The following is a 144179-nucleotide window of genomic DNA, read 5'->3' as shown; positions in this document are numbered from 1 at the left end:
TCTGTCGTGCAAGATGTCTTACACGAATATGATGTTGAATTACGGCAAGTTTATTCAATAACTTCGGATAATGGCGCTAATATGATAAAGGCAGTATCTTTACTATCTGACATACAAGAGGACACCATGTGTAATGAGGTAAATGAGGCTGATACCATGGATAAAGAAGAGGATGGGGATGAGACTGATATCCAAGACGAAAGTCAGGAATTGGTACCGGATTTGGCCATCGAACTTGATTCTGTGATGCAAGAACATGTGTTGCGCAGTGTGCGGTGTTCAGCTCATACTTTGCAGATGGCAGTTGATGATGCATTAAAAGAGCAACGGTCAACAAATTTGCTTTCTAAAGCGAGAACGCACACAGAACGTAGTTGTTCTTCTAAAAAGGATGGGGCTAAAGAGAGCCATTGTGGACTGCCCAACGCGCTGGCATTCAACACACGATATGCTAGAGCGGCTTTTGGAGCTCAAGAATTTTTGCCAGGACATGTCACCAAATATTAAAGAAATAAATTTAAGTGGAAACGAATGGGAAGCAATAGCCAACTTGGTAAGCGCTTTAAAACCAGCGAAAGTTGCTACGAAAAGCCTTCAGTCGGAACATCTCACCGCCGGCGACTTCTACGGTATTTGGCTTCATTGCGCCTTGTGCACCGACAGAATTGACAATCTTTTTGCAAAACGACTGGTTCAATGTCTTAAGTCACGACAAACAACGCTTTTTGACAACGATGCCTTTGTGGTTGCTTTATTTCTCGATCCGAGATACAGGTTTTTCCTCAGCGATCTTCAATCCGAAAGGGCAAAAATTCACTTAAGTCGTGCCTGGGATGCCATTCAAAATTTGTCGGCAAACAACAACACTGTACAACGTAGTCCATCGCAGGCATCCGACGATGACGACGAGATCGAACAGCTGCTGATGGCAAAAGAAAAATAAATCACAACTGTAAAACATACTCGAGTGTCAATCTCATCTGCTTTGGATATGTATTCGAGAGAACCCCGTCTTAAGAGAAGTGAGTGTCTTTTTAAGTACTGGGCAAGCGTTGCTACCACTAAGCCAGATTTGCACAAACTTGCTATGAATGTAATTGCGCTACCTGTAACGCAAGTAAGTGTTGAGCGTGCATTTTCATGCCTCAAGTACATTCTTTCCCCTCTGAGGTCGTCAATGAATGCACAGGTCCTAGAGGACATTCTCTTTGTACGATTAAACAAAAAGTATGGACTTTAAGTAGGCCATAGAATGACTGCATTTTTTTTATATATAAAATATAAATTTTGCTGAAGCCTATCCAGTCCTAGAGGACATTCTCTTTGTACGTTTAAACCCAAAGTATATGGACTTTAAGTAGGCTATAGATTGACTCTTTTTTTTTTATATAAAATATTTTGCTGAAGCCCATCCAGTTTTTCCAGTAGCCTATTTGGTATATTATAATTTAAGTTGTTGATCTGTTGTGTTAAATGTAAAAAAAAAAATCTGTTGTTGTTTTATAATGTTACAATGCATTACGTTTTCTTTTACTTTTATGCATTAAATGTAAAATCATAACTATCTGGAGTTCTGTTTTGTTTGAGTGAAACTAGCCTATAATAGGCTATTATGCATATTAGGTAAGGAATAAGTCAACAGGTTTTTATCGCAGATTAAGCCGTGTGGTCAGGATGTTAAGCGGATGGTCTTGAAGGGGCTTATTTCGCTATAGTATTATCAAACAAGAAAATTGTTTTTAAAAAATTATTAGCGCATTTGTAACGAGTTTCCAGGTGAACTCGTTTACTTTCGGTTTTAAAGACAAGTTCAAATGACACGAACACGGAATTTGGTTTAATCATTTGTAAACATAATGCCAAACATGTTATTAAAAGGCGCACACACCTATCTATCTATCTATCTATCTATCACGCCGTGTAATAAAATAACGTTTATTAACCGGTATTTTTTCTAGAAAACCGTTTTCGGAACGTATTGTTTAATGAGGAACGCAAGAACAGAAATGTTATAATATCGATTCTGCTCGGAGTGAACCGAAAGGATTTTTTTTTCCGTTTTTAAGACCTGCATGGCATACCTTGTGGAAGCGAGTAGATGTCACTCTCATCTTTCTCAAACGATGCCACTCCTGGCACGAACTCTGCCCTTGTGTTGCAGCTTCTATCCTGTGGTCCATGCTGAATGACACCTCCAGAGACTTCAGGTGCAGATATTCCTGCTCTGATAGAACATAGGCAAACGACTCAAACCCGAGACTCGATAGACGAACTAATCAATTCTCTTTCCGGCTCAGGCTGCATTGATTAAGCGTATGGGGCTGTCACGTGATGAACGAACGACTCAAACCCGAGACTCGATATAGACGAACTAATCAATTCTCTTTCCGGCTCAGGCTGCATTGATTAAGCGTATGGGGCTGTCACGTGATGAACGAACGACTCAAACCCGAGACTCGATATAGACGAACTAATCAATTCTCTTTCCGGCTCAGGCTGCATTGATTAAGCGTATGGGGCTGTCACGTGATGAACGAACGACTCAAACCCGAACACTTGTCAGATAAGAGGTGGTGCGCTAATCATAGACTAAAGACCCAGGTAAACAATTAAGTAATATTTTCTGTTTCTTATAGCATAGTTTTGTATTGTTTGTAGTGTGATAAACGTTTGCATAAGTAGTAGATGTGTTTGGAAAGTAACACGTAACATTTGAATTATATTTCGCTAAAATGAACGAAATCACTCAAAAAAAGATTCGTTCATTTTGCTGAACAAGACTCAAAGGTCCGAGTCGGTAAAATGATCCGAACTTCCCATCACTGGCAGCCAGTTAAACGTGCAGCGACTGAGTGGCGCACTCTGCTAAGCTGCTGGCCCCGAACCTTTCAGGTCGTGGGTTTGAATCCCTGTTGGCACACGCCCAGACCACGAGCGGTACCGTGGCCAGAAGCGGTGCAAACATTGCTTTTGTTCCAGACGTTGGATCTTCCGTGCGTGTTTGTCTTGAATCAGAAACGTGTTTGTTTGTTCTCATCCGAACTTCTGTTCAATTTTGAACTTCTGTACTTCTGAACCTATCTGTTTTTTTCTATGTACGTTCTATTTCAGCTTTTTATGGTCTTCCCGCTCTGCGCCGCACTACAGCCCATTTGTGGGCTTGGCCCCAGAATCGCTGCTTGCAGCTATATTTTTACTTGGTCTTAGTGATGCGTTCGACACAATAGATCATGAGATACTCATAGATTGATTACAAAACTATATGGGCATTCAAGGGCAGGCTTTAAGATGGTTTAGATCCTACCTGTCCAATCGCTACCACTTTGTTTATTTAAATGGGGAATCATCTCAATTATCACCAGTAAAGTATGGAGTACCACAAGTATCTGTCCTAGGTCCTCTGCTATTTTCAATATACATGTTGCCCCTTGGTAATATTATTAGAAAACACGGGATTAGTTTCCATTGTTATGCTGACGATAATCAACTATATCTCTCAACAAGACCAAATGAAACTTCTAAATTATCTAAGCTAACAGAGTGTGTTAAAAATGTAAAAGATTGGAAGACCAATACATTTTCTCCTATTAAATTCAGATAAGACAGATATTACTTATCGCAACGGAGAAATTAGGGGTCAATGGTTGAACTGAGAGGAGCGATAATGAGGATATTTCAGGTTCAACTTGAACAGTACTCACCGCTGGGCGTGGGGGACGGACAGGACAGGTCCTGATATAATGGTCGGAAGCTGCACAGTACAGACTTAGTCCGGCCGCAAGACGGCGAGCATGCTCCATGCGTGATAATCGTGTGGAGTCTACCTGCATGGGTTCTGGTACTGGCGCACTATAGGCGGGTGTGGCAAGCTGGTGTGGGGGTTCCTCTGAGTGGCAGGCGGCGAGGCGTTGGAAATGCATTTTGCGAATAAATTCCTCCAAGCGCATCAAAAAAAGTCATGTGACTGTGCTGTGAGATGGGATAACTTGACTAGCAGCGGACTGATCTCGTTCACAGCATCTGAAATGTTTTGGTTGTTCCGAGATGCCTGAGCAAAGTCTGTCATCAAAGTATATAATTGTCTAAACGATTGCGTTCCCAAACAGCAGCATTCACCTCCGAAAGCAATGACAGCATGTATTGTGTTTCGTCTGCTCGCTCTAAGGCGCAATTAATTTTTCATATATGAAAATTAATATATTCAGTTGCTTATCCAAGTTTTCTATAAGCTATTTAGTGCCAGTTTACCAGGAAGTGATGATTTTATTCTCTTTGACTCGTTGGATGGAACGTGCTTGTTCGCAAATGTTTTATGCGATATTCCAATTTTGCGCACAAGTTAAATTTGCAACTTTGGATGGAAACCCGGCTATTGACTCCCTGACAGTAACACGCTGATGTGAGCATATACGTGATGGTGCTAGTCGCTACTGCCCAATTAAATGGAGTGATGGTATAAGGGCTGTAGACATTCGTCACAATGAAGATGTTCCCATCACTTACACTATTGCAGTGTGTGGTGAGGGGGGGGCGTGGTTAGCGGAGTCTGCAGCGGGAGAGAGAGCCTGGAGACGAGCGGTGAGTAAGTGGGCCAAGTACAAGATGACATTCACCTGTTTCTCGTTCCCAGTGATTGGCGTGGAGAGTGTACAAAAGCCACAGAGAGGCAAACGGCTGGGGAGAGACACAGACTGAGGACTCGGGACTACGGAATTGCTGCTCTATCTCAGTGAAAAGGACTGTGAACTTACGTTTATTTTTGGAAGTGCATTGAGCACGCTGTTATTTTTGGGACATTTACAATAAACGGCCCGAGCCTCAGTCACGCTGACTCCGACTTCTTCCTTCCTCTCTTGTGAACCTTGCTACACAGTGTAAGTGAACCAATGAAACGGAAACACCACAGTGTCTTGTCATCAAAACACACGATTTGTGTCAATTGCAAGTGACATTGTAATTCTGTTTCTTCTTTCTTGTATTCACCACCTGGCTACTGTTGTAAAATGTTGAGAGATTCAATAAAAAAAAAAAAAACTGAAATAAAATCAAATAAAAGAAGATCTTGCTGTAATTTGGCCTGTTATTTGTAGAGTATTTTATTCTAATATAGTATTGATCACTATTTCCTCTCGGTGCTGCGATTTCTTCCTTCCTGCAAATTAATTAAACACAAAAGCATTTACTGAGCTCTCATGATTGCAGATTGTTCCAGATCAATGGGATTCATCAGATTGTCACGTCACCTTTATTTATATAAGCACTTTATACAATACAGACTGTGTCAAAGTAGCTTTACAGTGTTCAACAGGAAAAACATGTGCTGATAATGCAAGAGGACAATAGATTCAGTTTTCCAGTTGAAGTCAGTTCATTGTTGATTCAGTGATGTCATCGTCCAGATCAGTTCAGTTCAAATAGTGTCTGTGCAATCAAGTCGACGATACTGACGGAAATGAAGTGCCCCCAATGAAGCAAGCCAAAGGTGGCAGTGGCAAGGAATCAAAACTCCATCGGTGACAGAAATGGAGAGAGAGAAAGAAAAAAAAACTCGGGAGAGAACAGGCTCAGACGGGGGTCAGTTCTCCTCTGGCCAGAATTTGGATTGTGTGAGGCTGAAAAACTCACCAGTTCTTCTTGCACAGATGATCTGAAGAAGAATCACAGCAGGAGCAGCAAACACTGCAAACTCAACAATAATCACAATCACTGCGAGAGGACAGGTGATAGACACAATCAAGAGAAGAAGAAACTGTGAAACTGGGAATGAAATGAAAGGTATAAACCAATAAACAATGTAAAGACGTGTGTGGTACCTCCGAATAATCCAGCAGTAACTGAAGTCAGTAGGACTGCTGTGATCATGTCCGTTAGTTCAGTTCAAACATAATAAACATACAGCATAAACCAAACATCATCATCATCATCACATCATAATTAAATTCAGCATCAAATGATGAAAGAACTTCCACTGTTTCAGGAGTCCATCATCTACGATCATGTTAATCTCACGGTGTCAGGAGAAACATTTACTGTCCGATTAGGGCTTTTGAGTTGATCTGAATCTCTCAGTACAAGTGATACATGCATTATAAGACAACTGGACATAATATGAAATTCATAAGAAAACACAGCGATATCATTTATATCATGAAGCAAAATGATACACAAGAATTAAACTATTTGACATTGTTCTTTGCCATCTTTGAGTTGATCTGAATCTCAGTTGAATCTGCTGGTTTTGAAGATGAAGATGAACTTCATTCACTGTGAAAACTTTAGATAATGTTTCTTTGTCATGTCACTTGTTCTGTCTGTTTAGGACAGATTTATCCAGATGATATTTTATTGCTTGATGCATTATTGTGTCTCATTTGTTGAGGACGCTCATCAGACCTGAAAGTGCTGGATCTGAAGATGATCTACTTAATGTGATGGTTATATGTATGCATGTGTAGACCAGATGAATGATTGAATCGCTTCCCACATGCAGTGCACTGATACGGTTTCTCTCCAGTGTGAATCCTCTCGTGTCTTTTAAGGCTTCCTGACTGACTGAATCTCTTGTCACAGTGTGAACACTTGTACGGTTTCTCTCCAGTGTGGATCATCTCATGCCGTTTTAAACACTTAGCTGAAGTAAAAGTCTTCTCACACTCAATGCATATGAACTCTCTCACAGCAGTATGTGTTTTCAGATGTTCTTTCAAATTTTCTAGACGTGAAAAACTCTTTCCACACACAGAACATGAATGTGGCTTCTCCGTTGAATGAACTGTCAGGTGCTTCTTCAGGTTTGAAGGCCTTGCAAATGTTTTGCCGCACTGATCACACGAGTACAGTTTGTCTCCAGTGTGGATGAACATATGGCCCCTAAGGTGTGCTGTCTGTGAGAAACTCTTCCCGCACTGATCACAAGAGTACGGTTTCTCTCCAGTATGATATCTCATGTGACACTTAAGATGATGTTTTTGTGTGAAACTCTTTCCACACTGAGTGCAGATGAAAGATTGATTGGCTCCTCTTTTCTTTTGATCCCTCTGTTTGGTTTGAGAGCAGCTCAAACTTTTTTCTCCAGTTTTGACATGATTTTTCTCCTCAACTTCTCTCAATTCTTCATTCTCCTTTTCTTTAATCAACTCTACAAATGAAAGTAAAAATGGTTTATTTTCAGTAAATCGTGAAAAGCAGAGAAATGTGGACATAAAAATGAAACCTGATATAAAAGTGTAAAGTAGATCTTTTTTTTTTGTAAATGATCCGTCCCTGAAATGATTCCATGAATGAGGTACACTGATCTTCAAATGATTTTTAAAACATTATAGGCAAAAGTCCATGTTTCTATAGGAAGAACTATTAAATATGTTTGATCCACTACAAAAATGATCAGACATAATGTTATTGAAAAAAGTGCCCAGTTCATAGAAAGTGTCTGTTATGGCTTGTTTCCACCGAGCGGTACGGTTCAGTACAATACAGTACGGTACGCAATCATGTCCGTTTCCATTGTCAGAAGTTGTGAATGGTACCAAAATAGCGAACCGTACCATACTACTTTTTTGGTAGCCTTCCGTTGAGGTACCTAGCACAGCAAAGGGTGGAGCTAAACTCACTGCAGAATGTTGATTGGTTGACTAGAATCATCACTTGTGCGTGATACAAGCTCCTCCTTCACTCGTTCCGCTCTGCTATCCATGAGTGTTGGCTTATTTACACCAGAGTGCCCAAACACAAAAATATATCTAAGAGGGTATTTTATCATTATATTTTCACACAGACAACAGCCGTTTCTCAATATGCGTTCGTGTTCTTGTGAAACGTCATTGCCCAAAAACCTGCATAATTTTCAAAATATTACTGTTTTTATGTCATGAAATGTAGTTTTAAGAGTTTTTCAGGCGAGAATGTAGTTGTTTAAAACTCAAATCTACAGTTTATTTATAAAGATAGCGCCTATCTGGAAAATTGGTTGGTCAATTTCGAAGCTCCAGGCGATCAGCGGGCGCTCAGTGCTCATGTATCCGCCTCGAGCAGCCTTAGCTCGGCTAGTCCTCCCGACATCTGCCGCTGGCTCTGATGACTCCGCAGTGATTAAACATGAGATACTACTCGTTCTGGGGATATTTAACAGGCATTCGTGGTCTCGTGAATCTATGATTTGTTCCTGGTCATATCGTTTTGGGTGAACTCAAAATTATGTTTAACTTTATTTATTTTGAGCTTTACCGTAGTATAACGTTACAGTGCTGACTTTGTAGCATATGTTTGACTGAATTGTTTGCTTTTGTCTTTATTTCCTCTTAAGCCTCTTATACTTTTATAATGGCTATAATTGTTCATTAAAACTGTCATTTAACAAACAGAAGCAGAGTTGTGCTTATCGCCGATCGCTACTTTCCAGCTTACACCACGCCTATCAAGTAAGGGTACTCAAGCTGGATCAGGGTGTCCTGTCCCGAATCGTACCGTACTGACCCGTACCGCTCGCTGGAAACCAGCCATTACAGGGCTCCAGACTAACATTTGAGAGCAGAGGCACCAGACCCAGTAAGATCTACAGATGGTAGAAGTATACGGCAGACCTTAGCAAATATCATTGTTCTATCACCGTTTGGTCCAACAGTGAAGGAAAAGGGCAGACAAAAGAGATCAAACATCTCTTTAAAAGAAGGTAACATAACACTAAGTACAGTGTCATCAATGTACATTAAGTATGTTTAGGCAGAAAACGGCTACAAAATGTTTGAGATTACACTAAAGCAAAAACAAAGTGAATCTGATGTGTCTGTTTTTTATGATTCGAAAAGCATTGAGTAAAAATAATATATAAATCTTCTCGTTGTCAGGTCTATCACATTTTTAAGACCTTTGAAAGGTGGATTTAAGATTATTTTTTACATTAAAGAATGTAACACTATTTAAGGATCCGCAGGCACCCTATTAAATCTTTAACACTGTTAACTTCATTAAAGATAAATGAAGAATAAACACCAACCTCCTTGTTCCTCCTGTTTTATTCTCCAGGGTTCTGGTTCTGGTTCTTCTTTTATTCTGCAGGGTTCTGGTTCTGGTTCCTCGTGTTTTATTCTGCAGGGTTCTGGTTCTGGTTCTTGTTTTATTCTCCAGGGTTCTGGTTCTGGTTTTATTCTGCAGGGTTCTGGTTCTGGTTCCTCCTGTTTTATTCTGCAGGGTTCTGGTTCTGGTTTTATTCTGCAGGGTTCTGGTTCTGGTTCCTCCTGTTTTATTCTGCAGGGTTCTGGTTCTGGTTCTTGTTTTATTCTGCAGGGTTCTGGTTCTGGTTCCTCCTGTTTTATTCTGCAGGGTTCTGGTTCCTCCTGTTTTATTCTGCAGGGTTCTGGTTCTGGTTCCTCCTGTTTTATTCTCCAGGGTTCTGGTTCTTGTTTTATTCTCCAGGGTTCTGGTTCTGGTTCTTGTTTTATTCTGCAGGGTTCTGGTTCTGGTTTTATTCTCCAGGGTTCTGGTTCTGGTTCTTGTTTTATTCTCCAGGGTTCTGGTTCTTGTTTTATTCTGCAGGGTTCTGGTTCTGGTTTTATTCTCCAGGGTTCTGGTTCTGGTTCTTGTTTTATTCTCCAGGGTTCTGGTTCTGGTTCTTGTTTTATTCTGCAGGGTTCTGGTTCTGGTTTTATTCTCCAGGGTTCTGGTTCTGGTTCCTCTTGTTTTATTCTCCAGGGTTCTGGTTCTTTTCTGCAGGGTTCTGGTTCCTCCTGTTTTATTCTCCAGGGTTCTGGTTCTGGTTCTTCTTTTATTCTGCAGGGTTCTGGTTCACTCTCTTCTTTAACAAACACCATCTTCACAGCAGATCTCAGTTCAGATGATACTCCTCCAGATATTCCTGCTTGCTTCAACACAGATGAGAATAATACAGGAAACGTTATTTACTGATCTGATGCAATGCTGTATCTTTCTATTTAGAAATAGGCTACATTTCAACAAACAGTTTGTAGCATCCCGAGATAACAACAGAGAGCTGGTGACACTAATCTTCTTCCTCTGGGGTTTAATGGTGTTTGACAAACAAACATGTGTTTTAGCACCACCCGCTGGACTGGAGAGAAGCAGAGAGAGGAGGGAAATAATATGAGATAAATACTTTGTGAATGTACAGACTTAAATTAGGCAAAGTCAGCTCTGCTTAACTTAAACAATATTAGCAAATACAGAGAATCATGTGTTGTCTACATGCTGAAGAACATATTAGAAAGATTCAAGCACTTCATCACATTTAGATGAGTGAAGTGAAGTGACATACTGCCAAGTACGGTGACCCATACTCGGAATTCGTGCTCTGCATTTAACCCACACACACACACACACACACACACAGCAGTGAACACACACACACACACACACACACAGCAGTGAACACACACACACACAGCAGTGAACACACACACACACACACAGCAGTGAACACACACACACAGCAGTGAACACACACACACAGCAGTGAACACACACACACACACACACACAGCAGTGAACACACACACAGCAGTGAACACACACACAGCAGTGAACACACACACACAGCAGTGAACACACACACAGCAGTGAACACACACACACAGCAGTGAACACACACACACACAGCAGCGAACAGCTGTTGTTCACTGACAAGCTACGCAATATCACGTTCATAATCGAAGGCGATTCATTTGCGATTATGAACGTGATGTTGCGTAGCTTGTCAGTGATCTACGGCTCTGTGTATTAAATGCCACCCCTTCTGAAAGCATGTGATGGAGATTTACTACTAATCACAGAACCGGCTTTACTGACGAGATGCACGATCATCACATTCGATATATCGCACAGCCCTACTCTTAAGGTTTCCATGTTGAGTAAAACTCTCAGCACACTGAGAGCATGTGCAAGGCTTTTCTCCGGTGTGAATTCTCATGTGCTTGTCAAGACTTACTTACGAGTGAAACTTCTTCCACAGTGTTGGCAGGTCAAAGGGTTCTCTCCAGTATGAATCCTCATGTGAACTTTAAGGTTTCCATGTTTAGCAAAACATTTTCCACAATGTTGGCAGGTTAAAGGCTCCACTCCAGTGTCGACTTTAAGGTTTCCTCGTCGATTGAATATCCTTCCAAACCGAATGCAAGTGAAATAACTTGGAGCTTTTTTTCATGTGGGAGTCTTTCTCAGGGAACCAAGCTTACGACAATAACCAAGTACGTTTTTGGTTGGTTGTTTTTAGATGTTTGTTGTTTTTGCATGAAACATGGTTTATCCAAAACCATAATGAAATAAATTCTGTTAAGAGATTTATATCTTGTAGATTTCAATAGTGGTGACGGAGCAGTTTGTTTCAGTCCATTAACACCAGTTAAATGAGCTTTAAGTGGCAGTTTACACATGATCTGAAGACATAAGCACAATGAATGAGTGAAAACAGGAACTATTAACATAAAATCAGCGATGTTAACAGTAACAGAGATCTCACTTCTATGTGTCTGCAGTAGAAATAGTTTGTTTGAGTCAGGAGCATTGATGAAGGATTATAAAAATCAGCCACGGTAATATTTCTTACAATCTGAGATGAATAAATCTGTACACCACAACATCACTACCAATCATCCAATAACTGAGCTCTACTTTCTCTACACGTATGTCTCCTATTTTTTGCATTTGGTCCACTTGTTGTTTCTACTCTATTGTATAGTTTTTGCACTACTTTTGATCTTATTTACCTTAATGCATTTTCTTTTATTATTATGATTACTTTATTACCAAAGTGATGAATAAATTCTTGAATGTTAAATCTCATGTTCACCAGCAGAGGTCAGTGTCCCATCAGTCTTCATTTTTCCCACAATCAGAACACACATGACCTTTCACATCTTTGTCTTTTCTTGTGTAATTTTACTGACACTCCGAAGCAAAGACCAGGAGACCCGGCGTATCTTCAGCAGGATTCTTTATTGAACATTTGATGCACTGTATTTTACAGGCACATCCTCAGAAGTGACTCCTTAAAAAAGCATTGAAAGACAATAAAAAAATAGTTCACACAGTTTGACTCTCACTGGAAACGACTCAATCTAATCATTAAACTGACATCATCTTGTTGAATGACCAATACAGAGTCGTCCAGCTTAGTTTTTCAATGCACGTTAAATCAAGACACAAGATCAGTGAGTCTTAAACACATCCTTACATCTGTTTTCCCACAACACCCAGCCATGAAACAATAGTGAGACGTGTCCTTTGTTCAAACTTTCACGTTTCTTCAGGTAATGCTCGTTCTATTACTGTATTGATCAGGTAAATGGATTTTGTCCACAGTGAGGATGCAGAGTGCTACATGTGTGAAACATGTGGCTCGTCTCTATTGTGGATTTTCATGTGTCTCTTAAGGGGGTCTTTTTTTACAAAACTCTTCCCACACTGATCACACGTGTGTGGCTTCTCTCCAGTGTGGATCCTCATGTGTTGCTTAAGGTGTTCTTTTCGTGCAAAACTGTTCCCGCACTGGTCACATGTGTGTGATTTCTCTCCGGTGTGGATTGTCATGTGTTTCTTCAGGTTTCCTTTTTGTGCAAAACTGTTCCCGCACTGGTCACAAGCGTGCGGTTTCTCTCCGGTGTGGATTGTCATGTGTTTCTTCAGGTTTCCTTTTTGTGCAAAACTCATCCCGCACTGATCACATGTGTGTGATTTCTCTCCGGTGTGGATTGTCATGTGTTTCTTCAGGTTGTCTTTTTGTGCAAAACTGTTCCCGCACTGAACACATGAGTACGGCTTCTCTCCGGTGTGGATTTTTATGTGACCCTTAAGGTGGTCTTTTCGCCTGAAACTCTTCCCGCATTGATCACATGAGTAAGGTTTCTCTCCACCATGAGCCCTTGTGTGAAGTTTAAGACTTTTTTTGTTTGACAATCTCTGTCCAGTCTGAGGGCAAGAACTTTTGGCTCTCCTAAATGACTTTTCTCCAGTTTTGACATGATTTATTTTCTCCTCTCCTTCACTCAGTTCTTCACTCTCCTCGAACTGTTCCATTAAATCTGAAATAAGAAAAAGAAAAAGTTTTATTTTTATCTATCTATTCTCCACAGCACTCATGGGGGATTTTATTTTCTGTATATCATTAATTAACAATCAAACTCTGCACACCTGACGGCAATAGATTGGTTTAGGAGACAAAGACCAGCTAGGTCAAAAACTAAAAAACAAAACCTTTTGCATAGATAATGTGCGGGATTTGTTTTTTGTTTTACTGTATATCATTAAAAAATTAAAGGAAAATGACAGTCAATTAAATTATAACACCAGAACATAGACAATTGCAATACAATAGTACAGGGAATTTTGATTACATTTGAATAAATAATTATATGTCCATTTGAATAAATAATGATATGTCCCTGACACTTTTCATGAATTAGGCACACTGATCTGTTGTTATTTTTAAAACAATACAGGCACAAATCCTTATTTTAAAATGAATGAAAACAATTTAAATGCACCATTTTAGCATTAGCACTGACCCCCTGAATCTCAGTGCAATCTCAGCTTTTACACAAACTGTAGTGATGTGTGTCCCATACAAGAATTTGTGCTCCGCATATAACCCAACGTTTCCCAACACTGTTCCCTGAGGCACACCAACACATTTTCCAACTTTTCCTAATCAAACACTGCTGAATCAACTCATCAGTTTTCATACTACAAATATAATGGCTTTATTGCTCATTAATCATTAATGAGGATTCAAAAATAAACACCAACCTCTTTGTTCTTCAGTCTCTTCGTGCTCCATTCTGCAGGGTTCTGGGTCTCTCACGTTCGCAGTCTTCGGCTCTGCTTCACTTCTAGGCTGATGGGAATATTCCAGCTTTTATTGCTGAGTTGTTGTGGGAGGAGCTTCACTGAAGGGGAGTTGTTGTGGGAGGAGCTTCACTGAAGGGGAGTTGTTGTGGGAGGAGCTTCACTGAAGGGGCGTTGTTGTGGGAGGAGCTTCACTGAAGGGGAGTTGTTGTGGGAGGAGCTTCAAGCTGTGTGGCAGGAATAGCAGAAAATAATCAGTTAATGACGTTTTCAATATTTCACACATTTTAAGCATTCAATGTTTTGTGTTCATATTTTCATAGACGGATAGATAAAAGTAAAAGTTCACATGCTATGAGTTTTTGATTTATTTGCAAATCGATCTAATATAAACCTTAACCTTTTCATTCGTTCATCTATCATAAGAACAAACTAACAAAGAAATGGACGAATAAACGTATATAAATCAAATATAAAAACATACAAATAAAACAGAAGAAAAACAAAAAGATACTATAGTAAATACTAGTGTTTTTGACCCATACTATAGTAGTGTATTATACTGTATATATTATAGTATTTACAACACTTTGTTAATGAATGCTACAGCATACTGTAGTATTAACTATAGTGAACTGATAAACTTTAATACTGTAGTATATTTTAGTTTTTACTACAGTAAACTGTAGTGCATAGTAGTAATATACCATATAGTTAAAGTAATTTGTTTATATTACTATCGTTGTTATATTACCACAACAACTATAGAATTACCACAACAAATTAATTCAAGTACTTTACTGTGGTTCAGAAACAGCATAGCTATAAATTACTATAGTATTTTCATGAAGATTAGTTGAACTGTAGCTGGTTTCAGTCGGTTTACACCAGTTGAATGAGCTTTAAGTGGCAGTTTCCAGGTGATTTAAAGACATCAGCGTCATGAATGAGGTGAAAACAGGAACTATTAGCATGAAATCAGCACTTCTGAAAAGCTTTACATGATCATCAGCAGAGATTTCACTCTATTCACACTTTATTTGTGTAGAAACAGCATTTGAATCAAGACATGCTAAAAGTGTATTGAACTATTCTATACTTTATTATTATTTCTAACAATATGATACATCAAAATATGTGTCAAAACTAAGGCAAACAAACTCAAAACAAATGACCACGGTTCATTAACCGCTGAAAAGAGCAAGAAAATGAAGAAACAACAGAACAATTATTTAGTGCTATTTTCCATCTTATTGGGGCATAAAATAATACAATTTCATGATTTTCTTTTTCTTTCAAAACTTGATTTTTCAGGCTACGTCACCACATTGTGGGTATAAATTCACAAAAAACATATACTTGTTACAATATTTTAAACTATCGTAAAAAAATTCTCCATAATGTACAGCTTCACCAATATAGGGGAAGATGCCCCATTATTAAAAACTCTTGAGTTAACATCATTAGCTGTAAGGATGTCATGCATCAGCCACAGAGTTATTATAGAAAATAAAAAATGTTAACGATCTTGTTTCTGAAGCGTTGTTTGTACTTGAAAAGAAGACCGTCAATAAGACGCAATGGCCATTCTTTAAAAATACTTGGATATTCCAGTCCATTTATTGTCTCCTTTTTGATTTCAAAATTCAAACGGCAACAAACAATAAAGCGTCTAACTACTAAGTCCATCACGACGGCCAGATAGTTTGCTTGACCTTCTTCATGCGCAGTCACTCTTCTAATTCTCGTAGATTTTAATGGCGGTTGGCATACAAACTTCAAGGTACATTACCGCCACCTGCTGGTTAGGAGTGTGGGCCAAGTTCGCAAAACCTTTTTCCTAATACCTCCTAACACCTATATTCTTTAATCAGACATTTTCATATAAAGCATAAAAAATGAATACATTCATCACAGAGTTCCTTTGCAGTATATCTGTCTGCGCAGTCACTCTGCCGATTCAACAACATAAATACCTTCTGCACCCTCTAATGGCTTGAAAGAAAACTACACATCTGAAAATGGATCCTACAACATAATGCATCTCTTAAACCTGAGTTTTACCTGTTTTAATAATAATCACTCACCGAATAAGAAAGAAGTTAAGATGGTGATTTTAAATTGTTATTTAAAAAAAAATTGCATGTCAATACTTGCATTTTTTCCCTTGTTTACATTTTCTGCTGTAAATTAAAATTGCAACTACAGGACACCAGCAGTACTAAAGACATTAAAATACCTACACATTCGTCCAGTGTTGTAATACAGCGGTTCCCATCCTGGGGGCCGCACCCCCGGAGCAGGTATACTTTGAGGTAGGGCTGGGCGATAAAAAGATAACTATAATTATAGTGATATAATCTTCCTCAATAAAATTATTTCAATTTAAATATTCACTAAATAAATAAATATTCGATTTAATGTTATGCGCCAAAAGCGGAACAAAACAGCGCTACGACGCAGAGCGAGCTGACTAGAGCAGATGTGTTTACTCACTGATCACGTCACCACTAAACAGTGCTTTGAGCAGGGTTGCCAGGTTTTCTCAGCAAAATTTGCCCAATTGCTACTTTTCAGAGGGGATTCCCGATAAAAACCCCACGCGTTCCAGTGGGGTAAAATACACGGTTTTTGGCAGAGTCCACCTGATAAAAGTTGCATTCCAGGGGCTAAATATCACGTTACTGGGGTCGCTTCAACCCGCGGACATGAAAAACATCCCGCGGAAAGAGCGTTAAAGTAGCCCAATTCCGCGGCAACACTGGCTTTAAGATCCAGTGTGAAGTGCATGAATTCATCGAAAAACACAAAGGACTAATATAAACTAGTATCAGTTAATATCAGTCAACTGATATAAACTAGTTTAAATCCAGATAAAACAGCAGAAAACACTGTGTGCAACGATACAGTCAGAAGGCCTTTCAATCTACAAATCGCCATCGTTTACCATGGATTTACTGTAGTAACACTAACTGCACCATGCTATTGTGGCAGAGATGTGGGATATTTATATCAAATTTATTATATTAATGTAGAAATGCATTAAATGTATTAAAGGAGCAATGAAATGCTCGAGCTCAGAGAATGTGCACGATGGTTGAGAGGATGACTCAAATCTCAGGAGACCCCTCGGGGCGAGACATGAGTAGCACGTCCTGGCTGGAGCAGCTTCTCCAAGCAAACACCCAGCCAGGACATCAGGGAGCACGTCACGAAGCATTACACTCTGAAATAGCTCAACCTGAATGGAGGACCCATGGGTCCTGAGGTTGCAGTGCTATACTGGGGACCTTATGGCTAAGGCTCTCGCAGAAGCCCAGCGACTTGGCTGTGTGGTCCAGTAAGCATGAAGCCGAAGATGGTGGGCTATCATCCAGCCTGGATCCAGTACCAATGGGTGATAATATTTTAAGGGCCTAACCTTAAAACAAAGTCAGAAAAACAGAGACAGGTCAAAGTAGCGCTGTGGAGAAAAGCTAGTTAGTGAGAAAAACTAGCACAAAACTAAACACAAAAAACTAGCAATAGAGTAGATGAAATGGATCGTACTCACAAACTATGGCTCCCGCACATGACTCAAGCTCACAGATATAATCGGGTCCGGACCCTCAGCAGGTAGTTCTATGAGACATAGAAACGTGGCTTTAGGGGAATTACCAGCTGTGGGTACAGGAGCTCCAACTCAGTCCAGGGCCAAGCATCACGGAGGTTCACAAACCAACACTCGAGCACAGAGAGTCATACAACCTTGAATGAAAACAAAGCTTTCCAAAATGGGCTCCTGGAGTTTTACTTTACTGTTAGTCATTTAGCAGACGCTTTTATCCAAAGCGACTTACAAATAAGAAAAAGTAACTAAAACTAAACGTTAACCGTCTGTAAATAATCTATACACACATTTAAGAAAATAAAGAAATGAAATAAAATTGACAAATGCATACAACAACATTTCAACACTGAAAAAAAATAAATAAGCTAAAAACAATTCAAAATATTAAAACAACAAAAGGTATGAGTATAATAATGCTTCTAACATAACACTAAACCAAACACCAAAAAATAACTACACGTGTATGTACAGCCACACACCTATACATATACATACATATAAAAACAAATTCAATATATATATTATTTCATTTCCATATAGTATTAAGTACTAAAATTAAATAAAACTAAAAGTGAATAAACAACCTATACAGCAGCAGCGGCTCGCCCATAGAGGGCGCTGGGGCGCCCACCTCCCTGCCAGTTTTTTTTTTTATTTTTATTTAATAATAAGAAGTTTTTAATAATCTCTCATTTTGAAAAATGATCCGTGTTAATGACATGCTATGAATGGTTTTACTTTAGAATGTGTTTAGAGCTCTCCAGAATGATATTTGCATTCACTTCATGTTGGTGTAGTAGTAGCCAATAGGCTGTCTTCCCTGGGCGCCAGTTCGCTCAGCCCTACAGTGCTGGAATTTAAGCCAATGGTTCCCCTGTTGCTACGCAAAAAAGTTTATATTTTGCCAATCATCGTCGTCGAATTTTATGGTTTGGGGGCGCTGAAAATATCGCCCCTAGTACCAAGATTAGAGCAGTGCACCTGCTGCGGGACATTACCTCAGAGGAGCGCGAGTGCAGTATGGCAGCGCCGGCGACGTCCAGTAGCATTAATGTAAATAAAAAAAAGAAAGAATTCTTAATTCAGATATTTTTGTTTAAAAACATTTTTTGTAAATTTTACTGTTCTTCAAGAATGTTGTCCCACGCTTTCTTTGAGAGCCTTCTCTCTTTCTCTAGTATCAACACAGACTGTTATCCATTATCCAATTTGTCTACAGTGAACTTTAAAGATATGTAGTCTACAGCTGGGGATTGATTAAAGAACTAGATTGTTGTATTTCCTATAATAATTTATCGTTATGCGTTTGCACTTTTTCTATCTGGACACGGAGCATAATAAACATGCAGCTTGTTCATTATCATTACCTGTGAAACTGTTGATTTCTACATGGCAGTTCAAATAATATTGTCTTTTTAGACCATTGGTATTGACTGGTTTGAGTTATTTTATTGGCATAAGCAAGGGACATGGGTGGCCTAAAATGCACCAGAATGCAGGAAATCACATCTATGAAATTAACATTTTTCTGGGGGAGGAGCCCACAGACCCCCCGCACAAACAGCCCCACCTACAATATTTTTCACCAGCCGCCACTGCTATACAGACATCAACACTGAGCCAAGCACATGTTTTTAAACAACAACAACAACTTACACATAGAAAGAAATGGTTATAAAAACTGAAACAAGTAGTAAGAAAGGGGAAAAATAAAAAGCGATACTTATATCCTTTGAATTCCGACTCCCTGCCAGGATCTCCTCGCGTGCACGAGCATGATGTCATACGATGCGAAAACAAACACATTAGACGGCGTAAGTAATACATGGCAATAGGTTGTGCGCAAACATGTGATTCTGATGATGCGCGGAATGCAGCTGGAGGGCAGGAAGTGATTTTTCTCCATAGGAATCAGTAGCAGAAACTCAAGATGCCTGTGTTTTGTGTTGTTTATGGATGCTCAAATCAGTCAAACCGAGAAAACACAAGGAGATTTTATCCTGTATGAAAATGTGTTGTTCATAAGGAAGGAAAAACGCAGGAAAAAGTGGCTTGTAAACCTGCGTCTGCGGTCGGGAGGAGCCGATCGGATAAAGCTCGTTAATATAAGATATAATAATATATTAATAAAGACATATATAAATAGATACAAGGTGACCCGTTCAGAGAGCTTCACTGATAAGGAACTGAAACAGCATTAGTGATTACATGGAAGCACTATTTGCTCATTTTCTAGGCTATAATCAGATCAGAATTGAAATAAAAGCTGTTTTACGTGCTGCTAACAGGACCTACGACCAAAAATGGCTCCTGTTTATAACATAAGGATCACGTAACATGGTGTTTTTCTGTTTATACCTTTCTCTTGTTATAGTTATAGTATGGAGAGCTCATCCGTTCTTTTCTTTCAGTCACTCCTGACTCTTTGCAGCATGCAGGGTTTGTTGGTCTTAGCAGCACGTAAAGCAAAACTTATTCAAATTGTTTACAGCCTAGACAGCGAGTAAATAGCGCTTCTATATATAAAGCAATCTCACAATGTTCCGTTATAATCGATGAAGCTCTGAACTGCAAATAATATCTTCTTTACATCGTGTCTGTGTGTGGTGTTGAGTAGGCATCTTGAGTTTCTGCTACTGATTCCTGTGGAGAAAAATCACCTCCAGCCCTGCAGATGCGAATCTGAACTTCATTACTAAAGGAATGCAGAAACGTGTCATTTTCTCCATGAAACGTGTTTGTTAGGGAGCAGACACATCAGATGATAACTCTAGTAACTGTTCTTGCTCTTGAAATGAGAGATGTGGGATTGGAGGAGTGACATCAAAAGGATTCTGAATCCATGTCTGAGATGGTCCATAGGGGGAAATAAGATGTTTAATTATGAGGCCTTTGACGTGATCACTTTGTGCAGCTTCCCAGGATTGCAAAAATTCTCAGTGGAGTTTGTATTTATCCAGTTAGCACAGAAGAATAGCTTTTAATAAGTGCTTCAGCTTTGTCCTGGGTGTTAAAAATGGTAGTACTAATGCCCTGCAGACTTAAATTAAGTTCATTAAGAGTAGAAAATATGTCTGCCAGATGTATCTTGCAAGAATGAAGACAAATGAAATGGGTTATGAACAAAAAATTCCTGCACTTCACATCTGAGCTCAAGAATTCTTGACAAGACGCTATAACCAGCGCACTTATGTGTGCAGCAGAAGTGTTTCATGCTCGCTGCTCATTTCCTTGCATATTGTGCGGAAAATACGTGAATTTAATGGACGAGCTTTTATGAAGTTGACGATTTTCACAACGTCGTTAAGTGCAGGCATGTTTTTTGTCGCTAGAGCTTCTCGGTGGATGCTGCAGTGTACCCAGGAAACTTTTCAGATGAGAGCTACTGCTCCGTTGTGCCTCTGTCATTGACTTTGCCCCGTCTGTACAAATTCCAACGCAATTCCGTTTACTCTGAAAAAGCTATCCATCAAATTAAAAATATCTTCCCCTGTTGAACGAGTGGTAAGGGGACGGCAAAACAACATCTTTATGCACTGTGTTCTCAAATAAATAACGGACATACACCAGAAGATCAGATAGATTGGCTACGTCAGTGGACTCATGGACTTGCAGAGAGAAGAATTCGCTGTTTTTTATTCTGCTTATTAGCTGCTGAGGATGACGGCAGATAGTGAATCAATGCGACGAGCCACAGTATTGTCGGAGAGAGGGATTTTGTCCAGCGTCTTTGCAGCTTTCTCTCCGAGCATACAGGTTACCATATCTTTAGCAACAGGTAAACAGATTTTCTCCAATTGTGTGGGGCATACCTCTTTTAGCTATGCGGCCAGATATGAAGCTCTCTGTGCGTTTTTGGAAACCCCAAAGCCTGAATGGGAGTGGATCATTTTTTTCTTCTTCTGCAGTTCCTCCAATTTCCCTTGAAAAAAACTTGCAGGCATGTCTTGTGCCGGACCATATATGAGGGCTTGAGACTGCTGTTAGCTCAAACTTCACCACAGACTACACATTGCGGATTTGGATTGTCTGCATCTCCAATCCATGTAAACCCGAAACCAATGTAACTGTTGTTTCTTACTTGGCATTTTCTCACTCTCTAGCGTAGGCCTAATTCTCTTCGTCAGCACATCTCTGCTGGATTTCTCTGTTCCTGCCTCTTCTTCTCGTTTGTTCAAATCGTGAATCATTTATTGGTTGCAAATGACAGTTTATCCAAGGTAAATACATAAAAATAATAAAAAGACAATTTTTCCACCATTACAAACATTGTCTCACGCACCCCTGGTGGTCAGTCTGCGCACCCCAGTTTGGGAACCGCTGCTATAGTGTATAGTCAGAGGTAGCAGAAAGATCTTTACTGACAATATGTTTGCATTAAAAATCAGTTGTAACAGAAAGAGCTTTCCAGTACACAGAAACAACAAGAGCGGTACACTGAGCCTATTACACAGTACAATAAAATACACAGAGTACATGATTGTATGCGCATGTATACTTCATACAGCAGAACAGAATATAATTTACATTAAATACAGCATATTTGACAGCATATTTTGGCAGCACTGCTGAATTCATATGGCGTTCTATTGATATGCTCAATGCAAAACTATACGCAGAAGGTGTTCAGGTCACAGGTTTTCTGTGTGGTATCAGCATAAGGGCAGAGTAATTTAGGTAGATTTAACAACACTGCTGAACACTCCCTAACAAACACATTTCATGATCAGGAATCTTGTCATGGAGAAAATGACACGTTTCTGCATTCCTTTAGTAATGAAGTTCAGATTCAGGAGTAGACTACCCTTACCAAACTAAACCATTGTTTTACTACAAAAAATGTTTTCTATCATTTTAGGTAGTTCTTATCAGAATAAGGAACATTTGAACAAGTTTGGGGTGTGATGCTATGCTATGGTGATTGGGTCAGTCGGGATTAAACAGTGCTCATGGGAAGAGAGCTTGGTTACTCCCTGGAGAATGTTGTATTTCTAATAGAAATACTTTTTAAGATTCTATATGTGCTATGTGCAAAGTTAAGGATAAAAACTTTGTTTCATCCATAAGTCTTTTTTGGGAAAATCTCCTTTAATAAAATGTGTTTTAAACTTTTTGTTGAAATATTTTTCTTTATTTTTTTCTGGCAGTGATCATGTTGTTAATTTCTTTATGTTGCATTGTGCATTTTTTATTGACAGAAGCAGATTTCAAGATTTTTTATAAGTGATGTCTTTCTTGCTGATATATCCCTTATTGTTCTTAAATGACCAACTTGCTACAGGGAGATGGCCATTGATCATTTACATGCCTCCTAAACATGACGTGAAGAATATCTGCATTTAGTCAGATTTCAAGTAGTCAAATACCTCTGTTGCACCAAGGGCTCATTTGACTTCAGTAATAGTGACACAAGGCCTTTCGTTGTGTTTGAAAGTTCAAAAACCAGATGTGGTTACAGGTTCAGTTTCAGGTGTAGTGTGTGATGACAATCTGAGACTGAACCTTCAGTCTGATAGGAGTCTATTTAAATAAATCAGCAAATATTTGAGGATGCAGTGATTCTGATCGCGCTGTTTTCAGTAGAAACCTTCTCATAACAGGAAGAAGGTTATCAGATATTGTTTGTGCTCTGCTGAAGCCACTAAACTACCAGTCAGCCTTTCAGAAATGTTCCTGTGGAGCTTGTTGTCTTGTTTTATATGTGCTCAGGGTGAGTGTATTTTCTCATGGCTATCATATATGTGTTGCAGTAATCTGTGTTCCGGTAATCTCTCATGGATGGTTTTATGTAAATATATTGCAGATGTCAAGGCAGATGGAATAAAGATAGTATGGGTGATAGAAGGAGATTCTGTCACTCTTCATTATCATGCTACGAACATTGAGAGAAACGATCACATACTGTGGACTTTTGAATCTGATAACTCACACATAACCTATGAAGAGAGCATCTTTACATCTGATGGTGCTGGTGGGAGATTCCGAGGCCGAGCGGAGCTGCATCCGACTGGATCTCTGACCGTCACAAACATCAGATTCAGTGACTCTGGATATTATACAGTGTCTACCGGCAGCTCCTTGCGGGAGATATTCAGAGTTTTTGTCTATGGTGAGTCACATTGGGTCTCGTTCACTAATAACTGCTTGGATTATTTCATATTTGTACACACGAGAACTTCTCTAGAAAAATCTCCCATAATGTGCGTATGCACAAGAATTAGTTCTTAACCTCGTTTGAATGTTAGTGAGTTTGGAGCAGTCTAAATGAGCAGCCACGGGTACAAGGTTAGTCATTTGTGTAAAACACAACAAAACTCCATATAAGGCCTTTCCGCACAACCTGTCCTTTACATCATACATAAAATATGCCAATGTTTAACACATTTATAAGGCCACTCGGTGTGTGTGTGTGTGTGTGTGTGTTGTTTCTGCATGCTTAGTGAGTGAGACCCACTGTCTTCTTAACCTTTCTTTTTCTTATTTCTCATTATTTTCCCATACTGTGAATTCATCCCTCATCGCTGCTTCATTTATTTGGTTTAAAGCACCCGTTTCAACACCCGTCATCACTACAAACACACAAACCAAAGAGAGTCCAACTCCACGTGATGGAGGCGAGTCCCACCTCATCATGCTTCCCTCGTCTCTTTGGGCTCGTCTGCCTGTACCGGAGATGATCAGTAACTCTTCAAACTGTTCCTCATCATCAGGATCGTCAGGGTCCAGATGTTCATTGCTGTGTTCAGTGGTGAATGTGAGTCATGTGACTCTCTCCTGGTACAAAGGAAACAGTTTATTGTCCAGCATCAGTGTGTCTGATCTCAGCATCGGTCTCTCTCTGCCTCTGGAGGTGGAATATCAGGATAAAAACACCTACAGCTGTGTGCTCAACAATCCCATCAGCAACCAGACCAGACATCTGGACATCAGCAAACTCTGTCAGCCATGTAAAGGTACATCAATGCCTGTACTAGAGACAGCAATGCATTAAGAAAATCTCATAAAAATACATTTACTTGTAATATTTAACCTCCTTTTTGCTTTTGGTTCGTCCATGAGCACACTACTGAGTGAGTGTTTTTATTTTCTTCTCTCAGGCTCTGCTGTCCACTGCTGTAGTTTTACTGAAGCTCTGATCCGATTGGTCCTCTCTGCTGTGCTGGGCTTGGCCACTGTTCTTATATTGGTTGATCACTTCAGATCCATGAAAACTGAACAGAAACTGAGGGAACAGACATTACCATCAGTTCCTCAATGATAAATCATACATTAGTCCATATGGTCACTAGATAGGGCAGTTAATGTAATGCATATAAAACATTTTTCAAGGAAATGAAAAAAATAGGTAGTAAGTCATTTTTTGTCAAAATTGGGTTTTCATTAAATTATTATTATATAACATCTCGTCTATCATCTCTGAAAATATCTTGGCATAATTCACTTGTTTAATGCAGAATAATAGTGATTTATTGTGGCAAGCAGAAAAGACGGTCTTTCTGTCTTTTAAATGCATAAATAATTTTATGAGATAAATTTTTTTTATATTTTTGAACATACAAGTTAAAACTGTTGGGAAAAATACAATACTTTTAAATATGACACCAAACCACCAGTAGATGTATCACTGTTTTAATGAGCGAGTCATTGGTCATTCATTCAAACGGCATTCATTCAGAATCAAGGCGTCTGTCTTTATGGCCGTTTCTCAAACGGAAGGCTGCATCCTCCGGAGGGCGCATTTATAGGCTGCATACTGTCACGGGACCCTGAGGGAAAGAACAAGGTCTGGGTCCAATTGCAGGTGAAACTTAAGTTTAATAACAAAAAGCAGATATGATCCAAAAACAGAAACAGATCAGACAGGATCTGAAAAACAACTCAAACCAAAACGGGATACGAATACAGCAACCTAGTGCTTGCATCAGTCCATATATAAACAACTACAATAATTTAACCAGACAGAGTAGCGGTAGTGTGGTGTATAAATAGTGCATGACCATGGGGAACAGCTGCGAGGGTAATAAGTGACAGGTGTGTGGAGTTAGGGGAATGGAGTCCGGGAGGTGGTGACCTCTGGTGGTGAAAGGAAGAAATGCACCGCTGTGTTGCTCGGAGACAGTTCTGCTTTGGCTTCGATTGAAACTTCGTCAGCAAACTTGAGAAAAACAGTCAATATTGTATTAAAATTGCCAACTTTGTGTCCGTTTCACTCACAATTAAGAACTTTCATGTCGACATGTTTACATGCGCATGTAAGCGTATGTTTTTCCAAATGGACCAGCTGTGAGATGAGGTGTGTTTGACTTGAAGCAGCACCTCACAGACCTCAAAGTACCGCGAGAGCGATTCGAAAGCATGCGGAGCTGTCTGCTTTCTGCCCTGGCAGTGCTTTGATGTCATACAGCGATCGGTCTGCATGGCGCTGCTTCAAGTCGAACCGAGAAAGCAACTTTGGTCGAACACACTTATGTCTACGAGCTTGCAGTCTCTCTCTCTCTCCGCCCAGACCCCTGCTGTGCTCTTATATAATTCTGTTGTTTATTACAGAACCTACAAGTCTAGGCTTGATCTTTGGAGTGATTGTAGCATTGATTGGTCTTTTTGTAAAAAAATACTGTTCATCAGAGATGATGAAATATGCTGTCACCATTTCAGATATATTAAAGTATTAAAATGTGATTGCTATCAGCATGTATGCATAACTTGACATCAATACGCAGAGTCATCGACACATCAGGATTATAAAACATGTACTTGGAGTAAAAAGAGGCTACGTGTATTTCAGGCTAACTCTAGACTATGTGATCAATTTAAAAAAATAAAAATACTGCCCTTTGTATAAGCATGAACAACAATTTCACTAATGTGATATAAACTTCATTCAATAATGAGATGGCATCTGCTGTGCTGTAATCGATGTTATCTGTAAAATAAGACCAGCACAATTTCAGCTCTGTTTTCCTGGTCATAGACCTTCTTTTCTGCAAGATCTGATGGCATTTAATTGTGAGCCACTTTTGATGTTAACACTGTTACCAAAAATAGTATTGTTTTTGCTTAGTAGTAAAGTTTTAAGTATATCGTTAACATTATTCATTAAACATATTGTCCATGGAGTCTGAATTGATGCACCACAGTATATGTTTTGCTCATTAGTAATTGGACACCACATGAATATGCATATTTGATTTATAAGCAGATCATTTAATTAACAGCAATCGCTTGATTTAATGTTTATATCTGTGCAGACTAGTTCATTTAGAACAGCTTTATAAGGAATGCCAGAACTAAACGATAGCATCTTGTCTAAAGATTAAATGTAATTTCAGAAATCAGTGTTTTTCAGTCATTCACTATCTTCAGTTATTTTGTGTGTTGAAGACTGCATTATATCACTATTTCAGTTGCATTATTTGCTTTATTACTGTGTATGGTTAAAGTGAGTCTTTCCTTGTAGAAGTTTCATCCTAAAAACATCATCAAAATGGAAAATGGATTGCTGTATCTAGTCACCACTCGAACGCTTGGCTCTTATGTTACTTCATCTCTCAATACGTCTCTTTCTTATATGCATGTTTGTAGTTATTTTTAATGCTGGCAATGTTTGCAAAATAATGTGCATATGTGGTTTTAAATGTTTTCTGCTGAATAAACTTATAAACAGTCCTTTCGTGCACGAGTTCTGTTAAGCCGTCATGAAGCGTTCGCTCTCCATACCATTTGATGAGAAAACAGATTCCGTTTCAAAATAAAAGTCCCCCATAAACAATATTGCAATCCTTAAACAATGTTTAACATACAAAATATTTCAAAGGCAACACAAAACAAATCGAGAAATTAAAGATAACTCTTATTGAAGTCTGTTACATGCATTATTTGTTTTCAGGAAACAACAGAAAAACTTTTTCATTCAGTACTTCATGTACTGAAAAATGAGGTTTACATTGAGTCCACTTCTTCTTAGGGTGTTTCCACACCTGTAGTTCGGTTCGTTTGGTTCATTTGTGTGTACATGCCCTTGACTTTGCCTCAAGGTGACTTAAGGTCACGGCACGTTAAAAAGTAAATACGACCTCACGTGTGTCAATCACGTTTGCACACTACCTCCGAAACTTTTGTCCGTCAAAAATGTTTGGATCAGGTTCGATTTTCTGCATTTTCGCATCCGTAGCATGCATTTTGATAAGAAAGGATGGGGAAGACGAAAAAACTACTGTGCGGAAAAACGCATGCGAATATTTCGGACTGTTAGTCTTACCTGTGAGGTCTTTGATGCTCCTTTGACCGCATCTGTTGTGATGGATTTTGGCTGACCAACAGAAGCTTTTGATGGCTGGAACAACAACCAGAGGAAATCAGCATTTACATGTCGATGTAACAAATGAGTAATGCAGGAGTCTGTGTGTACTGTAATGACATCATTTCCTTAAATTAGCTTCAGCTTCACCTAGTTTTACCTGTGAAGTGCTGGACTCTACTTTGCCAATGCCCCTTTCTCTTTTTTGGACTTTGGACTTCATAAATGAACTATAGTCCTGCACCCACTAGTAAAAATGATATCTGGTCTCTCAATTATTTTTGGTTTGACTGTATATCCTTTGGTTATTTTCACACTTAATTATGCTGTAGCATTTGGACCAATCAGACACAATTTTTCATTTGATTTAACAAATCAGTTAGTTATTAGATTAACAAATAATCACAGACCCCTCACCCAATACACATACTGGGTGTCCGTATGTCTGTGAATGACTCCAGGTCTCTGGTTTCATGGTAACCCATCTGATAACACTGGTTTATTGCTCAAAGGAATGCACACAGAGCAACTCACTTCATATCCCCTTAAGAAAAAGACATTATGCCATAAAAATGGACTCTTCTCTAATTACATCATGGAAAAACCTTTCTTTGAATGAACACACATCTTCAGGTCATTGTGTATATTATTACTGTTCCTGTATATGTTCTTGTGTATTGTATACTGTTTTCTGCATGCTTACGATAGATCACTAGTTAATATCCCCTCACTCATACTATGTTTGGCCTCTATCAATTTCTCTTCGGATGATCTTATTGAGAGTGAACATTACATGTTGATACCTATGCAACATATTAGTGTCCTAAGACTCTTTAGTAGTTTGTGCATTAACCCCAGCTGAATTACCTATGCAAATTACCACGGACAAAGAGTCGGAAAACGTTCCCTCCAGAAGTTCAAGACACCATTGGCTCTTTGACTCCCAGAGGTGTGACCTCTATATCAGATAAATCTCTCACTTCAGTGACCCGCCTGCAATTATCAAACATAAGCTATGATCAGCCTGCCGGTCTGCCGCTGGCCGCTTGGTTGTTACTTTAAGAAAGAAAAAAATTATTTAATGAACAAAAAATGCTCCAAACGTTTTTCTCAATTAACTTAAAAAAAAACACAAAAAAAACTAAACGAAATATGATCACTTTGCCATTACATACAAAACTGAACTATTTTAATAGCTGAAACAGTATAATCTGATTTGGGAGGAGGGGAAAAGATGGACTTGGGCTGGTAATTCTGTTAAACTCTCGTATTGTTACCTTATAGACTCAAGAATACATCCATTCCAGACACGGAAGACGCTCTGATTTGAATTTACAACATTTATTTTACCAATCAAACATGTTAGAAGTACACACACATCTCCCAAAGACGAACCCCGGCTGGCCGGCCATCAGTCTGTTTCTCTGTGTCAGACTTAACTTTGTTGTCTTCTGCTAAATAATGGAGTGAGTGGGGCTTGAGGAAGTGATCTGATGCAGCCCCTGAAGTGAGACACAGGAAACAGAAATACTGCAAAATAATAACGCGACTAAACGAGACGAAATAACGTTATAACCTTTCGTTTCGTCTCGTTTTAGTCAACCAAAATGAAGAGACATTTTAGCAGTTTTTATTTTAAAACATTTAGTCTTGTTTTTATTTGTCAACAATATCGCATTATATATTTAATTATAGTCATCGTCACATGACCAGCATTTACGTTGCGTCTTGTTTTCGTCACGTGATAAAGGTTCGTTGATGACGATATTTAGTCATAATTTTCATTGACGAAAGCAACACTAGCTGCGTGTACTCTTCCCTCGGGCCGGATGAAAATAAATGGCGGGCCAACTGAATTCACACAGGCTGCTAGATTCACTTTCGTGACGCGTGTGCTAGTGAGGGAACATCAAAGATCACACAACAGAAGTGCTCTCTCTCTCGGTCTGTGAGCAGTGCGCATGCGTGGAGCGTGGATGGAGAGTGTTTGATTGAAGTGCGAGGTACGAGTGATTTATTATGTTTTCTATCCCTGGTAATTTTGTTAGTAGTTGCGTTGTGTCTTTTGGGAATAGTAGTGAGAGGGAAGTAGTTTTTCTGAGGATTTATGCTCCCAGTCTGTGTACTGGGAGCATGGCGGTTCCAAGTGTGGGAAGTTTAGATTTTCTAACGAGGCGTCATGGAATAAAAGTGGACACTACTGCGAGTGTAGAGCAGTGCGCTTTAGCGGTAGGTGCAGTGGTTGGGAATGAAAATCTTCTATCAGCGTCACGGATGAATAATGCTGTTGTTTTGTTTGTTAGGACGGTTGAGTTAGCAAACTTGCTAACAGAGAGTGGTATTGAGATTGATGGCATATTTATTTCAGTGCTCCCTCTTTCTACTCCTAAGAAGGTAACGTTATCTAATGTACCACCGTTTATCAAGAATGAGACTTTAGCCGGAATGCTTTCTAGGTATGGAAAATTGATTTCTCCCTTAAAGATGATTCCGATTGGAGTTAAGTCTCCTCAATTAAAACATGTAATGTCTTTCAGGCGTTTTACATACATGGTTCTGAAGGATAACGTTGATGAACTTGATCTGACTCTTAATTTCCGTCATGATGATGTTAATTATGTCATTTGCCACGACAAATGTAATGAAATGTTATGGTTGCGGAGAAAATGGTCATCTCGCCTGTGCGTGTCCAAAGAAAGGAAATGATAGGAATAAATTGATTGTTGTCACTGAAAATGTGCAAAATGATGTTGCAACGGTTGCTGCTGAGATGCCGGGTCCAAGTACAGCACTTGTTGCTCTGGAAAATCCGATGGAAAGTTCAGATGAAATTGCTGCAAGTGAGAATGAAGAAGTTAGAATCTCCTCTGGAGTAGAGCAGATAGCGGAAGAATTAGGCGAGTCAGATAGTAGTAATGGTGAAAAGGAGGAAATGGTAATTGAAGAAGAAAATCCTGAGGTTGAGGTTCCAGTGTTGAGTAATGATGGATGTTTTAAAACTCCACAAAAAAGGAAGTTGGTGGAATGTCATAAACAAGGTAAAAGAAAAGATGGTTTTGGTTTAAGTCAGACGGACACGGATAGTGAAAGCGATGTTTCAGTGCTAGTCTGCCTCTGGGTGGTTTTGTGTAAAATGGATTTTTGTATGTACATTTTATTGTAATAAAAGGAAGTTTGAAATCTCAAATCTCTCTCTCTCTCTCCCCCTCCCTACTGTTAAGTAACTTCTGCATTGTTTTACTTGTTTTTGACATATCCAACTGAACTACAAACTTTCCAGTGATGTCTGTGAGAAAGGGATATTCACTGGATGAGCTCACACATCTCCGCCGGCGCGCGCTCAATTCATCAGCTATACGGGCGTTAATACTGAATGTTTAACATTTTATTCATTGCATACATATACTTTTCGTAGACATCCTTAATCTCTAATAACTCCATTCTGCTATTGTCGGTGTTTCTTTGTCTGAATATGGCACTTATCACATGCTGAGTGGTATTGGGGCATTTTAACAAGTACAAGTACTAGTACAGGAGCTCTGTATCTGTATACCCCTAGTATTTGCCTCTGGAGGGATGTAGTCATCCACTGTGTCCTTCTCATCCGTTGTTTCTTCTGGAATGTGTACTCCATGAATGTGGTCGTGAAGTTCATGGAGACTCTGATTGACACATTCTGTGTTTGACTTTGTGTAAAAGACATGACACAAGTGTAGCAGGTGTGTATTAAATAAAGTATTATTTTGTGATTCCACTCGCCATGACCATATTTGTGGTTTCCTGCCATCATACTGACTTGGGGAGTTGGCGCACTTTGCTTCTTCCCAGTCTGCATGAGATCACAGCGTTAGGTCACACAAGTTCACGCAGTGATTCAATAAAGGCCGTATTTCATGTAACAGATGAATGTTACTTAAGAATTTTTATTTTAATGTCTGTTATTTTCTCCTTTTCACAGCGTCGCCGCATGCTGTTTAATATGCTGCTTGAGTCCTCACATATATTTGTTTGTGTTATCCAGACAGGAAGGCAAGAGTTCAAGCAGTCTGTCCTTGATTGCAACACAACGCAGAAAACACAACACTACACATGCTCTTGAGAATGTCGAATGCTCTTTTCAGACTTGTGGAGTTTATTAAGTGAGTGGCAAACTCCTTCAAGCCTTTGCAGTTTTTTGGCCAATAGCTCCATGGACAGCTTTGATGATGTGTGCAGAACAAAGGTGAATCTTAGGTGGTCTCCTGAAGTCCGTCATGGTCTCATTTGCTTTAACCAAGTTGTAGCTATCTGTTTGGTAAACATGTATATCTTGACTGTTGAACGACAACAGGACACTCTGGATGAGTGCCCAGCTATAGTATTAATTTCACAAGAAATTACTTTCAGTATGTTTTTAGTTAAACTTCTTGTGATGTTTCCAGCCATCAACTCAGGAGCTGGTGTTTTTCTGAGGTTCTTGTAGTACACTTAGTCCTTGTATCACTTCTTTGGCAATCTTGCCTCTCTTCTGGTAACTTGCTGGACGGGACCTTAACTCCCCTTTCAAATGGGTAACTAGAATTTGTAGACACCTCTTTGTGGTTTGTGTCTTATCCGGAAAATGAAATGTGCATTGCACGTGTTGAAGGAGCATGATGCCTTAAACTTGTTGATCCTGAAGGTGTGGAATGTCGACGAAGAAGATGCTTGAGAGTATGTACAGCTGCGTTGGCACAAATGCACTCTGGCATATGCACAGATATGACATACTAAAACCATACGGCATTGCCATTAATGAGTGTATAGATGGTCACAGTCGTTTCATTCTATGGATGGAGGCGTACACAATCAACAGCGATCCTAAAGTAATGGCCAGTTACTTCATAAAAACGGTTACAAGCATAGGAGGGTGTCCCGAGAGGATCTGCACGGACATGGGCACCGAGAATGGTGGTGTGGCAGCAATGCAAAGGTTTTTACGAAGCAACCATGGAGACAGTTTTGCTGGAGAAAAGGAGTTTCCTTTATGGAAGAAGCACCGCAAGCCAACGAATCGAGGGATCATGGGCTATACTCCATAAGCAGAGTGCACAGTTCTGGATTAACCTTTTCTAGGCAAACACCAGGGGACCCTCGTGCTCTCAAAGATGATTTAATTTTGAAAACATGAATATTCCTTTCTTTTAAGGCTGTGCTATGTAAAAATCAGTCAAATCATGTAACGTGAATCAATCAGCAATTCCAATGTCCACAAGAGGACCAATCAGGATCAGCTGATGTCATGTTGCCAGGCCTTACGTCACCGGTAAACACTGAGTTGCTGCACAGTTAAAATAATTGAATATAATAAATGTGAAATATTTCTGATTACATACAGTCACTGAAATATTTTCAAATTTTTAATAATGCGTCTAATGGTATCCTGGGAAACCGCGATGAATCGCGCGTAGGTGAAGCCAGTGATAACCCTGCATTTGTCCACTGGTTGTGCTTTCATTATTCTTTTTTATTTGGCCTTTTTTTACACAGAATTTATTACTTTTTCTCATAGTTTAATAGAGTTTAAGTTTAATCTCAACTTTTTTTCCTCAACATTTCTCAATTTAACGACTGTTTTCTTGCAATTTAATAAATTTAATCTCAACATTTTATTCAAACTTTTTTCTTGAAATTTAACGACTTTAATCTCAAGATGGTTTTATTTCTTATTATTGCTTGGCCCTAATCCTCTTCCGTAAAATAACTGGATAAACCTGAAACGATAAAAGCATTGGAGATTAATTTCATTTACAAATAAGGTAGGAAATGCGCATACTTTTAAAGCGACACCAGCCAGAATGTTTCCCTCTTTGTGTGCGTCCTAAAAGCCAATGTTCACATCTCAGCATACCCGGTTAAAAAAAAAAAAAAAGTCACCGCTCGTCGTTGACATAGCACACATTATTGAACAGTAATAAATAAATAAATAAAAGATTGCTACATAAACGGTTTAACGTAAAAAAAACAAAATAAATTAATTAAAACTCGTACAAAAAAGGCAACTGAACAGTCCCACTACATATTAACCAACAACTTTTCTGAGCCTATTTATTTCTCTTTGTTGGAAAGATTGCTTCTGTATTTCTGTAATATGGTGAATAATTTTTTAAAGAAATTCTTGAAGGTTGTTTTGATGCCTTCAAGAGCCCAGTCCTCCTCCCAGACGCCCCTGGAAAATCCTTTATTGTGCACAGTCGCCTCCTTCAGCTCCAAGTTTCTCCCTTCTAACAGAAACATCAGGAGGTTGGTTTTGGTTTCATGTGACATGACTTCTATTAAAAGAATGTTTTCCTGCCAAAAGAATTAAGAGACCTAAATTGCTCTCACCTTTGATTTTCAGCTGGTCCATCGTGTAACTTCCAGCTTCTCGTGGGCATCTGATCTTTCAGACCAAAATGGCTCCAGGATCTTGTCCAGATCTTCAAATCGACTTTTCTTCTGTTCTGGAGTCATATCTGGTGAAGAAGCTGGTCTCTTCTTCTGCACTTCAGAGTGGGTCGGTGCACTGCTGCCCTTTTCTTACAGCTGCTTCCTTAACTCCTCAATCCGTTGGTCTTGGTCTTCTATGCATGACTTAGACACTGAGCTCAGCCTTAACTCCAGCCATGTCACTGATCATCCTGTCGTTTAATGATTCTTTAGAAAAATTTGAAACCGAGCAATTTTGCACGTTAAAAAGAAACAAAAACCTCCAAGAAATCAAGTCGACCAACCATGGATGAAGTCCAGTTAATCTTCAGAGCCGCTCATCTTTTTCTTGTCCTGACAGGAAAGCACAGAACACTAAATTATAGTTGGAAGTATCTTGTGGAATCAGTTCCGGTGTGTAAATCATTGACCACATTTTGTGGACAAACTTGCATTTCACATCAAAATGGGCTTCACCAGAAAGACCTCCTAGAGGGAATATCATATGCAAAAATGGTATAAAAATAAAGTGAAAAAAATGCATAAAGTGTTTGCTTTGAGAGTGAGCGATTATGTTCTGTTGGAAGGTGAACCTTCTGCCCAGTCTGAGGTTCTGAATGCTCTGGACTAGGTTTTCATTAAGGCTGTCTAAATATTTTGCTGCATTGAGCTTTTCTTCTACTTTGAGTCCCTCAGTCTCTGCTGCTCACAGCATGAGGCTGCTACCAGCACGCTTTACTTTTGGGATGGTACTCTGCAGGTGATGAGCAATGCCTGCTTTCAGTCAAACATGATGCTTAGAATTGAGGTTCATCACACCAAAAAATCTTTCTCAGAGTCTGAGGGTCCTTTAAGCGGTTTTTTTTTTTTTTGCAAATTCCAAGTGTGTTATCATGCGTCTTCACTGAGGAGAGGATTGAGTTTGGCCCAGATCGGTGGAGTGTTGCAGTGATGTTTGTCCTTCTGTAGGTTTCTGTATATATGATCATGGAGCTCAACTAGAGTGACCATCAGCTTCTTGGTCACCAGTCTAACCAAAGCCATTCTCCATCAGTTGCTCAGTTTGGCCAGGAGGCCAGCTGTAGGAAGAGTCCTGGTTGTTTCAAACTTCTTCCATTAAGGGTGACATGCTTCTGTGAACCTTTAATGCTGCAGAAACTTTTCTGTACCTTTTCCCAGATCTGTGCCTCAATACAATCCTGTCTTGGAGGCCGATTCCTTGGACTTCATGGCTTGATTTGTGCTCTGATATGCACTGTTAACTGTGGGACCTTATATAGACAGGTGTGTGCCTTTCCAAATCATGTCCAATTAACTAAAATTACCACAGGTGGACTCAAGTTATAGAAACATCTCAAGAATGATCAGTGGAAACAGGATGCAGCTGAGCTCAGTTTTCAGTGTCATGACAAAGGCTGTGAATACTTATGTACATATGATTTTTTTTTTTTTAATAAGTTTGCAAAGATTCAAACAAACATCTTTCATGTTGTCATTATGGGGTATTGTTTGTAGAATTTTGAGGGAAATAATGAATTTAATTCATTTTGGAATAAGGCTGTAACATAAAATGTGGAAAAAGTGAAAAAGCGCTGTGTGTGGTTTGTTGATAAGAATGGCAACATCTCTGCTGTTTGAACTCAAGAGGGTAAAATACTTTATAAATTCCTCTTCCTGTTCAGTTGCTCTTTCCCAATTTCCCATCCTTCAATATTTCTATGTCATATTCCCCTTCAAAGGCTTCAGTGATTTTATGCCAGTCTTAGCACTTTATACAATACAATTCAGTCAAAGGAGCTTTGCAGTGATAGACAGGAAAACAGAAGAATCAAGTAGTAATAGTGTGAAGTTCCATCAGTGTGAATCAAGTTCAATACGTCAAGCAGTTCCACAAAATAACTGGCCTCTGGCTGCTGCAACTCCTAAACACCTGGATCCGGAAGTTCTTCAACGACAGGCCATCCACAGCAAGAGCCTTGATGTCCCGCCTGTACATGATCCAGGCATTCGTGAGGCTGACATTAGAGGGCTGCATTGGGATTGGGACCCAACGCAAATCTCGCGGGAGCGGGCGGTTTGAACTTTGCCGCGGGCGGGAATGGGCGGCTAAAAAAAACCACTGCGGGATTGGGAGGTAGCCTCGCGACATGATGTCATTGTCAACAAATGATGTTGAAAAGAACCTCAAACGTGGTATTTACAGCACAAAATCTAAACAAGGCAAGTCTGACATTTGGAGAAATTTCTCAATAGTTTGCGATAAAGATGGAAACGAACTGGAATTCGTTCAATGTGACAAATGTACAAAAGTACTAATCTACAGTGGGCACAAATCCGGCACGTCTGGGTTGAGGCGACACACCTGCTCTGTTCTCCCCGGTCAAAGTAAACTGGTTTTCAAGGATAATAAACAACTCCCTACACACATCAAACAAGAAACTATAGAGAAATGTGTGGAAGTGTGCTGTCTAGACATAAGGCCATATGACTTCGTCGCTGGGAAAGGCTTTGTTGATATATCGCAACACTTTGTTGATGTCGCCGCTAAATATGGCAAATTTGATGTTAAAGATGTTTTACCTCATCCAACCACTGTATCCAGACATGTCGAGGGGCGAGCCCAAGTACTGCAGGCGTCAGTGGCAGCGGAGATTAAGCCTATCATTGAAACATATGGATGTGCCATCACAACAGATATATGGACGGAGGATTATCGTAAAACTTCATTCATATCCGGCACCATCCATTATACAAACAACAACTTCGACCTAGTTTCCAGGGTGTTATTCGTGGCTCCCTTTGAGAGTGGTGTATCAAAGACAGGGGAGAATATCAGGAGCCTGCTATTCCAGAAACTCTGTGAATTTGGAATAGATGCGTCACTTCTATCTGGCCGTGTTGTGTTTGTCACTGACCGTGGAGCCAACATAGTCGCTGCCCTGCGTGGATACACCAGGCTGAACTGCAACGCGCACATCCTGAACATCACCCTATCAAGTGCATTTGCACCAGACGTGTTGGCTGAAAGTACTGAGCTGTCTGAACTGTTGACCAGTGCAAAAAAACTGGTGAAATATTTTAAACATTCAGGTCTGCAAAACAGCTTGAATAAATCCCTCAAGCAATCCATCGAGACAAGATGGAATTCAAATTATGAAATGCTGGATTCCATACTGCAACAGCATGAGGAGATCTGCACATTACTGCTGAAAAATAACCAGTATGAAAGAATTACGCAGATCAATGCAAACACTTTAAAAACAGTAGTTGCGTTCCTTAAGTTATTCAAGGAAGCTACTAATGACTTAGAGTCCGACAACTCCACTCCCAGCGCATCACTTCCACTGGCGTGGTCCGTGAAACTCATTGAACACTGCCAAGCAGCAATGCTCGAGCCCTTGCTCTCTGGAGTCGCCAATGTGTGTGCCTCGCGTCTGGAAGAACTGATGGGCACCAGTGACACATCTGCATCACCTCTCCACATGATGTACAGGATTGCAACGCTCCTGACTCCTAAAATGCGAATGCTACGGATGTTGCCCCCAGATGAAAGAGACGACATGGTTAAAGGTAGGCTATATGTATTACAGACATAAACACAGAAAACACAGTGCAATTACAAATTAGAATAAGTGAAAAAATAGAAACGGAGGTAAAAGACAATGAATTTATTAAAGAATATAAATGAATAACAGTATGGGTCTTTTTAAAATACATATTAATTTATAAATCAAATTCTATCCAAAGGCGCAAAGGAAATCATTCACAAGATGCACTTTCACCTGGAACCAGTCACAGCAGTGGATGAGCCACCAGCCAAAAAGCCAAGCACAGACCGATTCGCAGATTGGGAAGACGATGCGTCCGTTGCTTCAGTGCCAAAGCCGGTCGATGATGAAATAGCTGAATATCTCAGCTCCCGGCTCTCTGATAACCCAGACCCAGACAGCGTGCTTCCATGGTGGAAGTTCAACAAAGAGCGCTTCCCAGCGCTATCAAAGCTGGCACGTTTCATCTTTAGTATCCCCGCATCCAGTGCGCCTTCAGAGCGGGCCTTTAGTGTCTGTGGGCGCATCTTGGAAGAGAGACGCACGGGATTGGGACCGCAGTCAATCAGCAACATTCTCTTCCTCCACAGCAATATTGCAAAGTGATTCATTTGTTAAATTCATTCGTTAACGTTGTTTATTTTATGTTATTTATTAGTGTTGTTTTTTGAGCACAGCCTCTCGTTGCCATTTGTTAATTACAGTAGGTCAAGAGGCGTGATAATGCCAGTGTTATTGAGCAGGCTGCCTAAATCTGAATGTTTCTATTCTTATTTGCATTTATTCAAACAGAATACCTGTGACATCTGGCTTTTGTTAATAATGGCAAAACTGCTGTTTTTATGTAGTTTATCATTGATTTTTTTTTTTGCAAAGCAATCTATTTTTATGTGCCGTGTGATGGTGCAACGTTTTTGATAAAAACGAAATTATATTTGAATGTATTGTGTTTTGTCTTTCTGTGTTCTCATAGGCTAGCTGCTTTCAGACATGCTTTCTGCACATTTACACCAGGACCAATCAAGCCTACGGAATACTACAAAATCAAAGTACGTGAAGTCTAAAGAAACGCGCGGTAGCCGAAGCGTTTTAGATGTCCCCGATAGCCCAGACTATATTCATCTTCCCTACCAGTGCGTCAGAATACATGCAGGTCAGGGAAACAAACAAACATGAATCTCTTTAATAATAGCAATACAATACGTTTTTTTTTTTCCTGCGGGACGGGAGAAGACACAAAATCAATGCATCTCTATTATCGTGCGGGAATAAATTCTCAAAGTTTTGCGGGTGCGGGCGGGAGTGGACATACATATTACGGGTGCGGGCGGGAGTGTTACACACACGTTGCGGGAGCGGGCGGTAATGGTCAGAAATTCGGCGGGCGCGGGTGGGAGCGGGATGAAGAAAACAGTCCCGCGCAGGGCTCTAGCTGACATCTATTGCATATGCAAACATCCGCATGTACCACCACTTGGATTTCATGGGGGTGCGGTAGAGGTGGACCAGCATGTCACTCTTGTCAATGCCCCCCATGTTGGCATTGTAGCTCTTGATGACAGCAGGGCAGCTTACCGGTTCCTTCCTCTTGGTGTCACTGCAGTACCGGTAGACTGAGGACATGGGCTCCTCCCCCATGTCTGTTGACAGCAAAGTGACGACCCTGTTGTCCTTCCACCTGAGGGCAAGGATCCCATCATCACTGGTGACGTAGTCATACACACCATGAGGGACAACCTTTTTCTCCATGTCTTTGATGGACTTCAATGGAGGGTTGTCTATTCTGGTGTCCCTGGCTGTCCCCATGTACCTGCAGTTCTTGTCTGAGAGATACCGCATCTCCAGGCTGGTGAAAAATTTGTCCACAAAGATGGCTGTGGTGGTGGAGGAGGACATGGTGCTGGCCAGGACGGAGACTATCTGGATGGTGACACCCATGGCTTGTTGTTCAGACATCATGGGGACACCGTGGGCCTTCAGCGTAGTTTTGCCCTGGTATAGCACCAGGTCATGAATAAAGCCATCCTCAGAAGCCCTGGCAAACAACTTAAATCCCCATTTGTCCGGCTTGCTCTTGATGTATTGCCTCAGGTTGCCAGCTGTCTTGCCTTTGTAGGCACCCATATCTTCATCCACAGACTGTTTGGGGGTCTGTGGCTCACTCCTGAAGACAGTAACCAGGAGGTTGAACAGTGGCCGGACTTTGAAGAATCTGCCAATGGTGCCAGGGATCTGGGTGTTGTCATTAAAGTGGACAAGCCTTCTCATCAGCCTGAACTTCTTAGATGACATGAGGTTTGCAACTTGAGGGACCCTGGTCTCCATTGCCCAGTAGTCATCAATGGAGGGCAGCTCAGAAATCTCCATGTAGAGCAGGATGGCCACAAAGCTCCTCACCTCATCTTCAGTGGTGGTGTTGACGTCCTTCTGGGTTGCATACAAGTTGGTTTGGTATGCTATATGCTTGATGACATGGGGGCTGAAGTACTTGCTGAAGTAAGTATATGGAGTCTCAATGAAGTCAGGGGGAACGTGCTGGTACTCAGGCAGGGCTTGGTTGTCCAGGTCAACCTTCTTCCAGGTGGTTAGCCTGGATGCTGGCTTCCCCTTCTTTGTGGAACCCTTGGCTTGTGGTGCTGGCTGGTCTTCATCCTCCTCCTCTTCATTGTCGTCGTCCTCGTCCTCAATCTCCTCCACTGCAGTCTGCACACACTTCCTCTTGGCAGAGGGACCCATGTCGCTCGGGCACTCGTGGGTAAGTGGGATGAAGTCGTTGTCTTCCTCGTCAGAGCCCTCATCGTCACTAATGGCGGGGTCAGCTGGCACAACAGCAGTCACCCTCTTTCCATAAAAGAGCCGAGTAGACAGCTGCAAAAGAAAACGTTTTTGAGTCAATATCAAGCCCACTTTGAGTTATTTGTGAAGGAAAACAGTAACAGTGAAGTGAAAATCTATTGAAAACAAAGAACATTGACATGTAAATTGTAAATATATAATAAGAAATTAAAAATAGCACTAAGTACTGGTGGTATCACTTATTTTTGTGAACAGTAATAAGGCTCACAGTAAAAATAAGCACCAATATATGCCATTTAAGTATAATAAAAACTGTTATAAGGTCATAAAACTGAACAAAATTACACATATTTCCCTATTTATGGCTTGATCATTTCAATAAATGGTTTATGTTTCGCATTGGATCACTGCATAATGTTATAAAAACCAGTGGCAACATTCAGTGCACTGTTAAATACTATTGTCCTACGTTATAATGCATTATTAAAAAAAATACCACAAGTATGGCTTACTAGACGCATCGGGCGTATGTCTATAAATGGACACACTGTAGCTTGCTCTAGTTTTACCTGAACCAAATACGATCACACCATTTTTCATGTCCAACGTTCGCTCATTTCTAGACATTCTACACAACATCGATCTCAGCATTTAACACAACTATTCAACCACATAATGTGTGAGCTTCATTAACTTACCATGTCCGTTTTTAGCTTCAAACGGGGAGGGATGGAGGGCCAGGTCCATGTGAAAGTGGAGGGACAGGGGACTGAGGCAGAGCGGGGGGAGCAGGGGGCGTAGGCGGAGCAGATGACCATCAGCGTAGAGCTAACGAGGCAGGTGACCAGGAGGACCAAGCGGGACCGGAACAGAGAGGTTAACAGGACAGGACAGGCTGAGAGGATCTGCATAAGCCTCGCTCACTCCTGACAGAAACATGGATATATTTGCATGACTTTCTAACACTTACAGATGAAGAATATACCTGTGATATGTCAGTATTGTACTGAGGAAACACAAACTCTCAAATGCATTAAACAGCACAAATATTAATATATTCTCTGTTTGTCATGGTGGACTGATTTGATCCATGATCGACATTAAAGGCTGCTTAAGAATAAGCGTGCACATCAAATTATCCTGACTCACCGAACCTGGATCAAATTAGTGAGATTGTGTGAACGTAATTAGTTGTTTATGGAATTGCGATGGTCTCCCAACAGATATTCTACTGACTATAAGTAATTTGGCAAGTACATGTCAATTTATTCTAACCCTGCTTACAGTCAACAGAATGTGTATATATATATATATATATATATATATATATATATATATATATATATATATATATATAAGTGTGTGTGTGACCCTGGAGCACAGAAGCAGTCATCAGTAACACAGGTATATTTGTAGCAATAGCCAACAATACATTGTATGGGTCTAAATTAGCCATATTAAAGGATATTAAATAAAAATCATGTTCCATGAAGATATTTTGTAAATTTCCTACCGTAAATATATCAAAACTTCATTTTTGATTAGTAATATGCATTGCTAAGAACTTCATTTGAACAACTTTAAAGGCGATTTTCTCAATATTTAGATTTTTTTGCTCCCTCAGATTCCAGATTTTCTAATAGTTGTATCTCAGAGAAATATTGTCCTATCCTAACAAACCATACATCAATGGAAATATTATTTATCCAGCTTTCAGATTTCAGATGCATACATCTCAATTTCTGATTAAGATTGGTTTTGTGGTCCGGGGTCACATACACACACACACACACTTATATATATGCAGTTTTGACAGAATCTCACACGATTCAGCAAATCTTCTCATGTCAAGCACACCGTTGAACGACATGTATTTCACCAATAATTCACCCCTAAATTCCTCTGTTTTTGTGCTCGTGTGTGAACAGGACTTTTATTTTGGTTCGGCGCCGTGACGTCACAAGACTGCGCCGCGCTCCGGTGTTTGTTGTGTTTCGACTGAAGGCAGTTTGTTTTTAAGCGTTTAAATGAATGCAATCCATTTAAGCGATTTTATGGGTTTTGCAAACTGTGTGGAATGACTTGATTATTATTTAAGGTACCAGTGTAATACGTTATATCGCGTGAATGCGTGTTCTCCATCAGTTCATCTTCATCATGTTTGATCAGCTAGAGTCCACTGCTCTCAGTCTGCCTGATTCTCTTATATTACTGTGATCTTAAACACAGACAGACTCCTGGAGATGTGACTGAGAGCCACGGGTCATAAAGATGGCCTTCATTAAAGAGGAGACTGAAGACAGACTGCGAGTGAAGCTGGAAGATGAAGATGATGATGATGGGATAGGTGTGTTTTCATTCTCAATGGTGTTGTGGAATACAAACTAACATATTTGTTATGGACAAAAGTGTTGGCACCCCCTTCTTTAGAACAGAAGAAGTTTCTAACAAAACTGTGGCAACAAAGATGGAAGCATAATTCACGTATTTAAAAACTGTATTTCCATCTCTGATGCAACAGTTTTGGACGTGTCTAAAATAACCGTACTCTTGTGTACAAGTCATTGGTGTTTGGTGATGAGTTTTTGGCTCAAGGTCTGCATATAAAGTCACACCAGAGGAGTTCAGCTGGGACCAGGACTGGGCTTTCTGCAGACCAGTCCAGTTCTTCCACACTGACTCAATCAATCATGTCTTTCTGAACCGTGTCTTATACACAGAGACACTGTCATGTTAGAATAGAAAAGGGTTCTGTCCAAACTGTTGCTATAAAATTAGAAGCACACAATTCCCTAGAATATCTTTATATGCTTAAACATTAAGATTTGTACTCATAGAAATTACTAAAGTAGTCAAACCTGTTCATTAGAAGGGGTGCCAATACTTTTGGAAATATAGTGTATGTGTTAGACTTTTAAGACCCTAAATACGTATACAAACTTGTGGGCATTCAATGACCCCTTTATGGGCTTCTTAAGAATAAAATCAAATTATCTTGACTTAAGCTGGATTGAATTAGTGAGATTGCGTGAACTACATTGTCATTTATGAAACTGCTTTAGTCCCGATTGATTTGTTAGGTTATTTCAAGTCAGGTTTTGGACTTTAATCCCTGCTTTTCTTAACATCTTTTATGAAACAGCCTCCACAAGCTGAGTTTGACATTCCTTAATAAATGGCAGATTTGGGCCATTGTTGCTCTTAAACAGGGTTTAACTTGTATTGGTCTCTTTTCATCCTAGACCTGATGGCAATAAAAGAGGAGGTTCAAAAGCAGTATAAGAAACAAGAGAAAGATCATGATTTCAGTGCTGGAGAGACTTCTTCCCAAAAACAGACTGGAGTTAGAAATGGTCTCATCTGCTCCGAGTGTGGAAGCTGTTTCAGGCATCACAGCGGCCTTTATGTCCACAGGAGGATTCACACCGGAGAGAGGCCTTTCGGCTGTCCTCAGTGTGGAAAACGGTTCACTCAGCAAGGAAGCTTTCAGAAACACATGAGAGCTCACAGCGGAGAGAAGCCGTACAGCTGTGAGCTGTGTGGAAGGAGCTTCGCAACACAACTCAGCCTTGACCGGCACATGAACGGCCACACGGGCGATAAGCCCTTTTCATGTGATCAGTGTGGGAAGCGCTTCAGACACAAAGTATCTGTTAATATTCACATGAAGATTCATTCAAGAGAGGAGCGTTTTATGTGTCAGCAGTGTGGAATGAGTTTCACAGACCCAAAGCACCTCAGGAATCATGTAATAACTCACGCTGGAGAGGAGCCGCACATGTGCCATCACTGTGGAAAGGGTTTAACCAGAAAACTCTCCCTTAAGCTCCACATGATGATTCACACTGGAGATAAACCTTACGGCTGCCAGAAGTGTGCAAGGCGTTTCAGACTGAAGTCAACCCTTAAGACTCACATGAGCGTTCACAGTGAAGAAAGGTCTTTCACCTGCCCGGTGTGTGGAAAGAGTTGCAAACGTAAAGGAAACCTTAAGCTTCACATGAGGCTTCACACGGGAGAGAGAGACGTTAAATCTGTCTCCAGTATCAGGAAGACCTGAAACAGCATCTGCAAACTCGTTCTGTAAGTGTGACCAGGTTTCCAAACAACAACTTTATAGTGACCGGGTTCGGAGAGCTGAAATAATTGACTGAAAGAGTGACATTTCTACCTCTTGGTGGCTTTCCTTTGTCAGGGACTGAAATGAGATTATTTTCCAGTTTTAAATGTGCCTCTGATCACAGATGACCAGTGTGGAGTTACACGAGTGTTTGAAAGAAAACCTGTTCTAAGGAAGAATAGTTTGCTTTTTGGGTTAAAAGATTTTCTTTAGGCTAAATGAGATTCGAATGGTGTGACAGTTAGAGATTAGACTGCACAGAGATAGAAATCTACATGACGCTGATACACACTACAGAAACTAGTGGCTTTAGAGCAACGTTAGGGCGACAGAATGATGGCCAAGTTTTGTGTTAACTATCATTTTAATCATTACATTACAAAATTAAAAAGATACTAATATTTAACGTCAAGCTGTGTGTTTTTGTAACATCAACGGTTTGTTTTTGGAGCAGGTAATTATAGAGCAAGGATCAGAATGAGGGTTGAAAATAACCATTTCCCACTTTTTTTGTGCAAAAAACTTAATTAACATTATAAGTAAACCTCAAGGAACTTATTAAAAATTAATAAAAAAAATGTCATCCCCCTTTTAAACATTGCTTTCACTTTAAAAAGGGGTAGGAGACCGAAAGAAACTCAGGGTGTAATGAAGAAGACCTGCTCCTAACCAGGTTGGGTTACCATGGTAACTGACTCGGAGTATAAGTTACCTCTCTTTAGAAGCGGGCTTGAATTACCTTGCTTTCTTGGGTTTGACTAACCCCCCATTCTGGAACGGAAAACCCAGAGTTTCCCTCATTCCAGGGTTAACTTAAGATCCTTTCTGAAACAGGCCTCTGGATCTAGATTCCTCAGCTGCATTGTAAATCTATTATGTTCAGTGAAATATTACTCATTCGCTTTTCAACTGTGTCATACTCTCTTTCATGATACACAATCCCAGGCTGTGGCTGGGCCACTCAAGTACATTCACAGAGTAGTGTATAGGCCACTCTTGCTGGGTGTTTAGGGTCACTGTCCTGCTGGAAGATGAAGCTTCTGCCCAGTCTGAGGTTCTGAATGCTCTGGATTGGGTTTTCATTAAGGCTATCTCTATATTTTGGTGCACTGCGCTTTTTTTTACTCTAACGAGTTCCTCAGGGTGTACTCACACAAGACGTTTTGCTCATGCCTGAGCAAGTGTGACCCATAAAGCCCAGTTAGTTTGAGTAGTGTGATCACTCTGTGCTCGTTTAGCCGTCCCTGGCCCGGCTGGAAGAGGTCGGCCACAGCATGATTCAGTCGGGCTCGGGCACGGCACGCATGTAGTGAGAGTAGGGATGTAACGGCATGAAAATTTCTTATCACAATTATAGTGACCAAAATTATCACAGTTATCAGTATTATCACGGTATTGTTAAATGTGCTGGAGATGTTCAAAAAGTACCGACACATAAATTTTATATGTAAAGTTTTATACTTAATCAACAAACAGCAAATGAAATGACTTTTTGTTTGCATAATCACTAAAACAATAAATGACCAATAATGTCTGGATTTTAAGTGACAACTTGACTGACACCAGTTTAATAGCGCTGTGGTAAGGGGGGCGTGGCTAGCGGAGTCTGCAGTGGGACAGGTTGGAGACGAGCGGTGAGTAAGTGCAAGATGACATCCACCTGTTTCTCGTTTGTAGTGATTGGCGTGGAGAGAAGAGAGGCAGAAGTGGCAGAGAGACAGACTGAGGACTCGGGGAAGACAACTGTGGCTGCGTTGCAGAGAACCACCAAAGTGCTGTGAACTTATGTTTATTGGAAGTGCCGGACAGCACGAGTGTTATTGTTTTGAAAGTATTGAATAATTTACCCGAGCCTCAGTCACTCCGACTTCTTCCTTCCTTCCCTCGAACTTTGTTAAAGCATGTTCAAATATCTCATGTAAATGATCAAATAAAGCTTTGAAAAAGTTTACTAAAAATGTAAACCTCACATTTCAGCCTTTAAAGAAAAGGGTTATGTCAAAATGATAATTGATTAATAAATGATTGTGTATTTTATCTGCTCCATAAATAATTCTAGATAGCTTATCTGAATTGATTAAATGTGTAGAATCCACATAAGCTTCTTTTTCATCAACCAGTCAATGTTTACAGCAGGGCATGGGACAACCGCGCTCGGGCTTGGTTAAAGGTAGAGGTGTGTGATATGATGACTTTTGATCGTGGACGATTAAAATGTCTCCACAATCTGCTTTTGAAGCAATATCGTAGTATTATGCTTCAGTGCACGTTCTATCATTTGCAGTTCTGACATCTCTGTCTCAATCTGCTGTACAACGTAACATACATTCACATGTTATCTCATCGCTAGAGTTACACTCAAGTAGTGTTAATTTCGTTAATGAAAATGACTAAATAAATTTGTTGACAACCTTTATTTTTTAAGATTGAGACGAGACGACATGGATATCAATAGACACTTACAGTGAATAAATCAGCATGCAATATCATTGACAAAAATAAGACAAGACTAGAATGTAGTTAAAAAAATAAAAACAAACCAAAAATCTCTCTTTATTTTCATCAACACAGCGACAGAGCATATTTACATATCATATTTCAAGCACGGTCATCTTTCATTCGTTGTGACAGCAACAGGACTCGGGTGAAAGAAAAGACCTGTGCCCGTATTCATGAAAAATCTTAGTGAAGAGTTGCTCCTAGTAACAAAATTCTAAGAAAATTCGTAGAAATGTGGGTGTTTCCTCTTAAAATTAAAGGAAAAATCCTAGTAAAGAAAAAAGTAATTCAGAAAGCATCTTAACCCTTAAAAGAGGTCTTAAGGTTCAAACTTGTTTGGAGTACGGACGAGGACTTTTAAGAGGGTTTAAGAGTTTCTTTAGCAGCGGAGATAATGGACGAAACATGAAGAGGGAGAAGAAATGTGTTGCACACAATGCATGACAGTGAGTTAATAAGACGCTACACATTAGATCGTGCAGGGATCATGTTTGTGACCGATCTTATTAAAGACATGCTAACATCTCAGACACCATGCAGAAATGCCGTAGCGCCAGAAATGGATGTAATTACGACATTAACATATTTGGCAACTGGGAAAATGCAACTATGCAGCAGTGATGATTTGGGTCTGCCACAACCTTCTATAAGCAGAGTGATCGCACAGACAATTACAGCACTTTCAGATCCTCTAATTGTTTCGCGGTTCATTGCGTTTACACTGGACAGTCCCACCTTGCAGGCTCAAAAAACAGCATTTATGCATATAGCAGGCTTCCCTGGTGTTGTCGTAGTAATTGATGGAACCACGTCTGAATTATTGCACCGTCAGAAAACGAGGATGCTTATGTAAATAGAAAAAGGTACCATAGCATAAACGTTCAAGTTGTTTTCAGTGCAGATTATAGGATTTTAGACATTGTTGCGAAATGCAACACATGATGCCAGGATACTGGCGGAGAGTGGCCTGAGACATCAAATTCAGAGAAAAACAAATGTGTTGCAGTATCATATGCTACTGTACTTCCCATAAATAGTCTACCGCTATGTATTGAAACTCTCAACTGAATTCTATTTGTTTTTATTAATTCACAGAGCTCACAAAAAAACACAGGCCATAGTTGAGCGAGGTTATTGGTCAGCTAAAGAGACGCTTTCACATTTTGCATGGAGAGGTGCGATTGGCGCCGGGAAAGGTCTGCAAAGGGATAACAGCCTGTGCAGTACATTATAACATCTGTAAAGCCAGACTAATTGTAGACCCTCCCGCGGACAATCAGACTGATGAAGAGGATGATGAAGAACACCCTCCACAAGGGAGGGATCTGTCCCAAAGTGGGATGCCTTACAGAGCCCAATTTATTCATTTGCATTTCAGGCAAGTTACAGTGAATGCAATATAAAAATCATGACCACACTGAAAAGCCAATTCTTAAAAAAAAAAAAAGATAATATGAAGAAACACAAATGCCCATTATTAATTATTTTAATTTTTTAGTAGCTCAATTTGTAATTTGTAGTATTCCTCCTGTAAATGGAGTACTATTTTCTGCTGCTTTAGGACATCCATCTCCATCTCAAGTTTTTTCTCCATTAGGGATTGTGTTGGAGCAGCAGCAACAGAAGGCGGGGAATGAGGTGCTTCGGGACGAGGGTAGCCCAGTTGCAAAGTTGACGGTCCACATTCCTCGGCTGAAGGCTCGGTGCTGCCGAAAGGGGCAAACATTTCATCTCTGTTATTTAATTCATTTTGTGACAAATTTATTTTTGTTCTGTTTATAGAATGTCAGATAGAATATGAGAAATGGCCTTATATGTTAAATAAAAATGGATCTTTATATTGTTACTTGGCAGTTTGTTTATTAAAATTACAATTTTTGTAGTTCCACCAGCTGAATCATTGAGCTGTCTGTGCCCTCCTTTAAACCGGTAATGCTGGTTTCTGAGTGACCAAAGATGTTGAAAACGGTTCGGGCTACTTGGGACAGCTGTTTAGCAGGTGGTCCACCCCCTAGAAAACAGTGCAGTGGACCACGTTTACATATAATTGTTTGAGATAACTGCCAGCGGTTAAAAAAAAAAAAAACGTGGTATAGCACTCACCTGTGCGTGATGACTCCCGCTTGTGTGCTGCAATTTCCCCTCTGGCTTTTGATTGCAACACGTACCAGCGTTTCTCGTAATCTTCACTAGTGCGCACAACCAGGGGGAATGAAGCGTTAGTCTTCACTAGTGCGCACAACCAGGGGGAATGAAATGTTAGTCTTCACTAGTGCGCACAACCAGGGGGAATGAAGTGTTAGTCTTCACTAGTGCACACAACCAGGGGGAATGAAATGTTAGTCTTCACTAGTGCGCACAACCAGGGGGAATGAAGCGTTAGTCTTCACTAGTGCGCACAACCAGGGGGAATGAAGCGTTAGTCTTCACTAGTGCGCACAACCAGGGGGAATGAAGCGTTAGTCTTCACTAGTGCGCACAACCAGGGGGAATGAAGCGTTAGTCTTCACTAGTGCGTACAACCAGGGGGAATGAAGCGTTGGTCTTCACTAGTGCGCACAACCAGGGGGAATGAAGCGTTGGTCTTCACTAGTGCGTACAACCAGGGGGAATGAAGCGTTGGTCTTCACTAGTGCGCACAACCAGGGGGAATGAAACGTTAGTCTTCACTAGTGCACACAACCAGGGGGAATGAAGCGTTAGTCTTCACTAGTGCGCACAACCAGGGGGAATGAAGCGTTGGTCTTCACTAGTGCGCACAACCAGGGGGAATGAAGCGTTGGTCTTCACTAGTGCGTACAACCAGGGGGAATGAAGCGTTGGTCTTCACTAGTGCGCACAACCAGGGGGAATGAAACGTTAGTCTTCACTAGTGCACACAACCAGGGGGAATGAAACGTTAGTCTTCACTAGTGCACACAACCAGGGGGAATGAAACGTTAGTCTTCACTAGTGCACACAACCAGGGGGAATGAAGCGTTAGTCTTCACTAGTGCGTACAACCAGGGGGAATGAAGCGTTGGTCTTCACTAGTGCGTACAACCAGGGGGAATGAAGCGTTGGTCTTCACTAGTGCGCACAACCAGGGGGAATGAAGCGTTGGTCTTCACTAGTGCGCACAACCAGGGGGAATGAAGCGTTGGTCTTCACTAGTGCACACAACCAGGGGGAATGAAGCGTTGGTCTTCACTAGTGCGCACAACCAGGGGGAATGAAGCGTTGGTCTTCACTAGTGCGCACAACCAGGGGGAATGAAGCGTTGGTCTTCACTAGTGCACACAACCAGGGGGAATGAAGCGTTGGTCTTCACTAGTGCACACAACCAGGGGGAATGAAGCGTTGGTCTTCAACCAGGGGGAATGAAGCGTTAATATTCTGCGCTATAAGCTCCCATGTCTGCTTCTTGCCCCGTGCTGTGACACCCGGCCCGAAGGATGCCCTTGTGTTCTTCCACTAACTGGGCTAACAGTAAACACTGTTCCTCTGTCCAGTTGGGCTTTCACATCCTTCTTGTATTTGACTCCATGTTTGCTACGATCAAATCAACATTAAAACCCCACTAAAATAGACATGCAAGCAATCAGTGTAATTGGAAAGAGCAGATAATTTTCCTCATTCTTAAGCCTATCAAATCAATTGCTTATTTATTGTCTAACTGCTTGCTTTTCTTGAAAAACTAACACTAGCTTTCCTTTTTCTATTCTATCTACTCGTTTTCTTAAAAAAGAAAAAAAAAGAAAAACTTGCTACGTGTACTGCGTCGGGCTAACTGAAACTTGTCATAACATTTGCATGTTGTTGCTCGCTGTAAGTCGCTTTGGATAAAAGCGTCTGCTAAATGATTAAATACATTAAGCAGGAAATTAACAGCATGGTAAGTCAAAAATAAAGAATATATATACACATATAATGTGTGTGTGTGTGTGTGTGTGTGTGTGTGTGTGTGTGTGTGAGAGAGAGAGAGTAAGGTAAAACAGAAAAAAACAGCCTGCAATTTCAAAGTGAAGGCTTAAAATAAACCCTACTCTTTAAAATCTCTTTAATTTTCTTCTTGGACAACCAACCAATCACAGTCTTCAGAAGACTGTGTCATTCCTAGCAACGGTGTCAGCCCCGCCTCCTCACAAAGATAAAAGTTTTTGTCTTTTCCTCGCTCAGAGTTGCTCTCAGATCACTTTTAAGCTAAAATAGGATCTCTCTGAGAGGATTCTTAGAGTCTTTATGAATACGGGACCAGATATTTGGGCCCATTTTCTGCATATTGAAGCAGAAAAAAAAGCAAATGTGGATTCAAAATTGCAGGAAAAAACACAACAAACCTCAAGTGGCATTACAAGGCTCACCACAAAGATGTCAAAGTAGGTTTACAACATTTTTGTGATAATTATGTTTATTATATGGGATGTATTTTATGGCTAAACCAAACCAATTACGCTAATCGACTAGCAAATGATTGTGACCCAGTATAAGTCTTTTTTACAACAGTCCAAGTGTGTAAATTCATACTTTAATTCCTTTATTTTTTTTAAAGTTTCATTTGAATTGTTAAATAAGTAGAAAAAAAGTCACTTTTTCATCATCAAAGCAGCTGAGCAGCAAAATTACCCAAAAGCACCACCTAGAGCAGGGGTCTCTAACACGTCGCTCGCGAGCTACCAGTAGCTCATGTCCTGACTGAAAGTAGCTCGCCAAGAAAATTTGTCATCGGTAACACTTTATTATAAGGATCAGAAATTAGACTGTAATTAATGACTAATAACTGCATTTGTAAGTGACTACCCAGGTGAAAAAGAAATATATTTAAATTGTGCTTTTTTAGACATACTTAATATGTTTAAATTATACTATACTAAGTGCATATTAAATGTATTATTTTGAAACAACTTTAAGTATATTAAGTGTACTTTAAGATATATTTAAGTTCAACTTTTATATATTTGCAATATATTTAATGCATTGAAATTGTGTTAAAATGGACCCATTTTAAGTATATTTAGTGCAACTTAAGTGTATTTCTTAAAATACATTAAAAATGTACTTTTAATACTTCATGAACTACATTTAGAGCATATTTGAAATATTGTTTTAATGTACTTTAAATACATTTGAATTGAATTACATTTCATTTGAAATGCATTAGCATTCAAAAGAAGTATATTTACATTGTACTTTTTTGTACATACTTAATATATTTAAATTGCACTATACTAAGTACATATTAAATGTATTATTTTGAAACAAGTTTAAGTATATTAAGTGTATTTCAAGATATATTTAAGATCAATTTTAATCTATTTGCAATATATTTAATGTATTCAAAATGTGTTCAAATTTACCCACTTCAAGTGCATTTAGTGTATTTTCACTATACTTCCCTTATTTTATTTATAGTACACTTCAATGTTGCACTAGAAGTACATTACAAAGTTATTTTAAGCTAATAATTAATGCATTTTCAGTGTATTTCAAATATATTAGCTCATTTATAATGTATTTTCATAACACTAAAGAATTCACTATTAATATATTACAAAGATATTTTACAAAATCATTTAATATGCCAGAAATATATGTTTAATATATTAAAAATATATATTTAAAAAACCCATGTAGTATGTCAATAATACTTTTATATTAAACATACTTTTTATAACAAAAGTTTAATGTATTACAAATATAATGCAAACTACTGTTTCTGTAAAGACAGTATCAAATTCGCATTTTCAAACGTACAAAACGTTTAATTTGACAATTTTGTAAAAAAAAAAAAAAGTTCATTGTCTTTAGCCAAAATATGTTCACCAAAAATAACGATAAGTGATCTGCAGAGCTCCATTTAACACAAAATAAGAATAATACAAACAAATCAGTAAAGAGCATTTGTAGGAAACTAACAATGGCGTTAAACAATTGAACACATATGGAGCCACAGAAGACAAACAAATGGATTTTCACCAAACTAGCTATAGCCAAACAGTTAACCAAGAACTGTAAGAGCTTAAACATTCCATCTTCATCCTTCCAGTGGCGAGCGACTGTTCTTTGAGGTTGACTCGTTATTGCACTTCCTCCGAACGAGGGCCCGCACCTCAGACACTGTCGTCTTTGGGAACTCTTTCATCACAGTGTCTGTGAAAGGGGAAAAAGAAACTGTAAACATTTCGGCAAAATTAACCCATGTTACAAAAACAGAAAAACTGTTTATGTGTTTTCACATTTACTCCTTTTCTAATGCCTAGTGGTCTGGTTAAAGTACAGTACGATTCGGGACCATGGGTTTTCACTGGCAACAGTACCCTTACTTGATCTAATGTCAAATCTCCATCATTCTCGCATAAAAACTACACCAACTGTAAACAACACTGTTACTCCAGTGTTCTGCACTGCAGTAAATATAACCCACAAACTAACAACAACAACTGAAGACCACTGTAGTTAAAGCCTGGCAAAAGGACGAAAGCCAGACTTTGGTAATGTTCAGGGGTCCAGATTTCATCATTGCCAGTAACACATTTACTTTAACTGCAAATGCAAAAATTACACTGCAAACTATTACTATATAATGCATAACAGATATTTATGGTATTAATATTTGCTATTGCCCCCTTGACCTGTAAAGACAACAAAAAAGTAGTACACATACTGTACCTACGACCTTGCACAGTGACCTTGTGAGGGTTCCGTTGGTCTTTCGAGGTCTGAAGCCCTGATTTCCCTGTAAGAGTACATCTTGCTAGTTTCTCTTTTTTGTGGCTAGTTCTTGCGTAAAAAGAGCAACTCGTGACTTATTCAGTCTGTCATACATCCTCTTGGACACTGTGACATCTGAATCAGCAAGAGAAATCTGGGTAGAACAAGAAACAATAACTATTATACTTTTTAATTCAAATATAAAGCAATGACTATGCTAATGGATTTTCTAAATGGTTAAGCATATACAAAAACACAATAATTATTACAGTCATGAATTTATCATCATACCTTTTTTCCTAACCATTTCTGAGGATTCAGCGAGAGACAGCTCACTGGAACTTGATCTTGAGCTGCATGAGCCTCTTTTCATGGACTCTAGGACATCTTGGAGAGATGATACAATCCCAGGAAGCTCTACAAGATAACAATAAATAAACAACAACACACATTTGAGTTATTCTTCATTTTTAGTTCATCAAGGTATTGATTCAATGAAGTGTATTTCTAAAGAAGCATTGCTGTAACTTTAAAACTTTTGTTGTGCAAAGACAGGAAATGATAAGGATAAATGGCAAATTGGTTACAGCTGATAAGGGTTTGTTAAATGTATAAATATAACAAACAATCATATACCATAATGGTAATGTGGCTAAACAGTTTACATTGCCTTATATTGACATAGACCAAGATGAGTTTTCCTTTCCATATTGGCCGTGGTACTCGATCAGAGACAAACATACTCACCTACCTCAGGCCTCATATTAGCTTCATCTAAATATTTGACATCTCATCAAACTAATCAAAGTGGCTAATGAAGTCCTTTTTGTAAACATGGGCATGTGGCTAGCATTCTATACATTTGAAGCATCCTTATCTTTAACATACAGAAAACTATGAAATAAGATTAGAATCAAGCACTAATATAAATAAACTCATCTCAAGATTAAAGTAGCTTTCCTGCAAGATTAAACTCATATTTTTAAGAAAAACTGTTTAAATAACCTGTTGATAATAAAATAATGAAACGTCAAGAATAAAGTCATTGGGTTTTAAGAAAGAAAAGTCCAAATAAAATACTTTTAATGAACACATGCATGTCGAGTTACTTGAATTACTTAGCATCTGAAGAACTATAGACCACAGCGAGTCAGGTTTGTGCATCTAGCAACCTTCTTTCACTTCTCATCACAATTCACATTTCTTCAATAACAATGAAATATTAGGTTAATAAATGTGTTAAACAAGTGTTTAATAATCAATCTATTGGGTAGGTTTAGGGAAGAACTTTGCTGTCCCATTTAATTAGTTTAATAAATGCTTGTAAATATATTATTGATATTTTCACATATATCTGTTGCCCCAAACTACTATCATATGGTTGTATAGATGGTCACTCATTTATTTTTCTAAGGCTGGATGAAATCTACATTAACAAGTCTTACTCTCTACTGCTGCAGATTTTTAGGTATGCTTACCAACAAGTTGAAATGAACATGACAATTGTGTTTGTTATTGTTTGGCCCTTATTTTCTTCTGTAGCCAACAATTGCATTTATAACATTAAAGGTGACCTAGTATGCCCTTTTTGTAACAGAAATCTCCTCAATATGTCTTTTTCATATCAAAATACCCCACAGATCATTTGTTATACATTTTAAATACCTCTTTTTAGGCGGGAGAAAGAATTGGGCTGATTTTGTGTGTTAGTTATTCATTTTAAACTGACAAACAAAAGGAGAACATCACTCAACAGATATAACTTTCAAAATGGATCCATAACAGTTCATGATGCAGAACGTTCAGATCTCAATGGCGTAAGAGAAATCTGGAACGGCATGCTCAGAGCGGGCGGATTTGTACCGTTTGGTTTACGCACCTTATAAAAGTGACATTTTCATAATAGATTAAACCTAATCTAACTTAACTAAATGGGACAGACTTTAACTATAGACTGACTATAAAAAGGGATTGAATTCTGGTAACATTTAGAATACGTACTGCATAACTATTAAGGAAATATAGCAGAACTAACAGGTAATTATTCATTAACACTTAACTCACTACTGTTAACTACTAAGGAAGTTGTGTTAACTAATCAGTATGTAATTCAATTTTAGAACTGTGTTAAGTAACAGTTAGCTACTCAATAACTACTGTATTCTGTCATACCTCCTGAAGAACTAATCTTAATTATCTACTAGTTAAGGTTCAAGAAAAATAACGATGAAATAACTACTACTGAACAGTTATACGCAAATAGGTCGAGGCCCACAAATCAAGTACTTGAGTAAAAGTACAGATAGCCCAATAAAATATTACTCTATTATGAAAATGAGTTAAGTAAAGGACAAGTACAAACACTGGGATGAAGCTGTTGGGTCATATTTGTTTTGTTTAGTCTTGGGTAGTTTGTGTTGTATTCATGTCTAAACCTTATAACCCTTCTAATCTTTTCACATTACAAGAGGACTACTGTGTCAGGATCCAAATAGGTCCTGCAGAAATATTTGATAATTATTTATTAATTACTAATGGTTAATGGTAATTGATTAGCTAACTGTTACTTAACACAATTATAAAATTGTATTTTAGTTTTCAATAATTCCTTACTAGTTATGTAGGAAGTAAGAAACCGTATTCTAAAGTGTCACCTGAATCCTTTAACATTCTGAGCCCTAGTATTTTACCTTTCAAAGCTTTGACAACATCATCCTCAAGCACGACAGGATTGTTTGGGGAGATGTCCTCTGCAGAAGACTGTTCTCAAATTCCTTGCTTACATCATCTTCTTGTTCGTCGTCACTCTCCAGTGCAGCCTGTATGTTATATTTCATACAAGGTTAGAAGAGGCTCAAAAATCAATTACAATACGTTAGTGATGTTGTATTTTTAATAAGTGAAGATTACATCAAATGTCATGTTGATAATTGTGGCTTTATTTCAAATTCACAATTTCAAATGTTTGGGTCTACTGTGATGTAGTGGTTCTGTACAATTAACCTCTAGGCAGAGATTTAAAGAAATAAGAAAGTCTCACATAAGAGCATGCAAATAACAAATATAAGAGCAACTAGCCAATGCTCCCATAAAATAAATAAATATGCTTTTACATATTTCAGTCTACTGAAGGAACCAGTTGGACACCTGAAAGAGAGCATGCTTTATGAATCTCCTTCATAAAGCTTATGGGCAGTATGGACAATATGAATCACATTTTTACTGTTCTGGATGCACAAACTATATAGGTAAGGTTAATAGTCAGACACAGTGTTCTATACGTCACATGATGTTTGATGCAGACACAAATTTAAAAAACGGGGCGTATTTTTTAGTTTTTAACTTATCAAGCCAAATTAAGGACATTCTTGAAAATCCCAAGAATACTTTAGAAAGAAAAAGGTCTACTAATGGCATTATTAGTGACATACAGTCAGGAATGGAGTATGGAAACCTAATCAGGAGTGGTACAATGAGTGAAGAAGACGTGTCCTTACTATGGAACAGTGATGGTATCCCAGTTTTCAAGAGCTCAAGTTGTCAGCTATGGCCCATTCAGTGCCAGATCATTGAGCTGGATCCAAAAGAACGAAAAAATAATATCTGCATACCATGTGTTTGGTTTGGAGAGAAAAAACCCAACATGACAACTCTGTTAACTCCATTTGTTGATGAGCTTCAAAAACTGGAGCAAAATGGAATACAGTGGACAGACAAACATAACCAGCCACATTTATCTAAGGTGCATGCCCTGGTCTGTAGCTCAGATTCAGTGGCTCGTCCCCAAATTCGAAACACAAAACAGTTTAATGGCACATATGGCTGCGACTTTTGCTATCATAAAGGTGGAGGGTCATACCCTTACATATATCCTGAACCTTCTCTCAGATGGGAATTTGAGCATTTTCAACATGCTATGACTGCAACTCCTCAGCAGCCAGTAATGGGAGTGAAAGGTCCCTCTCCATTAATGAAGCTAGCAAACTTTCAGAGGGTAAATGGGTTTGTACCTGAATATCAGCATAGCGTTGGCCTCTGAGTAACACGGCAGCTAATGACATTATGGCTGGAGTCCACTAACCATGACAAACCATGGTACATAGGCACAAAATCTGATGTCATTGATAAGCAGTTGCTAGCAATCCAGCCCCCAGCAGAGTTAACTAGAGTTCCACGTTCTGTAAAAGAATGGAAATATTGGAAGGCCTCAGAATGGAGATCTTTTCTTCTGTTCTATGCTCTACCAGTGCTTTGTGGTGTACTTTCCAAGAAATATTGGAACCATCTTTTTCTTCTTGTTTTTGGTATTTATTCTCTGCTTCAGGAAAAGATACAAATGGTCGATATTGATAATGCAGAGAAAGCACTGAAGAAATTTGTAATGGAATTTGAGAAGTTGTACGGCAAGGACAAGATGACATTCAACGTGCACTTGATGACACATTTCTGCAAGTGTGAGAAACTGGGGACCCCTGTGGGCTTCATCCACTTTTTCTTTTGAGTCATTTAATGGCACACTCCTGAGGTTCTTTAATGGAACCACACATGTCCAACAACAGATAGTCAAGAGATTCCTCAAATGGAGAGACATCACAAACAAGGCTGACAAGTACATGAGCAATGCCAAAGACTCTTGACTGTTCTATGCTCTACAGAACGGCAAACAAGAGACAGCCAAATCAGCACACCTGTCAGAGAATGTTAGGGTTTCCAGGAATCCTCATCCAGTACGCCACATGCTTGCTATCGAGGAACGTTTTGGTGTTCGGGTACAGCAAGGCCTGTATTATGATCGTTTTATTATCACACAGAAGCTATCACAAGACTTCAGAAAAGGAACAACTCTGTAGCAGAATTAGCTGATGGCACATTTGGCAAGATTCTCAGCATTGTGGCGTTTAATCCTGAAGGTTGTAATGCACAAATGAGCTGTGTTTTGGTTAAGGAGCTGTGCGGGTCTGGAAGTCAGCTGTGTAGGCATTCTGACCTTAACATTTCTTCCCAGTTCATTCATGAGGTGAAAGAGTCAAACAATATTTATGCAGTGCATACACAGTTTTTGAAACGAAAATGTGTGATGGTTGACTTGAAAGACAAAATGTATGTCATAGCTCTGCCAAACAACTTTGAAAGGGATTGAAATGATTGCAGTTGCATTAATGAAATACCCAAATTAGTGAATTCCATAAGTAACGTTTCATAAACAATTTTATTTTTATTTTCTTGTGACCATTAATGTTTTTTGTGTTTTTTATGCTTTTGCTTTTGATGTATGTGTACCTCATATTTTATGCTAATGTGTGCAAGTACTGGTACTGAGGTACACGTTCAGTTTTAAATGGATTGTTCAAACTTAATGCACTACAGAATAATGAAAGCCATAATGTTAAACTGAACTGCCATGAGTGAGTATATAATCTGCGTAAAGTGCTTTGTTTTAGAATAAAGCATTGTAAGAATACAACTGCATATTCATATAATGTATGTATTACTGTTTTTATAAAATATATAAAAATGTTACAAATGTTTATCCAAAAAATCTTTGAAAAGCAGTTTAATGTTCATTACATAAATATTTAATATAAATTGCAGTAGGCCTTACATATACTGCCAACACAATACACATAATATATAGATTAAATAATAGTACATTAGTATTGTGAGCCGTGTCCCGGGCACCTATCAGCGTCGCCCTGGCAACGAAGGAGATCCACCTGCATGCAGTCACCAAGGGCTGATCGGTCCCAGCTGAAGCGGATGAGGAGAGGACTACAAAAGCTGCACCCGAGAATACACGGGTGAGAAAGATCTCCAGACGACAGTGTATTTTTTGTATTTGTTACAAAAGTACTTCTAGTATACTTTGGATTAATATATATTCACAATATCTTTGTGTTTAACACTGTCACAATGTTGGTGCAGGAAAGCACGAGCAGAGATTCGACTTCACGAAATGACTTCTTTACACGGGCAAACAGACAGACAGGCAAACATAGTAACCTTAATACTGGACAACATGGACAAAACGGAAGGGAACTTAAATTAACAAGACACACCTAAACACAATGAACACTTAACAGAAACTAGGTCAGACGGAGCACATGGGTAATGAAAACAAACACAAAAACAGTCCAGGGCGTGACAAGCACATTTCTTACAAGTGTAATTAAGCATATATGTATTATATATTCATATGTACTTTTATTATTTTTTATAAATGTATCTGAATTATACTAAATGTTATCATATTTCTTACAAGTGTAATTAAGCATACATTATCAAAGTACTTCTAATATACTTACAATATATTACTATTTAGCACATTTCTTAAAAGTGTAATTAAGCATATATTTATTACCAATGTACTTCTATTATACATTTTAGAAATGTATTTGAATTGTACTTCATTTTAGCACATTTATTAAAAGTGTAAGCATATTTATCACCACAGTACTTCAACTACAATTTCTGTAAATATGCTTAAATGCGATTTAGTATATTTTGAATGCACTTCAAATAAACACGTTGGTAATACAAATGTATTAAAAACACACTACTTGAATTCCAAATATATATTTAATACATTTAATACTAGGTCTTTTCCACCTGGGTAGTTATGGACTTGTATGCCATTACAAGCTCTTTATAAGGCCTTTATTGGTTGTTGTCTTATAGACCCTTTATACTTGTTTCTGTCCTAACAGTGTACTAATTAGTTAAAAATAAAACAAACTAATAGCTTGTATTGTGCAAATTACACACTTTATAAATTCTCAGTACACTGTGTGAATGTGTAGCTTATAAGTATGAAATAAAAATAGAATAGGCATTTCATCACAGACATTTCATCTCACTGAAAAACACTGATGTTACACAAAAACAGTCTTTCTAGCAGTTGTGAATCATTTGTTACGGAGCGGGGCCATATCTGTCACGTGTCTGTTTGCTATAGAGTTACTGTGCTGTAACATGGCAGGGCTAGTTAAATTATTCTACCCTCTTATGACACTATGCTCTGATAATAATAGCTTTGTAGAACTATACATTATTTGGATAATTAGTCCAAAAAAAACGGTTATATCTGTCTGTTGCATATATCTGAATAAAGATAATATATTGATACTTAATATAAATTTTTTTTGTCCTATTTTATTCATTATCATTAAAATGACAGTTAAATGAAAAAGTTTTCAAAATTACATTATGTCATGTAATAAAATAATAAATTATTATTACAAAGCATTTTCAGTTTCGGTTTTTGGCCAAGTGCATCCAGAATTTTCATTTCGGTGCATCCCTAATATATATATTTGTTTATTTATTTATTTTTAATAGGATTGTATGTCTGTCTATCTTAAGCACCATGGTCCTGAGAGGCACAATATTTCATTCCTTGTATGTCTCCACACACTGTATAGTGGAATTACAATAATGCTCACTTAAACTTGAACTAACAGCATAATCATACGTCACAGGAGTCTGCATTATTAACGAATGTATAATCATAAAAGCACAAAACATCATTTGGGTTCTCCAAAAGTCTCTCCGCCATCAAACATAGCTTTTCTTCATCTTGTATAATTAATAAATGTAACACCATTCTTGAAAAGTGCTAATTTAATGTGTGTTTTTACAGTTGGATTTCAAGAAAGTTTGAAGTTAGGACACCAATGGGGTTATTGTAAAGTTCAGTTTCAGTTACTGTGCCGAAACAGGATCTGGAAATGACCTCATCAGACAAACCTGTGAAAGTGAAACTGTCAAATGTATTAGATACTGAGTACGGTTAAAACTAGCTGTCTAGGGGCAAATTCAAACCTAAATATATTTATGGCAACACCGTATAGAGCAGGACAATTGTGTCTCGTTATGTGACAGAAGACAGAAGAATGATACTATACATGTCTGATAAACGGCACAGCTGCTAGCCACTGCAGTTCAGTTCAGTCCAAAATGAGTTTTCGTGAGGAGACAGAGAAAGACACTGGCTCTAAGATGGGTTCTCCATCCTCTGAATCAAGCTGTGATCACTTTGCCTTTACTGATGCAACAGTGACTGACCCCAGGTAAGAGACTGTACTAGCCATTACTACATTAGCCAGATTCATTTTTCAAAGTGGTGACATACTATAATATTGTTTACTGAAACTAAATTCATGTAGTAAAAACTGAAACTGAATCACGTATGTACTCTTACAAGTTATCAATTGTCTAATCTTATATGTTTTTGGTGTTTGAGGATGCATAAATGATTTACATTTGACATACTTCGTGCAAGAAGTACAACTGTAGCATGGAGAATTACCCTGGGCATCGACAAGAGTAGCCAGAGAAGATATGTAGATGTCTGCATGAACAAGCTGTTCTCTCAATCTAGAACTCCTGCAAGAAACAAAGAGTGCTTGATCATTGATCACTTTGGATAAACTCTTAATAATCCTCCTAATGTCTCAGTGTGTGGCTTTAAAGATACACGAAGAGCTCTTATATCTTTTATTTGTAATCAAGTTGCTATCCTCCTGTTTATGTAAACTACAAACTTTCTCAAGTGCGGTATCAAGCCACTTATTAAGATATCCATGTACATTTAGTCATTTAGCAGACGCTTTTATCCAAAGAGACGTACAAATGAGGACAATAAAACCAACAAAAAGAGCAACAATATGCAAGAGCTATGACAAGTCTCGGTTAGCAAGGTTGTCAAAATTCTCTTGCTTAGAACAAATATGATGGCGTCGTAAAAACTGGCTATAGGGTAACCTGCATCAACGTATTGACACGTTACAGTAATTCTCTTTTATTTATACAGAAGAATACTGTATTATTCATGGAGTATTTTTCTGTTTTCTTAAATTCCATACAAATGTATGTAAAATTACAAAATAATGGTGATAATAATTTATGAAATCACCATCAGGTGGTGCAAATGGCACCATTTCTCACAATATAAAAAAAAATTGTTAAAAAAAAAAAAAGTCAAATGACTGGCAGCAATGGCTGCCTAACAAAAACCTTAAAATTTCACTAAAATATCCTAACTAAAATAAAGTGCAAAACTTTATTTAAACTTATTTTAACATTTTAAATGGAATATTAATGAACAGTACAGTAGATATAGAAATGATCTAGAACTGGCCCCAGTGCATTTTGCTGTCTGGGAAAGTATCACGAGGATACCAAAAATTTGGATTGCAGCACACAAATAAAATACTTGTATGATCATTTTATTTTATGTTTGCGTATGGCTATGTATTTTCTTTCTATTCTGTTGTTTTATATATGTATGAATGCATGCATGTACCCCAGAGCTCCCGGAAACCACAACAAATTCCTTATTTGTTTGCACATCCCGGGCAAATTCCTGATGCTGTTTTGTCCATTGTCACTGTCAGCAGGTGGAAGAGACTGAGATCAGAGTCTCCAGAACCCAGTGGTGTGTCTGTGAAGAGTAATGCATCTATGATGGATCCCCCTACACTCAGTGAGGCAGGAGTGACCTCTGACCCCAGGTAAAACACTTGTCATTTGTCAGACACTTTTTTCACAAACGCTTCTTAAACGTCTGATTTGATAGTTAAACATGTATGTTAATGAATTCCAATCATTCGTAAATAGGGCACTCGTGCACGCTCTTCACAATCAACATCATCCCGCCTATGACAACAATTTCATGTCCAGAAACGCAGTGGAATATTCTGATCTACTTTCTCAAGTTTTGCTCCAGTAATATTGCATAAATGCAAACAAGACTAATAGGCCGTATGGCTAACAACAAATATTCAATAATGTGTGTCCACCAAAGGGTTTTTAGCCAGCTGAGAAATGACAGGTGCTCTTCTGAAAACGGCCAGCTGGTGGCGCTTAAACGCTTTGGTGGCACAGCATTTCCCCAAAGACTGTAAAAAAGGAAAGTTTTTCCAGCTGTTGATTTGGTTGCGATGGCAGTAACGTATTACTAGGATCTCATTTTGAAGAATATCACTGAATATAAAAATGCAGTAACCAGTAATATTATCTTCTCTATTGTTGTTCAGTTGTTAAGTGGGATGATTGGTTGGTGTAGTGTTTGTCCCGCCCCTCCTCCACTGATTGGACGCTGCGTTCTAAGCTAAACTGGAGCTAAACAGTGTATCAACTCTCAGCTGCAAACAAAAAACAAAACAAACAGAGCAAACGCACTTGTAAAATATTATAATGGCAGTGCATCAAAATTCAGTGTCATCAGTTTGCCAGAAAGAACACGTAACCTTTTACGCACCATTTACACGTGGTAGGGAGCAGGTGTACGTTTCTTTCGTACCAACTAACATTCTGAAAATACGAACACATTCGTGAATCCCAAAATTTACGTCAAATTTTACACAAAAATTCGTTCTGCACGTGTTTCATGAACGAGGCCCATTGTCACCTAGTTAAAACAAACATTAATTTAGGCTTTACTATAAATAATATGATAACTAGCGCTTCTCCCTGGCGTGCGGTTTGAGAAGGGTTCTGTACTTCTGGGCCGTGAGTGGTACAGCGTTGGTCAACAGTGTCAAGGCGGTTCAACGACATGCGGTCAAATCCAGTGCAAATCTGCTTTATTAAAGAACTTTCTTTTTTGTTTATTAAAGCAGAAATGTGTGTATTCTGCTGGTGAAAACACACTGCTTAAAGTTACACCATAATTATTTTTGTTTTAGTTAGAACTATTTTACATTCAGAGTATGTGAGCGTCAACAATTTCCCGTCCGTGCTCCGAGCATGTAATAATCGCTCCGCTCCGGGTTCACCATTTCCTGCTCCCGCTCCCGCTCCACTCCTCGTGACAGTTTCAAAGTGGCTTATAGGAACACTTGTGTGCAAACTCTTCCTACCACATGACAAGCTAATAACATGCTTGTCAGCATTCAAAGGTATAATTGCTGCTTATTGCAGCGCAGATTTAGCTTGTGATGAAAATAACAGTATGTTTTCGTCAGTTATTTTACCTACAGATTGCTGCAGTTTTTACAGATTTCTGCTCAGTCGAAATCAGATACAGATGAAGTGTAAGGTTTGAATGCATTATTGAGAGAGCGATTGCGTGTGAATAAGTGCTGTAACTGTTTAAATCATGCTTTCAGCTGAAAATATTCAGTATCTAGAAGGAACAAACTATTTGAGAACTATAACTCCCTATAACATTGCCGTCATCATAGCCTTCACATGATCCATCTGTTTGAAGCAAGCTAAATATGTTTAACGTGAATTCTTGATAAATATGCAGTTATATTACGAGTCGTTGGCATGAATTGTACTCGTGATGGTAAAACAACCCGATTTGGGCTATTTGTAACCCAAGGGCTGGGTAAATATAGAACAGAATACATTATTTCAGCATCTGATTAATCTTGATCAACAACAGTGTTTCACTCATTGCTGAAATATGCTCTGACAAGTTTTTTTATTTTCGTTTACTCTTGATCAACAACAACTAATGATCATGCAGCGAACTGGAGCGGCAATTCATAGGTTATAATTTATATAGGTTATAAATAATAGGTGATTCAGTTTGTTATAATAACTGCATCTGTCTAAGATATAGACGGGTGAAGATTTATTTTAATACTAATTCCAAACTCTAGTTAGCCTGTAAATGATCAATATGTTTGGCCCATATTCAAGTGTTTTTGCTCATGCATGGCAGGGAGGCGCCCGTGCGACCACTTGCATCTTTTCCTGATAATGAAACAACTTAAACTCAGTTTGAAACGGATTTTATTTATCTAAACTCATAATAACAACAAAATGTTGTGCTTTTGCAAAATAATGAAAACAAACAGGATGGGCTTTCTGCCGTCTCCGTGAACTGGAGCGCATCTCAAAAAAGAACCAAAACCTATCGTGTGGCTGCCTCACATATATCTATACAAAGTGTCTACTTTTAAATGAACCAATTCAAAACTCAATCAAATACTGCCTGATTATGTCATCTGTATCAAGGTTACATTTAGTCTAGGCTACTGTGGAGATGAGAATCTGTACCTTGCAGCCGACAAGAAAACATTAGTTGATTAATAAATAATTAAAATGTCTCCTTTTTATATACATTCATATTCATTGGGCTACTTTTGCCTGTACTTTGTGGCAAACTTTATGTGTGTGCTTGCACGCGGAATCTATTAAAGCTCATTATGGATTAGTAGTTGATTTAATATAAATGTGCAATTAATGGCTTAAACGAACGACTACTAGTTAACTAAAAAATCTTTAGTGGGGGGCAGCCATAATAAATATCCACTAGACATCTATTTTTAAGTTTTTTAAGGCATTTTATACTCGTTTCCATAGTCGGATAAATTCCTCTTTCAGAACTGTCTCGTCCACATGTTTTATCCTCTGAAACACAAAAACGAAAATTTAAAGAAAATAGATTATTTTGGGTTTTGTAAATAGGTAAATATTGTTGTTTCTGGTTTGTGGATTGTAAATTACAGAACATCTACAAAATATGTTGTCTCCCAAAAACTCTTGTCTTTTTTGACACGTCCATAAAGCATGTGTATTTCCCTCATCTAAATGATAAAACAGGTTTATAGACTGATATTTTCTGATGTCTGGACTCTATTTTCAGGGGTTTAGAATAATATAAAGAGATGCTTCAGTCAGGGGTGTAGATTACGCGGGGGACGTTCCCCCCCCACTTTTAATATCACGTAAATTCGTCCCCCGCACTTTTTCGGGCAAGTGTGTTGGCATAAAGGTTTTCAAGAGCCGGTGTGAATAAATGTAGATTTAAATTCAAAGAGACAGGATAGTCTGTTGCATGACCTGATGTTTTATTCGGATGCAGAATAAGGCGAGATAAACGCTCATTATGCAGTGTGTGTTTCATTCATACTCGAAGCCGGAGGGCGCTCTCGCGCAGAAAGTTGCACCATGAAATTCCTAATATATGAAATGGATGAAAACAGAAAAAAAACGAGGAGTTTGGATTTGCGATTGCGACGATATATGGTTTATTTGTGTTTTTCAAGTCATCTCCAGGTAATAATTAAAGTATATGAACAATGCAGTGCTAATTGACATAGCATTCATTACAGTATAGAAACTATTCTGCCTCATGGGACAAAAAAAGTGTTTGTAGTATATAAACAAATCATTATTATCGGTTATTGTCCAGCAGTGTATCTGATTTCTAAGCCAATTAAAAGCTAGAAATAAGAGAAAAAATTAAAGTTGCCCAGTCAAAAGTTTTTGAACATTAAGATGATTAATGTTTTTTAAAGAAGTCTCTTCTGCTCAGAAAGCCTGGATTTTTTTTCAGGTTTCTTTGATGAATAGAAAGTTCAAAAGAACAGCATTTATCTGAAATAGAACTCTTTTGTAACATTATTACTGTCTTTATCATCACTTTTGATCAATTTAAACCATCCTTGCTAAATAAAAGTATTAATTCCTATCATTTCTTTTCCAAATAAAATAAATAATAATACAGACGCCACACTTTTGAATGGTATAGTGTATGATGTTACAAAAGCTTTTTATTTCAGATAAATGCTGATCTTTGAATCTTTCTATTCATCAAAGAATGCTGAAAAAAATTACTCAACTGTTTTAAATAATAATAATAATTAAAAAAGGTTTGTTGATCAGTAAATCAGTATATTATTATGATTTCTGAAGATCATGTGACACTGAAGAAAGTAATGATGCTGGAAATACAGCTGCGCATCACAGAAATAAATGACATTTTCCAATATATTCAAATAGAAAGCAGTTGTACATAGTAATTAAACTTAAAGGCGTTTTATTAACTTGTACCACTCCAGTATTGATAGTTCTCTGTGCTGTTAAATAAGGTCGTCCGTGACATGTAGGAATTATTAAATGTAAATTTCAAACATTTTTATTTGTGACAAATATTAAGTAATGTATTAAGACACTGACATTAGTATATCCACATTGAATATCCTTCCACTTTTAATGCTCCAATACAAAAGATTTTAAAATAGTGTATTGTGTAACAGAGTAAAACCTAAGCACACGCTCACTGTCATTTACTATATGCTGCTTGAATTCATTCTGAATAACAGACACATTAAGTACTAAATTTGCTTCTGTGAATATGAATTATTTTGAACTAGTTTATCTTAGATTATAGACCAACTGCAACCAATTTATACACTACCGCAGCCATCAACGAGCCCATTGGCAGAGTGCAATGCAATACGCGAGGAAATGTGCTCCAATGCGTTCACATGGTCAGAATCTCGTAACTGTAATTTGGTCTGGATAAATGTGTTTTTCTAAATTAATAAATGTAAAAGTATACTGCATTCAAGTTATACAGTAAGACAGGAGATCAGAAATTGGCAGCAAACAGCAGGTAGTCATAATATGCTGTTTTGTCCATTGTCACGGTCAGCAGGTGTAAGAGACTGAGATCAGAGTCTCCAGAACCCAGTGGTGTGTCTGTGAAGAGTAATGCATCTATGATGGATCCCCCTACACTCAGTGAGGCAGGAGTGACCTCTGACCCCAGGTAAAACACTGGATATTATTTGCGTTTGTCAGATAATTTTTGTATAAAACTGCGTATTCCAGCAACCTACACACAAACACACAAAGAAATCACTTTCCTGACCCTTCACTATTCCTTGCTATTGAATAAATACCAGCTCAGTGTCATCAGGGACAGAAATCAGGTTTGGCAGGATATACCCAAAACACCCAGCTGTGTGTCTGTGTAGAGAAACAGTGATGAATTCAATGATGCAGTGATATCTGACCCATGGTTAGCATAAGCATTTACTTGTTAACTCACTACAAAAAAGGCTTATCTTACTTAGAATTTTTGTCTTGTTTCCAGCCAAAATATAAAAAAATTCGTAAATCAAGAAGAATTTTCTAGACAAGTAAAAATTATTGTCTTGATTTCAGAAAAAAAAAATAATTGTCAAAAGTCAAAATTGAGTTTTTGCTTAGAACAAGCAAAATAATCCTCCAATGGAACAAGCAAAATAATCTTATTTCAAACAGAAAACAAAATAATTTAGCTTACTCCATTGGCATATTTATCCCATATTTGAGTGAGTCATCCCTCCAGCCAGTTTGTGCCGTGAGGGTGCGAAAAGTGAGAGCATAATCCGTGGCTGTATTCCGTCCCTGGCGCAGAGTGAGTATTTGCTCCCCAGCCTCCTTTCCGCCCGCTGACTGTTCAAAGACTTCACGGAAGCGTTGCAGAAAGCAGTCAAATGATGGAAATGATAAACGTTCCCCTGCCCACACAGCAGTGGCCCAGTCTAGAGCTCGCCCAGTCAGCAGAGAGCAAACTAATGAAACGCGACTCTCATCAGCGGGGTATAACTGCGGCTGTTGATTAACAAACAGGGAGCATTGTAATAGAAAGCCCTTACGAGCCGTTGAATTTATCTGGAAATGCCAGGCGTGGGCTGGTGGTAGAGGGACTTGAACTGGAACTGGGTTGCGACGGATCGGGCGGTGGAACGTTGGGCTCAGGAACGGTGACGCGTAGAGTTTGCAGCATCTTTACAAGCTCCTCTGTGAGTGAGGTGAGTCGTTGAAGTTATTGATGTGATGCTAACCTGGAGGCCTGAGCAGAAACCTCGGTGGAGAGATGATAAAGAGCTGCTGGATCTGTGTTTGGTGGAGTCTTTTGTAATGATGGTTCAGAGACGTGCGGATCCATTTACAGCTTAATTGAAACAATCTCAGAGTCAGACAGGCAAGAGTCGATCGACGGCATCAGAGATATCAGAGGTAATCCAATAGAGTAAACAATAACCAGGCTAGAGTCGGGGCAGGCAACAATCAGGGCACAGAGAGAGTTATCCAACAAAAAGATCACAAAAAAGCCAGGCAGCAGAGAATCACAAGAGGTAGAGCAGTCCAAGATCATACACAGGGAAATCAAACAACAGGATACAAACGCTCATAACTGTTAGCCGTGGCAAAACAAGTCTTGGCTAATAACGAGAGTCCCGAAGCAGTTTAATTGGGCTGGCTAAGGGGAAACACCTGAGCAAGTAATCAGTCCCAGGCATGGGGTGTATGGGAAATTAAGTCCAAATAAACTAGTACGGAGACGGTGCCCTCCAATCGGAGAGAGCCACAGAGGCCTAAGTTGTGACACATTATAATTTTCTGATTTGCTGCTCAAAAAACATTTATTATTATTATGTTGAAAACAGCCGAGTAATTTTTTTTCAGGTTTCTTTGATGAATAGAAAGTTCAGAAGAGCAGCATTTATCTGAAATAGACATCTTTTGTAACATTATTACTGTCTTTATCATTACTTTTGATCAATTTAAACCATCCTGGCTAAATAAAAGTATTAATTTCTACAATTTCTTAAAAAAAAATATATATATATATATATACACTGTATATACACACACACACCGACTCCAAGCTTTTGAATGGTATAGTGTATATTGTTTCAGAGTATAATGTTATAGTGTATAAATGCTGATCTTTGGACATTTCTATTCGTCAAAGAATCCTGAAAAAATATTTCCTCAACTGTTTTAAATATTGATAATAATAATAATAAATATTTCTTGAGCAGCAAATCAGCATATTAGAATGACTTCTGAAGGATCATGTGACACTGAAGAGTAATGATGCTGAAAATGTATCACTTTATAATAACTTTCATTAATAAATGATTAACAAACATTGCGTAATGCTTAACAGATTATTAGTTCATATAAATTCACATATCTAGAAACGTGAAATAATGTGCTGGTTAATGTTTACTAATAAATGTATTAAACATTACCTAATAATTACCATTTCATGTAAATTAAAATGCTTACAAATGTCATTAAACTTCTAATTCATACGATCATGTACATCTTAAAAAGATTTTAACAGATGTTAACACAAGCTTTTGTTAATGCTGCTGCTGAAGTGTGATACGGGTAAGGTTAGGGACAGGTTTGGTGCTATGGGTAGGGTAAGGGGTCAACTGTGTACAGGGATCAATTTGATTACTATAAGGGAACACAATTCAATCTGTTTATATTGCATTGTTTTGATAAATTAAATATTTTCTTGAACCACCCCTCCCCCTCATGTTGATGTATGAATATTCTGTTTAATGATACACAATAGTATACTAATATAAGTGTTGAGGTGATAAAAACATGTTTTGCTCCCAAATTACAATGTGTGATATGTCTTTACCAAGCATTTAGCTAAACTTAACTAACCACCCTTTACATTATGTTTATAAACATTTACAATTGATGAATAGTTTCCACTTAGACTAAGTAATGTAAAAACAGTAACAAATTATTAATAAATAGTTTAAGATGTGCAAATAGTAGAAATCTACACAACAAACAAAAGACCAAATATATGACCTTTACAGACTGTGATTATGAGTTAATGAATATATTAACAAGCATTCAAAAGTACATTAGCAAATAAGCTTATAAATACTGTATAATCTGTTAAAATCATTTGTAGATTTTTAAAATTTTTAAAATATTGAAAGTTTAATGGCATTTGTAAACATTAACTAATGATCTGTTAAGCATCACATAATGTTTGTTAACGATTTATTAATGAAGCTTTTAATCATTGTAAACCATCTGTCAAAATCATTTGAAGATTTTTTTTTAAATGCATGATCATATGAATTGAAAATTTGAAATTACAAAGTCATTTGTAAGCATTTCAATTTACATTAATAATCTCTTAATAATTTTGTAATGTTTAATAAGTTAATTAGTTAACATTAACAAGCACATTATCTCAAATGTCTAGATATGTGAATATATATTAAGTAATGATTAGTTCAACATTATAAAAAGGCTTGTTATTGATTTATTAATGAAAATTATTATAAAGTGTTACCCAAAATTTTACTGTTTTTGCTGTACTTTGGATCAAATAAATGCAGGCTTGGTGAGAGACTTCTTAAAAAACATTAAACATCTTAATGTTCAAAAACTTTTGAGTGGTAGTGTATATTTGTAACAACTGGATAATTTGTATTAACAACCCCTTAGTACCCTTTTTTTGTTTGGGCTGCTGCCCCTCAACATGTCTGTGCATGGCCCTGCAGCATAGGTACTGCACAGGGGTGGTAGAACAGTATCAATACGTTAATCAGTATGTATCTGCTGGTCTTTAAGAAACTGAAAAAGTCATTTTCTGCTCTTTTCTTTTTCATTTTAGCAGGAGGGAGATATGTGAGCTGATCAGATCCTCTACATCCCTCTATCAGACTCATATCAGGCAAGAAAGAACTGAAGCAGTCCTGCAGACACACACACTGAAGACTGTAGACCTGCCGAGAGTAAAAGACCAGCACAAAACCAGCATACAGATCAAGTATGAGAGATTATTTGAGGGAAACAAACTCCAAGTGAATGAAACCCTCCTGAACAGGATCTACACACAGCTCTACATCATAGAGGGAGAGAGTGAAGGAGTGAATGAAGAACATGAGGTTTTACAGATGGAGAAAACAGCCAGAACACAACACTCACAAGACACACAGATCTACTGCAATGACATCTTTAAAGCCTCAGCTGAACCAGGATGTGAGGAGAAAGACCAGATCAAGACTGTTCTTACGAAAGGCATCGCTGGAATTGGAAAAACCGTCTCTGTGCAGAAGTTCATTCTGGACTGGGCCGAGGGAAAAGCCAATCAGGATGTAGATTTCATGTTTGTGCTTCCATTTCGAGAGCTGAACTTGATCCAAGATCATCAGTACAGTCTTCACAGACTTCTGCTGGACTTCCATCCTGAACTTCAAGATCTGGACTCAAAGATTTATGAGGAGTGTAAAGTTGTGTTCATCTTTGATGGTCTGGATGAAAGCAGAATCACACTGATGTTTTCAGGCGCTCAGAAAGTTTGTGATGTGACTGAGACTTCATCAGTGGGTGTGTTGATGTCAAAGCTCATGAAAGGAGAGCTGCTTCCCTCTGCTCTCATCTGGATCACCTCCAGACCAGCAGCAGCCAATCAGATCCCCTCCAAATACATCAACCGTCTGACAGAAATTCAGGGATTCAATGAGCCTCAGAAGGAGGAATATTTCAGGAAGAGAATCAGTGACCAGCATCAAGCCAGCGCAATCATCTCACACATCAGAAGAGCAAGAAGCCTCCACATCATGTGCCACATCCCCGTCTTCTGCTGGATCTCATCCACTGTGCTTCAGAAGCTCCTGGAAGAAGATCTGAGTGCAGAAATCCCTCAAACTCTGACTGAAATGTACATCCACTTCCTGCTGATTCAGATCAACTTGAGGAACCAGAAGTATGAAGGGAGAGATCCAAAGAAACTCCTGCAGTCCAACAGAGAAGTGATTGTGAAACTTGCTGAAGTGGCTTTCAAACAGCTGATGAAGGGCAATGTGATGTTCTATGAGGAGGACCTGATTGAGAGCGGCATAGACGTCACTGATGCCTCAGTGTATTCTGGGATCTGCACTGAGATTTTTAAGGAGGAATCTGTGATTCATCAGAGGAAAGTCTACAGCTTCATCCATCTGAGTGTTCAGGAGTTTCTCGCTGCTTTCTATGTGTTTTACTACCACATATACAGCACTACAGAAGCATGTTTTGATTCACTGGAAAATCTCCATAAAAGAGTGGCTGATAAGGTTGTAATGAACAAAAATGGACAGATGGATCTGTTCTTGCGGTTCCTGCTGGGTGTCTCACTGGAATCCAATCAGAGACTCTTACAGGATCTACTGTCACAGACAAAGAACAGCTCAGACAGCATAAGGAGAACCACACGGTACATTAAAGAGAAGATCAAAGATGGACATGGACTCTCCACTGAAAGATCAATCAATCTGTTCCTCTGTCTGCTGGAAGTGAAAGATCAGACTCTGTCCAGAGAGATTCAGGAGTTTGTGAAATCAGACAAACACTCAGAGAAAAAACTCTCTCCTGCTCACTGCTCAACAATCGCCTACATTCTTCAGATGTCAGAGGAGCCGATGGATGAGCTGGACCTCAAGAAATACAACACATCAGATGAAGGTAGAAGAAGACTGGTACCAGCTGTGATCAACTGCACAAAAGCTCTGTAAGTGTTTAATCATGTTACAGTGAAGAGTCACTTCTGAATTACAGTTTGTGTGCTAACTAATACATCTTGAGAGTATTTTACTTTTCACAGTAGGAAGTCAACTGAAATGAGAAAACAAATAGGTAGCCACAATTTAATGAATAGAACAGAAATAAAATGACGGTGTTGGTGTATTCTGTATTCTGTTAGTCATTGCAGAGTCTTGAATGTTTAACGTTTCACTGCATTTCTGATCCCTTGTATCTTGGTTTATCATGTCTTCGTTTTGATCAGAGGTGTTCAGCTGGGATAAGGACTTTGCTTTCTGCAGACCAGTCAAGTTCTTCCACACTGACTGAATCAATCATTTCTTTTTGAACCTTGCCTTATACACAGAGGCACTGTCATGTTAGAATAGAAAAGGGTTCTGTCCAAACTGTTGCTATAAAATTAAAAACACACAATTCCCTAGAATATCTTTATATGCTTAAACATTAAGATTTGTACTCATGGAAATTACTAAAGTAGTCAAACCTGTTCATTAGAAGGGGGTGCCAATACTTTTGGCAATATAGTGTATAAGCTGAAGTCGGAGGTGCAAAGTTAGTGAAAGTACCAGATGTGAGAGTGGAGGGGTCCTGTGAGAGGAAAGAAGAGTGCATAGGAGCGAAGAGATTACGTATGATATTTATTTTATTTTGGAATAAGTGTGAGAATGACTCAAAGCTCTACCGAGTGACTCATGTCAGGTGTGGGAGGTAAGTACACTGACTACAGAAGATAGTGTTTTAAGTCAAGAGGATGCATTACTAATAAAGGTAGAGTAGTCGCTAGAGCGTGCAGTATTTAAACCAGATTTGTATAACTGAATATGGTCTTTATGAGCAGTAAGGCACACAGTCAAACCGGTTCCCTTCCAGGAACTCGAGCTGCGTCGACGACGCTACGGGAACGCCTTCAGCGTGACCGCGCTCTGAACCAGAGTGTAATCTGTCCAATGTCATGGGCGAGACGTCATAGGCGGGTGACGTCACCGACCGGGAAGCATAAAAGCACGTGCGGTGGAGCTGGCATTTACTTTTTGTCATTCAGCAACCGCTACTCTGTCTGTGAGTCTGTCGATTTGTGTTGTGAGTCTTATTTAGTGTTGTTTGTCCTGGCACAATCACTTGAAATAGGCTCCAGCAATATGTGCAAGCACTGGGGCGATAGCAGATCGCATTACGGGCTGTGTGTTCCTCACTGCACACGTTATATCACTGCTTGGGATACACGCAGTCTGTGTGGTCTGCTTGAGAGCAGAGCACGCAGATTCAGCTCTCGAGGGAGCTGACTGCCCGTTTTGTGAGCTTTTTTCATTACTTATGCCTGCTCTCTGAAGGCTCTCTTTGAAAAAGAAAAAGAGAGGAGTGAGTTTTCACTAGCGTTGAATGAAGACGGGCGAGCCCCTATCTTCTTCCCTTCCCTAGACATGTTTTCCTCCAAGGAGGTGGACGCGTCAATGAAACAGTGTTTGCACAAGCATATTATAAATGATTGTGCTTCTCCCCGCTGTACATCTTGCATTCCCGGCGCTGCTGAGGCACGGCGGCGAGTGAGATTGCGGGGATCGCAACATGGATCTGGCAAACGGGTTAGAGACGGGTTCGCCCTATCTCCTCCTGCATTCCCCAGATCTAGCGCTCTCACTCATGGAAGCCCGTGTGTGCGGTTTTTCCCCCTTTGAGTGAGAGCTCGCTGTTGCTGCGCGCGTCGCCGAGGCTGCAGGTCAGGCTGGTGCGTGTCTGCACACCATGGCAGTGTTACAGGCGCACCAAGCTGATGTACCTGCTTAGAGAGCTGGATGAGGGATGGGGCTCAATTTGACTGGAATATAAGCTGATCTCTGAGCTCCCTAGAAACGCTGTCTGTGGTCGACCCTTTCTGACATGAAAGAGAAGATAGGGTCTTCCTCATGGACGCCCCGCTTGCGCCTTCTGGCCTGTTCGGCGACGCCGCCGTTTCCGTTGTCGACAGGTACCAAGAGGCCTGTATACAGGCGGCGGCGTTTCAGCGGTTTCTCCCTCGCATATCTCTAGCTCAGGGGGCTGCTGGGCGGGAGCAGCCCTCGCCGCGTGCCAGCCCCTCTTCAGAGAGGCACAAAACAGAGCATGGCTACTCGTACCCCACTGAGGTGGGGCCGTGGTGGCAAACGCTCTGGGTCGGGGACCTCTAAGGCTAAGCCGGCTCTGCGGACCGTTCTTAAGTCTAAGGGGTCCTCGGCCAAGAAGCCCTACAGGCGTAAGGCTCCGGGCTTATGAGGGCAGACCCCTCTGGGGCAGAGCGGGTGTCCGTCTCCCCCCAGTGCCCTCGGGAGACCAGTCTGCCAACCCTGCCGGAGTTCCAGGGCGCAGCTGGCTCCAGCAAGCAATGTTCTCAGTCTCTTCCGAACCGAAGTGTAGCGGAGCTGAGAAGCTCGCCTCCCCTGCGGGGGTCTCTAAAGCTCCTGGTGCCAGCAGCTCTGAGTACACCAGAGGCCAGTCTCGAGAGACTGGTTCCCTTAGTAGACCATATAGGCAGCGTGGAAACTACTGCCAATGTGTCTCTTTGGGTCCTGCCTTGCAGGGTCTGGTTCTATCAGCCTGATCTTCCTAGGAATGACACGGGTCTGAGGACCGTCGTTCATTAGGGGGCTGATGCTGAGGCAGTCCTGATGCTATGGCCAGGACCTACGAGGGCAGACCCCTCTGGGGCAGAGCGTGTTACACCTCATTATACGGTGTCCGTCTACATCAGAGGCCAGTCTCGAGAGACTGGTTCCCTTAGTAGACCATTTAGGCAGCATGGAAACTACTGCCAAATGGATCTCATTGGGTCCTGCGTACTGTAGAGAAAGGCCTTTGTATTCAGTTCGGCGCTTCGCCACCGCCTTTCACCAGGGTGATTCCCACGTGCGTGGGCCCCCAGCAGGCTCTGATCATGGAACAGGAAGTAGACACTCTCTTGAGGAAGGAGGCCATCGAGGTGGTCCCTCCTCAGCGGTTAGGGTTAACCTAACCCTAACAGCGGTGGTCTCTTACATCAACCACCTTCGCTCGCTGAGAGCCGTACTATATCCCTGGGTATTTCAGGGAGCAGACATTCTGTTGAGACAGGGGCCGAGGCCCGGGGAATGGATGCTTCACACGTGGTGGTGAAGCAGATATGGAGGTTTTTGGCTTTGCGACTCAAGAGTCAGCGCTATGCCCCTCTAGTTCCTCCAGCTCCTCTGGACTGGACGCTTTGGTACAGACCTGGCCGAGGCTTCGTCTGTACGTTTTTCCCCGATTGCTGTGCTCCCGGGAGTTCTGGCGTGAGTGCGCTAGGATGAGGTCAGCCTACTTTCGGTAGCACCGTTCTGGCCGGACCTGATTTCTCTCCTCGACGGCTCTCCGTGGGAGATTCCCGTCAGCTCTCACAGGCGGGGGGCACTTTCCTTCACCCCCGCCCGGAGTTGGGGAAGCTGTGGCTGTGGCCTCTGAGGGGGCGCAGCTCATAGCTTCCGGTCTCTCAACCGAGGTTGCTGAGACCATCTTCCGATCCAGAGCTTCCTCTACGAGGAAACTGTTTCCCCTGAAGTGAAAATTTTTCAATTCTTGGTGCGGAGACCGCCACCTTGACCCAGTTAACTGCCCGGTTGGTACAGTTCCTGCAGGCCCGTTTCTCCTCAGGGGTTACTCACTCCACTCTGAAGGTTTACGTGGCGGCTTTATCGGCCTACCACGCCCTTCTCGGTGGCCTTACAGTGGGTCGACACTCCCTGGTTACATGTTTCCTCCACGGTGCGCTGAGGCTGAGGCCTCCAGTACGATCCCGTGTTCCTACGTGGGACCTGGCTCTGGTTTTAGAAGCTCTCTGTACCTCCATTCGAGCCTATTGAAGAGATTTTTGATCGCATTCTCACTTTGAGACTTCCTTCCTTTGGCGATATCTTCTCTTAAGAGAGTGGGGATTTGCAGGTCCTTCATGGCCCCTTCTTATCTCGTCTTTGCCCCTGGTCTGGCCAAAGAGTTTATCTACCCTTGAGCGGGTTATTTCCTAGATCCCCTCTTCTATACCACGGCCTGTCGTGCTGCAGGCCTTCAGTCCTCCTCCCTTTGGGGAGCCCGACCAGAAGTTTAATTGTATGTGCCAAGGAGTATGGCGACCTCCAAGGCCTTTCTGGCAGAGGTTTCGATGCAGGATATCTGCAATGCTGCGGGTTGGTCCACGCCCCTCACCTTTGTTCGGTTCTATGACCTTGATCTTAGGGCCACTCCGGGCTCTTCTGTTCTTTTGCCCTCGTAGTGCTCCTGAGGGATACACACAGGGCAGGGACTTGGAAGTCTGGTGGCGTGGGCATCTCGTTCCTGTAGCGTCGTCGACGCAGCTCGAGTTCCTGGAAGGGAACGTCTCAGGTTACGTACAGTCAGGTCCATAAATATTGGAACATTGACACAATTCTAACATTTTTGGCTCTATAGACCACCACAATGGATTTCAAATGAAACGAACAAGATGTGCTTTAACTGCAGACTGTCAGCTTTAATTTGAGGGTATTTACATCCAAATCAGGTGAACGGTGTAGGAATTACAACAGTTTGCATATGTGCCTCCCACTTGTTAACCTGTTAACCTTCGCCCCCATTGTGGGCCTCATAGGTGAAAATAACCTACCTAAATTAAAATGGTAACAGTTCGTGACAAAGTATGCTACACACACAAATTAGGTATATTTGGAAAGAAGACACTTTACTATCCATCATCCAGAGTTGATAATGCTCAAAAAGATAAAAAGTTATACACACTGACGTGCCTTGAAAAATATTTTTCCACACTGAATGTTTTTTTATTTCATATACAAATACATGAAATAAGTCCTGGAGCAATCCAGAAAAGTAATGGGTTGAAAGCCATGTGTCTCATGAGTTTATATTTCAAATTTGAAGAAGATACCATGAAAAATGAGATTCCTGCAATATTTTTTCTGAAACTATTTATAGTCCCCCCACCCCCCTGTTTGAGGAAAAATAACCACCAAATGGATTGCAGAATTATACAAGCTATTTTAGTCATTATACATGTTCCTGCATAGTTTTTCAATTATAAAATAATAGACAGATTTATTTGAGCACTAAAAAATACAAAAATAATTATTTGAGTAATAAAAAAGAAAAAAAAACAGAAAAAGAATGCTTTGTATATAGTATGTATACTGAAGTATTCTGATTGCCAGACATGAAGTGATATTGCCAGACATGGTCATAGAGTCAGTAATCACACGCTGATGTGCATCCATACAGATGATAATCATACAGATGAGCCATATAATCAATAATAGCTGATCAATGAATCACAATGATAGCCGTCATAGAGTCGGTAATAAACACGCTGATGTCCGTCCATACATATTATAATCATGCAGATACGGCCACATTCCCCACACAATACACACACACACACATATAAAAAATGTAGAAGAAAAAAAAAAAGTTTTTTATGGATAAAGCAAATCGCTAAGTTACGCCCCGCTCAGATGACAGCGTCACAGCCCGAGCGCCAAATTCAAATAATCTATATTCCGCTTTTCTGATACTTTTTTTTCTGTGGACGGTCTCATTCTGTTTGTAAAACTGTATGCTACAGCACCGTGTTGTTTTTTTACTACCAAGACGCTGTTTTTGAGTGTAATTTACTCCATAACGGACGCGAACAGTAACTCCCGAAGAAATGAAACGTAAACAAAGGAATATTCATCCTTATTACAGCGTTATTGTTTCGCTGGACTAAAAGTGCTCGCTGGGATGTTGTTCTGTGGACCCTTACCTCTCTAACTAAACTGGGATTTCAGCAGTGGACGCGTTTGTGGCTCGTTATTACAATGATAAAGGTACGTACTGCTTTTATACTCTGCGTGTTTGGATGTGTACTGCTTACACAAATGTAGCAAATACATTCCTTATAAGCTTTCCATCGAAAAACAGCGATCTGTCATCGATGCTTGAGGCTTAGACCCTCAGAATGATATATAGTTTATCAAGATTAACTTTGTCCCGTTTCATTTATTCTATTAGAAATCAATGACACATGCAAACAAAGAGCGTTCAGTGCGACGTCGCTCTGGTGAACGTTAACAGGTTAAGGGACCAAAAGTAATGGGAAGATGGCGAAATCTGGGAAGATGGCGGCGCGATCGATCGCTGCGGCTGCTCCGGGTCCCAAAGACGGTGCTTTTATGTCGTTTAATGTCGTCTGTTCGTCTCCAAATAGTGTCAGTTTACCGCTAACTCTTAAGGAAATCACCCCAGAATTCATCTATGATCGCCAAAGTCTTTTGGATATCAGCAACGCTTACGTACACCAACTCTCGCCGGCGGCTACTGAGAAGCTACGAGGCCTTTGTTTACTGCTGGAGCCGGACCTCGAGACCGCGGCCTCGCCTACTGACGCTACCCGCACAAGGCAGCGTCGCAAGCGGTGTGAGAGAGGACGGAAGCGCGGTAAGCGCGGAGGTATACGAGCTAGGCTAAGAGCTAACCCCTCAAGACCGGCTCTTCCAACACTCATGCTCTCAAACGTCCGCTCTCTGGAAAACAAACTGGACTTAATTCAACTCAGTCGATCTACACAGCATGAGGCAAGGGACTGTTGCGTGTTTGTTTTCACCGAAACATGGCTAAACGACAACATCCCGGACTCCGCCATTCAACTGCACGGGCTATCCCACTTCCGAGCGGACAGAGATTCATCACTGTCTGGTAAGACACGCGGAGGTGGCTTGTGTGTTTATATCAACAAAGACTGGTGTAACAATGCTGCGGTATTATCAAAACACTGTTCATCGCTGGTGGAGTTTATGGTTGTGAAGTGTCGACCGTTCTACCTGCCGCGGGAGTTCACGGCCATTGTTATTGTCGCGGTTTACATCCCCCCGTGTGCAAACGCTAAGGACGCGCTTCGTGAACTGTACAGCGCCATCAGTGAACAACAAACAAAAAACCCCGACGCCTTTTTCATCATAGCCGGTGACTTCAACCACGCAAACTTAAAGACAGTTTTGCCAAAGTTCTACCAACATGTGAACTTTGCAACAAGGGGAAACAACACACTGGACTTTGTTTACACAACAGTTAAGAACGCTTACAAGGCTGAACCCCGCCCCCACCTCGGGTACTCAGACCACATCACTGTTATGTTAATCCCAGCATATAGACCACTTCTCAAACTCACCAAACCGGTTGAAAAGCAGATCACAGTATGGCCAGACAATGCCACCTCAGCACTGCAGGACTGCTTCCAGGACACAGACTGGAATATGTTTAAAGAGGCAGCCACCTACAACAACCACACAGACCTGAATGAGTACACTGAAACTGTGACTGCTTACATCAAAAAGTGCACTGATGATGTGACAGTCACCAAGACCATCACCACACGTGCAAACCAGAAGCCATGGATGACAGCAGAGGTTCGTGGGCTGCTAAAGACCAGAGATGAAGAGAGATGAAGCATTCAGATCAGGAGATAAAGCAGCCCTCAAAACAGCAAGAGCCAATCTGTCCTGTGGCATCAAAAAAGCAAAACGGTCATATGCCCAAAAAATCAACAACCACTTCACAGACAGCAGAGACACACGGAGCCTGTGGCAAGCCATTCAGACCATCACAGACTACAAGCCCCCGCCACAGGCCTGTGATGAGGACACATCCCTCCCCGATGCACTCAACCACTTTTATTCACGGTTTGAAATGCAGAATGACACACCTGCACAAAAACTGCCCACACCTCCCAACGACCGGGCGCTCTGTCTGTCTCTAGCCGACGTAAGGAAGACCCTATCTAGGATTAACCCACGCAAGGCTGCGGGTCCTGACAACATACCTGGCCGTGTTCTGAGAGACTGTGCTGCACAGCTGACAGATGTCCTAACAGATATCTTCAACACCTCGCTGAGTCAGGCAGTCGTCCCCACGTGTTTCAAATCCACAACAATCATACCGGTACCAAAGAAATCACCTGTGTCCTGTCTCAATGACTACCGTCCCATAGCACTGACTCCAATCATGATGAAGTGCTTTGAGAGGCTAGTCATGCATAACATCAAAACCAGCCTCCCCAACACACTCGACCCGCTCCAGTTTGCATACCGTCCAAACCGCTCTACGGACGATGCAATTTCCTCCACCCTCCACCTGGCTCTTACCCACATAGAAAATAAAGACTCCTATGTTAGAATGCTGTTCATTGACTTCAGCTCGGCATTCAACACAATAATCCCACAACAGCTCATAAATAAGCTAAACCTGCTGGGCCTTAACAATTCCCTCTGTAACTGGATCCTGGACTTTCTAACTGGAAGACCTCAGTCAGTCCGTGTCGGCAACAACACCTCGAGCACTACAACACTGAGCACAGGTGCCCCACAAGGCTGTGTGCTCAGCCCGCTGCTCTTCACACTGCTGACCCACGACTGCACTGCCAAGTTCAGCTCCAACCACATCATCAAGTTTGCTGATGACACAACAGTGGTAGGTCTCATCAGTAACAACGATGAAACGCACTACAGAGAGGAAGTGGCACAGCTGGCTGAATGGTGTGGCACTAACAATCTGTCCCTCAATGTGGAGAAGACAAAGGAGGTTGTGATGGACTTCAGGAGAAACTCCGTTGACCACCCCCCACTGACCATCGACAGCTCGACTGTGGAGAGAGTCAGCAGCACTAAATTCCTGGGGGTGCACATCACAGAGGATCTCACCTGGACCACCAACACCATGTCACTCTCCAAAAAGGCACAACAGCGCCTACACTTTCTCCGCCGGCTGAAAAGAGCAAGTCTCCCTCCACCCATCCTCACCACATTCTACAGAGGCACCATTGAGAGTGTGCTGACCAGCTGCATCACTGTCTGGTACGGGAACTGCAGTGCTGCTGACCGCAAGACCCTCCAGCGGACAGTGAACACAGCTGCAAAGATCATCGGTGCCCCTCTCCCCTCCATCCTGGACATCTTCCTTACACGATGCTCCAGCAAAACCAACAGCATCGTGAAGGACTCCACCCATCCCTCCCACAGTCTCTTCCAGCTCCTACCATCAGGAAGACGGTACCGGAGCATCAGAGCCCGCTCCGCCAGACTGCTCAACAGCTTTTTCCCCCAGGCTGTGAGAGCCCTGAACTCAAACCACCCCGCCCCCCTCTGAAACCCCATGCAAACCCCTACCTCCTGAACATGGACCACCCCCCCACCCCAAACCTTACCACACCAAAGAAAAACTCTATGGAACTTTAATTATTTTCTTTTAATTTATTTTATTCTTATTTTTCTTTACACCATGGACACTCTCCTCTATGTGCACTATGGACACTTTACACTATGGACACTTTACACTATGGACACTCACACACACTGCTGCGTGTGCACAATCTCACAAAAAACTCAGCAATATATGTATGTTTACATGCTCATGCACTACAAATCATCCTGCTCTGTTCCCCAACCAGCTGCTGACTCAAATGTCTCTCTTTGCACATGTACAGTATTTGTGAAGCATTCGTATAGTTTGTATTTTTTATCTTCTATTTTTTAGTTTGTATAGGGTAATATTTATGTGAAGCATTCGTATAGTTGTATTTTTTATCCTTTTAGTTTGTATAGGGTAAATACTTATATATAGTATACTTATAGTTAAATCTGTTAGTAGTGTATAGGTTTATAGTGTTTTTTCTTACTTCATTGTTGTAATGTCTGTATTTATGTAGCACCGTGGTCCTGCGAGACACGACATTTCGTTCCACTGCATGTCCCCACATGTAGCGGAATGACAATAAAGCTCAACTTGAACTTGAACTTGAACTAATGGGACAATTGGCTTCTCAGCTGTTCCATGGCCAGGTGTGTGTTATTCCCTCATTATCCCAATTACAATGAGCAGAGAAAAGGTCCAGAGTTCATTTCAAGTGTGCTATTTGCATTTGGAATCTGTTGCTGTCAACTGTCAAGATGAGATCCAAAGAGCTGTCACTATCAGTGAAGCAAGACATCATTAGGCTGAAAAAACAAAACAAACCCATCAGAGACATAGCAAAAACATTAGGCGTGGCCAAAACAACTGTTTGGAACATTCTTAAAAAGAAGGAACGCACCGGTGAGCTCAGCAACACCAAAAGACCCGGAAGACCATGGAAAACAACTGTGGTGGATGACCGAAGAATTCTTTCCCTGGTGAAGAAAACACCCTTCACAACAGTTGGCCAGATCAAGAACACTCTCCAGGAGGTAGGTGTATGTGTGTCAAAGTCAACAATCAAGAGAAGACTTCACCAGAGTGAATACAGAGGGTTCACCACAAGATGTAAACCATTGGTGAGCCTCAAAAACAGGAAGGCCAGATTAGAGTTTGCCAAACAACATCTAAAAAAGCCTTCACAGTTCTGGAACAACATCCTATGGACAGATGAGACCAAGATCAACTTGTACCAGAGTGATGGGAAGAGAAGAGTATGGAGAAGGAAAGGACCTGCTCATGATCCTAAGCATACCACCTCATCAGTGAAGCATGGTGGTGGTAGTGTCATGGCATGTATGGCTGCCAGTGGAACTGGTTCTCTTGTATTTATTGATGATGTGACTGCTGACAAAAGCAGCAGGATGAATTCTGAAGTGTTTCAGCAATATTATCTGCTCATATTCAGCCAAATGCTTCAGAACTCACTGGACGGCGCTTCACAGTCCAGATGGACAATGACCCAAAGCATACTGCAAAAGCAACCAAAGAGTTTTTGAAGGGAAAGAAGTGGACTGTTATGCAATGGCCAAGTCAATCACCTGACCTGAATCCGATTGAGCATGCATTTCACTTGCTGAAGACAAAACTGAAGGGAAAATGCCCCAAGAACAAGCAGGAACTGAAGACGGTTGCAGTAGAGGCCTGGCAGAGCATCACCAGGGATGAAACCCAGCGTCTGGTGATGTCTATGCATTCCAGACTTCAGGCTGTAATTGACTGCAAAGGATTTGCAACCAAGTATTAAAAAGTGAAAGTTTGATTTATGATTATTATTCTGTCCCATTACTTTTGGTCCCTTAACAAGTGGGAGGCACATATGCAAACTGTTGTAATTCCTACACCGTTCACCTGATTTGGATCTAAATACCCTCAAATTAAAGCTGACAGTCTGCAGTTAAAGCACATCTTGTTCGTTTCATTTGAAATCCATTGTGGTGGTGTATAGAGCCAAGAATGTTAGAATTGTGTCGATGTCCCAATATTTATGGACCTGACTGTATGTAACCCCGGTTCCCTGAAGGGAACGAGACGCTGTGTCTCGAGGCCATACTTCCTGCACCCCTGCGAGCGGTTGCTTCATTCCTAGAAGCAAACGCCGGCTCCACCGCACGTGCTTTTATGCTTCCCGGTCGGTGACGTCACCCGCCTATGACGTCTCGCCCATCCATTGGACAGATTACACTCTAGTACAGAGTGCGGTCACGCTGAAGGTATATGTAACCTGAGACGTTTTCCTATAAAGTCGTTCAAGGCGATGACCAGCAGTTTTCAAGTCACATAGTGCAGGAATAAACCAGGGAGACCTGTGTAGAAGGTACAAATGTACATTTAAGGGGGACATGAATAATAAGGGCAGTGGAAATAGTTATATATATGGCAAATATATCAAGGGAGCTAGTGTGTTAAGTAATGACAGAGAAATGTGTTTGTACAGATTTAGAAAATAGTAATTGATTAATAGTAGGGGTGTAATGATACACATATTCATATTGAACCATTCGGTACGAGGCTTTCAGTTTGGTACGCATTACAAACCGAACAATTCTTTGAACTATTCATATTACATTTGGAAAATAAAAGAGCTTAAAGGATTAGTTCACTTTTAAAAAAACTTTTGCTGATAATTTACTCACCCCCATGTCATCCAAGATGTCCATGTCTTTCTTTCTTCAGTCGAAAAGAAATTAAGGTTTTTGATGAAAACATTTCTCCATATAATGAACTTCATTGGGACCCAAACGGTTCAAGGTCCAAATGACAGTTTCAGTGCAGCTTCAAAGGGCTTTAAACAATACCAGACGATGAATAAGGGTCTTATCTAGCGAAACATTCTGTCATGGCTCTGTTCTGTGATGCGCGTTCATGACGTCACGTAATACGCAATGACGTTGAAAAGGAATAAATTAAAACAGCTAGCTATATACTGTTATCAGCATATGTTGAAGTAGATTCGTCTCTGAGAGAATATGTGGCGTCAGATGCCAAAAGGTCTGTCACCGGCACAACTCAAATGCTTGTGTGATATCCATTGGCTCGCCTTCATGGTTTCCAACACATCTCCGAGAACCTGACTTGGACTACACACATCCAAACACAGGTAAAGAAAGCCAGACAAAGACTGTACCATCTGCGGCAGCTGAGGAAATTCAGGGTCTCACCAGCAATCCTGAAAACTTTCTATTCAGGGATCATAGAAAGTGTATTGACTCAGTGCATCTCAGTGTGGTATGGAAACAGCTCCAATCAGGACTGCAAAGCACTACAGAGAGTTGTGCGGTTAGCTGAGCGCATCTCAGGGTCTGCTCTCCCCTCTCTGCAGGACATCTACCTCAAACGCTGCAAAAATAGAGCTGTTAAAATCATCAAGGACTCTAGTCACCCTGGTAACCGTCTATTCACTTTGCTTCCATCTGGTAAGCGCTTCCGTAGCCTGATGGCAAAAACTGAGAGACTTAGGAGGAGCTTCTTCCCCCAGGCCATCAGGCTCCTAAACTCTAACTCTGTGTCATAACATCACTTGACTCCATGTAAATATCACCATATCAATAGCTATTCATAATTTTTCTCTACCTCATATTGCTGCTATTTAAATACCCTGGACAACTTTTTGCACATTATTTTTGCACATTCCTCTTATTACTATTTAAGTCAACAACATACTGACCTGCACATTTATATTTATATTTTTTATCTTATCTTTTATTTTATTCTTTTATTTTATTTTTTCTACTTTTCTTCTCTTAATATTTGTATACTTTATAATTGCACTGTCTTTGGAGCGGACCTGACCTACATTTCACTGCTGGTTATACTCTGTATAATTGTGTATGTGACAAATAAAAATCTTGAATCTTGAATCTCTTGAATCCCTGTGACGTAATCAATTACCCCCCCCCCCCCTCCCCCATTGAAAACGTACTGAACTGTGACACCACTGTGTTGTATCGAACCAAACCGTGAATTTTGTGAACTGTTACACCCCTAATTAATAGTGTTGAGGTTACGGTTAGTTATGGTGGATTGCACTGAATAAAGCTTACCTTAGCAGTCAGAGGCAGCAAATGCATTTGTTACAGAAACAGCAGTGGTACGGCAAATGACTTTTGGCAGCAAAAGACTATTCTGGTACCATCTGTATAATGTCTTAACCTCTTTTACAAGAAAAAAACTTGATATTATTGAAATATCAGTTGTGTAATCAGGTTACGAATTTAATTATTGTGTGTTCGGCTCTCTTTCAGTCTTGCTGGCTGTAATATCAATGCTCTGTGCTGTCAGAATTTGTCATCAACTCTACAATCCTCAAACTCTGTCCTGAGAGAGCTGGACCTGAGTAACAATGATCTGCAGGATTCAGGAGTGAAGTTGCTCTCTGATGGACTGAAGAGTCCAGTCTGTCAGCTGGAGATCCTGAGGTATTTAAGAGAGTATTTGTTTTAATAACATAAACATATATAATTTCTATACTTGAACTTTTAGTAACTTGGATGTTCAATACATTATAGTTCAAGGTGTAGTGCTATATTTAGTGTTGATAGTGATTTTTACGGGGTGAGAGCAAAGAAGTTATTAATTTTAATACACTTATTGAGGAAGATTTAAACCAGGGGTGCCCAATCCTGCTCCTGGCAATCGACTGTCCTTCAAAGTTCAGCTCCAACTCTAATCACCCCCGATCTAAAAATTCCTAGTGGCAAATTCAGCAGTTCAGAGTTGCATTTCTGTTTTTAACTTTTAAATTGAATCACATATACATATTTGTGTGTTATTTGGTCTACATGTTTCAAGTCAAGGCCACATAGTCAAGGCTTGCAAATCAGATCTTAAATAAATTACAAATAAAGTGCAGATAATTTTGATCTTTTATTTGTAGCCCACGTTACAAAATCTTACATGAACTCTGATTTGAATTAGAACACATAATAGAATAAGTCCATAAATAAACTTCCATGTTAAGGAGCATAACCTTTCCTATAAATACACTGTTGCCACAGCAATTACCTTTTTAAGAGGACTCTCTGACACATGGTTAATTAATAAACAACAATATCTAATAATAACTGGTAAAAAATAAGTTTTCCTTATTTACAAGACTGTTTCTGTTTGTATGTAGGTTGTCAGGCTGTATGGTGACAGAGGAAGGCTGTGGTTATGTGTCTTCAGCTCTGACTTCAAACCCCTCACACCTGAGAGAGCTGGATCTGAGCTACAATCACCCAGGAGAATCAGGAGTCAAGCTGCTCTCTGAAAAACTCAGGAATCCAAACTACAGACTGGACAAACTCAAGTATGTGGGGCAACAAGGGAATTTTACTCAATAACCAAATAAACTGAACACATCTGTCAGCTATGGAGGACCAAACCTGAAGAAATTAAAAATAAATAAATAAATTAAAGCTGCAAGCAGCGTTGAAAAAGCCCTCGCAACCGGGCTCACCGCCAGCTTTAGGGCTTTAGGAAAACAGTGAACAGTCAGCAATATGCATTTAAAGAGATAAAAATAGGAGGAATATGTCAAAGTCATTTGTATGTGCCAAACTTCCTGCTGCCAGCTGGTGGCGCTATGATTATAACTGAATATTGCCATCTGGATGTCTTCAGACCAGGACTTTTATCAAACATATAAGTTTGGTGCAGACTGAACATGGCATGTTTGAGTTAGTGTAAAACATGGCATATCCTGTAGACAGCAGGTGGCGCTATGATTATAACAGAATATTGGCCTTTAGATGTGTTCAGGCCAGGACTCTTATTGAATGTCTGAAGTTTGGGGCAGATCGGACATTGAATCTGAGTTACAACTTCCTTTTCTTGCCAGCAGGTGGCGCTATGACTATAACTGAAGGTGGGCATGTGTTGAGGACTCTTATCAAACTTGTGAAGTTTGGGGCAGATCAGACTGAATTATAACAACTTCCTATTTCATGGCGAAACAAAGTTTGTCAGGCCGGCACGGACACGCCCTTCAATGAAAACTCAAGATCTTCGCAATTTAATGTCACAAAGGGCTTTAGATTACACTGAGCAAATTTGGTGTTGATCTGTTTAAATCTCTAGGAGGAGTTTGTTTAAACACAACGGCACAAAACTTGCAGAGAAAATTCTAAATAACAGACTTCTTGATGGGTTTCAGACTTCGTAACGGGGGGCCTTTTGTGTAGGTATTGGCGTGTTACATGTCTCTACCTAATTTCGTACATGTATGTGAAACATAGCTTGAGGGGCTCGTAATTGAAACTTTTTAGGTGCAGTTATTAAGGCATTTTGCCACACCCACTTCATTTTCACCACTTCTGGCATGTGTGCAAAGTTTCAGGAGTTTTCAAGCATGTTTAGGGCCTCAAAAATGTGATTCATTTTGGAGAAGAAGAAACCGAGCAATTCCAATAGGGTCCATGCACTATCGGTGCTCGGGCCCTGATAGATAAATAAATAAACAAATAAATAAATAATAGGAAAATAAAATAAATAAATATCTTGATAAAACAAATATTTCATTTGTAATAATGTGTGTATATATACACATATATACATATATTTATATATATACACATTTATGATTTACATTTAGTCATTTAACAGATGCTTTTATCCAAAGCGACTTACAAATGAGGACAATAGAAGCAAAACCAACTAAAGTGCTATGACAAGTCTCGGTTAGCCTAACACAGTACACGTAGCAAGGTGTTTTTTGTTTTGTTTTTTTATAGATTTGAAAAAAAAGCTAGTGTTAAAATATGGCTGTCAATCGATTCAAATATTTAATTGCGATTAATCGCATGATTGTCATGAGTTAACTCGCGATTAATCACAACTTAATCGGACATTTTTATCTCTGTAGCGTAGTTCAAAAATAGCACAAAGGACGAGGAAGTCAGGGGTGGCGAGCAGGGTTTCTTTTAATTACAAACAATGAAAAATCAACCAAAAATAAACTGCAGTCGAGCTCTGCACTAGGGCACTCTATTGCCATTCAAGCTTTCCGCACTCCTCCCTCAGCTCTGCCGCTCAGTCTCTCTCCTTCTCCCAGGCCTGCGGGGGCTTTTCACTCATCTGTCCCCAATCACTGGAAATAGACACAGGTGTTAGTCATCATTCACTTGACCTCCTTTTTACGACTCGTCTCCGCACTCGTTCTCCCACCGCAGCCGACGTCTTCCCACGCCCATGCATTAATCACACGTTAATAAAAAATTAGTGGCGTTAAAATTAATTTGTGTTAATGCATCATTAACGTGTTAATTTTGACAGCCATTTATATTCATATATATACGAACGTGCACCGTAACCTCCGTGGACAAAGCAGCATTGCTTTATTAGGCATTTCATGGAGCGGAGATGAAAACAAAATGCCTTCAAATATTTTCTAAAGACAGTCAGAGCCTTCAGAGGTACATTCATGCAATTAGTTCATTCATATATTCATTTGAATAATTCCCTTAGCACTCTTTTAAAACCTTGCATCTTTCCGCCAAACAAAACGAAACTACTCTGCGTGCTGTGCGCATGTGAGACTTTTACTTAAAATTGTGCTTTATGCAGGACAGTATTTATTTATCCTCAGTTGTGTAAATCGCTGTAATTGAATATGGTTTTAATGATAATTAAAAGATGAAACGGTAATACTAACCGTGGGGAAATTTATCATGATTTACTGTCAAACCGGTAATTGTTGTATATATATATACAGTTGAAGTCACAACTTTACATACACCTTTCAGAATCTGCAAAATGTTAATTATTTTACCAAAATAAGAGAGATCATACGAAATGCATGTTATTGTTTATTTAGTACTGACCTGATTAAGATATTTCACATAAAAGATGTTTACATATAGTCCACATTCAAAATAGCAACGCGTCAAAAATGCGTCTGAACACATCTCCTTTTCAAACCAGCACGCCCATGGGCACAAATGCATTTGCTAGTTAAACAACGTGGCGCAGGATGTGAAAATGATGCTTCGGGCTGAAACTAGCAGAAAACACTTGTGTTGCACCTGGTGCCGCATTGCGCTGGGTGTATGATCGGGCCCTTGGTGTCATAAGCGGCCTCTGGCATACTATGAGAAGAGGCATGCTTCCAATATGTTGACCAAGACTCTATATCTGCATTTGTGTACTTGCATAGAGTTATGTTTCTGTCAATTTATCCCTCAGTAAAAATATGTACTCCTTTGAGAGATTCTTTGTTTAAACATCTCAATTGTGCTTTATCAATTATGTTACTTTTGATTTATTGAATGATTGATTTTTATTTATTATTCTAGTTTGGATCATGGAGAACAATTCAGAATCACACCAGGTTTGAGAAAATGTAGGTATTTTCTCTCTTTTACACAAAAACACACACTCATTGGTTTTATATCAGGTTAATGATATTTTCTATTGCCTAACCCAACCCTTACCCCTAAACATAACCATCACAGAAACATGTTCAAAACACTAGATGCAAAACACTTAATAGAATAAAAATGCATTTAAACAGTCAATTCAAATGAGCTCTAATCCAGAGAAAACCCTGAAACCCAGGGGCCAGTTGTTCAAAAAGTGTTATCTGGATCAGAATGATCTGGATTTGGAAATCCCATGTTTTGCTATCCAGGATCAGGTAACCCATCTTACTTTTTCAAAGCAAAATTGGATTGATATACACTTTTTAAGATTTCCAAATCTGGATTACTAGTGCTCTACGGAGCCCCTAAAGGGACATGGTGATGGAAAAAATGCCAATGTTTTGTATTCTAGTTTTGCATTGCATTTACACAAATAACTACTTCTGACTGGTCCATCTCTGATGATTGTGCCAATGTAGTTTACAATCAGTGTTTTAAAAAAAAAACAACCTTTAAATTAAATATAACATTTTTGTTTGATATTGACAGCTGTTTGGGGATATTACATGTTAAAAATGTTGTATTTGTTGGACCAGTTTTAAAGTTTCATCACATTTTTGTTCCTGACATACACCCTTCTGCTGGAATCAGAATAATCCATATTTTTTTTAATCAAAAGTATCCCAATCTTACTAAATCGTTTTGAACAACACAAACAGGATTTAATCCAGATCAAAATCAAGACTGGATTTTGTGATCTAATCCGAATTCTGAATTTTTTTTCTTTTGAAAAACCCATTTTCAAGATTTTATCCAATCCGATGGACAAAATCTGATCAAATTACTTTTGACCAACTGGCCCCAGCCAATTACATCTATTAGGCAGGGCTGCTTGAACGGAGCCGGAGCGCAAGTGTCCCCGCTGCCCACTCCGTGCTGGCCTGCACTCACGTTGCACTTTACTTTCCGGGCCGAAGCATGCTTTATGCTGCCTTCAAGTGCTATCGAAATTATTGAAAATACAAGTTTCCTAATCAGAAATTGGACATGAACGGCCTCAAAAGTTGTATTTACTTGATATTCGATCTCGACTTAGACAGGCAATAAACGTTAAACATGTTGGAGGGGACAACTGCTGTCAATGCCATTCTTTATAAGTTTTTTTTCCCAACAACAACTACATCACTTTGTCTTGTCGTTAAAGTAGTGCCTATAGACATTTGAAGCATATTATACGTATTATGCTCCATTCACGTGCTATCACAATTATTGTAAATACGAGCTTCCTAGTCAGAAATTGGCCATGTCGAAATTCCAGAATCGCCAGCAAGCGGACTATCTGAATGTTTATGGTTATCAACCAGTGGAATATTACATTTTATTCTTTCCGACAACAAATCACTTGAATACGACAAGCTCGTAATCATGACTTCATAAGTGGGAAATGGGAAATTTCCGATAGCACGTGAAGGCAGTAGAGAAGCGCTCTCGCTCAGCACAAAGGAGTGCATCGTTTTCTTTGAGTCGTTTGGGACACGGTAACACTCAGCCCTCTCACAATGTATTGCTTAACAGATCTATCGTTTTTGCCTTGCCGCTCATAAATATTCATGCAATCGTGCTGCACGTATCAGAAGTTCAGTTACCGCTCACACTACTCACACCTCTTCCAACCGAGCCAGGGATGGCTAAACAAAGCATGGTGCGGCCACACTAGTCAAACAAACCGCGCTTTGGTGGCCAGATCGCCTAGTGTGAGTCCACCCTCCGATGAAAGTGACAACAGTGGCTCACTTCCAGTTTTCAGTTAATTTTATTTGTAAACATACCAGGGGTAGGCAATGTCGGTCCTGGAGTGCAGATGTCCTGCAGAGTTTAGCTCCAACCCTGAAAGAGAAAACCTCACCTGCCTGTAGCCCTAGTAATTCTGAAGACCTTGATTAGTTTGTTCAGGTGTGTTTGATTAGGGTTGGAGCTAAACTCTACAGGACAGTGGCACTCCACATTACCTACCCCTGATACATACATTATGAATTATTATTTTTTTCATTCATTTTTTACATTCAAATAATAGTGTTCTGGGATTTTCTGCAACTGTACACACACTTCTAACACACATTTATGTTCAAACAACTTGAAAAGTGAATTTTGCATCCGATGACCCCTTTGTATGTCATACAATTATCATGTGTCTGCTTTCAAACAAGACCAGGGTTATTCCTGTAGACCAAAGGATTCAAGAGCCGCAGTTATTTGGTTTTGGGTTTGTCATATTTAGCTGGTTAACTAAAGGGAATAAATAAAATGTCTTCACTAGTACATTACAATATCATGACATTTCACTGTATAAGTGAGGACATTTGGCCCGCACAAGTTTAGCTAAACATGTACAGTTCTAAAACTAATCTCTCTTCTTGTATTTAGATGCCTATGATCTCACTCTGGATACCAACACAGTAAACACTCATCTCATCCTGTCTGAGGAAAACAGAAAAGTGACACGTGTGGAAGCCTATCAGCCGTATCCTGCTCATCCAGAGAGATTTGTTGAGTGGGGTCAGATTCTGAGTAGAGAGAGTCTGACTGGACGCTGTTACTGGGAGGCTGAATGGAGTGGATGGTCTTATATATCAGTGACATATAAAGGAATCAGTAGGAAAGAAGGAAATAACTCTTGGTTTGGATACAATGACAAATCTTGGAGTCTGAACTGCTCTAAAAAAGGATTCACGGTCTGGCACAATAGCAAGCGAGCTGATATTCCTCGCTCTTCATCCTCTAATAGAGCAGGAGTATATCTGGACTGGCCAGCCGGCAATCTGTCCTTCTACAGCGTCTCTGACACTCACACACTCACACACTTACACACATTCAACACCACATTCACTGAACCCCTCTATGCTGGGTTTGGGGTGTTTGATTCCTCACTGACTCTGTGTCAAATTAAACAACCTGCTGAGTAGTTACTGATTATATGTAATATGGATTACATATACATATATCTATACAAATATATATACAAATTAAATACACACACACACACACACACACACAACAAACAAGTAGTTGACGAGTTCACACTTACATATATTTAGCACGAGTAAGGTAATGCGTATATGGCGTGCTGTCCTGGGGAAGGGCTCCGGGCTCAGGAATGGCCCGAACCCAGAGTACCCCCCATAGTGTGGTGAGAACTCGAGTGGAGAAGGGGTGGTGGAGGGTTGCTGATTATCCGTCGAATGAACAGAGGTATGTCAGCTGCATTTATATCCGTGCATTGATTAACTTGTTAATTAGGCCAAGTATCTGACGCGCTCCTCCCGAACCTTGTTAATAAAACATCATATAGAATAGAAAAAGAATAGAGAAAGATAGTGTTTTTTTAAAAGAAAACAAGTAGTTAGGAAACGAATAGAGAGTGCAAGTGTTAGAGGTCAAGTTTTAGTTGTTTTTTTAAATAATAATAAAACAAAGATTTGGACTAGAGAGTGTTAGAGGGTCAAATACAGTACTTCCACTCACTATTTCAAATCTACATTCCCTCCAGAAGTCTGAGATCTGCTAGTGAGCGACGTGTCGTGGTGCCGTCACAGAGAGGCACCTATCAAAGGGTGCGTCTCAATCAGCTCCCGAGCTCGTGAATCAGTAGATCGAGTACATGAATTCGCTCGCTGGTGAGTTCCCTGACTCACTGCACGTTGGATTTCCAGTGACATGATTACGTACAGCGTCAACATTGTAGAACGTCACCGCTTAAATGAAAAAAACAGCAGACAGGACCGATCTCTTTTTGATGTGATTTTTTATTCTCTTTAAACACATCGTTCTGTTGCATGTTCTTACAACTTTTCAGCCGAATTTTAATTTTATATGTTAAATAAATGTGTTCATTACCTGTCTAGCCATGTGTGTTTATGTTGAAATAGACGAGTTATGTTTGTCTTTTCAAATCTTCTATCGCGTGTCATTATATTTATCGAGTTGGCTCGTCTGGTTTATGTTTCACGCTTCAGAAATGTGACGTTATTTCCGGTAAGCACAGTGAGCTCCGATGCTCCCTAGTTTTTGCGGTGCATTGTGGGATTTTTCAGGGAACGACCGTTTCAGTGCACTGGAAGGATTTCGCGATTGAGACAGCTCTTAAAATGTCCGACTCCCTGATCAGTGCCCTGACTACTGAACAACGGAGCTGATTGAGACGCACCCAATGGCCCTTTAAGACAAGTCATTTCACTATGGGGAATGGGGAACATCAAATTCTTCAAAACTGTTCACTAATGTTTACGATTACATTTCATATTTGAAAACACCAATGAAATCTAACAACAACAGTGTTATAAAGCATGTTTATTATGTTCAAATACCGTTAAAAAAAGCTTGTTTTTGATGTGTGAGTTTGCGAATGCTTAGAGGATATTAAAGCAGATGCTGACATAGATGGAAAGGAAATTATAGGGAAAAAAGAGGAACTTTGTTGATCTTTGCTTGGAAATATAAAACATTTTAGAATAGTTTGATACCATGCCTTGTCAACAAACCAAGAAAAAGCTTAACTACCTACTTTACATGAATTAACTACATATAACATTTCCTGGTTGGTCTGGCTTCCTACTTGTCGAAGCACTGCTCTGAGATTGATGGTCTGCTCCACTAGAGGGAGCACGATTGTTTTTATAGAGGGGTTAAATCAGCTGACTGTAACGAAAGTGAAAGAAAAGAAAAGAAGCAGCTTTAAAGCCATTGCAAGGCTTTAAACACCGCGTATGTAAACGGCTGCTTATTTTGTGGTAAGTTCAGAACATATTCTTCTTGTAACCATGTAGTCATATACTAAATGAGCTGCTATTTGGGTTTCATACCCGAACTGTTACATTTGGCTGCTTAACCGCTCTGACCAAAACGGCAGAAACACCAACAAATAGAGGTTAAAGGGACTGCTCATTATTTGTTACTCACTATGGTGTTGTTCTAATGTTGTCTGCCCTTCTTTCTTTCGGACCACAAAAAGAGAAATAAAAAAATGTCTTGCTCCATATAATAGCACTGAATAATGACCAGCTTCGAACTTTAAGATGAATGCCTTAAAAAGGAGCCTACCTATGAGACTATAGTGTTCTGGGGGGTATACAGTTTAGTGTAAACTAAAATTGAAGTAAATAATGACTGCAATGTCATTTTGATGTGAACTATGCTTTTAAGTAGATTACGTTTTTATATGTACTCAAACATAATGTTAGTTCACACCAAGAATGATAAATGAACAATATCACGTGGTATGACTCTATATCAGCATGATACCGTGCTAATATAGAGGGAACTACAAGTGTGATATTGCGTTCATACAACAGTTCGACAACACACGTATGTAAATAAGGAACAACCACAGAGTGTCTTAAAAAGTTTTTGTGTGTGGAAATACTTCCTTTCGCCATGGATTCAAACCTCAAGCTAACAGTTGAACAGATGAGCACAAGCCTCTGCTACTAATCCAGGTTACATTCCTTTTCAAGATAGTCTCTCAACGCTAAAGGGTAATCGGCAATTCCATGCAAATGTCAACCTTACCATGAAAAAATAAAGTTTTTACCAGAACAAAACCCTGTTTAAATTGTGAGTTCAGGTCTGTATTGTACTGCTTTAACATGCTTTAATAGAAATGTGAAGGAAATCGCTGTTTATCCAACACATATGAGGAGTGCACCTATAGTAAAGATATGTTTTCATTCCACTGTATTTCATCTTTTCAAATGAGATATCAAAGACTGCCCATTTTTTTAAATGTATGTCAACAGTAAGTATTTTGTGGAAAGATGGAGGCCTGTCTGAAAAGTAAACAAACTCACTTAGTCTAAACAGCGATGATTCTTGGATTTGTAAGGTCTAGATTTATGACGTCAGGACGCTTCAAAGCTATGTCACGTCCATAACATTTAAAGATTACGTTTATATCATATAGTACTTATTAATGCAATTAACTTGAAACTTTCTGTACAAAGCCAGCTTATGGCCATGCTAATTATGATCAACAGCTCATCTCCATTATTGGCTCTTATCAACCATAATAACGTGACCGTTATGGGCACTTCATATTAAATCATATGCATAGCCTGTGTATGGCTATATTGCTGTGATCTGTTTCAGGCTTTCCATAACATTTTAGAAATTAATTCATTGTAACATTTCAGAAATTGCATTCTCAATGAGAACATCGCAGAGATTTAGACTGCTTTTGCTGTCCCTATCTGTGTTCATTACAAATCTTCTTTGGTTTTATTTGTTATCTGTTAGATCTTTTTAACGTCAAATATAGCCTTCAATTTATAGGTTATAACTGCATCTGTCTCAGATGTAGATTGGTGAAGATATATTTTAATGTGGATTCCAAACTCTAGCATTAACCTATATAAACGTGCTACAATCTTGGCCCATATTTAAGTGTTTGTGCAGAATATTAATGCGCATACCTGACAGGGAGGCAGGCGCCCGTGTGATCACTTGCTTTTATTTCTGATGATGAAGCAACTTAAAATCAGTCGAAACTGATTTTATGTAAATTCATCAAACAAAACGTTGTGATTTTGTAAAGTAATGAAAACAAACAGGATATGCTTTTTGCCGTCTGTCTCTGAACTGGAGCGCGTCTCAAAAAAGAACCAAAACTCAGCATGTCTCACATAGGCTACAAGAGAAATATAGCTATAGAAAGCTTGAAATGCATACTTTTAAACAAACCAATTAAAAACTAAATGAAATACTCCCTGATTATGTAATCTGTATGAAGGTTACATTTCTCTCTAAAGGCACGTACAGTAGGCTACTGTGGCGACGAGAGTCAGCACTGTGAATTTCATCTTGCAGCTGACAAGAAAACATTAGTTTATTAATAAATAATTAAAATGTCTCATTTTTCTATACATTAATAATCATTAATTTAATCTACTTTTGTCTGTGCTTTGTGGAAAACTTTACACGTGTGCTTGAGTGGAATATATTGAAGGATTATGGGCCTATTGATTTAATATAAATGTGCTATTACTTAAATAATGGCTTAAACGAACGAACTAGAACAATCTTTAGTGGGGGGCAGCCCTATTAAACACCCTCTAGACGTCTCTGTTAAAGTTTTTAAAGCATTTTATACGTGTTTCCATTGTCTGATAAATTCCACTTTCAGAACCGTCACGGAGAGATGTCACGTCTGTAACATTCATTTTTCCTCTGACACAAAAATGAAAACTTAAACAAAATTGATATTTTAGGTTTTATAAATGGCCAACCCTTCTCCATTCTGCAGATATTGTTACTTCTGGTTTGTGCATTGTAATTCACAGAAAGTCTACAAAATATGTTGTCTCCCAGAAACTTGTGTTATTTTTTGTCACGTCTGTAAAGCATGGGTATTTCCCTCATTTAAAATATAAAACAGGTTTATAGACTGAAACTTTTCTGATATCTGGGTTTAGAAAAATATAAAGAGATTGTTCAATATAATGGTAAAGAATACAGTTTATGAGAATTTGTATTTCAGGTTTTGACTACGAATGTCACGTCCGTAACGCAGGAATTGCCTCATATGTACATTCGTGCCACAAGCAGCAAATGCAGTAGATGGTACAACCATTACCCATAAGCACATACCTGGCAACAGCTTCTCACCAGGGCTAATGCACAGTTGTGGGGCTTACCAGCCCTAACAGCACACATACAGTACTTCGGGCTGATGTTGACCCAACATACAAAATTCCATCTGCATATTTGTTTCCTATGGGGATGTCACTCAGGGAGCATTTGCTAATCAGGAATATGTCGGCGCGATGTTGGCTTCTGATCGCAAAAGCTGTAAATACTGGTTCACCGGCGTTTCGTTACGGACCACCCGTGGCACCCGCCGCTGATTTATAATAAAACAATACACACCACTCTCAATAACAGTATATGTAATATGTTAAATGAAAATATTAATATTTACATTTATCAGATGCTTTGATCAAAAGTGGAGAATTCACAATTATTTGTAGTCTTTTGAAAATTAACCATGATTTTACTACAGTATTTGCAGTAAAACCATAGTAAAAACAAAATCAACCATAGTTTTACTACAATCACCATGGTTTAAAAGTAGAGGGTCTGTTCTTTGTTTTGGTGTATTGCATGTTCAGATATTCATACAACAAAATATTCTGGGGGTCATTTAAATTTGAGTGAAAATCATCAAAAATGCTGGTGGTGGCTTTTTTCAAAAACGCTTTTGGGGAAAGGCTTAATTCCACAGTCAGTTTCTTCAACCCAGGGAAGAGCACTGCAGTGAGACACTCTTGCGTTCCTCCCCCCCTTCCACAGACACCTGCTGATTGTTGACTCTGTCTGGGTCCTGATCAAGGCTGTCGCCATGGCAACTTGCTGTGTCGCTATCACAATCTGCGGACTGAGTCAACTTTGATTTGAAAGCCAGCGTGGCGGCTCTCCAGGCCTACAAATACACGAACTACATACATACACACATACATTCGCACATATATACAGGCATTCACCTCCCCACCCCCGATCCCTCGCCTTCGCCGCTTTGTACCGCCAGTTTGACAAGCGGGTCTGTGACCAGCGCCGAGAATGGCTGCAGGACCGGATGGCTGCTTGTCGGAGCTGGATTACCTCCCCTGTTGCAAAGCCGTGTGTCTATGTTGTTTTGACTATGTGCTTTTGTTGCTGGGGTGTTTTTCCTGTTCTCACACTGCACTCCCAAACGAGCATAGTCTGGGGGTTATTTTTTTCTCCCCCTCCTTCCTCATGTTATGTTGTATTTCTTCCTAAATTCCCTGTCTTCCTGTCCTGTCTACCCCCTTGTCATATTGTATGTATGTATGGACAGGTTGATGGCTAATTTCGCTGGTACTTGTGACTAGTGACAATAAAGGGCTACTACTACTACAGTGTAATGCTACGCATTTATTCTCAAAATATTGTGACTTTAATCTCGTAATCTTTTTATTAATTTATATTTTATTTTATTTGATGTGGCACTAAAACACCATCGTAGATCTTGCCCTAGGTGTTTAAGCGCAGACTGTTGTTCCTTGCGCCACCTGGTGGATATTGAAAAAATCTGAAAAAGCGCCTGCAGGGAGCTCCGTGATGACGAATTGCAGGCTGTTGCATGAAAAAATGTGCATTCTTAATGGCCACATCTGTAGTAGCATCACAGAGAGACACAATAATTACTTTCCTGAACCTGCACTGTCTGAATCTGGAACTTTAATTTGATCTCGATGGATGTGTTTTTCTAATTAAATAAATGTAAAATTATAGTGCATTCAAGCTATGCAATAAGACAGGAGACAGTGGTTGAGATCAGAGATTGACAGCAAACAGACCAGCAAACATCGATGGCAACATCGTGTCCCTTGGCAAAAATAGTTGTGGTAGGACAGCATAAATCAGTAAAAATATGTAACAGAACATTTCATATGTAACAAAATACATTCAGATACGTTTGTACATATCAGATTTGTTTTTGTAACTAGTTTTCAACCATGACGGGACATGTCAGAGGAACGTCTTTTCAACGGTCATTAAACAGCCAAATGTTTTTGGGAGCAAACAGTTCTGATATGCTGTTTTGTCCATTGTCACGGTCAGCAGGTGTAAGAGACTGAGATCAGAGTCTCCAGAACCCAGTGGTGTGTCTGTGAAGAGTAATGCATCTATGATGGATCCCCCTACACTCAGTGAGGCAGGAGTCACCTCTGACCCCAGGTAAAACACTTGCCATTTTTACACTAGCCAAATGCTTTTATCAGAATCAGAAATAGCTTTATTGCCAAGTGTGCTTACACACACAAGGAATTTGTCTTGGTGACGGGAGCTTCAAGTGCACAGACAGGATGTCATGCACTCCTGTCTGTGCAACCAAAAAAAAAAAAAAGATTAAAAATAAATATGTAAAAACAATACACAAAAGACAAAAAGGCAATAGAGAATATATTGTATGTACAGAAGTGCTATATACAAATTATGCTAGGGAATTTGGATCGATGTAAGATATGTAAAATCAATAACATATGTGTCACGAATCTGCGCCATGAATTTCCATTTGTTCACCACCAGAGGTCACCCGCTCACCACATGGACTTTCACCCTACACAGCACATTGGACTCCATTTCCCACCATCCATTGCACTCACTAATCGCTCACAGCTGTGAACTATCACCCAATCACACACACACTTTATAAGCCTTGGACTTTCTCTGTTTCACTGCCGAGTATTGTCTAGCCCAGCTACCTTACGAAGTGGTCCCAGTTTATCTTGGTTGATTCAGTTTATCTTGTTTGATTTCCTGTGTTTTGATTCCTGCCGTGTTCCTGGCTTATTCTCTCTGCCTTGCCCTGTTTGGATACTGTTTGCTGATCGTCGACCCACACTTGCTCTAGGATTGCTCTTGTGTTTTACCTATGCCATACCGGTTTTCTCCCATTGACCCTGCCTGTATTACGACCATGGTTGCTAATAAAGCCTTGCAAATGGATCCGCACGTCTCACGTCTCGTCGACCCCGTAACAATATATGGATAGTTGGGTATTGTACATGTTTTATTGTACAGTGTGGAGAACATTAACTGGTGCTCAGTATTCTGTAACGCCAAAAAGACGGCAACAGTTCAAAGACAAAGTGTGCTAGGTAAGAGGGGTCCAGAGTGATTTTACCAGTCCTTTTGCTCACTCTGGATAAGTACAGTTCTTGGAGAGTGGGGAGGGTTGTACCAATGATTTGCTCAGCAGTCCGGACTACTCTCCGTAGTCTTCTGAGGTCAGATTTGGTAGCTGAACTGAACCAGACAGTTATAGAAGTGCAGAGGACGTGTTCAATGATGGCTGAGTAGAACTGTTTCAGTTTATTTATTTACGGTTTCAGTTTTAACTCACTGTTTATTTAAATGAACGTACACTGAATTCCAGGTGCCTGCAGTCAGTGGGTGAGCAGTAGCACACTTATCTGAACCTTCAAGGGATAGTTCACCCAAAAATGAAAATTCTATCATTAATTACTCACTCTCATGTTGTTCCAAACCCGTAAGACCTTTGTTCATCTTCAGAACACAAATTAAGATATTTTTGATGAGATCCGAGAGCTGTCTGACCCTCCACAGCAAAGGTACTACCACGATCAAGGCACAGAAACAGTAAGTACATCGGTAAAATAGTCCATGTGACATCAGTGGTTCAAACACGTCCCGGGATTGATTCCGGGATCAATCCCGGGTTGGGGACCTAGTAACATTGCCGGGTTCAGTCCCGGAACGAGTGCTGTGTGAACAAAAGCCAGAACCAATGCCGTAAAGGCTGATGATGTGCGTTATCATGCGACTCTTTTACCGGGTGTTTTGAAGGCAGATCAACATTCACACAACGAAAAATGTGTAAACTGCAATGAAGCAGCGATCGGAGCTCCTCACTAGCCGCGCTGAAGGAAATCGTTCACCAGTTCTGTGAAATGGTGCGCGGCTCATTATACACGTCACATGAAATGTCATGTGTCTTTACGGGATCTTTACGGGTTGTGTGTGAACGCACGCACAGATTCCGGAAAATCACTGGCAGTGTGAGTGAACCAAAATCTAACGATCCCGGGATGATTCCCGGAACACATTACCCGTGTATTTTCCGGAATCTCTGTGTCAAAGAGGCTTTAAGGAGCTTTCATTTCAATCTACAGGCTAATGAAAGTTTTGAAAGAAAAATTCTGACCTTAGCTGTTAGTTGCACATTCATGAGACTCTAATCACATCGCAATTTACTCTGATTTGCACCAAAAGAAGAAAAAAAAATAACAAAATAAAATCAAGATTAACCGGCTGAAATGCGACATGAACTGCCTATAAATCCTACAAAAACTAGGTTATTGCCTTAGAATGTTTAGATTACATTTAAGGAGGTGTGCATTCTGCCATAATAAAATGATAGAAAAGAAAGGTGGTTTATTGTTATGAGTGTTATAGGCTAGGCACTATAGTCACATTAAGGCTTGAAACTGACATTTAATAATTTGCTGATGTATTTCAGCAGGTCACGCATACTTATTAGTTATCTGGTCTTTTTTTAACACATCTATTCCCGTATACAGAGCCTATGACATGCCGAAAATTGTCAATGAATTAAGAAATTGATCGCTTTTTATGATTTGTTCCTTTGTATTAATTAAAACGTGTTTAAATAATAATTAAACCATTTATTAAATAATAATAATAATAATAATACTGATAGTAATACTGTTTCGTATTCGGAGTTTCGGTGTGCGGGAGATTGGGGGAATCCATAAAATGTAAAAAATAAAAAATGAATTAGACAACACAATACAAATTAAGAATTTTGTCATTTGGTTAGGCTTGATATGTAGCCTATAAGCAGGGCCAGACGGAATCTGCGGACTTTTTTGGCTATTTCTGTGCAGAATTTTTTGAAAAATCTGTGGAATTCTGCGGAATGGTTTTAAGAGTATAGGAGAGCACAGAAAGCCGAAAACATTACAAATAACATGAAAAAATATTCACTTAACTTTTATTTAAGGTTTACAATACAAATAATTTTGGAATAACTGGTTTGTTAAACAAAGCTAGGTCTCTTTTATACTAAATCCACTAAAAGGTAACATTTCTTTATAAATTGTGCACAAATCATCAACTAAACATTTGCATTTCATCAAAGACTATAGAAATACTCTGATATTATTCAACAATAAATAAATATGCATGCACAAATAAACAATAAATATAAATAAATAAGGTACTTTTAACAACTATAAATAGATAAATAAAGTGGTGTGGCAATCAATTAAACATTAAAAATAAATGCAGTACATTAGAAAACTAATTTAGTAATAATTTATAGTAATTTAGTAGTAAAAATAGTAATTTACAATCAGTAATACTTTTTGCATCAAATAAAAAGTTATTTACATTATTTACATCAGAAAAACTACTGGATGCGAGTGAAGTTGGAATGTAGATGTGTTAATCTCTGGAGTTAAATTTGGCAATCAGCATCATTTTAACATTCTCCTCTGTTAGGCTGCGTCTGTGTTCTGTTAGAAGTGCGGAATAGTGAGAAAAAAGCCTCTCCACATCCACTGAAGTAGTAGGGAGATGCGGGTACAGTGCAGCTAGTGGGGCGAATGTTGGTATTCGATCTTCCCTGGCAGCCCACCACTCCACCGCACAAACCTCAGCTGCATCACTCTTGTCCATCCGGAGGTAGCGATGCCACTCTTCTGTGGAGACATTACTCAGTGCAGGGACAACTTGAACATAATTTTCAATATCAGGTTTTAAACCGGATACCTTGGCAGGATCAAAGATTGGGAGGACTTTGAATAGTTCAGTGCAAGGATGTCTCTCCATCACTGCCTGTAGCTTGGTAAAACATTCTGCCATTGCTTCTTTAAACAGCTCTGAACAAGTGTACCTCTCATCCTCATTTAACTCATTCAGTTGCTCTCTAGTCTTGGGTCGCCAATCCTCAGCATCTGCAGTGCGGCCATACTCAAACAGCATACTGAGGTCCTCCATCTGGCTGAAGATACTGGCAGCTGTGGGTCTGGAGGTTTCTTCCAGTTTGATTAAGGTGGCAAGGATATCGGCGCTGTGCTCCACAATAAAGGAGGCCTGGACTTTCAGGAGCTTTCCGTTCTCCTCTAACAGAACTCCTAGGTCCCGCACAGCTTTAGAGGTTGGTGGCAGTGTTGGGATGAAGCCTTGCAAGGCATTCATATTTTCTGCCAGATATTGCACAGCTTTTATCCAGGATCCCCATCTTGTCTGTACAGCAAAGACTGGCATGAGAGGAGACAGGCCCTGCTGCATCATGAAGGCCCTCAATTCAAGACGACGTTTGGGTGACTGGCAGAAAACCCGCTTTACCAAAGCACACAGAATTAAATTTGAAACAGTTTTAATTGGTTCAGTAGACACATTAAATTCAACTTTCAATTATTTAAACTAATATATATATATATTCAGACTTATGTACCCTCTAGAAGTTTGCGTTCAAGTGAACAGCGCTTTATTGTTCATCCCAAAGAGACACAAATCACTTTGACAGACGTTTACATTAAATGTTCCCTCCCGGTGGAATGACCTGCCCAACTCAATCCCAGCAGCGGAGCCCTTAGCCATCTTCAAGAATCAGCTCTTCCATCTTTCTTTGACCCTCTAACTCTAGCATTCTCTATAATTCTAATTCTTTAAAAACAAAAAACAAAACAAAAAACTAGCTTTTCTAATCTTTTTGTATTTCATCTGTTTTCTTTTTATTCATTATAAAATTAACAAAGGCAAAAAAAGGCCTCTAACACTAGCTTGCTCTATTCTTTTTCTAAAAAAAAAAAAAAACCTTGCTACATGTACTGCGTTAAGCTAACTGAGACTTCTCATAGCACTTGCATATCATTGCTATTTTGTTGATTTTGATTGCTTCCATTGTCCTCATTTGTAAGTCACTTTGGATAAATGACTAAATGTAAATATATCAAAGCAAAATAAAAGAGCTATACAAACTGTTAATACGTTGTAGTGCTGGGTGGTAGGATGACCCCCACAAAGCCCCCACCCCCCTGTATATTCTTCTTTACTTGACAGGGCTTAATATTATAAACATAAAATATAACCATTGCATAAAAACAAATGTACTATTTATAAAAATGTACTGATGAAACATAAACAATTTTCTTTTCATTGGCAATGTGGTGCACAACAGATGCTCAGGCTGGTTAAATTTTAAACATGGATGCAAAAATTCAGAAATTGTTTGATATTCTTTAAAAATGTTTGATATTCCTTATTAATATTACTTTGAGAAGTTCATTCTACCACACAATATAGCAATATATTTCTGTCATAAAGTTAAAACAAACTTTTATTTTGGCGGATTGTAGTGAAGAGCTTTGAGTTTGCGTGTGTATGACGATAGTTTTCTGAAATGGAGAAATCTTAGTGCAGTGACTCGGATGATGTCGGAGATGAAGTTCATGTCCTCATATAGTGAGACGGCCGAGCGTCATGCGTACTTGAGTATGTGTAGTAGTTGACACTGCGGCGCTCATTCAGAGAGACGTGCAGAACACGCAGATGTCAGGATAAAGGTTTTTTTCGTTTTACAGACAATCGTGACTTTATCGTGACTTGATACTTTGTTGGCCATTGATTTTTTTTTTTTCTCCATCTCTGCACCGCTATATCATGGCATTTGAAAAATACACCACCCAGCACTAATACGTTCTCATTTAGCGTGAATTAAGATGAAACACTTTTCATAACTTTACAACACAATAAGTAAATATCACTTTAAATAAAACTTACCAACAGAACTTTGCTTTCGATTCTTGTGGCGAGCGGATTTGAGATGTTCCAGTGCCATCTGTCGCCTCAAGTAATCGACGGAGTGCTGACAGGATTTACAGAACATCATTCCCCCATCCTCATAAAAGTCATTACCAAATTCTTTTGCTCTGTCCCGTGCCGTAATTTTTGCAGACAGGTGACGTTTTTTCAACTCTGCCGCGGTTAGTTTTATTTTGGACATTTTATGTGTGATATTGTTCATACGCTGCACTCTCACATACGTCACGTCAAACAGCGCAATTTCAAACGCGCACGCGCGCATTGTGTATACTTGATGAGCTGGGGCTACAATCTGCGGAAATCTGCGGAGTTTTCTGCGGATATCTGCGGCCGCGGATTCCGTGCGGGCCTACCTATAAGACATTCATTTACAGCTTTTGTGAAAGTTCTTTTGAAGATTGGAAAAACTCATCTGTGTGCAGATTTAACGCATTTCTCTAAATGATAGAAAACAACCCCTGAATCACAACTTTCATTTCCAAACACAGAAATCTTGTAAAGCCCTGCACAGGCCTCAAATCTAGCCCCTTGCCCGAGATGCTCAGGCCCAGACCTTGTCTGATAGCTTACCAGAATTCTCAGGCCGAGTCCCACTGGAGCCCATGTCTTTTTCTCTCTCTCTCTCTCTCTCTCTCTCTCTCGCTTTAAAATAGTAGTTATTAAAATAGTTCAGCTTTTTTGTTATTGACAAAGTTATATTTCTTTTTGTTTCATTAATAATTCATTTAGAAAAATGTTTGGAACACTTTTTTTTTATTAAATTCAAATTTTAGTTTTTTAAAGTGATGACCAAGTGGAGGGCAGACAGCCGAGTTGATTGTTCGATCAATTTAGCATTCTCAAATCAACACGACTTGCTTAAAATCAAATCTATACTTCAAGCATATTATAATGTTAGTTTAAACATTTAACCTAGATTAAAGTGTGGTGTTAGGCGTATATCTAATCGTTTGTGCAGAGAGTGGAAGCTGAAGCACGCTTATGGAGGCAGCCATGGTCATGGGCAGCCCTAGTTTGAATCCAGTCCGATCCTTTCTTCTATAACTGCACTGATGGCACTTTCGCAGCTGCTGCTGCTAGCGGAGACACATGATCTTGCGTTATTTACACCAGCGTGGCAGATCTTTTTCATCACCATAACTGACAGTTGTCTAAAATATAAAAACTGAATCCATGAAGGACTAATAACGACAGTAAGATGTTATTAATGCATGATCATGATTTGGCTCTGAATTTAGTCCAGCTGGAGGGGGTTGAGGTTAGGGGGCAGTTTTGCGTCATCGTGGGGGTTGAAAGAAAGGTGTGAAACACTTGCTCTTTCATATGGAGAGTGTCTGATTCAGACTTACAGAGCAGGCTTAGGCAAAGTGTCTGTTTCAAGATAAATGCCTGAATGATAGTTGACAATTTGTTTGGCTTTTGCAATTGGCATGCAACGGCATACAGCGTATTATATACAATATAATATGCAGTGTTGCTTGATTTAGTTTTTCTCAGGAGAGACGCAGGGCGTCCGCTAGAGGAACAAAGAAACTGGCTGAAAGAGACGAGCGTCTGCAAAAGAGACAAAACTTTTGTTTTAAATTTATATGCTGCTTTGTACTGTTTTAATTTTTGTCCTGTTTTAATTGTACGTGGCAATGCTGCAGTTGTTTTGGCAATTCAAATGTAAAAATATATTGCAGTAATAAGAAACTGTCCCGCGAGACTTCATGTAGGCCTAATCAAATTTAGTTTCATTATTCTTCTTAAAAATATTAATACTATATTTAAAAAAATATATTAATACTATATTTAAAAAAAATACTATTTAGTAATTATTTAGAAATTAATTTTAGTAATTTATGGTACAGCAGCTGTGGCGACGGGACATGACATCTCTGTTCCCTCCTTCAGGGAACAAGGGTTACATACGTAACAGAGACGTTGCCTTTTGAGCGATCACTTAGCGTCACTTCAGTGACCAACGAATTGGGGATCCCTACCAAAGCGCCATGGAAGCTGCCTCTTCCAGTGTCCTGTGCAAGCCTCCTGCGCCCTTTTTTGGTGTAGGCCAGGGCTCGCAACAAGAAGAAAAGTTACTGTTGTCGTAGCACTACCCACTCAGTGAAATTGGATAACACTGGGAAAATGTACCCGTTCTATTTGGAACAGGAACGTTGCGGAAGCCCATCCTCCCCGAAGGAGGTTTCAGAAGTGCTTACATATGGATAACCGTTTAGGTACATATGGAAGATTAGAGGTGATTGTAATCCTCTCGAGGAATGGCAGAGATATCTGCCGGGGAAACACGGGCTCTGAGGCTATACCGTGGACTTTACACATATGGGATCCACTTAGGTCTCTACATATGGAACCCAGCCCTCTACCGGTTCTCACGGACTCATCGAGTGAGGGCCTCGTGCAAGGCGCTCCACCACATCTGGCTGCCGAGGGGACGGAGGAGCTCAACAGGGCCTACAGTATGGGTACTCTTGAGCAGTTTAGCAAGCCGACACTAGCCGGGGGCCTCTCGGTGCCTCTACCCGTTTGAGGTGAGAACACAGGAGGAGACCGGCTCCACACGAAGGCTATAGAATCAAGCGAACATGTTGGGGATCGCCCAGCCCGCAGCTCTACAAATATCTGTCAGCGAGGCACCACAAGCCAGCGCCCAGGAGGATGAAACACTTCTGGTAGAGTGAGCTCGCAACCTGAACGGGCAGGGCACACCTTGTGCCTGATAAGCCAGGGTGATGGCATCCATTATCCAGTGGAACATCCTCTACTTGGAGATGTCATTACCCTTCTGCCAGCCTCCGTAAGAGACAAAGAGCTGGTCTGAGGTCCTGAAGCTTTTTGTCCGGTCCACATACCATCTTAAGGCGTGGACGGGACAGAGCAAAACTAAGGCTGGGTCTGCCTCCTCTGGGGGCAGTGCTTGCAGGTTCACTACCTGATCCCTGAAGGGAGTAGTAGGAACCTTGGGCACATAGCCGGCCCAAACTCTAGGCATGATTTGTCAACCGAAAATGCGTGCAGGTCCCTTACCCTCTTGATGGAGGCCAATGCAACTAGGAGCAGAGTTTTCATTGACAGAAACTTTAAGGAACCTAAGGAACCTTATGACCATGGTTCCCTACCGACTTCCCTTCCACGGGGTCGTGATTAGCAGCAATAGCAGCAACCTAGACTTTAAGGGTGGAGGGATACAGCCTTCACTCCAACCCCTGCTGCAGAAAGGAAAGCACAACTCTGATCGGGCATCTCCGGGGGTCCTCTCGGTGAGAAAGGGGTAGGTCACCTAGAACCTCCGCATCCCGTTCAGGGACCAGACATGTATTTTCCAGAGGTCTGTTGTACGTGGCCCCCCAGCCGGTGGAGGAGGAGACCTGCTGACCACGGGATGAGGCCGCTCTCCCATGCCCACCTCGGGACTCGGCCATGAAGACAGTGCTGAAGCGGTCTGCTGCTGCAGCAGGGTCTGAGTGTGCGGTGCAACGCTTACCTGGTTCCACGGTTTGGCAGAGGGAGCGTGAGTAGGGCCTTTGACGCTCTTGAACCACCCGCTGCTGCTTGCTGACGAGAGAGGAGGATAAGTGTGGTCTGGGTTTAGCTCGTTCACAACTCTCTGTGCCCACTTGGGACCCAGAGATAGAGGAAACTGCTCTTTTGTTGAGATTTTGGGTGCCATCGACCGTGAGGCCAACGGCGGGACAAATCGGAAAAACAAAAGATTCTCCGTCCGTCTCAGGGCCTCTTGCTCTTCTGTTTACCGCCAGGTTTGGCGGGGGCCTGGGCGGGCTGGTCGGCCTGCCTACACCCGGCTCCACGACGCTGCTTTGCTGGAGGCTACAGGGGGCCACCCTCGGCAACGAGCAGACTGAGGGGCTGCGGCTGGCAAACAGGTGGAGGCAGCAGCTTCCCACCGGGACAGGGTGTGACGAATCGCCTCAGTCTGCTTCTGTGCAGCCGAGAAATGCTGGGCAAAGCTCTCGATCGCGTAGCTGAAGAAGCCTGTATGGGACACGGAGGCATTGAAAAACCGAACTTTGTCAGCATCCCTCATGTCGGCCAGAGATGGCGCTTCTGGACCCTTAGTGTGGACATCGCACAACCCAGAGAACTCGCGGTGACCTTCGTCAATAGGGTCTGGGTTGTGACCACACTTGTGCAGGTCCTTCAACGCTTTAGGGAGTAGGCAGCGCCTCCCTAAGCTGCATAGGTCAGACCATACGAATACCTACAGGCTCAGGAGGAGAGCAACGGATTGCCCCACCAGGTGGAAGCGGTACTGCCTATTTATACTCATCAGCGGCAGCTGAATGCAATCATTGCATACCAATGTGCATTGGCTCATTTAGTTTACACTCGAAGAAGATTGGTTTCTCTGGCGAGATTCCCCAATTCGTCAGTCACCGACATGACTCGAAATGACCGACTGAAAGGGAACTTCATGAGGACGTTTTATTAATTTCCCTTCTTTTCAGTTTCAATGATTTAGCTAAGTCGTGGCCAGGTTTAATTTATTTGTTTCTTGTTTTAGTTAGGTCTAATTAATGGGAACGAAATTATACAGTGTAATTATACTAAAGTCCTGCTAGAGGACTTTGGACCACTGAGCAACAGCCCAGTTCTTTTTCTCTTTAGCCCAGGTAAGATGCTTCTGACAATGTTTCTGTTTCAGAAGTGGCTTGGTAGCCCTTTTACTTAAGACGTCTGAGCGTGGTGACTCTTGATGCACCGACTCCAGCTTCAGTCCACTCCTTGTGAAGCTCTCCCAAGTGTTTGAATCGGCTTTGCTTGACAGTATTCTCAAGCTTGCGGTCATCCCTGTTGCTTGTGCACCTTTTCCTACCCAAATTCTTCCTTCCAGTCAACTTTGCACTTAATATGCTTTGATACAGCACTCCTTGAACAGCCACCCCTTTCAGTAATGACCCTCTGTGACTTACACTCTTTGTGGAGGGTGTCAATGATCGTATTCTGGACCATTGCCAAGTCAGCAGTGTTCCCCATTATTGTGGTTTCAAAGAACAAGTGATACCCAGAATTTATATTGTGGTTATGGTCATTTATTGAAACTCAAATGTAAATATTCTAATATTTTGATACAGATTTTTGACTTTCATTAGCTGTAAGCTCTAATCATCAAAATTAAAACAATGAATCTAAAATATATGAAAGTTTCACCTTTTGAAAAGTTACAAGAAAAAATGAACTTTTTCACCATATTAAAATTTTCTGAGATGCACTTGTATGTAGCCTAGCTTACTGAACTAGGCTACCACTTTTAATGTTCCGATGCAAAGTAAACCACCATTTCTTTAAGGTAATATAAGTCAAGTCAAGTCACCTTTATTTATATAGCGCTTTTAACAATGTAAATTGTGTCAAAGCAACTGCACAATATCAAAAAAGGAAAATAATGTGTCAATAATGTAAAATGAAAAGATTAAAAAAAGATTTTCAGTTAAAAGCATTTCGTTATTGAATTCAGTGATGTCATAATCCAGCTCAGTTCAGTTGAAATAGTGTCTTTGCAATCGATGATATCGCTGGAAATGAAGTATAACACCATTCATATTATATAAATAATACTGCACACACCTGTTAAATGTTTCAAATCTAAAATATGGTAGCTTAGTGTAAATATAAGCACAGGCTCATAGGCTTGACATTTATCCTGCTTGAATTCATTCTAAATAAGAAACGCTCATAACTTCAAGTACTACATTTTCTTTTGTGAATATGAATTATTTTAACTACAATATTTTTCTTTCGTTTTCTGCCAACTGCAGCCGTCAAATGTAACACATCAGCGAAACAAAGCTGACTGTTATTTGTGAAAATGCACTTTGCTGTGTTGGCTTGATAACTTGTGGTTAAAGTGCCTCTCAGCGGTATGCAAATGCATTTTGCAGACATTGCGGCACCCACGGTGGTAGAAAGCTTATTCTGGTTGTCTAAAACAAATAAAAAGAAATTGGCAGCAAACAGCATATAGTCATAATATGCTGTTTTGTCCATTGTCACTGTCAGCAGGTGTAAGAGACTGAGATCAGAGTCTCCAGAACCCAGTGGTGTGTCTGTGAAGAGTAATGCATCTATGATGGATCCCCCTACACTCAGTGAGGCAGGAGTGACCTCTGACCCCAGGTATGATATTTTTTGCATTTGTCAGATCATTTTGATATAAAACGGCTTATTCTAGCAACCTTCACACAAACACACACAAAATCACTTTCCTGACCCTTCACTGTTCCTCGCTATTGAATAAATACCAGCTCAGTGTCATCAGGGACAGAAATCAGGTTTGGTAGGTTATACCCAAAACACCCAGCTGTGTGTCTGTGTAGAGAAACAGTGATGAATTGAATGATGCAGTGATATCTGACCCACGATTAGCATAAGCATTTACTTGTTAATTCACTGTAGTGGATCTCAGATGAATAATGATTTAAGAAATTCAATGAAACAGCACTTTAAATTTGCTACATTATATGTAGCATAGGTACTGCACGGGGGTGGCAAAACAGTATTTGTTAATCAGTATGTATCTGCTGGCCTTTAAGAAACTGAAAAAGTAATTTGCTGCTCTTTTCTTTTTCATTTTAGCAGGAGGGAGATATGTGAGCTGATCAGATCCTCTACATCCCTCTATCAGACTCATATCAGGCAAGAAAGAACTGAAGCAGTCCTGCAGACACACACACTGAAGACTGTAGACCTGCCGAGAGTAAAAGACCAGCACAAAACCAGCATACAGATCAAGTATGAGAGATTATTTGAGGGAAACAAACTCCAAGTGAATGAAACCCTCCTGAACAGGATCTACACACAGCTCTACATCATAGAGGGAGAGAGTGAAGGAGTGAATGAAGAACATGAGGTTTTACAGATGGAGAAAACAGCCAGAACACAACACTCACAAGACACACAGATCTACTGCAATGACATCTTTAAAGCCTCAGCTGAACCAGGATGTGAGGAGAAAGACCAGATCAAGACTGTTCTTACGAAAGGCATCGCTGGAATTGGAAAAACCGTCTCTGTGCAGAAGTTCATTCTGGACTGGGCCGAGGGAAAAGCTAATCAAGATGTAGATTTCATGTTTGTGCTTCCATTTCGAGAGCTGAACTTGATCCAAGATCATCAGTACAGTCTTCACAGACTTCTGCTGGACTTCCATCCTGAACTTCAAGATCTGGACTCAAAGATTTATGAGGATTGTAAAGTTGTGTTCATCTTTGATGGTCTGGATGAAAGCAGAATCACACTGATATTTTCAGATGATCAGCAAGTTTGTGATGTGACTGAGACTTCATCAGTGGGTGTGTTGATGTCAAACCTCATGAAAGGAGAGCTGCTTCCCTCTGCTCTCATCTGGATCACCTCCAGACCAGCAGCAGCCAATCAGATCCCCTCCAAATACATCAACCGTCTGACGGAAATTCAGGGATTCAATGAGCTTCAGAAGGAGGAATATTTCAGGAAGAGAATCAGTGACCAGCATCAAGCCAGCACAATCATCTCACACATCAGAAGAGCAAGAAGCCTCCACATCATGTGCCACATCCCCGTCTTCTGCTGGATCTCATCCACTGTGCTTCAGAAGCTCCTGGAAGAAGATCTGAGTGCAGAAATCCCTCAAACTCTGACTGAAATGTACATCCACTTCCTGCTGATTCAGATCAACTTGAGGAACCAGAAGTATGAAGGGAGAGATCCAAAGAAACTCCTGCAGTCCAACAGAGAAGTGATTGTGAAACTTGCTGAAGTGGCTTTCAAACAGCTGATGAAGGGCAATGTGATGTTCTATGAGGAGGACCTGATTGAGAGCGGCATAGACGTCACTGATGCCTCAGTGTATTCTGGGATCTGCACTGAGATTTTTAAGGAGGAATCTGTGATTCATCAGAGGAAAGTCTACAGCTTCATCCATCTGAGTGTTCAGGAGTTTCTCGCTGCTTTCTATGTGTTTTACTACCACATATACAGCACTACAGAAGCATGTTTTGATTCACTGGAAAATCTCCATAAAAGAGTGGCTGATAAGGTTGTAATGAACAAAAATGGACAGATGGATCTGTTCTTGCGGTTCCTGCTGGGTGTCTCACTGGAATCCAATCAGAGACTCTTACAGGATCTACTGTCACAGACAAAGAACAGCTCAGACAGCATAAGGAGAACCACACGGTACATTAAAGAGAAGATCAAAGATGGACATGGACTCTCCACTGAAAGATCAATCAATCTGTTCCTCTGTCTGCTGGAAGTGAAAGATCAGACTCTGTCCAGAGAGATTCAGGAGTTTGTGAAATCAGACAAACACTCAGAGGAAAAACTCTCTCCTGCTCACTGCTCAACAATCGCCTACATTCTTCAGATGTCAGAGGAGCCGATGGATGAGCTGGACCTCAAGAAATACAACACATCAGATGAAGGTAGAAGAAGACTGGTACCAGCTGTGATCAACTGCACAAAAGCTCTGTAAGTGGTAATCAAACATTCACATAAAAACCTAAATTTTACTGCAGTTAAGGCACATTGATATTGTTACTTTATTAAATAATATTCACAATACTATGGTATTTGTGCCAGTTTAGTGCTTGGCAACAAAGTTTAAGTAATTACTACTTTAATTTATTCAATTCAATTCAAGTTCATTTGTATAGTGGTTTTCAAGATACAAATCATTGCAAAGCAGCTTTACAGAAAATTAAAGTTTCTACATTATATTTAGTAGTAGCTTATCAGTGGTGACTAGTTGTCAGGTTGATGTCCATATGGCAGAAATGTACAGTAAAAGTTAGTTAATGACATGTAATCTAAACCGACAATGAATACTATATTAACAGCAATATTGCAATCAAACTTATAGCATAAATTTGGTAGTTTTGTATGTTGGCATCATCTGAGGTCCTCTGAGGGGTTGGCATCATCTCTTCTCAGATGTTTGGTTATCTCAGATCTTCGTAAGGGCTGGATCCAGACTGAAGCTTGTGTAATTCCTAGTTACCTCGGGACACCAATCCCGTGGCAGAAACAGAAGCAAATAGAGACAAAATTAGCGTAGTTGTTGTTCCAATCAAGAAAAAATTATGCGTTTAACGTGCATTGGGTCTCATTCATGAAACATTCGTAAGTATAGGAGTAAATTCAGAGCAATTTGCGCGTAAAACAGACCTTCCCGAAAACTCTCCTCCAGATTCACAAATGCTTCGTAAACGTCCGATTTGATAGTTAAACGTGTATGTTAATGAATTCCAATCATTCGTAAATAGGCCGCTCGTCCACGCTCATTCACAATTAACATAATCTATGAAAAAAAAACAGCAAACGCACTTGTAAAATATTATAATGGCAGTTCATCAAATTCAGTCATCAGTTTGCCAAAAAGAACACAGAATGTTTTACACACCATTTACACGTGGTAGGGAGCAGGTGTAAATTTCTTTCGTACCAACTAACATTTTGAAAATACGAACATTTTCATGAATCCGAAAATTTATGTTAGAACAGCTTTACGAATGATTTACACAAAAATTAATGAGGCCCAGTGTGTGCAAATGATGATAATGTGCATTTGATCAGATATAACTAATGTACAAAGTCATTAAATATATTAGGTGAATGCTTGGCTAAAGAGATGTGTCTTTAATCTAGATTTAAACACAGAGAGTGTGTCTGAACCCCGTACATTATAGGCTATTCCAGAGTTTGGGAGCCAAATGCGAAAAAACTCTAAAAGTCCAGACTTTTGCAACCTTAGGGAGGGTGATGGATTGTAGCGTGATAGAAGACTAGTTAGGTACGCAGGAGCTAAACCATTGAGGGCTTTTAAAAGTAAGTAGTAATATTTTGTAACTGATACAGAACTTAATAGGTAGCCAGTGTAGAGACTAAAAATTCGAGTTATAGGGTCATATTTTCTTGACCTGGTAAGGACTTTAGCCGCTGCATTTTGGACTACCTGTTGTTTGTTTGTTGAAGATGCAGGACAACCACCTATCAGTGCATTACAATAGTCCAGTCTATAGGTCTTGAATGCATGAACTAGCTTTTCTGCATCAGAAACAGGTATCATATTCCGTAGCTTGGCGTAGCTTTCTAAGGTGGAAGAATGCTGTTTGTGTAACATGGGAAATATGATTTTCAAAAGTTGCTATCTAATATAACACCCACATTTTTGACTGTAGAGAAAGTAACATTACATCCATCTATATGCAAATTGTAATCTAAGAGATTCTGTGAACTGTTTTTTGGTCCAATAAGTAATAACTCTGTTATCCTAATTTAATAGGAGAAAATCATTGGTAATCCAATCTTTTACATCTTTAACACACTCCGTTATTTTAGGTAATTTAGAAGTTTCATCTGGTCTTTTTGAAATAGATAGTTGAGTATCATTAGCATAACAATGGAAACTAATCCTGTATTTTGTAATAATATTCCCAAGGGTCAACATGTATATTGAAAATAGCAGAGGGCTTTTTCCTCTATCTTTCTCTCTACCTACTAGCTTGTACTTATTTGAACAATGACTGAGACTTGGTGTTACGAGCACTTCCTCTGTCTGATTGCCTCTTCAAGATGAATCGTTTTTTGTATTCCCCAATTGTAAGTCGCTTTGGATAAAAGCGTCTGCCAAATGACTAAATGTAAATGTAAATGTGATCGGACAGGGAGGATCTAAACCATCTTAAAGCCTGCCCTTGAATACCCGTATAGTTTTGTAATCGATCTAGGAGTATGTCATTATCTATAGTGTCGAACGCAGCACTAAGATCAAGTAATACTAGCAATGAGATGCAGACTTGATCTGATTCAAGAAGCAAGTCATTTGTCATTTTAACAAGTGCAGTTCCTGTGCTATGATGGAGCCTGAAACCTGACTGAAATTCTTTATTAATCTCTCTTTTTTCAGAAACCAACATCAGAAAGAAGCACAATTGAGCAGAATGTTTTTCAAACATTTTAGACATAAACGGAAGATTTGAAATGGGTCTGTAATTTGCCAGTTCATTAGAATCTAGTTGTGGTTTCTTAATAAGAGGCTTAATAACCGCCAGCTTGAATGGTTTTGGGACGTGACCTAAAGATAACGATGAGTTAATAATATTGAGAAGCGGTTCTTCTGCTACAGGTAACAACTCTTTCAATAAATTAGTGGGTACAGGATCTAATAAATATGTTGTTGATTTAGATGCAGTGATAAGTTTATTTAGCTCTTCCTGTCTTATAGTTGTAAAACACTGCAGTTTTTCTTTGGGTGCGATGAATCAAGCTGAATTACAAGACTTTGCAGGGTAGGCACATCTGGATGTCTCTGGTTGACAGCCAGACCTTCTGTCCAGGTTGGTACAGGGGAGCTTCGGACCTTCGAAGGTCGGCTGTCATTTTGCGCCTACGCACTGCTCGCTGGAGATGGTGGTGAGCAGCGTCCCAGACCCTCTCGCTCTCTGAACCAGTAATCCACTGATGGTACATCCGCCGGTTCCCTAGACCAGGGGAACATGGGTGGCTGGTAAACGAGTACGCACTGGAACGGAGTCATACCGGTGGTTGGCGCAGTGAATTCTGGGCGTACTCGGCCCAGCCAATGAACTGATTCCAAGAGTCCTGGTGGCCATGGCAGAAGGTTCGAAGGAATCAAGCTACCTCCTGAATCTTCCTTTCGGTCTGCCCGTTCGTTTGGGGATGGTATCCGGAAAATAGACTGATGGTCACACCTAGGAGCTTGAAGAAGGCTTTCCATACTCTTGATATGAATTGGGGTCCACGGTCAGAGACAATATCCTCAGGAATCCCAAAGTATCGGAAGACGTGGTTGAACATTAACTCGGCAGTCTCCATAGCTGTGGGCAAACCTTTGAGAGGAAGCAGACGACATGACTTAGAAAATCGATCAACCACCACTAGAATGCATGTGTTACCATCGGAGGTATCGTAACAAAGTCAACTCCTAGGTGTGACCAGGGCCGATTGGGAACGGGCAGAGGATGTAGCTTGCCTGCTGGTAAGTGGCGTGGACTCTTGGACATGGCACAGTCTACAAATCCTTGAACGAACCTTCTAACATCTCCGGCCATATTGGGCCACCAGAAGCGATCTCTCAGCAGCGAGAGGGTGTTGTTGGCCCCTGGGTGGCCAGTGCCCAGAGATGAGTGCACGGATTGAATGAGTTGTGTGCGTTGAGCTCTCGGAACATCTTGCAAGCCAGGTGGACAGCCCGGCGGAGTGGCCGTGGAAGCATTGGTGGAGGTGAATGGACTAGAATCCCACTGAATGGGACTTACGATAATTTTCTCGGGGATGATGGACTCGGGTTCTTCGCTGGTCTCTTCCTGGGAATCATAGAGGCGGGACAGGGCATCGGCCTTGACATTCTTGGGGCCTGGACGGTAGGAAATCGTGAAGTTAAAGCGTGTAAAAAAGAGGGCCCATCTGGCCTGGTGAGGGTTCAGCCTCTTGGTCTCTCTCAGATACTGCAGGTTTTTGTGGTCGGTGAGCACGGTGAAGGGATGTTGTGCACCCTCCAACCAATGCCTCCATTCCTCTAGCGCCAGTTTGATGGCGAGAAGCTCTCTGTTATAAAATAAAAATAAAATAAAGACCATAAATGTCAATCAAAAACATTTTCAATACACAAACATCAACGAATATCAAGGAAAGAGTTTTATTTTACTATTTACAAGGTATCTGCAGAATTCTTTTTTTTTTTTGGGACCGGTGATATTTTGTAAAAATAAAAAGTTAAAAAGAACAGTGTTTAGTCAAAATAGAGATTTTGTGTTACAATATAAATTATTCAAAATTTGGGGGTTCAAATTTTTTTTTTCTTTCTTTTTTAAAGATACTGTAAAAAAGTTTAAAGAAAGTTAAATACAGTGACAGAGACTGGCAGATCTGTGACACCTATATGTTTGATCATTCACTGCATTTTTGTTTTGACAATCGTGCAATTGTTGCACAATAGCTTACACACAGCTATTGCACAAGCCTGATTTCATGAGCTGTATTGACCTTACACCAGGTTCAATCTTTCATAGATGTTAAACGCAATAAATATAAAACACATTATTCAATGCTTTTTACTTTTGCATCTACTTCTAGATTTATATACTAAGTGGCTCAATGTTTAATTGGTAAAACATTTAAACTACTTTTCTTACATTATCACAACATTCTAAATTAAAACTTACCATTGACAGAAACGGTCAGCTCTACTCCTTTTCTTTTGCATTTAAATCTTTATTACAAGCAATCCTGTGGTTCACAAAGTACTTTTTCCTACGTCCACGAGTGCCATCTATGATTGCCTTGTTTATATAAAAGTGCTCTTTTCCTTTAAACCTAGCCAAAAAGCCTTAGCCTATGTGTTGACTGTGAAACACAGTAGACTTTAATTATATGCATTTATGGTGTAATTACTACATTTTCGTGTCAATCCATGTTACTTTAATTGAGTATTTAAAAATGGACTCGTGCAGAAAGTAAGTATTAAAAGGAAATGCAATTTATAAACTTTAGAGATGATGCAACACTGCCTCGATTGTGCAAGTGACAATTCCTGTGTAAACTATGCAGCGTGCAGCTCACTTGTAGTGCAGACGTGATGTGATCTGAAGCCATTTGCGCATTTTGAGAGAGAGAGAGAGCGCGCGCACAGTGATTCACTCACGCTGTTTGTGAAATAATGTCTCACAGAAAGTTTTCAAATTACTTTATAAGTTATTCAATGAAGAAATGTGAATTGTACCTCACCTTCAGTATTATAATTATTTTACCCGTGCCAGACAGAGACGAGACGGTGCCGCTGCATGTCACCTCTCACGGCAGACGCATCATCAGCTTGAGATCGTTTTTTTAAGATCTACTTTTTTAGAGATCGCCAATCAAACATCCCAAAGCGATTATCGGCTGATAGTGATCGGTAGCCGATCAATCGGAGCACCCCTAAATAGTTCTGCAAATTCTTTTAGGAAATCAATATACGTCCCTGGGGATCTGTACGCCGTAGCCAGAGCAAGAAATACGAGATATTTATTTTGCATATCTGACAGTGTAACATTAAGCAGAAGTATTTCAGATGAGTTAAACCTGTATCCTGTTTTCTGAGTAACATTGAGAATATCATTATATATTGTTTGTTATTTTGTCCCATAGACTTGCTGGCTGCAATCTCACTGTTCAGTGTTGTGAGAGTTTGTTATCAGCTCTACAATCTTCAAACTGTGGCCTGCGAGAGCTGGACCTGAGTAACAATGACCTCCAGGATTCAGGAGTGAGGATACTCTCTGATGGACTGAAGAGTCCAAACTGTCAGCTGGAGATACTGAGGTTTGTAGTAGGCATATTTGTCTAATATTTGTTTGAATCTTGATAATTTGGATGTTTAGGCTACTTTTCTTTTTCTTTCAAAGCATTTAGCACATTACATTAAGTGATCACAACTGCTTAACTTTACCATTGCTCCTAATGTTAACATTAAATTGCTTTCAGAAATCTTTACAAACACATAATTTGAATTGGGATCCCATGTTGGAGACTGTTTTCTGTTAATCCATAAATCAAAAATAGAACCTGCAGGCCACAAGGGTCTAACCTGAACAATCCCCAGACTGGGTTGATATAAATAATTAAGTAAAATATGAAAATATAAAATATTAAATTATTTCATGCATTAACTCACATATTGGTATGACATAAGATATTGGATGGCAGATTTGAATTGTTGCTGGTATGTTCTATAAAAAGGAACACTTATTGAATCATAGAGCATAGGCATTAATAAAGTGATTGTTCTGATTGGTGGATCTCAATACAAGGTTTCTGTTCCTAATTCATGGAATACCTCACCAAAATCTGCCTTTAGCAATACAGTGGTCGACTGATATACCACCACCGTGCTATATCAGATGATATTTGGCTATGTTTTTTCTTGGCACTCAGAAATTTCTTGTAAGCAAATAGCATCATACTGTGTTTCTACAGTGCATATGTACTATAAAGTTTCCCAGCATGCAATGCAGCATTAATAGATCATACTGTCAAGTTTTTTAATTCTCATAGGTTTTTATTTGTGCTATTGAACTTGTTTTTGGTTCAATTTTAGCAGTTTGTGTTGTTGGTTTATTTTGTAATGTTGGTTTATGTTGTGTATTTATTTGTTGAGTGTTACCATTGTTGTGTTTTGTATGTTGAGTATTGATGTCACACTTTTCAAAGATGTATCTCAGCAGTTCACTTCACTATTGTGAAAGACAGTTATGAACATGAAATAAGTTATTGATTAATCTTTATGCTTAAATAATGCTAAAATAAAATCTTCATGTTCATGCTAAGAATAGTTTGACTAGCTTCAAGTCAGTCAAACTACAGACAGTCAGCTTATTTTGTATTCTAGCTTGTCATCATTTTGACAAATAGTTTCATTTGTCACACTTCTGACATGACTAGATCAGAAGTTTTTACATGAATATAAAAGGTCCAAGATCTCAAAAAAAATACCAATCACTAATTGCCATTATAAAGTAAAGTAAAGTAAAGTCGTGACATTATGGTGACTTCAAAATAATTACAGTAGTAAACAACTAAATTTCTCACAGTGGCACAGTTAAAGACAACTTTATAATCTGAATTCATGGTAAAACAAGAGCAGTAAATTACTGTGATGTTAGCATCATTCTGCTATTCTTTCACTGTAATTTGTAAGAAAATGACCCAGTATGTATTGATTTCACAGTACATTTCTGAATATAGTAATTTATTGTAAAATAATACTATTTATTCCTGTAAATTCCTGACAATTTTTACAGTGCACAAGAGTGCCCAATCTCCATGTTCATTACTATGCTGTTTTATACAGTACTGCCTAATAAAAAAGCAAATGCCATAGTATTTTGTAATATAAAACCGTCATTCAACAAATATGCATTTATATCATAAAGTATATGACTGTCTGATCAACATTTAAAAATTTCGTAGAATCCAGCCATTACATTATGTGAGGGAATTCTGCTAACAAATGCATGCACAATTATCATAAATGTAAGTCTCACTCCCCACAACCAAGTACCTTTCAATTTGTGTCAATTAAATGAATGTGCAGTGATTTCTACAAATAGACTTATTTGTGAATACAAATATACCTTTTGTATTAGTTAATCATAATTTGTGCATGTAAAAAGGTTATTGATTAATTTTGATTAACTGTGCCTGAGAAAATCAACTAGATGACTGACCCACAGGTGATGGACCAGGACAATGAATGGGTTGTTTCACAAGAGTGGTTCAGACTTTAGGATTGCCAGACACATTTGTTGTGGCAAAAAAGGGCTGAGGCAAAATATGTCGTCATATTGATTATATTTTTTCTAATGACGATCATCATTAAACACCAGGTTCACTGATTTTACCCATGTCTTCTCTTACCAAAACTATGTTATAATAACACACTAAAACAAAAGAACAAGCAGGCTGTTATGAAAGATTGTTAAACGCATCACTCACAACAAAAAAAACTCTTGACATGCTATGAAACACACACATCAAGAATCAGAGGATGAATCTCAATAATGGTGGCAATCAACAAGATAGATATATCAACTCTGAACATAAAAAAACATGCTACTAAAACTCAACACAAGAATAAAAGCACATTGTAAGAATTAAAGAAAATAAGTGGACAATTCAGCTGCATAATTTATTCATTCTGCAATGTATGTGTCATGCCCATGGACCTTTTGTGTGGTGTTTTTATTCCCCATGTGCTCAGTGACCTAGTTTTTCCCTGTGTTTGATTATGTTAGTCAGTTCACCTGTGTCCTCATTAGTTTATCCTCCTCATCTGTCTGTCCCTCATTAGCACCCCTACTTTAGTTCTAGCCTGTTCAATTGTCCCTTGTCCGGTATTGAATGTGTATGTTGATGTCTATTGTGGATTACATGTCTACTGCCTCCTGATATTAATAATTAATCAAAAGCAATTAATCGCAATTTGTCTTGTTTTTTCTTGTTATAATTAATGTGCTTAACAAACACAGTTACAGCAGCCAGAAAAAAAAATCCAACAGTAAAAATTCAAGGCTCATGGGCACAACTAAACCAAACCCTGATCGCCATTAATGGTGAGGTCAAATTAAATATTGGCAACACTTTCTATGAAGCCCATATTTATAATACATTATAAGGGTATTCTTAAGGAATTATAATGAATGCATAATGCATTATGAAAAACCTTAATAACTTCCGTTCACTCACCACCAGAGGTCACTCGCTCACCACATGGACTCTTGCTCTACATTAACTGTTGAACTTCACCATGGACTACAATTCCAATTTCCTGATTTATTGCTCTCCCAGTGATAGCACTTTACGGAGCAATTTTCTGTCTTAGTTTCTAATTCCTAGTTCTAGTCTAGTTTAGTCTCGTTGTGTTTCCAGATTTCCTAGTTCCTGATTCTTGCCCACGTATTTTGGCTGAATCCTTTACTTGCTGTTTCGGACTGTGTTTGCTCCTCGCCTGGACTTTTTGGACGTTTACGGACACCCTCTGGATTATGTTTGCTGTCGTCTGACTCAAGCTCGTTTATGATTGCTCTTCAGTCTTGCCTGTGACATACCTGTTTGCTGTTGTTTCACCCTGCCTGTGTTTTGACTATGTCTATGAATAAAAGCTTGTACTTGGATCCGCTCGACTCTCGTCTCGTCGGCTCCGTTACAGAATACTCGGCCCAACAAGGATCCAGCGGCTTTTCCAAGAAACATTTTCCAGGTGGCCTTCTGCTCCGCCTGCTCTGCCGTGGAGATCTTCTGCTCCGCTCTGGTGGGCTCCAGGCCCGTCCGCTCCACCCTGGTGGACTCCTGTTCTGTCTGCTCCGCCCTGGTGGGCCCCTGCCCTGTCCTGGCCTCTGGCTCCCAGCTCTATCGGTTTCACTATGGTTTTCTGCTCCGCCTTGGTCCTCTGTCCTGCCAGCTCTGTCTCTGTCCCCAGTCTCTCCACTAGAGGTCGACCGATATGGGTTTTTCCCTGCCCGATGCCGATATTTAGAAATCAGGGCAGCCGATGGCCAATATATGATGCCGATTTTTTTGGCCGATATGTTTGGCCGATTTTCTTTCTTTCTTTTTTTTCCTCCATCTCAGGGATGTTAATTTTTTTTCAGTAATTTATCAAAATATTTAAAAAGGTTTGCTGCATGGTTAAAATATGCTGTGCGTATAACAAATTGTGTTTTTTAGAGAGAGAGAGAGAGAGAGAAAAGTCACGTATAAGTCGCATTTTATTATTTCATTCAGAAATAGGCCTAATGCCGACGTGAAATGTTTACGAACATTATAATAAACACTGTAAACATAGCTAGGCTATTTTAGTTCCCCTCACTCCACAACAAATGCTTTCAATTAACAGTATTTAGAAAAGAACAAGAATTACAAATATAAGAAGCTAGCTATAAACGACAAGCCAAAACAAATTCATTTATGCTAAAACGAAACTGAAACCAACGTTGGGTCTCTCATTCGACACAAAATCAAATGTTTCCGTATTCGCGATGTATTTGAATGCCAAAATATTATTTATTATGTACAGGTGCATCTCAATAAATTAGAAAGTGGTGAAGAAGTTCATTTTTTTCTTGTAAGTCATATATTTTAGATTCATTGCCTGACCTGAACCCTACAGAGAATCTATGAGGTATTGTCAAGAGGAAGATGAGAGACACCAGACCCAACAATACAGATGACCTGAAGGCCGCTATCAAAGCAACCTGGGCTTCCATTACACCTCAGCAGTGCCACAAACTGATCACCTCCATGCCACGCCGAATTGAGGCAGTAATTAAAGCCAAAGGAGCCCCTACCAAGTATTGAGTACATATACAGTAGGGATGGTAAGATTCACCGATTTGCATCGGTGCATCGGCATAAAAGCTTACGATGCGATGCATCGATTTAAATAAGCGTGTATCGGATACAGTTGGCATTTGTATCGCGATGCATCGTTTCTAACATATCTGCATCGGTAAAAACCGATTTATTCATATTTAATTATTATTAGATGCGCTATTCTTTTAATATTTATAAAGCGACCAATATTTAGTTATGTAACTTTTAGATTGATTTCTCCTTTCTGAACTGTTGCGAAAGCGCGTTCTCTCATCACCACTGCAGCTGCTACGTGATTATGACGTATCACAACAACACTACGTAGACCAAGAGGTGTCCTCCTGAGAGTTACCACCTAGAACGGATTAACATGGCAGACTCGGAACTCTTTCTTCCACCAAGTCATTTTAAATCCAGTGTTTGGAAATACTTTGGGTTTTATAAGCGAGATGGAAATCTTGACAAAACCCATGCAATTTGTAAAATATGTCGCGCCGCTATAAAATATACAGGCAGTACGACTAATTTAACAACACACTTGAAGTTACAGAACATTTATCCCTGAGCAGTATTCTTAAATTGTTTCACCTGTTAAATGTTTGAGCTGTTAAAAGTAACTAGAGACAAGACAGGAAAAGAATGTCTGTTTTTATTTAATCTTTTGGTTTTGTAAAAAAAACGAATCTTTTGTTTGTGAAAGAGCCATGTGTAAAAAGTCAGATGGCACTTAAGATACTTTAAGATAAGATTTCTGTCGGAACAAAATAAATAAAAATTAAATATCTACATATTGAATTGCACAGCATATTATTTTTCTCCATTGCATCGTATTACTGAGTCACATCGTGTTGAATCGAATCGAAATCGTATCGCACCGCATCGTAATAGCAGTGAATCGTATCGCATCGCATCGGTAGCTGCCTATATGTATCTTTAATGTATCGCATCGTTGGCTATGCATCGAGATGCGTATCGCATCGGCCTCAGTTATGGAGATGCACATCCCTAATATACAGTAAATGAACATTCCAGAAGGCCAACAATTGACTAAAAATGATTTTTTTTTATATTGGTCTTATGAAGTATTCTAATTTGTTGAGGTTTTTGTTAAATGTGAGCCTAAATCATCACAATTAAAAGAACCAAAGACTTAAACTACTTCAGTCTGTGTGCATTGGATTTATTTAATACACGAGTTTCACAATTTGACTTGAATTACTGAAATAAATGAACTTTTCCACAACATTCTACTTCATTGAAATGCACCTGTACATCACAGAATTACTGAATTTCACAGGAAAGATTTGTTTTTATTTTTTTTATCGTCCGTGAGACGCGGGAGACACGCAGCGTGGGGCAGAGCGGAGCGAGTATGAGAAGCATTCAGAGACATGGGCTGTGTGTGCGGTCTTCTGAATTAGCCAACATGCAGTATATATATACAATCACCTCATGTTGCAAGGATCTGTACACAAGTCCTGGAAGCTGAAACCATCCCAGTTCTTCCATGGCCAGCATACTGACATCGGACAAGTGACCCATTGACCATGTTTGGGATGCTCTGGATCGGCGTATACGACAGCATGTTCCAGTTCCTGCCAATATCCAGCAACTTCTCACAGCCATTGAAGAGGAGTGGACAACCTCATCAACTCTATGTGAAGGAGATGTGTTGCACTGCATGAGGAAAATGGTGGTCACACCAGATACTGACTGGTTTTCGGTCCAGTCAGTATCGGACCCCCCCCCCAAACCCCCCAGATCATGCTGTCTAATCAGCATCTTGATATGCCACACCTGTGAGGTGGATGGATTATCTCGGCAAAGGAGAAGTTGTCACTAACACAGATTTAGACAGATTTGTGAACAATATTTGAGAGAAATAGGCCTTTTGTGTACATAGAAAAAGTCTTAGATCTTTGAGTTCAGCTCATGAAAGATGGGGGCAAAAACAAAAGTGTTGCTTTTATAATTTTGTTCAGTGTAAAATGTAACCTAACATAAACATTGCATTTTTTCTTTTGAAATTATTAATTAGCTCACATCAAAATGAATACTAACATTGTCAAGATATATAGTCCATTATAAACGTAAAAGTAGATTTAATATGGTGTTCATTGTGTTATAAATAATCATAATCTTAAAAGTTACAGCCACAAATGCATAAGCATTATAATGTATTATAATTGTTGTTAGTATTATTTATAGGATGATATAACATATTATAAGGTTTTTTATAATGCATTTTGGATTCATTATAATGCCTTAAAGGGATAGTTCGCCCAAAAAATAAAATTCTGTCATTTACTCACCCTCAAGTAGTTCCACACCTGTATGAATGTCTTTGTTCTGCTGAACACAAAGGAAGATATTCTGAAGAAAGTTAGCAACCAGGCTGTTCTTGTGCACCATTGACTTCCATAGTAGAAAAAAAAAATACTATGGAAGTCAATGGTGCCCCAGAACTGCTCTGTTTCCCAGATTCTTCAGAATATATATTGTAGAATATTGTAGATCCCCAAGCTGCCGACTAGTTGGGTACCTTTCCTCCTGTCCTGATACAAAAGTTATGGAAAGTTGCCCGGACCAATATGGCAGCGACGCTGATGTACGATTGAGCGGCCAGTGAGGTGTCTGTGATATTAGTCATATTCAATACTAGTTAGGGCAGATAGGGTAGATAGTATGCACATTGGGACGCAGGGATGGTATTTATTATGTCTATAGTGGACTTGACCTCATTATAGATAACGAGCTCAGACTGGAAAGACTAGTACCTTGTGTTGGTTTCATACAAATGACATAAACAGAGAATATTTGTTTTTTATTTAATTTTGTACTTTTTGAACAAACGCATTCATTTCTATTTAAAACACACACACACACCAAACATTTAAATGTTAGTGTATCATGGTTTCTTCATAAATATTGTGCAGCACAACTGTTTTCAACACTGCTAATAATCAGAAATGTTTCTTGAGCAGCAGATCAGCATATTAGAATGATTTCTGAAGGATCACGTGACACTGAAGACTGGAGTAATGAATAACTGCTCTCTATAACAACAACAACGTTTATCTTACTGTGTTGTTACTGTGAATAATACTGACAATAACTGTGACTACTGTGAATACTGAGAACAGTGACCAGTGGCTATGAAACTCCAACACAAAAACATGAATGAAATTTCAGACCTTTGCTCTTTCTGTAGGTTGTCAGGCTGTATGGTGACAGAGGAAGGCTGTGGTTATGTGTCTTCAGCTCTGACTTCAAACCCCTCACACCTGAGAGAGCTGGATCTGAGCTACAATCACCCAGGAGAATCAGGAGTCCAGCTGCTCAAACACAAACTGGAGGATCCAAACTATAAACTGCAGATACTCAAGTAAGTTGAGTTGAGTGGTTACAAGTAATTATTATAATATTACAAATGGTGTGTAAAACATATTCCAAATGGAGTTACATTGTTCAGCTTTCCCATGTGTAACTCAGTGAAAGTAAACAACTTGAGAATAATGTGGCTTTTTATAAATATATTTTATTTCATAGATATATTATAGTTTTGTATTTTCTGAACCACTCGAATGTGTAAGCAATCAACACACAATCGATGTAGGAAAACAAGTCTCTTAAAGGTTATTTGTAGTAGCTTTCTGAATTCACCCGACCACTCTGTTTATATGGATTTATTCATTACCTTTTATTTTTTTGAAGTAGCACTTTTCTGTTTCCTTGTTCAGCACCTCTTGTTAAGGAATGATGCACTTGGTCAGTGTTACGATCTAGGGCTCCTAAAAGGCTGCAACAAAGAAAGGGACACACGTGGATAACAAAAGTAACTCAAGATTTATTTACAAAATAGGAAATGAAAATGTAATGTACTCTTGCCCTGGTGCAAAAAATGTAACAAAGAAAAAATAAGAGCAACAAAAGAAAGGGCCCACAACAGGTAGTGGAATGGCTCCTTTTAGAGGACATGACGATGGGGAAAGCATCTTCCAAATACAATTGGGGTTTTGGGGAACGCACACTGGATCGTCACAGTCAATTACAGCCAAGTAAAATGTATTTGAATAGTGTCTAAATTATTATAACTTAATGATTAAACATTGCACAGTTTTAGGACTGGTTGACAATATATCTGATCGTGTCTATGAAAACCCAGCTAAAATCTTTTTTTTGTTTGTTTGTGATTCACTGTTTTCTACATACAATCATCCTATATAATGTAAAGACCAATCTGTTCAAATATAACCATGATATCTTTAATATTGACCGAGTAAGGCTATGTCAAAATGTAGCTTTCGGGCTCAGAAAATCATGTGTTTGACAAATTCCAATGTAAAGACAAGCTTATATTAAAAAACTGCAACACATCTAAACCATATTTATACACTCAAAAAAAAATTTCAGAAAAAATTAAATTTTATGCATTTAAACTGCATTAAAATGTTCCATCTATTTGGATTACTCAATGTGATTCATGTGCGTTAGTCATATGTGAACGAAAGAGCTAAAATTGATGTAATAGTTCACAACGACGTCCCCAGTGAGACCACAGACATGAAGACAGTTCAACTGATTGGACCAGACTGCGAGACCACACACTTGATGATTGGACCAGACTGCGAGACCACACACTTGATGATTGGACCAGACTGCGAGACCACACACTTGATGATTGGACCAGACTGCGAGACCACACACTTGATGATTGGACCAGACTGCGAGACCACACACTTGATGATTGGACCAGACTGCGAGACCACACACTTGATGATTGGACCAGACTGCGAGACCACACACTTGATGATTGGACCAGACTGCGAGACCACACACTTGATGATTGGACCAGACTGCGAGACCACACACTTGATGATTGGACCAGACTGCGAGACCACACACTTGATGATTGGACCAGACTGCGAGACCACACACTTGATGATTGGACCAGACTGCGAGACCACACACTTGATGATTGGACCAGACTGCGAGACCACACACTTGATGATTGGACCAGACTGCGAGACCACACACTTGATGATTGGACCAGACTGCGAGACCACACACTTGATGATTGGACCAGACTGCGAGACCACACACTTGATGATTGGACCAGACTGCGAGACCACACACTTGATGATTGGACCAGACTGCGAGACCACACACTTGATGATTGGACCAGACTGCGAGACCACACACTTGATGATTGGACCAGACTGCGAGACCACACACTTGATGATTGGACCAGACTGCGAGACCACACACTTGATGATTGGACCAGACTGCGAGACCACACACTTGATGATTTTAGGAACAATTTCACAGTGATACAAGATCTCATGGACACTCGCGAGCTCAAACGTGACTTGAGAAGGAAAACAAACGTATAACAATCGAAGTTGTCAGCTGGCTCTCCTGGTGCACGACTTTTTCACAGTGAAAAACAAAGTATAGAAAAGAATATGGGTGATGTTCTCCGCTTTAATGGCATGTTTGTGGCTGCCAAGTTTCAGCTATAGAAGCACGCAACATCCGGTAGGTGACGCTTGCTCGCTCTCATTGGCTATCGCGGGTATCACGCCAGAGGCAGCCCGATCAAGAGTCGTAAATATCAAACATGTTTTTGATTTGAGTTCGGAGACACTCCGTCTTGATCGGGAGCAGTTAAATAATCATAATGACATTGTAACCTTTCACACCTCCACCAGTATGAGTCATAATCCTTATTATTCTTTTATATTTATTCAGCCATTATCAGCCTTTATACTGGTAATAAAATGTTCACCAAGCCACATCGCTTCAATCCCAGTACACATTTACACAACTATTATCAAAAGTATTTCTAAATAAATACAACAACATTTTCTTGCGACCTTACGTGAAGTATTATGACAAAATGCATTACGAAGAAGAATTGGAGCTGTTCTGCAGGTGCATTAGAGCAGAGGTCCCCAACCACCAGGCCGTGGAAGAACTGCTACCGGGTCGCAAGGACATTCTGGGAAAATCTGTAGCCTCTATTTATTGCACGCTAATGATTGTTCTAATTATTCTGTATTTTTGTTGTATGCAATTGATATGGACTAGCAATTTGACGATTTCATGTTAAATTAGTATATGATAGATTGCTCTGATCTGTCATAGTCTATATTAGGGGTTAAACGGAGCACAGTTGATCCATGATTCGTTACAGACCAGACCCCACTGTTCAGCACGCATGTTATTTCAAGATTAATTTGCCAATTTACACGTTCAAGCAATTTTAAACCACAAGAAGAAGAAATGAAAGAGAACTCAATTCGTTACTCAGGCGCTGTTTTCACACACAGCCAAAGCGCGCACAAGCAGACAGCCCAGAAATACCGAGTTGATTCCTCTTTCACGTCTCATTTAAGATACATAGGCTACACATAAAGTTGCCAAAAACCCTTCATGGTGCTTTAAATATATTTGTAATATTTTTGCTTATCTGAAAAATCATTTGATCTGTAACTCAAAAACATAGTGTATTTGCAGAACAGGTCCAATTCTTCTTTTAGAAAATTAAATATTTAAACATCTAAATTTTAGAGCTAACATTAGCATCAAGCTACATAAGACAATTTATGAGATTAATAGAACACTTTTACTCAAAACTCACTTTAAGCCACCATCGAGTGTTTGTAGTAACTTCCTTTTGCGATCACATGTGGAATTTGGTCGTTTACTGTTGTTAAAATATGCTATTTATAGCCTTTTTTATCGCTGTACAAATTAGCATTTCAGATGTACACATTCATTATTGTTATGAAAATATCCAAATCTCAAGACAATAACATACAAGCCATATCCTATCGTAACCGTGTGTTTATGATCTCATATAATCTATAGTGGCTGTTGCCATGTTTATTTCTGCTGTAAAAGCCTTAACATGTATGCTCTGGCTGAAACGCACGCTGTTTGTGATGTTACAACCTCCTTTCCATTCTTATGTTGCCAGGTTTACATTCAAAGTATAATACACCGTTAGTAAAAGGATCTATTTTCATTTTTATTTGTCTATATACACATTGGGCGACCGCGGTACATTATAAAAGTAGCCCAAAAAAACCCGCAACCCATGGCTCTGTAATTTTTCCCACATTTTCTACATAGCCCAATTGTGCGGGAAAACCACGACCCTGGTTTGCTGTACCCTTATCACACAATGATATATATCCTTCCTCGCTGTGATGATGGCAAGAAGTTGGGGTCAAACCTTATCAAATGATTCATTTGCATTAAAAAAATATTAGAGGGATTAGTTCACCCAAAAATGAAAATTCTGTCATTAATTACTCACCCTTAAGTCGTTCCAAACCCATAAGACCTCCGTTCATCTCCGGAACACAAATTAAGATGTATTTTTATGAAATCTGAGAGCTCTCAGACCCTCCATAAACAGCAAGGGTCCTTACATGATAATTAATGACAGAATTTTCATTTTTAGGTGATCCCTTTAACGCGTTAAAACTTTTAGATTAATCGCATACATTAACGCGTTAATGTTGACAGCCCTAATATATATTTTATATATATATATATATATATATATATATATATATTAGTGCTGTCAATCGATTAAAACAAATGAACTAATTAATCGCACATTTTCCTGAAATTAATCGCGATGAATCCCACCTAACATTAACGTTTTTAAATATACTTTTATATTGCAATAATTTCACATTCAATCTTCAAATTAATGTGCAAACAACATAAATACAGTATATTTTTAATATTTGTTTAATGGCATCTTTATGTTTATGACTGAAGGCTAGTATCACTGATACCAATTAATACTGATTGATTTCCGTATAAAAATGTTTCCCCCTGATATTTAAGCATTGACTATAGCCATTCCGCTTTACATTATAATCAAGAGCTAACAATTTTAACATTTATTAGGCTTTAAAAATAACTTCTAATTTAAGTGAACTTAAAACAATCTTCACATAAACCCATTATAATAAATGTCATATTTATCTACCTGTGCCCCTCAGCAGAAATATACAGAAATTAAATAAAGTTATCGAACACTAAATTCTAGACTAAATACAGATGAGTCCTTAAAACTATGAAAGTTATTGATTTCCTCTTTTTTTCTTTTGTTCTTGATGAACAGATGTCACAGCAGCTGGTTATTAGTTCTATTTCTTTAAGAGCTGCCGCTGCTGAGTGTGACGCGGATCTGAAATGCATCATATTTTCTCTCAACTGTCTTTACTCTCATAACTTGTCATAGTCACACACCCTGTGTCCACTGCTAAAAGGACATACTATCACAACAAAATAAACAATTCGCCTAACTCTCACATGCTCTTTAAAACATCTTCCTCCCTCCTTTGTCCTGACAACTTTGCCACATTCTTCATGAATAAATAGCTGCTCGCATCGTCTAACAGACACACTGCAAAAAATGGCTTATCTTACTTAGTATTTTTGTCTTGTTTCTAGTCAAAATATCTAAAAATTCTTAAATCAGGATACTTTTACTAGATAAGCAAAATGACTTAAGATATTTAATCTTGTTTCTGGGGGGGGGGGGGAATAAGATGTTTATCAGTGCAAGCAAATGTCATTTGGTCAGTATTCATCTTTTGAACACCTAGGTATTGTGCTGAAAGGTGCTCCACGCACCCTGTTTATCATTATTTACAGGCCTCCAAAATATTCTCCAGCCTTTGTTGATGATTTCACTGAACTGTTATCAATGATTTCCTCAGAGTTTGACTGTTTTGCTATTGCAGGGGATTTTAATATTCACATAGATAATGCAGAAATCAAAACTACAAAAGAAATTATAACTGTTTTAAACACTTTTGACCTGAGTCAGCATGTGCACGGACCCACACACAATCGTGGACACACCCTAGATTTACTCATCAGTAGAGGTCTAAACATCTCATCCATTGTAATCAAGGATGTAGCACTATCTGATCACTTCTGTATTTTCTTTGATATATTGATCTCGGTCACCACTGAATCTAGATCTGTCTCTATCAGAAAGAGATGCATTAACGAGAACACTAGTGCGCTATTTATGGAGGCAATATCATTAACACCAAGCATTTCTGCAGACTCTGTTGATCTTCTCCTGGAGTCTTTTAACTCAAAAATTAAGAATGTTATTGATGATATTGCCCCGATAAAGGTCAGCAAGAAGACGGGGAAACAGAAATCAATTTGGAGAAAATCAACAGCAGTTCAGAGCATGAAAAGACAATGCAGAAAAGCTGAGCGGATGTGGCGGAAGACGAAACTCGAAATCCACTATGGCATCTATAAAGACAGCCTTCATGCTTTCAATGTGGAACTAGCCACAGCTAGACAGACTTTCTTTTCAAACCTTATAAACAGTAACTTAAACAACACCCGCACTCTTTTTGCGACTGTTGAGAGACTGACAAACCCCCCAAGTCAGATTCCCAGTGAAATGCTCTCCGACAGCAAATGCAATGAGTTTGCTTCCTTCTTTTCTGAGAAGATCAATAATATCAGAAAGGAGATTGGCACATCCTCAAGTTATGCAGAGGTCACACAGATTCGACCGCAATTTCAAAAAGAAGTGACTATGTGTGTTTTTAAAGAAATTGACAACAAAATTTTGGAAGAAATAGTACAGCACCTTAAATCTTCAACCTGCTATCTTGACACACTTCCCACATCCTTTTTCAAAAATGTGCTTAACTGTTTAGAAGCTGATCTCTTAGAAGTGGTGAACGCCTCACTTCTTTCTGGGACTTTTCCAAACTCCCTTAAAACTGCAGTTGTTAAGCCCCTTCTGAAAAAGCGCAATCTTGATAACACCATGTTGAGCAAATATAGACCCATATCAAATCTTCCTTTCATAGGTAAGATTATTGAAAAGGTAGTTTTTAATCAGCTGAACAACTACTTAAGCATATAAATCGTCAGTTTGTTGTTTTACACACATGCACACAGACATTATTTCATACACAACATAATTATGAGATGCATAAGAAATCTTTAGACGCACACATAACAACAAAAGACAATACTTTATTGAACCTTTCTGATAAGAAGTGTGTGCTGCAAAAGCGAGCATTTTTGACGATGGTTTCTGTCCAGTCTACTCGTTTTATAGCGTTTAATAACAGTCGTGGGTTTTTGTCTAGCTGTGGCAGCAGGTAAGTGATAAAATTTCAAATTGGAGCCTGTACTATGTCGATTCGGGCACCCAAAATCACAACAAGGCGATATTTTAAGCTCATATGTAGCCGAATATGCGCTGGTTTGAATTGGCCGCCTCCAGTTCTCGCTTTGTTTTGCCTCCAGCTAGCGCTGTGACGTAATCGTGACGTCCACACAAAAAGGGTCTATAATGTTGGTGTAAAAAATGTAACTGAATTAATCTATATCTGGAATTCAAGGTTGAAGTGACCCCATCTTTTCATAATTGACCCCATAGGTCTATTCTTATCCTCAAATCCTGCTCCCATCTACTTTTGCATTTGTCTGCATCATCTAAAGGCTGACTTGAGATCAGAGCTTCATAGATTCTAGAGATTGTTTTACACAGTGGTTTATCAGAATAACAGATTTGCTCAATACCTGTCAAATCAGGTATCTTTGGATAACTTTTTAATTTGAACCTTAAACAATCTCGTAAAAATTCTGTATTACTCAAGTTAGATTTTTTCTTTAACTGTTCAAATGACATTGAAATGCCATCATCAAAGCAATGCTCCAAATGTGTAATTCACTTTTAGAACCAAATCCTACATTTTTTGTTTTGAGGAGACGTTGGGAGCATTCTGTTTCCCCATAAAGGTGTTTTAGGAGAAAGAAAATTAGCCCGTCCCAGCAGTGACTGCAGTTTATTCCAAGTTAGAACTGAATGAATAATCATTGGATTACTGGTTTTTCTTCTGATCAGTATATCATCCCATGTATACAATAAATTGGTAGGACATTCTTCTTTCATCTCAAATTTGTCCACATTAAGCCATTAGGGGAAAAGGGTTACTGGTAAACATCTGGGCCAAATACCTGGATTGGGCTGCCCAATAATACATTTTAAAATTGGGAAGCCTCAGTCCTCCTTGGTTGTAATCTAAAGCCAATTTATCAAGGCTGACCCTTGGGAGTTTTACGGTGCCAAATAAATGATCTAATCAATCCATTAAGAGAAGTGAAAAAAAGATTTAGATATGGAAATCAGAAGAGACTGAACCATGTATAAACATTTGGGAAAAATATTAACCAATTAGTTAAATCTCTACCCACTTTTTCTAAGAGACTGGCCAAATTAAGTTTATAGAGGGTCTTAAAATTACAATCTACTTGTATACCCAAATATTTTAATACCACTGGGTGAGCACCATCCAGTGCAGTACAGTCAAACCCTGACAATGGTCAAATTACACTTTTGTCAATATTAACTTTATATCCAGAGAAAGTGCTATATAATTGTAACATATTCTGTAAACTAAATAAAGACTCTTTGGGATTAGTGAGAAATAACATAATATCATCAGCAAACAATGATATTTGATGAACTTCGGGGCCAATTTCAAAGCGTTTTATATTAGGATTGGATCTGATGCCTCAGCTAGAGGTTCGATAGCAAGGGACCCGCCAGAGACCGCGGTTCGAATCCCGCTCGGAGCGAGGCGAAGTAGAAGCGGTTACACTCAGAGTCTGTTAAATGTTTCCTGCAGGAAAACTATTTCTGCCCCCAGCTTTTTAAGGTACATATAGACTCTTTTTCTTTTAATGGGGCTATGCAGACCCTTTATATTAAATGTCACAAATTTCAAAGGTTTTATCATGTATAATCTATGATATCCAATTTATCATAGAGCACCCTCATAGCAAATTATCACCAACCAGATCAATCCAATATCACCACAGATGCATCTCTCAGAAAATATGTCTATGTTTAACCCCTTTTTGGGAAACTCTATAGTAAAAACCATTTGAAAAGGCATTAGTCATGAATTCCATGAACATTTGTTTGTTTATAAATGTCTCTGTTTATGTCTCTGTTCAGTTTGGACCATGGAGGACATTTTAGGATCACACCAGGTCTACGAAAATGTAAGTCCTCACTCACACAAACAAACACACCTATCAATATTTAATAATGTCATAGATGTTTTGATATGCCTTTCTGTGTCCAGATGCCTGTGATCTCACACTGGATCCAAACACAGCTCACACTCAACTCGTCCTTTCTGAAGGGAACAAAAAAACAACGTATGTGAAAGAGAATCAGCCATATCCTGATCATTCAGAGAGATTTGAGCGCTTTGAGCAGGTTCTGTGTGCTGAGAGTCTGACTGGACGCTGTTACTGGGAGACTGAATGGAGCGGCTCGGGTCATGTAGCAGTGTCATATAAAGGAATCAACAGGAAGGGAGGAATTGGTTGTTGGTTTGGACTCAATGAAAAGTCCTGGAATCTTTACTGTTGTGATACGATATACACTGTCTGGCACAATAATAAAAGCACTGATATTCCTCGCTCTTCATCCTCTAATAGAGCAGGAGTGTATCTGGACTGGCCAGCCGGCAATCTGTCCTTCTACAGCGTCTCTGACACTCACACACTCACACACTTACACACATTCAACACCACATTCACTGAACCCCTCTATGCTGGGTTTAAGGTTTATCCTGATTCTTCAGTGTTTCTATGTCAGATTTAACAACAGTCCTGTAACTGCAGAGACACATGTGGAAGCCCGTTTCTAACTTAGAGCAAAACAAGAAAGTTCAAGATATAAACTTACCAATGCAAGAAATAAAGGCCAAATTCTGTGACCGGTAATATCCCATACAGAGGTCACGTAGATTGAAATATATTAATAATAAATATATGTTCAAATATTTCAATTCAAATAGAAGGCCACTTTTTATTATTTTTCACATATATTAAATATATGTAAACAGATTATTATCGGAAATATTTACATATATTTATTTCCTTTCTATGTAAATACATGTAGACATAATGTAAATATATTAATTTGCAATATATGTCCATATATTAATTTCTGTACATGTAAATATATTAGATTTCTATAAATGCAAATATATTTTAAAACATTCAAATATTCAATTAAATAAACTTAAACATGTTTCATAGAATATATTCCCGTTTACTCAAACTTTATGTAAATAAATTAAATCTCCACACATGTGAATGTTTTCATTTTATATAGATCATAATTTGCCCCTTCATAATAAATAGAATACAAACAACATTTAGACACTGAACAATAAAAACAGTGACAATATAAATTGACTTATTAATATAAAGAGTACATTTATCAACACCAGTTCATCATGAACCAACAAAAATGATGAATGCTTATGATGTTTCTGGCCCATAAATGAAAGATTATCCTTCTGTAAGCATCCAGGGTCAAAATATTATGCAACATTATTAAGTCTTAGTAGGCATTCAACACACTGTATTTCAATATTTAAGAGCCATCATTAATCATCAATTTCTCAACTAATCACATGCTCCTCTATTGAACCTGAATCAAGAATTGTAATATATCAGCTAATCAGGCCCTTAACCAACCCACTTCCAGTAATTAATTGGAAATCATATGCAAAATCTTTTTTTTCTAAAAAAAACAAACAAATAAAAAAGACAAAAAAACCCCCAAAAACAATTACAATGTCATGCCTGGTCATTGTTATGACAGTAGGTGGGAGCAAGGGACTGTCTTAATCAGTTAGTTAACCACTGAAAGAATACTATAACAAATATATCACTTTATGGATATATAGCAAATGTGTGTGTGTGGGGGATTATAATTCACACTGGTGCACTTATGAATAGATGTATTATAGCAAACCAAGTTTAATGGTTCTCACACCTAACATAAAGCATTATGCTCATTTCACACTGCCACAAAAAAAATAAATACAAAAAAAATCTTATTTTGTTTTGTTTGGTCAGTGCGTTCACCCTGTTGGAGTATAGCAAGTGTCAAATGGCTTTTAGGTGCTTTATTTAAAATTTAAGCAATTAACATTATATTCTTAAGATACATTCCATATTTTTGCAATATTCAAGTATTCATTATATCAAGTAATATCAGCATGTGCATCTAACTCTGAAGAGAACACACAATATGCTAGTAGACCAATCCTTGTGAGTGAGAAGTCTGGTGGATCTGGAGCTGAATTCTGTCCAGGGGCCTCATTTATCAACAGTGCGTAGAAAAGGTTCTATATTTTGTCCTACGAAAGAAATTTAGAATGTGCCTAAGGACAAGAAAATCCATATTTATCAGTTCTTAAGTACCATGCTCCTTCATGTTCACGGTCATTTGCATTCGGAAACGCCTCCAGTTGAACCATATATGGTGACAACACTTCCCTTTAAAAATCATGTGATTGTGTTTTTTCATCACCGCAATAATGGCAAAGAGAGCAAAGAAGAGGAACTTCACAAACACAGAATTGGAGGTACTGGTAGATGAAGTTGAATCCAACCAACAAATATTGTTTAGTTCACTCACTGCAGGAGGAATTACAAACAAAAGAAAAAATGCAGCATGGGAGAAAATCACTGATGCAGTTAATTCCGTTGGGTCTGAGGAGAGAACTGTCCCAGAAATAAACAAAAAAATGGTTTGACAAAGTATTTGCTAAAAAATGCATCACAGTACACAGACGAGAAATGTCCGCAACTGGAGGAGGACAGACAACAATGGAACTTTCCCCCTTGGACAACCACATAGCCTGCATCATCGGTTGCACAGCTCTGTCCGGGATTATTAAGGACGGTGACACTGATGCTCTAGCAACACAACAATCCGGGCCATCTAACAACGAAAGTGAAGGTAAAACAAATCAAATGGAATAGGCTACTGTGTTTGCAAACATTTTATTTCAATTAGTAAAAAGTTTTAATGAAATCATTTGTAGAATAAACTCAATGAAATTAATGTGAGCGTGTGTCCTTAATAGCGACACCCATTGTGTCCGAGGTGCTTGAGGAGCCGGGACCGTCCATTCCCCCTTCCGTGCGCCGTGCACCAAGAGTGCTGAACGAGGCGGTGCTACAAAATCAAGAGGAAACGACAAAAGCCATTAATGGCCTAAATGGTCAACTGATCAACATAACGAATGTATTGATTCAAATCAACGAGTCTCTGAAACAGCTTTCCTCTTGCGCAAATACAATTGCTAATAAACCATTGACTACTGTGATTTCAGTTATTTGTTCCCACCAAGCTGCAAAATACAAAATGAAATAAATCTCTGTAATGTTTTTGAGTTACCAGACTTACCTAAAATGTCTGTATGATCCTCTGTCTCGCCTGAATGGCAGCGGCATTATGAGGTGGCAGGGGCACTGCATCGGGCATAGGGCCGTCTGGTCTGGGGGGTTCCTGCATGGCCAAGTTGTGTAGCACACTGCAAGCCATTATGATTTTGCAAGCTTTTTCTGGCCGATACTGCAGTGTCCCCCCTGTGCTTGACAGACACAGCCATCGTCCCTTCAGCAGGCCTATTGCGCGCTCAACTGTGGCCCTTGAGCGCATATGGGCACGGTTGTACACCTGTTCCTGCTCAGTCCACGGGTTGGTTAGTGGGGTCATTAGCCATGGCTTTAGCAGGTAACCTTGATCACCTAACAATGAGATAGTTTTAAGTAATTGTATATAGCCCTGCAATAGCATTTTAAACATATTGTAGTATCCTCAACAGTGCCTTCTTGGAGACGCATACCCACAGAGCTATTCATAATGAATGAGTCGTGTGTTCTTCCAGCCCACCGCACAATGACGTTTAACAGCAACAAATTTGCATCACAAGTGATTTGCACGTTAAAAGAATGAAACCCTTTTCTATTTACATAATTAAATTCGTTGGTTGACGGTGCTTTTATGGCGATGTGGGTGCAGTCTATGGCTCCAATTATGTTTGGGAATTTGGCGATAGCATGAAAGCCCCGTTTTATTTCGGCTTGTTGAGGATTTCGGTAAGGGAACTGGATGTAGGCTGGGGCTAAGGAAATAATTGCATCCAACACCGCTGGCATGATCGTACTCATTGATGGCTGGGAAATAACACATATGTCTCCAACCTCACGCTGAAATGTGCCAGTAGCTAAAAATCCAAGGGTGAACAGGAGTTGGATGTGCACGGGAATGGCTTTCGTGCGATTTGTTTCTCGCTCCAACATTGGTCCTAAATCACGACACAAATCCAGCAGTATATTTTTGGGAAAGCGGTACCTACTTAAAAGCCACTCTGTACTCTCGCCAAGCAGATCAGCACAATCTTTGAAAACGCGCTCCCTGCGGAGCACATTGTTTGCCAAGTCTTCCAATAACGCAAGATAAAAGATGATTAATACAAAACAGGTGAATGGAATAAACAATGATTAACTAATAACAGGAAACAAATAAGGACAAACAGGATCTGAGGAAGAACACGTAACCATAATCTCTGCCCCATTTCCCCTGTTTAGAGGATCCAGGCCGGGTTGTCCACTTAGCCCAGCCCTTTCCATGTTTCAGGAGGTAAGGGTTTTCATGGGGTTTCAGAGGGGGGCGGGGTGATTTGAGTTCAGGGCTCTCACAGCCTGGGGGAAAAAGCTGTTGAGCAGTCTGGCGGAGCGGGCTCTGATGCTCCGGTACCGTCTTCCTGATGGTAGGAGCTGGAAGAGACTGTGGGAGGGATGGGTGGAGTCCTTCACGATGCTGTTGGTTTTGCTGGAGCATCGTGTAAGGAAGATGTCCAGGATGGAGGGGAGAGGGGCACCGATGATCTTTGCAGCTGTGTTCACTGTCCGCTGGAGGGTCTTGCGGTCAGCAGCACTGCAGTTCCCGTACCAGACAGTGATGCAGCTGGTCAGCACACTCTCAATGGTGCCTCTGTAGAATGTGGTGAGGATGGGTGGAGGGAGACTTGCTCTTTTCAGCTGACGGAGAAAGTGTAGGCGCTGTTGTGCCTTTTTGGAGAGTGACATGGTGTTGGTGGTCCAGGTGAGATCCTCTGTGATGTGCACCCCCAGGAATTTAGTGCTGCTGACTCTCTCCACAGTCGAGCTGTCGATGGTCAGTGGGGGGTGGTCAACGGAGTTTCTCCTGAAGTCCATCACAACCTCCTTTGTCTTCTCCACATTGAGGGACAGATTGTTTGTGCCACACCATTCAGCCAGCTGTGCCACTTCCTCTCTGTAGTGCGTTTCATCGTTGTTGCTGATGAGACCTACCACTGTTGTGTCATCAGCAAACTTGATGATGTGGTTGGAGCTGAACTTGGCAGTGCAGTCGTGGGTCAGCAGTGTGAAGAGCAGCGGGCTGAGCACACAGCCTTGTGGGGCACCTGTGCTCAGTGTTGTAGTGCTCGAGGTGTTGTTGCCGACACGGACTGACTGAGGTCTTCCAGTTAGAAAGTCCAGGATCCAATTACACAGGGAATTGTTAAGGCCCAGCAGGTTTAGTTTATTTATGAGCTGTTGTGGGATTATTGTGTTGAATGCCGAACTGAAGTAAATGAACAGCATTCTAACATAGGAGTCTTTATTTTCTAGGTGGGTAAGAGCCAGGTGGAGGGTGGAGGAAATTGCATCGTCCGTAGAGCGGTTTGGACAGTATGCAAACTGGAGCGGGTCGAGTGTGTTGGGGAGGCTGGTTTTGATGTTATGCATGACTAGCCTCTCAAAGCACTTCATCATGATTGGAGTCAGTGCTATGGGACGGTAGTCATTGAGACAGGACACAGGTGATTTCTTTGGTACCGGTATGATTGTTGTGGATTTGAGACATGTGGGGATGACTGCCTGGCTCAGCGAGGTGTTGAAGATATCTGTTAGGACATCTGACAGCTGTGCAGCACAGTCTCTCAGAACACGGCCAGGTATGTTGTCAGGACCCGCAGCCTTGCGTGGGTTAATCCTAGATAGGGTCTTCCTTACGTCGTGACAGACAGAGCGCGCGGTCGTTGGGAGGTGTGGGCAGTTTTTGTGCAGGTGTGTCATTCTGCATTTCAAACCGTGAATAAAAGTGGTTGAGTGCATCGGGGAGGGATGTGTCCTCATCACAGGCCTGTGGCGGGGGCTTGTAGTCTGTGATGGTCTGAATGGCTTGCCACAGGCTCCGTGTGTCTCTGCTGTCTGTGAAGTGGTTGTTGATTTTTTGGGCATATGACCGTTTTGCTTTTTTGATGCCACAGGACAGATTGGCTCTTGCTGTTTTGAGGGCTGCTTTATCTCCTGATCTGAATGCTTCATCTCTGGTCTTTAGCAGCCCACGAACCTCTGCTGTCATCCATGGCTTCTGGTTTGCACGTGTGGTGATGGTCTTGGTGACTGTCACATCATCAGTGCACTTTTTGATGTAAGCAGTCACAGTTTCAGTGTACTCATTCAGGTCTGTGTGGTTGTTGTAGGTGGCTGCCTCTTTAAACATATTCCAGTCTGTGTCCTGGAAGCAGTCCTGCAGTGCTGAGGTGGCATTGTCTGG

At 39.7% G+C, this 144179-nt stretch overlaps 5 protein-coding genes across 7 annotated transcripts; 4 read left to right on the top strand and 1 right to left on the bottom strand.

The window, feature by feature from the left end:
• Positions 1–5232: 5232 nt before the first annotated feature.
• LOC306868945 (uncharacterized protein) lies at positions 5233–10010 on the bottom strand. Its single transcript, XM_079415427.1, has 2 exons — positions 8993–10010; positions 5233–7138 (listed from the first exon to the last, which is right to left on the bottom strand). Exons 1-2 carry the CDS (start codon positions 9804–9806, stop codon positions 6420–6422), a joined length of 1533 nt encoding a protein of 510 aa, XP_079271553.1. The 5' UTR covers positions 9807–10010; the 3' UTR covers positions 5233–6419.
• Positions 10011–42447: 32437 nt separating this feature from the next.
• On the top strand, positions 42448–46682 carry LOC306868946 (uncharacterized protein). The gene is made up of 4 exons (XM_079415428.1): positions 42448–42566; positions 42698–42815; positions 43711–44551; positions 46266–46682. The coding sequence occupies exons 2-3, from the start codon at positions 42740–42742 to the stop codon at positions 44526–44528; spliced, it is 894 nt and encodes a 297-aa protein (XP_079271554.1). The 5' UTR covers positions 42448–42566; positions 42698–42739; the 3' UTR covers positions 44529–44551; positions 46266–46682.
• A 14830-nt stretch (positions 46683–61512) lies between these two features.
• Positions 61513–68290, top strand: LOC306861521 (uncharacterized protein; the record flags this gene model as incomplete). Its single annotated transcript, XM_079403825.1, has 3 exons — positions 61513–61843; positions 63170–63286; positions 68170–68290. The coding sequence occupies exons 1-3, from the start codon at positions 61731–61733 to the stop codon at positions 68288–68290; spliced, it is 351 nt and encodes a 116-aa protein (XP_079259951.1). The 5' UTR covers positions 61513–61730.
• Positions 68291–71827: 3537 nt separating this feature from the next.
• On the top strand, positions 71828–94395 carry LOC306861515 (NACHT, LRR and PYD domains-containing protein 3-like; the record flags this gene model as incomplete). The annotated part of the gene is made up of 6 exons (XM_079403812.1): positions 71828–71844; positions 71953–73827; positions 87338–87511; positions 88210–88383; positions 91367–91413; positions 93857–94395. The coding sequence occupies 6 exons, from the start codon at positions 71828–71830 to the stop codon at positions 94393–94395; spliced, it is 2826 nt and encodes a 941-aa protein (XP_079259938.1).
• A 1715-nt stretch (positions 94396–96110) lies between these two features.
• On the top strand, positions 96111–139607 carry LOC306866486 (protein NLRC3-like). Of its 3 annotated transcripts, none has more exons than XM_079411723.1 (8): positions 96111–96219; positions 101066–101182; positions 112841–112957; positions 113417–115291; positions 120971–121144; positions 128904–129077; positions 137730–137776; positions 137860–139607. In XM_079411723.1, the coding sequence occupies exons 2-8, from the start codon at positions 101133–101135 to the stop codon at positions 138384–138386; spliced, it is 2964 nt and encodes a 987-aa protein (XP_079267849.1). In that variant the 5' UTR covers positions 96111–96219; positions 101066–101132; the 3' UTR covers positions 138387–139607. The 3 variants fall into 3 exon arrangements, with proteins under 3 accessions (XP_079267849.1, XP_079267850.1, XP_079267851.1); XM_079411724.1 differs by having other exon boundaries at positions 96123–96219; positions 112844–112957; positions 137860–139313; XM_079411725.1 differs by lacking the exon at positions 101066–101182 and having other exon boundaries at positions 96132–96219; positions 137860–139313.
• Positions 139608–144179: the final 4572 nt, after the last annotated feature.

This window comes from Barbus barbus (assembly GCF_936440315.1).
Source record: "Barbus barbus genome assembly, chromosome: 4".
Lineage (NCBI taxonomy): Eukaryota > Metazoa > Chordata > Actinopteri > Cypriniformes > Cyprinidae > Barbus > Barbus barbus.
Note: the sequence above shows the minus strand (reverse complement) of the source record. Positions and strands in the feature narration are given on the sequence as shown.

Bases quoted from the DNA above. Each gene is read 5' to 3' on its own strand.
- LOC306868945 (XM_079415427.1), bottom strand. From the start codon at position 9,806: ATGGTGTTTGTTAAAGAAGAGAGTGAACCAGAACCCTGCAGAATAAAA. The intron at 7,139-8,992 runs GTTGGTGTTTAT...TTTCATTTGTAG, and splicing joins AAAACAGGAGGAACAAGGAG to AGTTGATTAAAGAAAAGGAG.
- LOC306868946 (XM_079415428.1), top strand. From the start codon at position 42,740: ATGGCCTTCATTAAAGAGGAGACTGAAGACAGACTGCGAGTGAAGCTG. The intron at 42,816-43,710 runs GTGTGTTTTCAT...TTTTCATCCTAG, and splicing joins AGATGATGATGATGGGATAG to ACCTGATGGCAATAAAAGAG.
- LOC306866486 (XM_079411723.1), top strand. From the start codon at position 101,133: ATGATGGATCCCCCTACACTCAGTGAGGCAGGAGTCACCTCTGACCCC. The intron at 101,183-112,840 runs GTAAAACACTTG...TGTCACTGTCAG, and splicing joins GGAGTCACCTCTGACCCCAG to CAGGTGTAAGAGACTGAGAT. The intron at 112,958-113,416 runs GTATGATATTTT...TTTTCATTTTAG, and splicing joins GGAGTGACCTCTGACCCCAG to CAGGAGGGAGATATGTGAGC.